General features: G+C 41.0%; 2 protein-coding genes, 1 long non-coding RNA gene and 1 pseudogene across 3 annotated transcripts; 2 read left to right on the top strand and 2 right to left on the bottom strand.

The window, feature by feature from the left end:
* Window positions 1-7,613: 7,613 nt before the first annotated feature.
* LOC142427625 (regulator of microtubule dynamics protein 2-like) lies at window positions 7,614-8,418 on the bottom strand. Its single transcript, XM_075532809.1, has one exon. The coding sequence runs from the start codon at window positions 8,416-8,418 to the stop codon at window positions 7,636-7,638; it is 783 nt and encodes a 260-aa protein (XP_075388924.1). The 3' UTR covers window positions 7,614-7,635.
* A 16,249-nt stretch (window positions 8,419-24,667) lies between these two features.
* Window positions 24,668-60,477, bottom strand: LOC142427815 (uncharacterized). The gene is made up of 4 exons (XR_012780096.1): window positions 60,448-60,477; window positions 47,628-47,825; window positions 44,523-44,649; window positions 24,668-24,928 (listed from the first exon to the last, which is right to left on the bottom strand). It is a non-coding gene; the product is annotated as an uncharacterized LOC142427815 (long non-coding RNA).
* Window positions 60,478-85,534: 25,057 nt separating this feature from the next.
* Window positions 85,535-86,068, top strand: LOC142427382 (large ribosomal subunit protein eL24-like). The gene has a single exon (XM_075532647.1). It carries the CDS (start codon window positions 85,548-85,550, stop codon window positions 86,019-86,021), a length of 474 nt encoding a protein of 157 aa, XP_075388762.1. The 5' UTR covers window positions 85,535-85,547; the 3' UTR covers window positions 86,022-86,068.
* Window positions 86,069-130,588: 44,520 nt separating this feature from the next.
* LOC142427257 (transcriptional repressor protein YY1 pseudogene) lies at window positions 130,589-131,676 on the top strand (annotated as a pseudogene).
* Window positions 131,677-144,179: the final 12,503 nt, after the last annotated feature.

The raw sequence follows: 144,179 nt of genomic DNA, 5'->3' as shown, positions 1-144,179 counted from the left end.
TGTGTTAATCCAGGTAGGCTAGAGAAAAAAACTCATAGACAGCTTGATGACTCATATGGAGTGGAAAAGAGATAAATAACTCACTGGAGGCCAGATACACTCACTCCCTGTAAGACATTCCTGTTGAAAAGGTACTTGTATCTATACTGATGCACCCAGAGCCCTGGAACTGGAGGAGCCACATGGAGACCCATGCCAGCACTTAGATGCTTCCACCGCCCCTGGATCCACAAGAATTTCCACCCACTGGCCAGTGGTCTTTCTGCATTTGGCATTATTGCATAGCTCCACAAGTCTAAAGAGGAACTTATTAACCAGTATTGGACGTATGGGCTAATATTGGACTTATAGACTTGACCTAGACTTGGCTTGGATGTTTCTCAATATACAATTGCCCTTTAATATAAAGCTCTTTCTTATATAATATAAAGCTCTTTCTTATATCTTGAGTGTCCATGAATTTTGTTTCTCTAGTCAACCAGGACTAGCACAGGTGGTTTGGGGTTTTTTTTGGTGTGTGTGTGCTAAATCTAGCTCCACAAACATTGTTATCTTTGATGAATCTGAACCCACCTGATGTCTCATTCAGTATCATGTATCCATTGGCTGTCTTCTGTGATCTACATCCCACATTGCGATTTACCTCCCCGAACTGAACCAGACTTTTTGAATAAAGCCTTATCTTGAAAGTTTGGAACATGACTGTTTGACATCACCATCGAATAGCCACTGACATTGCAGAAGTGGAGCTCTTAAGGGAACCTGGGAACCTGTCAATCACGAAAAAAATGATTTAAAAGGATATTTTCTGTTGGCACTTCTCATTGTGCCATGAGATTGAAGAACTTTTTATGAGAACTGTGATAATTGGGAAGTTGGAAAGAAAACATACAACGAAAACAACTCTAATATTTTGGCAACGTGTGATACTCAATTGCTGATGACAAAATGGGTACATATGCAAATGTGGTGAAGAAAACTGATGGTGCTCGGCTCTTAAAACATAAAGTGCCTGGGATCATAAAGGCCTGAGGTGAAACACAGGACTGTTTAGGAGGGAAACAACAAAGACCACATGAAATCATAACAACCTGTGTGATCATGAGGTGTCAACAGGAATCAGACGTTCAAAAACAACCAATCAAATTGATGTGAAAAAAGCATGGATAAAGTTGAGACACCTATAAGACAATTGGACAGTCCCTTACAGAAGGGCTATATATAAAGGATGATATATCCAGGGTGCTGTATAACTGATTAAATACATAACTGTCCTCTATTTAAAAAAAAATATTTCCTTGCCTCACTATTGCACCCTTAGATTTACCTCACTAATCTTACTAGACCTCCATGTGTACATTTGTACAATTGAGACCTTTTGATGCACGAAATCCAAGATAGATAAACCGCTCATAAAACAGTAATGAGAGTAATGATCCCTGAGCGTATGGAAAGGAGAAGGGGGACTGATAGCAATGATGACTGTACAACCCCAGGCGCAGGGAACTAACACAGAATTGTAGGTGAATGGGTATACTGGATGGTGTAAAATAGGGCAATAATTATAATATATATCAAGGATTGATGGGGGGCAGGGAAGATAAAGGGGAATTGGTGTCAAATTGTTAAAGAAGCAAAAAATGCTTTGAAAATGATGATGATAGCTACCGAGGACAGCACTGGAGACACAGTGTGCGAATTGCACCTGATCTGATCCCACCACACCGAGGCAAAGGACTGGGGGAGTGCACCAGAACAGCAAGGAAGTGGAGCGGCAAGATCTCCATGGAATGCTGAAAGTGGACTTTGGGGCCAGGGCGTGGTGCCCCAACAGACTGGACTGTAAAACACTCCTAAAGGCCAACAAACGATCCTTGAACTAACTAAAAAGAAAGAAAGAAAATGATGATGGTAGCAATTGTACAACTAGGCTTGATCTAATAGAATAATGAATTGCTATATCTGTAAGAGCTCCTAATAAAATAATAAAACCAATTGCAATAATAATAATGATAGTAAAAGTTTCTTCTGTTTCCTTCTTGGTACATGAAGACTATAATAGGAAAACATAATTGGGCATAAGGGGGAAGGGGGTCCCCTTGACTGCCATTCTGACTTATCGCATACCACTCCTCCAGTCACTCCACTTGATCTCTGGTAGCCTGCCTTGCAGTGTCCTCAATGGAAGTGGTCTCAAATGCTTGGCCAGGGAGTGTGACTCTGAGGAAGGAATGGATCCACAAGCAATGCTGCAGCGGACTGGTAGCTGCCAGCAGAGAACCCTAACCCTTTCTCTCAGCCCCGAAAGCATACTCAGTGGAGGCATAGAGTATCTGGGATAAGGTCTTGGGGAACAACATTGGCATGGGCATGTTTCAGAATGTAGATGTTCAATGCAAAAAAGGCCAGTAATCATTGTCCCGTCCTGCGGGACATTCAACACGGAACCTGGAATGGGAATTGGGGGGGACAAGAGGCACGGAGAATGGAGACAAGACAATATCCTGATCAAGTCTCATTTATTGAGTGGAAAGTTATAGCTTATATAGGCCAGGGAAAGGGAAACAAGCCGCAGGAGTTTCCCAGAGAAGAATAAATGGGGGAAGCAAGATGCAGACGTTTCCTTGAGAACAATAGTGGGGGAAACAAGATGCAGGTGCTTGTATATAATCATTACACACGTTTACTCAAGGTTGCGAGCAGAGTTCATTCCGGGAATAGTGACCTCAGAACAGAATCATGCAGACAGACAGAGACTTCCTTATCTGTGTCTGGCAAGATAAGTATGTCAAACACAGCTACAGTGCTCTGTCACGTAGGCTGGGGTGGAAGAATACCTAGAGCTCAGGCTAATAAATTCCAAGTAATGGCCGGGCCTCATGGCTCCGGACAAATCATAGAGTATTTCATTTAATTTTTTAGCCAATTTGTGATTCAGCTGAAAGGAGACATACAGGAGTAATTTCAGTTCAATGATTAGAAGGTATCTCTGGGCAGTAGCTCCGCCTGTTTATTGCACCTGACTTTTTGCGTTTTGTTGTACACTTTTCTTCCATTCCCCCATGGAACATCTACTCTGGAAACAGGTACAGAATGTTCTGTGTAGTCTTCAGGTTGTATCTACTTCTTATCCTCTCTGGATAGGTTATGAGTCACTTTGTTTTTAATATATCTCATACACAAAATCGTTTTCAAAATATGTTCTTTTAAAAAATTTTAAACAGTTTTATTGGCATATAATTCACAAACTATTCAAATCAATAATTCAATCATATTTTTAATAGTTTTGTTTCATAATATTAACATATCATACCATTCAATAGTTTGATCATATCATGAAGAGTTGGAGAAAAAAAGAAGAGTTTTACAATCATCACCACAATTTTTTAATAATAAGTTTATTGGGCCTCATACAACTCTTATCACAATCCATACATACATCAATTGTGTAAAGCACATTTATACGCGCTTTGCAGATGCCGCCGCCTGAATCTGTAGTCTTGTCTGTTCCTACTGTGCCCAGCCATGGTCAACCCGACTGTGTTTTTAGACATAGCCACCGACAGCGAGCCCCTCGGCCGCGTCTCTTTCGAACAGTTTGCAGACAAAGTTCCAAAGACAGCAGAAAACTTCCACGCTCTGATCACTGGGGAGAAAGGTTTTGGTTACAAAGGGTCCTGCTTCCACAGAATCATTCCAGGGTTTATGTGCCAGGGTGGTGACTTCACACGCCATAATGGCACTGGTGGTGAGTCCATCTATGGAGAGAAATTTGAAGATGAGGACTTCATCCTGAAGCACACAGGCACTGGCATCCTGTCTATGGCAAATGCTGGACCCAATACGAATGGTTCCCAGGTTTTTATCTGCACTGCTAAGACTGAATGGTTGGATGGCAAGCACGTGGTCTTCGGTAAAGTGAAAGAAGGCATGAACATTGTGGAAGCCATGGAGCGTTGTGGTTCCAAGAATGGCAAGACCAGCAAGAAGATCACCATTGCTGACTGGACAGCTCTAAATGTGATCAGAATTTTCTGTTTTATCTTAAGCACCAGACCATTCCTTGTGTAGCTTGGGAAATCACCCTTCTATTCCCCATGTGAAGTATCGGTTTGTCTTGTGCTCTCAATCCAGTTCTTCGAGTTTCCTACTTTCCTTATTCCACGAGTCCAGATGGAAAGCAGAGTTAAGTTTATGATTATGAAATAAAAGATAAACAATAAAAAAGCACATTTGTACATTGTTTGCCATCATCTTTCTCAAAACATTTGGTCTCCACTTAAGCCCTTGGCATCAGCTCCTCATTTTCTTCCTCCTTCCCTGCACACCCTCCCTCATGAACCTTGATAATTTATAAATTATTATTTTGTCCTATCTTGCATTATCCGACGTCTCCCTTCACCATTTATTTCCCTTTTTGATACATACTGAAAACAACAAATTTAATGCACATTAGATATCCTTGAACCCCAAACAATAACGGACTCCAAGAGACAAAGATACAGTTTCTACATGAGCAGTTGCTTGGTTTAATTAGTGGAGTGTGTTAAAGGTGTGGGGTTCATTAGAAGAAGTAGCTATGTTTACTGGCAGAAGAGTGGATCAATTTTTCAGAGTGCAAATGAGTTAAGAGTCTCATTTAGATTCTCAACATCATCCGATGTTGGTCCAAATTTTTTGTGGGGGCTAAAATGTGACCGTTTGAATCAACATCCTGCATAATCAGAGAAAAACCTGGCAGTTTGCCTCCTTAAATATCACAGTCACCTTTGAAAGAGTTGATCTTGATACTTGATGCTGCCAGGTATCAAGACACACTGGAAAACAGTGGGCTCAAGATATCCAGACAAGAGATTACTTTTTCAAGGACAGCACCCAATTCTTGTTCAGAAAAGACACATAAGTGTTTCCAAGTGCTCTGAGAGTTCAAACAACATAGTAGTCATTGAGATGGGGAGATTGATAGTAAGAGAAAATATTGGGACACCTAGAATTTGCACTTCTGAGGGTGAAGTAAATGGGACACCATAGGGCACCACTTTCCATGTTGAATATTGGCTGGGGAGACTGTTTTTCCTGGGGCTGAGAGCATGAGAGGCACATTCACATTTGACAAAAACTTCAATTGAGCTGAGCTCAAAGAGAAAGAAGAACCTTGGTACTGGCTCTCTTTCAAGTTTTGGCGATGCAGCTCCATTATTCTGTGCCCAGTGATCAGTCAAGTTGATTGTTGACATCATTGAAGGCAGGAATTTGGAGGCGTCAGAGTGGTACATAGCAAAAACTGAGTAGGTTACAAGGGACATGAAGTGCACAGCAACTTGGCTTGAGAATGTTTTCGAAGGCAAACACTCACTGGTAGGACGCTGCACAACCATGACCATGTCCACGAGATTCCCTGAGATGTCCAGTGACAGCAGGAAGGGGCGAGCATGGTCAGGGAATCAGGATCAAGCGGGGGTTGCAAGGTCGGAAGATGGGGTCACAGCAGCACCCAGAAGCTTTGACAGGATGCTGCATCTCAAAACTCCGAGGGACAGGGTCATCTGTTGACGATCCATCAGCAGGCAGGGGCTCAGAGGGAAGGTGCACAAGTGATCGTGCTGTGTGCCTCATGTCCCTGGACTCCCTGGACTGCTGGTGGGATTCAGTCCCAAGGGCTCCTAGTGCGACTCCCAATTGTGGAGGCTGGAGACACTGGACAGATGGAACTGAGGTGAGAAGTGGGGAGACACTGGATCCCGCAGGACTACTGACATTGAAGGTAGGGCCCTCAGGCTGCACAGCAGAGCTGCCTGCCCAGGAGGGATGTGTGAGACCAGGACACACCAGTGCACAGCCCCCAAGCCCACTGTGTTGCAGCCAGAGTCAGAGAGCAAGTCCTGGCCCTGCGTGGATTAAAGGACTGCAGATGCCCCTGAAGAGCTTGGGCTTCCTTCCAGGCCGTCCACTCCGGGCTGGTCAGTGCTGTGGGCTCCACGTGGTCCATGGAGGTGCGGTCCCTGCCCTGTTTCCACAGCTCATGGCGCCCAGGTTGCAGAATGCGCACGAAGGCGTCCATGGGAAATGTGACCCCAGCTTCCCCACAGCTGCACTGAGAAGCAGCTTTACCGTAATTAACCCAGCGCAGGACGGCGAAATGGATGGATTCCGCACAGTTGAAACCGCGATGGAAGCCAGCGTGGGAGCCCTAGGGGAATGTGACCATGAACGCGCCTGCTTCCTGGGTGATCCGACCAAAGGGAATGCCATTTTCCCTGAGGAGGCTGGGTGAGATGAGGGCCACCTTGTGCCGCAGGAAGGTCTCTCGCAGACACTAGAACTGCCAGGGAGCTTTTCCAGGTGGGCTCCTTGCTCAGTGGGCACCGCATACCAAGTGTTGTGCTCCTTGAAGTGCAGGTGGGTGATGCTGTACAGGTCCTTGTCCTACGTGTGCCAAGCGGAGGTGGTCTTCCACAGGCCAAAGTACAGGGAGTGGGATTGACGCCTTTGACAACAACTCCACACTCCTGCTCCAGGAGACCCTGGATCGTCCCCAGGTGTGTGAGGTTCCAATGCTCTATCTTTTCACCAAACAAGGAGCCGCATACCTTAGCCCCATAAATGGGAGAATGGTACAGGCAGCTCTTCCAATATGTTCGCTCCAAATCCTCAGCATCCCAGTGTGTTGGAGTGTGATGTCTGTCAGTGTTGGCCAAGTGGCGATGCTCCTTTACGGTCATTGATTTCTTCATTTTATGGTCTTGCAAAAAGACACCTGCCTGCCCCATAGCTACCTGCTGAACAGGACTGGCTATGAGGTGGCATCCACATTGTCAGTTCTGTCTGGCTGTCCACCCTTCGGTGTGATTACCTTTGCCAGGCCTGCATGGTGGGCACCTTGGTATTCCATATAAACAATATATTTGTTGAAATCCTTTCAATTCTTCCATGAGGGGCCAGAAAATCATGATTTTAAGACTTGTGTTCTGGCTTGATAATCAGGGGACTTCAGGCTGCAAAATAAAGTCATAAAACCCTGCTCTCATGGCCGTTCTGTGTATCTTGGAATTCTGGGCTTTTGTTTCTTTATCTCTCTGAAAATTTATTCCAGTGTATTGATTTCTCCGTGAGAGCAAATGTACTTCCTCCCGGCATGTTGATTCACTAAGGGAATTCTACTATGGTGGACAGCTATTGTTTTCCCCCAAAGAGACAGGACTTGTCCACATGGAGTGGTTTTTCCCAGACTGCCCCTGCCTCAGTATGCTGCTCTGGAAGGTTACTCAGTTGGATGGGTATCTGTATTAGTTGATACTTAATTTCAGTTGCAATCATGTGAAATCTCCAATTCCACTAACAAGAAGTGCCTCCAGGGGTTTTTTAAAAAGTAAATCTAAAGAAAATAATTCAGAAACATTCAACATAAGTGAAGGTTTCCAGAAATGCAAGTAAAGAAACAATCTGGTAAAGAAAAATAGCATGAAGATGGTAATATCAAAAATAACACTTAATGTAAAATATGAACCAAGAGAACTAGCCAAACAGACTCAATGACATCAGTTCGACCCTATAGGACATGGTGGAGATGTCTTTGTGCTTTTCTCTGGCTGTAACTCTTTTTTTTTTTTTTTTTTGGAGAGTAAGTTCTTTTATTTATCTCTTCAAGGAGGTGATAATATTTTCTGTTGCTTTCTGTATTTCTTTATCCTCTTTGGTAACTGAAGAAAGTGACAATCCCAATTTACAGAACTCCACAGCATCCTTCTTTTTATTAAGATCTATAGAGCACTTTGCCAAATATAAATAATTGGACTTGGAATAACCAGGATGCAGTTCTTCAGCCTTAAGGAAATTGTGCAAAGCTTCTCCAACGGTTGATGTTGGTACTCTTCCAAACAGAGTAATAGCCATTTTTTTCTCAATCCAGTTAAGTTTTGAGACAGTATAGCAGTATCTTCCTTTGAGGTAATACAAATGGGGTTCTTCAGGTAGTAATTGGATTGCTTTATCAAGATGTTCCTTGAAGCGATGGCCATAGTTGACTTTGTTTTGCAAACCCTCAAACTCAGATACATAGCCGCACAAAATTGCAAACCACATATGACAATATCCATTCGTGGGTGCTTTCATAACACCTTTTTCACCCAACGTTTTTCCAATATTAGCATAATGTTTCTTTTCTTGTACATTTGTAGATAAATCATACATGTCCGTGTAAGCACGAGTTAGCCGCCAAATAAACTCTATTTCTTCTTTAAACTTTTCCTTATGGTCACAAAGTAGTTCAAAGCTCTCCACCTTGCCAGACTCGGTCGTACGTAAGTGATCTGCCTTCTGCAGAAGGGCTTCTAAGGTTAATTTCTCCACGTGTGCGTTAAATGCCTTAGGGACCGGAAAGCCCTGCTCTTCTGTGTCAGTATTCACGGTAACATACATAGCCACACGCAATGACGCAGAATGCAGGACGATCACAGGCCAGCGAGTGCAGAGCTGTGTGGATCCAAGCTCAGCAGGAATACGGCAGGACCAGAAGCTCTAGGGCCAATGATAGAGTCCCAGCAATCAGGAAGGTGAAGGGGCAGAGAGTGATGTCTCTAGTGTCTCACGCTCTTGGTTTCTCACACCCTGGCTGTAACTCTTTTTTAAAATTTTATTTTAGCCCATTATGGTTTGTTCTCTACAATATTTTGTTGGAGTTCAACGATTTGCACTCGTAAGCTATATAGCCAAGAGGCAACAGAGTGTAACGCAGAGACTTATTCTGAAGTCTTTGTACTGAATGCCATACAAATCTGCTTCGGAGAAATAGATGTAACAAAACAAAACAAACACATAACTTCCAAGGTTCCAAAAACCCAGCAGAAAATAACAATTTAGTGTATTTGTGGGTGTTAACATATGGAAAACAGATATTGTGCAAATCTTAAATTGACACCCAGGGCTTCTTTTGTATAGATATTATAACAATATGCAGTACTTCACCTACAAAACTTTCTTGTTCAAAGGTTCTCTAACACGAGTGGCTTTATTATGCAGAGACAACGTTTTAAGAAACTCACAGTGGAAACAATCCAGTATCGACAAACCCTAGTGATCAAACACAATCCTTTTAATGTAAAGTGAGGACAATATATAGAGTATGTCCTAGCTGTGGGTATTATGAAACATCCCAATTTTTCAGACCAAAAGGCACTCACAGCAAAGGATGATATAAACTATGAACCAAGCCAGCAGTCAGATTGGTTCTGTGAAATCTGATTACCTACTGTTCAGTTTATGCAGCTCAAGGACAAAGGTAACACTAAGCAGAAAACTCACTTCCTTCCATCTACAAATCATATATGTATCTGGACACCCTCATGACTGATCTGGTCAAGCAGGTGGAAGGCAGTTCAGAGCTGTCATCTCCCTAGCAGAGCTGCCACATGGATAATCCAGGCTTCTGTTTTTCCTGAGAGCAACCTGCCATACGTGTTTCTGAGGTGTCCATCACTGTACACTTCCAGACCAGGCACTGTTCAGGACTGACACAGAAAGCACCATTCCTTACAAGTATTTTCCTTGGCCAGCTCTCAAATCCCCTTGGGCAAGCAAAGGGGGAAAGAGCTTTTCCATTGCTGTCTTTTTGTGTGGGAGCAAGAGGAAAAGTGGACGGAATAAGGCTTCTTCACTCCAAAAGCAGGAGGCCACTTCAGTGTGGTGCTGGGCTCAAACCAGCCTATTTCTTGTGCACTGATTTTAACATTTCATTTTCTTAAATGGCAGGTATCCTACCACACCCTCACCAAAATAAAAAATGAATTGTACACTGGTGAAGACAAATAGGTAAACATTTATACAAGAAAATATAGGCTTAAAGAGCATGGCACTATAAATGCTCGCATGGCCAGTCTCACTGAGCGTGCTCAGGGGTGAAAGTTGAGCACTGGGTTTTTTGCTTTTAAAAAAGTTTTAGAACCTAAACACAACTCTAACACAGAACATTTGAACATTTATGAGTCTACCCCTATGTACTAATACTGTTGTACAAACCAAAGGTGGATGGTTTAATTCAGAGCCAACCATCCATACATCAAACCATGGTGTAAGACTGACTTAATATTTTCAGCATCAGGAAATCTTGATACAATCCCTTCATCTTCAAAAGGGTTTTGATCAACCTTACAAGGGGAAGGTGGCAGGATGTGAAAACCCAGCAGTTAAGACAGGTGACATGACACAGGTTTCTCGTTTATCAGCCTTAACCTTTCTGCATCCTTGTCAGAACAGCAGAGCACAGTGTCAAGAAGATCCACTTACAGTCTCATTGTTACCAAAAACCAAAGACACTAATGCCTGGAACAGAATGCTCCTCAAATTGTACCCATTTTCTACATTCCTGGCAGGAGGAATCTCAAAGGAGCTCCTTTGGCCCATTTCAGAAAGTCACACCTTGTCCATATAAACTTTAATATACCAATCATTGTGTTCATTGGGTTGATGTCTGATCCATTTTACGAATTCTCTAAACATGTTGCTGAAAACCAGTAATAACATCCTTGGGATCCTTTCTTCAAACTGGCTACATCTTCCCATCAATCAATTTAGCAGTGTCTCTGTTAAGATATATCCAAAGCATCTCTCAAGTCCCTTCGTTCTACGAACTCTGCCACCAAATTAGTGAAGAATAAGCCAGACAGGAGATACTTGCTGACAGACGTGGAAATTAGCAACAACGGCAACAGGCAATATGTCACAAGAAGGTTGAATTACCTTGAATGAGTTTAGGAATTTTCTCTGGTGCAGTGGAGATTTCCAATACTTTAGACAAGCTGAAGAGTCACCTTGTTAATTAACAGCTTTGTTTTAAAGTCTTGTAAGAACCCCGCTGTTTAAAGGTCTTTCAGAATGCTTGCCTGAAAAGAAAAACGCTTGGAGGTCCTGAATTCTTCCCTAGAACAATGTGTCCTTATGAAGGTCAATCCAGCTGCTTGTTTGATCTCTGCTTTCTGAGAACTGAGATCCAGCTATAGGCACTGCTCCCAGAAGAGGATTTGAGGTGTCCGGGTGGTAAGGAACAGACATCTCCTTCACACGTGTGCAGCAATGACATCAGGTCCTCCTTTGGGCATCTCCATTCCATTCCATTCCTCAGCAGGCTGCACAACACTCTAAATAAAGAATGCTACAAAATTGCAACTGACACACGAGGTTGTGTCCTCAATTGCAATTCATTCATTTGCATGGGGAAGACATCTTTGAAATCATTTCTTGAGGTAGTTCATCTGCCTGGATTAGTGAAACATTCTGTTGTGTGACCGTGGCTTTATATACGGATCAATCTGTTCTAATATCTTCTCTAGAAACAAGATAATTCACATCCAGAAAACCTGAAACACACGTGAGTGTTGGTTTTCTTTCTGGTGGACATTTCCAGAGAAGAGTGTCTTAGGGATTCAGAGACAAGTCTAGTGATACTCCACTTGAACTGCAACTGTCCTTTTTCCTTTAGGTCAATCGCTGGTGCAGTTATAGGGATGGCCCCATCCCCATCCCAACACCCAACTTACTGCTGTTGAATCAATTCAGACTCATAGAAACTGTACAGGATAAAACATCATTGCTCCTTTGGATTTCTGAGACTGTAAAACCTTCCATGAACAGAAAGCTACATCTTTCTCCTGAGGATTAGATGGTGTTCTTGAACTTCAGAACTTGCAATTAATAGTCTATTGTGTAATTCACACCATTGGATCTCCTAGGTATGGGGTGGTGGTGTAGTTTTGGCCTTTTTAAAGACGGTTCTATTTCATTTTTTAAAGTCGATAAGTAATTTCTTTTAAACTTTGTTCAGTAATTTCCTTGTCCTTGAAGAGAGATGCTGGGACCTTGTTCAGAAGTTACTTATAATGATAACTGCATTATAATTATAGATTGCTTAGAGTGTGTTATTTTCACAAAGTTGAGTCTTCCTCTTCATGAACATGGTCCAGTATTCTAATTATTTGCTTTTCTTTTGGTACCTTGTAGTAGTGTTTTTCTTAAAGGCTTCTTTCTACAAGACTTGTTTTTCTGCTTAGGTTTATTCTATTTTTTCTTATCTTTTAGGGGGCTATTGTAAGTGGCATTATTTTCTGATTTCCTTTTTAGAACTTTCAATAATTTTATTCTAGGGCTTTTGGATTTTCTGTGATTAGAGTTATCATCAGCAATTACAGAGTTTAACTTCTTTGTTGCCATTTTGGATGCAGTTGGTTTACATTTGTTGATTGATAGCTATTGTTAACAGTTTGTGTTAGTCAGGGTTGGCTATAGAAACAAATTCATAGACACTCAAAGCTGTTTAAGAAAAACCTTTATATAAAAGAGCAATTGTATATTGAGAAAACATCCCAGCCAAGTACAGATCAAATCCATAAGTCCTATATTAACCCATATGTCCAATGCCAATCTATAAATTCCTCTTCAGACTCATGCAGCACATGCAATGGCCCTGATTATAGGAAGATCAATAGGCCAGTAGGTGGAAAGACTTGTCGATCCAGTGGCAATGGAAGCATCTGAATGCTGGCAGTGGTCTCTACAGGCTCTTCCAGCTGCAGCACTCTAGTGTATCTTCATGTGTCTTATAAGCAGGAATGCCTCATAGGAAGTGTGGGTGAAAGGTCAGCCCCCCCCAACTAATCATGGGTTTTATAGGTACAATTGTACAGGTGAGGTATATAAAGATTATAATAAAGTCATAGAGAATAAGGAGAGATTGAAATAATGGAGTCAGACACATTTCATGGTAGTATGCTCATCTCAGCCCCAATTGGTGGCCCAAGTGGAGATGGGAGACAGGAGGGCAGGAAGTAGGGGGAGGGGGAGGAGGAAAAGGGGAAAGGAAATATTGGAGTGGCGAGACAGGGAGAGTGAGGGGAGAGAGCTTTTTACTGCTAACCCAGGTTTATATATCTTTTTTTTTGAGGGGGGCATGCAAGGCCCCTAATTATAGGTAAAGGCATGCATTACAGGACAGGGTTGTGCTATAGGTAATACAGTATTGGGAGGGGGTGGCCTAGGGGTACATACCTAAAGGAAAAGGAGAGATTAAGGGTATACATATGACAGGATGGGCTGATTGTAGATTCAGGATGGCAGCCTAACTTTGGATGTCACCTAGCAGATTTGACCTGTTCTCTGGCTCTCCGTGGAAACCATTATCATTAGGGTGCGAATCCCACCCACAGTGTATCAGAGACCTTCAGGGAGTATATCTCTAGAAGCATCTGACCTCCCACCATGTGCTGGAAAATAGCCTCAGTATGTAGCACATCTTTGGGGGAGACAAAGCTCGGGAAGTTTTTTGTATCCAGAAGGGAGTACGTGTGTATCCCACCTCCAGCAAGCTATTTATTTCCATACTGTTACCAAATGAGGTTATCAAGCTGCGACCTGATTGACAGGCTAAATTCTACCCCTTCACTTTTAACATACTCAAGTGGACAGCAGATTATGCAACCACCACAGAGTTTCAGCACAATATGAAATAAGATTGGTATTTAATGATATCCTTATTTGATTCCAATTTGAAAGGTGAATGCGTGCACTTCCTCTCCATTGAGTGCAATGTCTGTCATTGGCCTCGTAGTTTGCTATTTTAAGTCCTATCAAATCAGTTTTGACCCACACCAACACTAGAGAAAACAGAATGAAGCATAGGTCTTGCTTCATCCTCACAGTTGTGATGCATGAGGCCTTTGGAGCAGTTACTGTGCCAATCTATCATATTAAAGGTCAGCTTTTTAAAATGACCTTATGCTTTATAAAGCATTATGTTCTTATCCAATTCTCATTCTCCTAACAAATATCCAAAGCACTTGGGATGAAGAAATCACCGCCTCACTTCTTTCTATTAAGCATCAGAAGTATACATCACCCAATGTATAATTATTTGTTCTTCTGGTGGTCCATCCTACCATCAAATTATTCCCCAGTACAATAATTCAAGTACATCATTTGATCTCTGATCTTTTTCATTCATTGTCCTTGTTTCACATGCACATGAGACAATTGAAAACCTCAGAGTTTGGCCAGGTACATCTGAAACCTCAAAGAGACATCCTTGCTCTTCACCTTTAAAGAGGTCTGTGCAGCAGGTTTGCTCAATGAAATGCACCACTTGATTGACTCAAGCTTTCATGAATATTGATTGCAGATCCAAGCAAGATAATTTCAATATTATCTCCATTCATCCTGATTTTTTCCATTGGTCCCATAGTGGAGAGTTTAATTTTCTTAACATTGAATTTTAACCTTGCAGGACTGGATAGGGCAGAGGTTGTACACTGGTGCATATGGAAGCTGGAGGCACAGGGAATCCAGGGTGGATGATACCTTCAGGACCAGGGGTGTGAAGGGTGATGCTGGGAGAGTAGAGGGTAGAACTGATTACAAGGATCCACATGTGACCTCCTCCCTGGGAGATGGACGGCAGAGAAGGGGGGGAAGGGAGACTCCAGATAGGGCAAGATATGACAAAATAACAATCTATAAATTATCAAGGGCTCATGAGGTAGGAGGGAGAAGAAAGGGACGGGGAAAAAAGAGGACCTGATGTAAAGGGCTTAAGTGGAGAGCAAATGCTTTGAAAATGATTAGGGCAAAGAATGTACAGATGTGCTTTATACAATTGATGTATGTATATGTATGGATTGTGATAAGAGTTGTATGAGCCCCTAATAAAATATTAAAAAAAAAACCCAGTGGGGAGAAAGCTGATGGTGTCTGACTATCAAAGGACATACCATGTGGGGCCTTAAAGGCTTGAAAGTAATCAAGCGACCATCTAGCTCAAAGTGAGCAACAAAGCCCACATGAAAGAAACACACCAGCCTGTGTGATCAATAGGTGCCAAAGGGATCAGGTATAAGGCATCAAGGCACAAAATATATCATTGTGAATGAGGGGGAGTACAGATTGGGGACCCAAAACCCTTCTTTGGGGACTTGGACATCCCCTTGCAGAAGGGATGCAAGGAGGATAAAAGCCAGTCAGGGTGCAGTGCAACAACAATGAAACATAAAACTCTCCTCTAGTTCTTAAATGCTTCCCCGCCCACCCCCACTATCATGATCCCAATTCTACCTTACAAATCTGGCTAGACCAGAGGATGTACACTGGTACAGATAGGAACTGTAACACAGGGAATCCAAGACAGATTGTCTCTTTAGGACCAGTGCTGAGTGGGGATACCGGGAGGGTGGATGGAAGGTGGGGTAGAAAGGGGGTACTGATTACAAGGATCTTCATATAACCTTCTCTTTGGGGGATGGATAAGAGAAAAGTGGGTGAAGGCAGATGTTGGACAGTGTAAGATATGACAAAACAATAATTTATAAATTATCAAGGGTTCATGAGGGAGGGAAGTAGAAAGGGTGGTGAAAATGAGCTGATATCAAGGGCTAAAGTAGAAAGCAAATGTTTTGAGAATGATTATGGCAACAAGTGTACAAATGGCCTTGACACGATGGATGTATGGAGTGTGATAAGAGTTGTATGAAATTCCAATAAAGTGATTAAAACACACACACACACCAAAAAACAGATCCAGTAAAATAAGATATGTCTACAAAGAAAATTATGAAACAATGCGCCAGAATGTTATTACAGTGAAGGATGACAAGACTATGTCAGCAGAGAACAGTTGCTGGAGTAGAACATTATGCCTGGTAAATAAGAGGGTCAGCGAAAAAGTGGAATACTCTCAATGCAATGGATTGACACAATAGCTGCAACAATGGGCTCAAACCATAGAACAATTATGAGGGTAGTGCAGGACTACACAGTGTTTCTTTGTTGTTGTTGCTTTTAAATCATTTTATTAGGGACTCATACAACTCAACACAATCCATACATACATCAATTGTGCAAAGCACATTCGTGCATTCATTGTCCTCATCATTCTCAAAACATTTGCTCTCCACTTAAGCCCCTGGCATCAGGTCCTCATTTTTACCCCTTCCTCCCTGCTCCCTCTCCCTCATGAACCCTTGATAAATTATAAATTATTATTCTTTTTCATATCTTTCCCTGTCCAACGTCTCCCTTCACCCACTTTTCTGTTGTCGGTCCCTGAGGGAAGAGGTCACATGTAGATCCTTGTAATCGGTTTCCCTTTTCCAACCCACCCTCCCGGTATCGCAACTCACATCACTGGTCCTGAAGGGATCATCCACCCTGGATTCCCTGTTATTCTGGTTCCTATCTGTACCAGTGTACATCCTCTGGTCTAGCTAGACTTGCAAGGCAGAATTGGGATCATGATAGTGCTTGGGGGTGGGGGTGGGGGGGGAAGTAAGCATTTAGGAACTAGAGGAAAGTTGTATTTTTCATCGTTGTTGTGCTGCACCCTGTCTCTAGTGGCCTACAAATGGACTTTGGGTCTCCACTGCACACTCCCCACCTCATTCACTCTGGTAAGAGTTTTTGTTCTGATGATGCCTGATACCAAATCCCCTCAACACCTCATGATGGCACATGCTAAAGTGCTTCTTCTATGTGGGTTTTGTTGCTCCTGAGCTAGATGGCCGCTTCTTTATCTTCAAGTCTTTAAGACTCCAGACGCTATATCTTTTGACAGTCGGGCACCATCGACTTTCTTCGCCACAGTTGCTTATGCACCCATTTGTCTTCAGTGATCGTATCATGCAGTTGAACACACAATGATAAAATTTTTTGTTTTTTGATGCCTGATAACTGATCCCTTCGGCACCTCGTGATCACACAAGCTGGTGTACTTCTTCTATGTGGGCTTTGTTGCTTTTGAGCTAGGTGGCCGCTTGTTTACCTTCAAGCTTTTAAAACGCCAGATGCTATCTCTTTTGATAGTCAGGCACCATCAGCTTTCTTCACCACATTTGCTTATTCACCCGCTTAGGCTTCATCGCTTGTGTTGGGAAGGTGAGCATCATAGAATGCAAATTTAATAGAAGAAAGTATTCTTGCATTGAGGGAGTGCTTAAGTAGAGGCCCAATGTCCTTCTGCTACCTAATACTAAACCTATAAATATATGCACATAGATCTATTTCCCCATCCTCATATATAAATATATTTGCATATATACATGTCTTTATCTAGACCTCTATAAATGCCCTTTGCTTCCAAGCTCTTTCCTCTATTTCCCTTGACTTTCCTCCTGTGTCACCATCATGCTCAGTCCCCACAAGGGTTTCAGCAATTCCTCTTTGTTACATTACCCTTGATCATGCCCTACCAGGACTCCCACACCCTCTTCACCACCAATTTGTATCACTTTTTTCCTTGTGCCTGGGTTTGTTAACACCACTTCCTTAACCCCCCGCCACTTTCCCCTCTCCCATGTCCCCCCTGGAACTGTCAGTCCCATTGTTTTCTCCTCCAAATTGTTCATACAGCCTATCTTATTTAGACAGACCTGTGGAGATAATAACATGCACAAAAACAAGACAGAACAAAACCAAGCAACAATGTACAACAAAACAACAACAACAAACCAATGACAAAAACAAAACATGACAAGAAAGAAAAGCTTGTAGTTAGTTCAAGAATCATTTGTTGACCTTTCAGAGTGTTTTCCAGTCCAGTCTGTTGGGGCACCATGCTCTGACCCCAAAGTCCACCTTCAGCTTTACCTGGGGACCTCGCTGCTCCATTCCCTTGCTGTTCTGTTGCACCACCTTAGTGTTTTGCCTCGGTGTGGCAGGAATAGATCAGGTACAATTCCCACACTGTGCCTCTGGGGTTGTCCCCTGTAGGGCTATGGGTCAGTGAGGGTCGTCATGTCTAATGGTGGGGTTGGCTATTTGAGCCTCTCTGGACTCGCTGCTCTAATTGGGATCATCATCCTCAAGGCCTTGTGGGCCAGGATATGCTCCACTCTCTCCTGCTCCCCCTTCTTCAGCACTTGTGTGCTCTGATCAGATATTTCCCTCTCCCAAAGCTGCAGATTCAATGCCATCTTTTGAAATAAATTCTTCTGGGGTGAGGGGCAGGTGTCCACTTACTATATGAGATTGGAGCCGGCACCCCCAGACCTCTCCACTGGTTCCCTACTCCTCGCCAGCATGTTGCATTCACATCTTGGAGCATTGGGTTGAAGTCTGATCCTTCTTTCCCGACAGTGTTTCCTTGTGTTGTGCATGGGGTTGCTTTAAGTCAGAAACTTATTCAATGGTACCTAAGAACAACAAGAAACCCAAAGAGACCTACACAAGTGGAATAATAGCCCTCATGGATAAGAAAAGTCAATATCATATAAATATAAATGTCACTGAAAACAATTTTAATCACACCAAAATAATTGCGAAGTAGCAACTTTATGCTATATAGAAATGTTAAAAGTAAATATCAACTTCATACGAACAGGGAAGATATACACGAAAAGAAAGGAACTGCAAAAACAAGAAGAATGAAGTAAGAGACTTTCCGCTACCAACCTCAAAAAACATTAAACAGCCACAGTAGTTAAAACTGCCTGGCACTTTGGAAAAATATAGAAAACCCTTCAACACAGGACTTAAAAGATATTGAATGGGAAAGAATCTTATGCTTCAACCAATGGTGATTGCAAATTGGATCTCCATCTGTAGAAGAGTAAAACAAGATCCATGCCTCATCCCATGAACAAAAGCTAGCGGAAGATTGATGGGAAAAAACCACAAAACTAAACATAGTGGGTGGAAGGAAGAATTAAATAACTAAAGGAATGTTGTATGTTTCATAGGTGCTGCACTGCACGCTGCCTGGTCCGTCCCTCCCTTGTGGCCTTTCTGTGAGATGTCTAACTGTCTACAGATAGGCTTTGGGTCTACACTCTGACACCCCTCACTTGCATCGATATGCTTGTTTGTTTTAGGTTTTAAAATGCCTGATACCTGATCCTGTCAACACTTCATGATCACACAGGCTGGTGTATTTCTTTCATGTGGACTTTTTTGCTTCCTAGCTAGATAGCTGCTAGTTTATCTGCAAGCCTCTAAGATCCCAGGTGTTATATCTTTAATAGCTGGGCACCCACTGCTTCATTCATTTGCTTATGCACTCATTTTGTCTTCACCGATTGTGTCCGGAAGGTGAGCATCACTGAATGCCATATTATTAGAACAAAGTGTTCTTTCGTTGAGGGGGGTGATTGAGTAGAGGCCCAATGTTTATCTGCTACCTCAATACTTAACATATAAGTATATGTATACATAAGTATATGTACATATGTCTATGTCCCTATCATTATATAAAAATATATTTACATCTATATAACTCTATAAATTTATAACTGTATTTATAAATCTATAAAAGTACTTTCCCTCCCAGTTCATTCCTCTAGCTTTTTTTATTGTAATTTTCTTGCAAGTTTCTATTCTTAGATGATAAGAAAAAATATTTTTAAATAGATGGATATAATGGCATGCTAATGTTTTTATGCTCTTAATAAATTAACAATGAATACTTGATGGAAAGGTGAATATAACTTTGTTACTCCCATGCATATCAATCACCTTGATAGAGACATCTGGAGAATACTAAAAACTGGTAACATATAAGCAAGTAGTTTTTAGTATTAATAAGGATGGCCAGTATTAACACATGGATATTAATAAACTGGCTTTCCCAAAATACAGGTCTGTACATGGCATTATGAATAAGTTTTGATCAATAAGACTGGGGAAGAGCTCAAGTAATCTGTACCTTTGAAAATCTTTGTAATTAATAAGGTTTCATGGCTAGTAAGGAATTATTGCTTTAGAGCAGTGGTTCTCAACTTCCTAATGCTGTGACCTTTTAATACAGCCCCTCATGCTGTGGTGACCCCCAACCATAAAATTATTATCATTTTAAGCATGTTATTGGGGACCTGTACAACCCTTATCAGAATACATACATACACCCACTGTGTCAAGCACATTTGTACATTTGTTGCGATGATCATTCTCAAATATTAGCTTTCTACTTGAGCCCTTGATATCAGCTTCTCATTTTTCCCTCTCCTTCCCCACTTCCCCTCGCTCATGAACCCTTATTTATAAATTATTATTCTTTTGTTATATCTTACACTGTCTGATGTCTCCCTTCACCCACTTTTCTGTTGTCCATCCCCCAGGGAGGAAGTAATATGTAACTCCTCATAATCGGTACCCCCTTTCTACCCCACCTGCCGTCCACCCTCCTGGTATCACCACTTTCAGCACTGGTCCTGAAGAGATCATCTGTCGTGGGTTCCCTGTGTTTCCAGTTCCTATCTGTATCAGTGTATATCCTCTGGTCTAACCATATTTGTAAGGTAGAACTGGGATCATGATAGTGGGGGTGGGAGGGGAGGGAGCACTTAAGAACTAGAGGAAAGTTGTATGTTTCATCGTTGCTGCACTGCACCCTGACTGGCTGCTCTCCTCCCTGAGACCCTTCTATAAGGAGGTGTCCAGTTGCCTAGATGGGCATTGGGTTTCCACTCTGCACTCACCCTCATTTAAAATGATATGATTTTTGTTCTTTTTGCCTGATACCTGATCACGTTCACACCTCGTGGTCACAAAGGCTGGTATGCTTTCTCCATGTGGGCTTTGTTTTTTTCTGAGTTAGATGGACACTTGTTTATCTTCAAGCCTTTAAGACCCCAGATGCTATATCTTTTGCCAGGCGGGCATCCTCAGCTTTCTTCATCACATTTGCCTATGGACACATTTGTCTTCAGTGATTGTGGTGGGTAGGTATGCATCATGGAATGCCAATTTAATAGAACAAAGCGTTCTTCCATTGAGTAAGTACTTGAGTGGAGGTCCAATGTCCATTTGCTGCTTTAATACTAAACCTATAAATATTCCCCTCCCCCCACTATCATGACCCCAGTTCTGCATTACAAATCTGGCTGTATCAGAGCATGTACACTGGTACAGATGTCTGTACCAGTTTTCCCTAAGAGGTCTGGACACATGGAATCCAGGACAGATAAGCTCCCCAGGAAGAATAATGGGTGTAGCGATACCATGAGGGTAGGGGGAAGGCAGGGGGAGAAAGGGGAAACCGATCACAATGATCGACATATAACACCTCCCACCCAGGGTGAAAAGCAACAGAAACTTGGGTTAAGGGAGGCAGCATAAAATAATAATAATCTATAATGTATCAATAGTTCTGAGGGTGGGAAGGTGGGGGGAGGGAGGGCAAAAATGAGGAGCTGATGCCAAGGGTCAGAGTAGAAAGAAAATGTTTTGAAAAGGATGATGGCGACACATATACAGATGTTCTTGACACAATGTTTGGATGGATTGTTATAAGAGCTGTAAGAGCCCCCGATAGCATGATTTTAAAAAAACCCAAACATCAATCCAGAGCTACAAAGATCATCAGTGGGAACATAGGTACAAACTTAAGGGCCCAGTTGCAAGGCATGCACATATTATCAAATATTTTAGAGGAAACACACACAATGGAAGACAAAATAAATGGTTAGTCTTACTTACAATAAGACCCATATGTGCATCAAAACATTCAATAAGAGAACAAAATGTTTTCCACAGACTAGAAAACAATCCTAAGCAAGGACACAATGGCCAACTTAAATCTAAAATCTAGAGAATGCTGTAATACCACAATAAAAAACAAATAACTCAATTATAAAGGCAGCAAAACCCATAGTTAATTAAAAGAGACATTCAAATAGCAAAAGACATGAAAACAATATTCACAAACATTAGTCATAAAGGAGATGCAGATTTTTTTAAAAAGTGATATCATGTCACACTGACAATGATAGCCCAATTAAAAAGAAAACCAAAAAAACCCTACTGGAGACGAAGCAAGGAGATTGGGACTTTCACCCACTGGACTGATGGTTCTGTCCAATGGCTCTGCAAACCTATCTGGTAATGCTACAAGCAAATATTACACACTACAAATAAATGGGATAAGAAATTGCATACCATCCATCAACAAGTTTTGTGGGTTTATATCCTAAAAAAGTAAAATCGCATATCGCAGACAGACCTATGCACTTCCATGCTCATCAGAGCACTGTTCACAGTATCAAGAAATTGGAATAATCCCAAAGACTCTCTTTAGAAGATTGGATAAAGAAACTTTGGTACATACACACAATGGAATACTACACATGTCTAAAACTGCTGGAGAAAACACAAAGCACATTATGACTTAGACCTGTAGAAAATTTTAATGAGTGAAACTGGACAATCACAAAAGAACAAATGTTGTATCAGACCACTGTCAGCATAAACAGCAACAGAGCCTGACAACTCTGCTAAGATCATGTAAACATTTAATACGACATCCCAGGCAATGTTGTAACATGATTCTCTAACTATGTACTAGGTATCGCTCTCTCATTTGTTCATCTAAAATTTTAAAAGACTAAGCAAAACAAAATAAGAAAACAACAACAAACATTTCTGTAGTAGAGGATCCACCTCAGTTGGGATATGTTGTCATCTAGCAGGAAATGGAAAGGGGCAAATAGCTTCTGACAGCATCCCAGGATTACTTCAATGTACTAGAATCTCCGAACTACTCTGTTGAACTTAAAGCTGAAACTTGCTGTTGTGGGAGGCACAGATGACTGATATCCCGAAGTCTTGGGCTTCAGGGTATGATCCAAGATTTTCAAATGGAAAAGCCAAGATCAGAGGAGGAATGGTATTAGAGGTTCAATTCAGTGGCTATCAGTGTTGAAGTTCTCTTGGTTGTGGACAGCAGAGACTCCAAGCTTCTAGTGAAGTTCTGTTGTTTTTCTTCCTCTCTTGGCTTTGAGGTCACCAGGAAAAAAACAGATGCTTACAGATATTTGTTCCGCACTTGTTTTTTTCCGCACTCCCAGGCACATTCCAGGTTTATTATATTTGATGACTGTAAGTTTTGTGTGGAGCTTTGCTAAAGGGAGGGGTGATTAATCTGACCCTCTGACTTCATCATTCTTAAGGAAACATTGTGAACGAGGTCTGAGGTGTTGCCTTACAAACATCCATGTTTATACCCCAGTGGCAATATAGGCCCAGAAGAAATTCCTGACCCTCTGCCAGGATAGATCTTCTTTTTTACCTCATCCATTTCCCCCTCAGTTACTGTAGTTTACCACATGTGACCATAACTTATTGTTTGGAACCTTTAGCTTGTACATCTAGGCATTGATATCTTTTTTTTTTTTTTGCATTGATATCTTATGGACAAGAGGGTCTATTTTCCGGGGAAAAAGGTATATGGTATCCTCTGTTCCCCTTGGTGTCTATGTGGTTTAACCAATATAGTAAACTGGCATGATAAGAAATTATATTTTCCCAACGATTATTTGACAGCTAGTTCCCCTGGGACATTCATATCTGCCGCTCAGGTATATTTACAATAAAAGACACGCACAATGGCATGTTACTCTGCTAATGACATCCAGCCTAGCCCAGTCCTTCAGCTACAGGAGAGAATACAGCCTCAACAGCCGTAGGATGCCCAGCTCCCCCAATTCACCGGAACGGCGTGATTCTGCATAAGTCCCACTGGAACTGCTGATCTGAGTGAGCTTCGCTTGTTGCAGTATTAAAAAGGAAAAGAAAATGTGGTGAACAAGAGAGAGAAACAATGTGTGATGCTTTCCTCATCAGGATGTCTTTGCGTTTGCATGTTTCCAGTGCAGCTGGTGGGCTCTGGGAGACTTGAGGCAGACTAGGGCACCCCTGGATTCTCCTGCCCAACTTGTGGATTGGCCACCAGCAGTTAGGACACGGATTTCACTGCCAGTTCCCTGTAGGGGCTGAAGTGAGTAACAATTGCTGGTCCTTATGGTGATTCCCTAGCCTACATATACACTGGGAGTAGCTGATTGACAGTCAGAAGTAATGCCAAGAACATACTGCATCTTCAAATGGACAGCCTCAATGTTGGTAACACAACCTTCTATTCCAATAATGGAGACAGGGTAAAGTAAATCTGTAAGCGTCTGGACAGAAACTTCCCTACAGGAAGGTTTGGACTTCAGGGATTGCTGAGGGCTCTCAGCCAGGACTCAGTTCTGGCAGACAGGCTGGAGGGGGGTTAAGAGCTGGCTGCCTGTCAGTGTCTCCATCTTACAGTTTCCCTTGGAGCTTCTCTCGATGTGAGGGTTTGTATCAACCACTGAATTAGAAACTTTGCATTGTAAGGGGAGGAAACAGTCTCCTATTTCCAAAGAGCAGAAGGACACATATGGAGTCAGATACACACAGAGGGCACAAGGAAAACATGGGGGATCTTTCAACCATGATGCAAATCTGTCCCCAGTAAGGGTATTGGGAGGCAAGGGCAGCTGGAATTTCCTAGAAGTTAGCTCAGTCCAGGATGAACCAGCAAGCACATCTCAGTGTCCTCAAGCCATAGTTGGGCATCGGAGCTGTCTTGTGTATTTCAAAAACTCTTGTATCTTAATCCCCTTAACATGTACAGACACTGACAGGGAATCAGGACCAAAGAGGCGATGGGTTTCGGAGGACACATTTGAGGGCCTGGAGCATTGTGCTACCTTGTGTAGAGTGAGGAGAGGTGCTTTCACTGAGCAAACCTCATCTACTGTTTGCCTTGTGCCGTGGATTGCATTGGCCCCACCCCCTCACAAATGTTTACAAATGACACGTGTCAGATTTCATAGGAGCATATTAATTTAAGTAGGTGTATTTAATTATAATTTAAACATAAATGTAATTCAATAATTAATATAATTTAAATGTCACTTTATTTCCATTTCAACATTCACCTACGCACAATGCTGTGAGCTGAGTCCAAAGGAGAGATCCAGGTGTTGGAACAAATGCTTCCCTCTCGGCCCGGATGCATTCCAGGCCTCCAGCCAGGGCAGCTTGCCAGACCGATGGAAGTGCCTTCCTGAAACAGGGGTCACCATCCATGCATTAAGATTTTCAAACAGGCACGCCATGGGTTCTGGGATGAAACCTTCTCCTCCATGTTATTTCCTAGCTATAAAATCAGACAACAAAACAAAAATAAAAAGTTGTAATTTTAATCTGCAAAGTTTTATACCTGTTTACTGTACAATCATGGCATCCACATTCGGAGATGGAGGTGACCTGGACTAGTGTGCAGCTCCATTACAGTGTGAACCTTAAATTGTCCCGCCAACCACCAGCAACAGATGTCATGAGCTGCGTGTGCTAGAATGACCAGGTTCAAGTAAAGCTATGCCAGTCTGTGTGTGCAAGCTGAATGAATCTAATGCACTCCCAATGAAAAATATTATCATGTCATTTGCTTGAAATCTTAGATTTTGGTGAACCTCATGAGTATTTTTTGCAAAACTTTTGTTTATTCTCCTTAGCAAAATCTGGTTCAAAAAATTCAAGTGACCACCACCTTGTACTTGGATTTCTGCGTTGTTAAAATACATATTAGTTCAGATATACAAACAATCATTCTGTAACTTAGTGGTGTCAACTGTGAGAATGGAGAAAAATTCTTCTGATGGTGTATATAAATGAGAAAATAATCTAGATGGGAGTTAAAATTAAAAATATATATATATATTTAGGGATAGTGCTACTGAGTTCCTGGTCAATAACATTATATATATGATGTTATACATATATATTCCAAATGAGATGATCTATGAATTTTGGTGATAAATTCAAGGTTGAGATCCCTGAGCAGTTATCAAGGGGTCACACGTAAAGGACAAATAGAGAGGCACACTTTGGTTGGAAATGCTCCCATTTCAGGTGAGCCAGAGTCCCCTGGGCAAGGGACATTTAGAACAGTCTGCACTCATTCCTACATTTTGAGAATCTGAATGGACCTCATTTAACACAGAGTGCTTTTTGGGTCTGAGGCTGGTGTATTTTGGTTCAAGATCTGAAATATCGTTTATGGATCTTATTCTTACTTTGCCCTATCTACTAAACAAGTGTTTCCCACTTCCTGCTCTGAATAATCTCTTTACTCAGATTCATGACCCTTGAAATAGTGCCCACCTTTTCTAGGTGGCAACTTCTTCCCCGAGACATTATGACACATGAATCACTGTACTGACACCGAGACACTATGGCACATGAATCACTGTACTGACACCGAGACACTATGACACATGAATCACTGTACTGACACTGAGCTTTTCCTTAGGAATCTTGCACTCGGATATAATGTTTGCGTTGCTTGTAAGATCCGTGGGTTTCTGATGATCGTGGCCCAAGGTGGGGAAATCCCTGGCTGATTAACAGTAGTAGGTGGCCAAAATCTACTAGAGACATCCTGCCAGAGTCGGCAGGTCATAAAATACAGAGACAGAAGTGGAGGGCAACCTCTGGTGCCAGCATCTGGCATGCCGCTTCCTGACCTTAAGAATTTGGACTGAAGGGCACCCACCAGCACGTAAACCATTTCAACCACGTTCATGGGTTTCTGTTGGACGTTGCAATAATTTTCAAAGCCCAGAAACATGAGAGGATATAATCAAGGGAGAAGAGGGTGGGAAATAGCCCTGAATGGCTTCCTGGAAGAGTTGAATATTTGAGGCATCATTAATCCCCAACTCCTTGGAATATGTCTGGCATTAATTCTTCTAAAACATATATTCCCACATAGAAAAACTACCAAGGACTTTGAGGAGGTTGATTAAGAGGCATTTTTAGATCCCTTGAGTTAGAAATACCTCAGTCCTTGGGTTTGCACCAGAAAGAATTCACACCGAAGCCTGGTTTGTGATCAAAGTGAATTTTGTTTTTATAAAGGATAGAAACCGTTTTCAGGTGTTAGAGTAAATTGAACTAAAGAGAGAGCGAGAGCAGGAGCAAGATAACACGGCACAGCTGCTGCACCGGACCACAACCAGGCTGCTCTGAACCGTGTAGTAGCCGCTGTGAGAGAGCCATGATCTCAACGTTTTTGGCTTTTTCAAGGGAGGCGTGGTCGATGATACTGGTTAACCCCATTGGCTGAATTAAGCCCACCTGGCCTAGATGGCGTCCCACCCAGGTGTACCGGCTTCCTCTCCCAAAGTCCTGAATGTGAGCATGCCCTCTAGCCTTAAGCAGCTTCCAACTTCCTGTAAGGGCAGCGGGAGGCTTTGGCATGTAGAGGGCCAGCCCTCAGTTCTGCCTCTAGCTACCTCACAGCATCAGGGTCTAAATAAGGAATGGGTTTTGGAGAGTGTGGGGCAATGATGATACTCTGGGGTGGACCTGATGGTTTCAAGGAACTCTGTACTGTCCAGTCCTCGACACACAGGACATACGGGAGCCTCAGTCAGGGCAGGAGCAATGAAGGCTGGAGGGAGAGAATACTGGGCTCAGAAATGCTGGGTTTCCCTTTGACTATTCACACACACCTCTTAGGAAAAATGATCTCTTATTACAGACTAACACACAAATGAGTTCAAAAGAATTACCCTACAATGGACTTAGAAGAAACAAAAAAGCCTCTATTGATAAACACAGGGTTCCCTCCTATGCAAATCCTTCTTCAGACACTAGGTTGAAATCCCAGCCTTGGGCACTGAAGGCTATCAGTTCTCTTTGGACAGGCCTGTGCGTCCCTTGGGAAAGCACAGCTGTGGTCTAAGGATGCCATTGCTGTGTGTTCTCCTGTGCCTGGTGACAGTTCCCCAAGGTGAGGGTCTCAGAGATCAGTGTGGAGTCTATGGGGATGGTTGTGACTGCAAGTGACGGACGGATTCCAATTATCTTTATTTATAGGCATCCTGCCCCTGGTGCAGCTTCAGGAGTCAGGTCCAGGATTGGTGGAACCCTCCAAGAAACTGTCCCTCACCTGCACTGTCTCTGGTTTCTCCATCACCAGCATTGGTTATGATTGGAACTGGATCTGCCAGACCTCAGTGGATGGGATACAGAGATTACGATGGTGATACAGATTATAACCCGTCCTTCCAAAGCCAACTCTCTTTTACCAGAGACACATCGAAGAATCAGTTTTCTCTGCAGCTGAGCTCCGTGACTGCTGAGGACACAGCTGTGGATTACTGTGCAAGGATCACAGTGAGGGGAAGTCAGTGTGAGCCCAGACACAAACCTCCCCTGCAGGGGAGACATTGGGCAGCGGGGGGCTCACAGGTCCCACAGGACACACACACCCAGCCCTAGACAGGCACATGTGAATGACAGGGAAGATTTCCTGTTGAAATTAGGGCTTCCTCTCTTACATCTTAGCATCTCCAGAGACAGTTTTCCTCCTCCCACCCCACCCCCAGAGTTTCTCCTCACTGCAGGCTTGAATGGAGGAAAAAATATTAAAGTGACTCTGAAACTTCATACTCTTCCTGGATGACCCATTTTTCTTCTCGGCAAACAGATTACCATGGTCGTTCTCATCCTCTCTGTTACTCAAAATCTGTAGACAATGAAATACAGGCATGTACACATTCATGAGTGCAGAGCACGATTTCAATTGCTCTGAGCTCACTGATCTATTACAGCCCCTGGTTAGGACTCTGGAGGTCTCTCTGACATGCTCCCTGTGCACTGTGGGTAGTAACTGACTAAAAATCTCTAAGTCTGAGAAAATAATTGAGGTGACTTTGGGGGTTAAACATGTGACATATCCTTCGTGATGCTTTCTCCCCACTGTGTCCCTTGATGCAGAAACAAGTGTTCCAGGCACAGAGGGGAACAGCTGAACAGGAATGAGCTGTCTGGTTTGAGGACTCCTTTGTAAGATTACTCATTGAAGTCCCAAGGAAGGGAACACATGTTGGAAAGAAAACTTTAATTTCCAAAAGATAGAAAATGTATCACAAGAGGAGGACATTGCAGGCTCATATCGCAGAATGTTTTTAGAACTGAGAATAACGTGACTTCTCACGTATTTTGAACCTGTGATAAGGGGAACTGGTTTCTAGAGAAAGTACATCCTGTTTGGTAGAGTGTCCGCAAAACAGAGGAAAACGCTCAGTTAGAAGCACAGACACAGTGGCTGCAAACATGGTCTCAAACTTAAGAGCAAGTGAGGATGGTTCAGGACTTGGAAGTTTACGTATTTCCTGTGAGACATTATGAGTAAAAGTGACTCAGAAACACCCAACAACATCTTTGATGGCGTGAGGTACAGAATATTGAGATTAATTTTGGTCAGCTAAGTGTAATTACCTAATATAATCACATATTATACCATTTTTAAATTTTAAAAATGTTAAAATTATTTAACATTTAAAATTCAATACATATAACATTCCTAATTAAGTTACAGCTACATGCTTTTCAATTAGAAAAACAATGTGTAATAAATAAGTAGTAAATACATATGCAAATAAAGGTTATTTACAACACCACTATCCCTGATGGCATAGTGGATTTCACATTGGGATGCTAAGTGCTAGGTCAGCAGTTCAGAATCACCAGCCACTCCATGGGAGACAGATGAGGCTCAAAAAAAGATTCGCAAGATTGTAAATTATAGTCCAAATAATAATTGTAATCCAAATCCAGAGGAGGAAATAGTATCAGAGCTTAATTGTGAGATTCTGGCATGCAGAAGGCCACGGAGGACAGTGGAAGTTCAAAATCCATGTGCAGGATCTCCACAGGGAATACACCTCCTGTGATTCCCTCTCACCGTAACTGAGGGATGGAAGAAGGTGGTGATCAGAGAGTATTGGAGAGATGACTGTAGGAAATCAAAATGACACATCTGACTTGGATGATTAGCAACTTGTCATTCACTTGATCTCCCCTTTGATATACTTTGTGCTGAATCTGGGTTTTAACATTTTATGGGTTTATTTTTAAACATTTAGGGGTTTATTTCTGCTATGTTTGTCATTGTTGGTAGCGTTTTTGATTCTCATATATTTTATATGTTTCTTAGTTTATGAAGCACAGGGTGGGTGACTCTACAGAGTCAATAACTAGAATAAGGGTAATGGGAGCTTCAGCAAGAGAGGTGGGGGAGGTAACAGAAAGGAGTTCAAGAAGGAAGAACATGTTTTCTGATTGTACAACACTGCTTCATATGATTTAACTATAGATGGGAAGATGTCTGGATTAGGTCCTAATAAAAGGGTTTTTGTTTGAAAGAAATACCATTTTAAAACATAGTAGCTGTGGAACAAATGTTTTAAAGCATTTTCATTTTGAATAATCTCAAAATTCATTTTAATAAAATAATATTGCAAATTAAATAAGAAATCTAACATTGATATAATGTTATCTACTTAATAAAAAAAATTGCCAATTTCTCAATTAAAAAAAAGTTTTACGGTGCGTAAAACTCTAAGGAGCAGATCTACTCTGCTCTAGACAGTCACTATGATTCAGAATTCACTTGGTGCCAGTGAGTTATGTTGTGTTTCCAATTTGAATCTTATTTTGGTTGCTTATGTCCATTAGTTTGTTTTCTGTATTTGGTTGAATCATATTTAATACGATTGTCAGGAATTGATCTTTTTTCCCCATTACCTTGGTCTCCATAGAATCGCCTACATTGTGTTTTAGGTTAATGATGCCATCTTTTTCTGTCGCATCACTGATGGTATTATTTATAATATCTTTATTAACATGTTAATGGTTTTCCTTTTAAATATATTTTTTGTCTGTGCTCCAATTTACAAGGTAGCTTAGTGAAAATAACCTTATTCTTCCTTCCATCTGTATTTTTCCCTTCTTTTGTAGTGTAAGGACGACTTAACAGTGTATTTCTGTTAAACCAATGCCTGAGGTCACCAGCAAAAGCACAGCTTACACACAGGCATTGGATACAACAGTTGTTTGCTCACACAGAGAAGAGACCGAAGCAGCTCATCATCAGGAGTGGGCTCCAGTCCCCACAGCCAGTGGTTTCACTCAGCAGCCAGTGCTGCAGTTGAACAACAGTGTTCCCTCCTCACCAGCAAAGATAGAGAAGTAGGGTTGTGCTAGGAGGTGGAATCTCCTGGAAGGCAGTGAGATGGTTTTGTTGTTGTTGTTTTGTATATTCCGTGTAATGTGAATAACAGTCAGGTTGGGGAATGCTAGCATGTGTTCAGAAGAAGGTAGAGGAGGTATGCTGTAGGACGCCAGCTCATAAAGAGTGTATTTGGATCCAGAAGCCTTGGGAAAGGCAGTCAGAGAGCAAGGTCATCACATTCCAGGAGCCAGACTGACACATTTGGTCCTAAGACCTAAGCACACCTGGGTCTGTTATGGACTCTGGGGAAGGACAGCAGACTGCACTTGAACTGCCTGCTTCCTCAATTTCCGATTCTTACTGGGGTTTATCTCAGATGTATATTGGCATTGGGGTTAACATTATTGAATTTTTGCTTTGTTTTTCTGTTTTACATTAGATGAAACGTGGAATTTATGAACATATAGACATAGCTAAGACAATAAGGGATTCTGGGGCCTGTAGTAGGAGGTGGCGGGGATAAAAGGGAACTGATGCCAAGGAGTTCAAGAAGGAAGAGAGTGTTTTGAAACTGATTTTGGTAACAATTATACAATACTGTTTGATGCACTTGAACTACGACTTGATAAGATTATTAGCACCAAATAAAATGGTTTTAGAGGAAAACTAAGAAAATAACTAAAATATTAAATACTATTCCATTACTAACAAGTTTTAATTTCATATTTCTGGCTTATATAACAATCTTCTATAGTTCAATATTTTCACTAGTTTTTTGAAGTGTTGTTCCCGTAAGACTTTCCATCAGTTTCTGATTATGAAGGAAAAAGTTATCTTTCATTTTTAACTTATTTTTTCTCATGGTACATGTACAGGCAATCAAATATTTTCAACATTCTTCTCATGCATAACTAAGCGGCATTAGATTGTCATTATGCTCAACAATTGCCAAAAACTGTAAAATTTCCTATCACACACATCACAGAAACCCATAAAAAAGAATTCTGACGACAATTTCCTCCTTAACATGGAATAAATAACTTTATTACTTTCTTGCTTCAATTATTTCAATAGAAGCCTGCTTTAAGGGCCTTTCTCTTCCTGTGGAAAGACTGAAAGCTAAACTCTGCTCCATACCTCCCTTGTCTTTCAGGCAAATCTCTCTCTTAATCAGTATTTTATTGTGGAATGCATCTCAATATCGTATCTGTATAAATATGTATGTCTATAGATCATACTTCCTTCCGCTGTACCGAATTCAGATTGTCTGCAAGTTGTAGCACTCTCTACCTCCAAAGCTGTTCACAGTGAGGGAGGGTCAGTGTGAGTCCAGACATAAAACTAACCTCAGGGAGAAAGCGGACCTGCAGGGATGTTAAGAGCCACCAGCTTTGGGCCAAGAGAAGAAAGAAGTGAGGGCAGGAGCATGGATGAGGGACTGCAGTGCCGGGTCGGCTAGAACTGCTGTGCTGACCACTATGGTAACTCTACGGCCCAGGGCAGGAAACCTGCGGAGACAGTGCCAGGTAACACTCCTGACCAATAGCGTGAAAGCTTAGGGCCAGAAAAAATGTTGCTGTGGGACCCACAGAAGTTGGAGGACAGTGTGAGGCCAGGGAACACCTCTCCTGTAAGTGATGGGATGCTGTCAGCAGGGCGCTCTCTGAATACACTGAGCCCAACACCCACCCGGTACTAATTCATGGAAGAAAATGGAATTTCTTTTTATTTTTGTGGTTTCTTTTAGCCTCACAAATGACCCTGATGTTAGGAAACCTTTTCATTCTAACTCTAAATAGAGAATATAACATTGAAGTACCTTTTACTTCTTTCCAAATACTGTGAAATAAAACAGGGGAAAGAAGAATTTGGGATGACATACACTTGTTTCCCTGTGTGTTCAGATGGATGAAAGATTCAGGTGACCCCAGTCTTGATTCCAAACATGAGGATAGAGATGGTCTTTAATTTCAATAGATCATTTGGGTGCTTTCGACGGGAATGCACATAAAGTTACACTGAACTTGAAATCTGCACAGATGTGCATATGGTTGGTAGAGTGAAGACCTCATAGGACTGTGTTCTCCCAAGGACTCCACCAGCATCGCGTTTCTCATCTGAGTGCCAGAGCTCTGGGCTCCATTCGGCCCTGTCCACCTTTACATACAAGTGCACCTCCCACATGCAAATACCAGCCCCGTGAAACCGCAGCGCGCATGTACTGAAAGTCCTATTCCTTTTCACCCGGAGAGCATTTTCTGGGTGTGACGAGTCTTATCCACAAGAACACGAATTGTGTGTGGGCTTCCTTTTCTGGTGGTGACTCCGGGAGGTAAGTGCTTCAGGCACTCCTACATGAAGTCTAGGGTGGCAGCATCGCAGCCCAGGACTCTGTTTCTCTTCATCCCCAGGTGTCCTGGCCCAGGTGCAGCTACAAGAGTCAGGCTCTGGACTGGTGAAGCCCTCACAGACCCTGTCTCTCACCTGTGCTGTCTCTGGATTCTCTTTAACCAGCTATGCTGTGCACTGGATCTGCCAGTCTCCAGGAATGGGACTGGAGAGGTTTGGTGTAATAGATACTGATGGGGGCAGAAGGTATAATCCAGCTCTCCAATCCCTAGTCAGCATCACCAGGGACACCTCCAAGGGCAAAACTTACTTAAAACTGAGCTCCGTGCATCCTGAGGACACAGCCCTGTATTACTGTGCCAGACACACAGAGATGGGAATTCGGTGTGAACCCAAACACAAAACTTAGTACATCAAGTCATGGTTTTAGGAGACGTGAAAGAGATGTCAGCGATGTTTTCCTCTCAAAAGCTGTAGTTTCCCCACTTGTCAGCACCTCTCTATGGACCACCAAGCACAGACTCTAGGGAACCTTCATGTATCTGAACTTGCCTTCTTCTCATTGGAATGGGCTTTGTCGATTTGACCATTTATTGAAAGGCAGACTTCAAAGTAATAGTTATCGGTTCAATCTGTTGACAATTCAGGGAAATAACTAGTCCTGTTTTTTTGTCAGTTAGAAATATTATTTTAAAAAAACCCAAACTGACTGCCATTGAGTTGTTGATAATTTATAGTGACGCCCATGTGGGTTTCTGAGATTCTAACTGCTTATCGGAGAAGAAAGCCCTGTCTATCTTGTTTGGAGTGGGCACTGGTATGCAGATCTCAGCCCAACACATAACCACTATGTCACTAATGTGAGTATAAAAATATTAATGCAGGAAAAATTTCTCAAGTGAGCTCCAAATTTTCTCCAAGCCATCAGATGGATGTTCAGTGTTTTCATTCCAGTGAACACTCACAAGTGTAGGTTGATGTAATAAATTTAACTTAGAATGATCTAAATAATACTGAATATGTTGAATTGTTATTGAGTTGGTTTCAACTCGCAGAGATCCCAGGTACAACAGGAATAAATACTGCCCGGAAGTGCACTGTGCTCACAGTGATTCCTCCGTTTGGACTCACCATAGCAGACTTTGTGACAATCCAGCTCCTGGAAAGACTGTCTTTTTCACCGACTCTAATTTACCAAGCATAAGACCATTCTCCGGGTTGTGGTGCTCCTACCGACATGTTCAAATGAAGGAGATAACGTCTGACTTGAATGCTTCCAAGAAGCCAGATGTGCTTATTCCAAGACAGACCTGTTTGTCCTTCAGGCAGCCCACAATACAGTTAATATTATTCTCTAACACCATAACCCAAGTGCATCAATTCTTTTGATATTTCTGGTAGGGTATTTGACCTTTCTTAGAGTCACTCTTAGTTATCCCAATTGTGGCTGCTGTTTCTGACACTACAGATACTGTCCAGGGTTGCTACAGAAAACACACAATATATAGGACAGCATACTCTACGTATGCGACAATGAATACTCAAGGAGCAAAAAATAGCAGTAGCACTGATGTTGAAGAAATCTATATGGTGTCTTAACACTGGACAATATGAACAGGAATGTTCATCTTCAGAATATTAAGTTGATGCATGTAAGTTATGCTCAGGAGAACCTGGACCAAAAAAGTATGTGGCACAATGATTAAATGCTCAACTTTGAGCCAAAAGGTTGGCAGTTCAGAACCATCCAGTGACTCCCCTGGTTAAAGACCTGCTAACTTTCTGCCATCAGTATTTCAGAAAAGAAAATCCTATTCAGACAGTTCTTCTCTTTCACGTTAAACTTCTTTACGAGTCTCTAACAACCATCCTGCGCCCATGTAACTTTGGATGCTTAAAGCTCTATAAATATGTAGACATGTGCTACCAATAATTACCCAAGACACAGTGAACTTCAACGTAAGAGCAATGATAAAGACAGTGAATTCTGTTACATATTTCCCTTTGTTAGGTGTGTTTTCCTGCATAAAACACATACGATTTCCCAAGCACTGTTATTTAACCTGGGAAGAATGTTGTGTATTTTGATTTCTTTTTTATAATGTTAAGTGCCACAGAGTCAGTTCCTATTCTCAATGCCTCTCTCAGCATCATAATTGCAATGGATATTTTGAGCTCATTGAAACAGCCATTGTGTCAATCTATCTCATCAAGGGCCTTGGTCTTCATTGATGTCCTACTTTATCATGGTTGATATCTTTTTGAAGTGACAGGAATGATAACTTTCCATGAAACAAGGTCTCACCATCCTTGATTCTAAAGCACTCACTGGCTGTACTCCCTTCAAAACAGACCTATTTATCTTATTACCAGTCTGCCCCACAGTACTTTCATCATTCTTTTACAACACCATAAGTCAAAGGCCATCTCATTTTTTCTATGGCCTTCCTTATTCATAGTCGAGTTCATATCTATATAATAATATTGAAAATATCATGACTTGGCTTCTAAAAGTGACAGTTAAGAAACCTTGTACTATGGGCCTGTTGGTGGAGAGACAGGGCTATGGTGGTGCTGTGGGATCAGATGTGGTTGCTCACCACAAGGCCAGGGATTCAAACCAGACAAGGGGTCCTCCTGAGTAAGATGAACTTGTCTATTCCTGTAAATAATTATAGGCAGAGAAAGCCTAGCGAGCAGTCCTAACCAGTCTGATAGGATTACTATGAGTCAGAAAAGATGCACTCACAGTGGGTGTGGTTTTGGTGGAAGAGATTGTTCATTTCCCTGCATAAGCAAATGTGGCGAAGAAAGCTGATGGTTCCCGGCTATCAAAAGAGAGAGTGTCTGGAGTCCTAAAGGCTTGAAGGTGAACAAGCAGCCATCTAGCTCAGAAGCAAAAAAGCCCACATGGAAGAAGCACACCAGCCAGTGCGATCACGAGGTGCCCAAGGGACCAGGTATAAGGCATCATGCAAAAAAAAAAAAGAATATATGTATGTGTGTGTATATATATATATATATATATATATATGCATATATATATATATACCATATTGAATGAAGGGGGAAGTGCAGAGTGGAGACCCAAGGCCCAAGTGTCGGCCACTGGAGATCCCCTCATAGAGGAGTTTAGGAGAGGAGATGGGTCAGTCAGGGTGCGAGGTAGTACCGATGAAGAACACAGCTTTCCCCCAGATACTGGATGCTTCCTCCCCACAACTACCATGATCTGAATTCTACCTTGCAGGGCTGGATAGGGCAGAGGTTGTACACTGGTACATATGAGGGCTAGAGGCACAGGGAATCCAGGGTGGATGATACCTTCAGGACCAAGGGTGTGAGGGGCGATGCTGGGAGAGTGTAGGGTGAGTGGGTTGGAAAGGGTGAACTGATTACAAGGATCCACATGTGACCTCCTCCCTGGGAGAGGGACGGCAGAGAAGGGGGGTAAGGGAGACTCCGGATAGAGCAAGATATGATAAAACAACGATGTATAAATTACCAAGGGCACATGAGGGGGGGGGGAGCGGGGAGGGAGGGGGAAAAAAAAGAGGACCTAATGCAAAGGGCTTAAGTGGAGAGCAAATGCTTTGAGAATGATTGGGGCAGGGAATGTATGGATGTGCTTTATACAATTGATGTATGTATATGTATGGATTGTGATAAGATTTGTATGAGTCCCTAATAAAATGTAAAAAAAGAAAAGGAAAAAGAAAAGAAAATGATTAGGGCAAAGAATGTACAGATGTGCTTTATACAATTGATGTATGTATATGTATGGACTGTGTTAAGAGTTGTATGAGCCCCTAATAAAACGTTAAAAAAAAAAAAAGAACTGTGTATTTCTGGTTTCAAAGAAGCCATGTGAAGTCCAAAGTGATGGAAGAGTCAACTTTTCATGTTGTCGATACCCAGTTTCACAAATATCCCATGAGATCTTGAAGCCAAGGTGATGTGACACTTGGATACACCACAGGGGATCAATGTAGTCTCCAGAATGCTTCTTGTAGTCTTATCCTCTTGTAACTTTGGTTCTGCTTCCTTATTTCTGCCTATCTGGATCAGCCTATTAATATGTTGGTCTCAAGTTCCCAGTTGTCAGACTTGAGATGAAAGTATTTAATGAACTAAGTGACCAACAAAACTCCCTTCACTGATCCCTCTAAGTACAACTGTGCTAGTAGGACACATTCAACGTGTACTTAACCAGCCTTTGTGAAGGCAGGCTGTCTAGGACGTTGCTTCATAGTCTCAGCCTAGAATTGTGTACTATCACTTTGTATACAACAACCGGAAATATAGTAGGGACAGAAAATGGATTGAGAATAGTGGCAAGTGAATTCATCATTGAACTAATGAAAATTAGGAAATAAGATTTTCCACATTTAATTCATGCAAAGGGATTCTCTCCTTTGTGAAATCTCTGATGTGCTTAAGACACCACTTCTGGCTGAAAGCTTTACTGCATTCATCACATGAAAGGTTTTCCTCCGGTATGAATTCATAGATGAGTTTTGAGATGTGCTTTCTGAATGAAGCCTTTGCAACATTCACTACATATATGGGATTTCTCTCTCTCCAGGAGAGTTTGTGATGAACAATGAGCTCATTCTTCCTGAAAAAGGCTTTTCCACGTTCACCACATACATGGGGTTTCTCTGGAGTATGAGTTTGCTGATGCTCAGTTAGCTCACTGTACCAGATAAAGGCGTTTTTCCACATTCACCACATACATAGGGATTAGCTCCTGTGTAAACTCATAGATGAATTTTGAGACCTCCTTTCCGAATGAAGCTTTTGCCAGATTCACTAACGTACATGAGGTTTCTCTCCAGGACGAATTCCCTGATGAACACTGAGGTCCTTCTTCCTGATAAAAACTTTGCCACATTCACCACATACATGGGGTTTCTCTCTGGTGAGTTTCCTGATGAACAGTGAGCATGTACTTCCTGAGAAAACCTTTTCCACATTCATCACATACATGGGTTTCTCTCCAGTATGAGTTCGTAGATGATAAGCGAGAGCAGTCTTTCCAATAAAGGCTTTTCCACATTCACCACATACATGGGGTTTCTCTCCAGTATGAGTTTGTTGATGAACAGTGAGTGAAGTCTTCCTGGTAAAGCCTTTGCCACATTTATCACATATATGGGGTTTCTCTCCAGTATGAGTTTGCTGAAGATAAGTGAGATCAGTTTTCCGAATAAAGGCTTTTCCACATTCACCACATACATGGGGTTTCTCCCCACTATGACTTTGCTGATGAACAGTGAGAGCAGTTTTCCAAAAAAAGGCTTTGCCACATTCATCACATGCACGGGGTTTCTCTCCAGTATGATTTCATGGATGAGTTTTCAGATTTACTTTATGAGTGAAGCCTTTGCCACATTCACCACATATATGGGGTTTCTCTCTAGTATGAGCTCTCTGATGAACGGTGAGAAAAGACTTCCTGGTAGAGGCTTTTCCATATTCACGACATAGATGGGGTTTCTCTCCAGTATGAGTTTGCTGATGAACAGTGAGAGCATTCTTCCTGATAAAGGTTTTGCCACATTCATTATATATATTGGGTTTATCTCCAGTATGAGTTAGTAGATGAGTTTTGAGTTGTATTTTCTGAATGAAGCCTTTGCCACATTCACCACATACATGGGGTTTTTCTTCAGTATGAGTTTGCTGATGAACAGTGAGATCACTCTTCATGGTGAAGTCCTTCCCACATTCACTGCATACGTAGGGCATCCCTGCCACATGAGTTTCACAACATCCCTTGAGGTATGACTTACTGTGATAAGTTTTGCCACAATCCAAGCATTTATAAAGCTTTTGTCCTTCGTGAGATTTTTGATAATGTTCATTGAGTTGGAACACATTATTGTATTTTTGCCCACACTGACAGGTCTTATCTAGTATATGAATGAGCTGGCATTCATAGAGCAAAGACTCCTCAATGAAGGTCGTCCCACATTTATCACCAGTGTGCGGTTTCTCAATTTGATCAGATTCCTGATGCTGTGACTTCGAGATCCTGGATTGTTCACACTCAGAGAATTTCATTTCAGTACAAAATTGCTCTTGCTCAGTGTGGAGGAAATTGTCCTCATCTTCCTTGAGCACAACTGACTTCTGTGTTTTGTTGCTTCTGTTCTGATTTAATTTCAGAATGATTAAATCTGATTTTACTATTTTTCCATGTAATCCAAACAACTCATACGTTTCCTTTGGAAGAAAATAATTTCTGTGCTGATAAACAGTACTTTCCAATGTATTAAATGTATACTATTGTTCCATTCTGTCCATGTATCTTTCACATTGCATGTGTTCAAGCAAATGGTCGGCATCTTTCTGGATTTCTATAAAAGAACAGAACATTGATTCTTTTCAAAATCTTGACTTACAATGGACTCCTTAAAATATGCATCGATACGAAGTAGATCTTTAGTGACAACCCTCTTATATGAATATAAATAAAACACTATGCTTGATGTTTATTGCTCATTGGAAGAAATACAAGCGTGTAAATAATCCAAATGGTAAAAATAGTTATTGTAGAACTCTGGTTGGATATGAAAGGATGAGTGAACACAGATTTGGCATTTGCTTAAAGAGGTATATGAAAATGAACAACAAATGTAATAGAAGGAAGACATTGAGAACAATAGACCACAGGTCGGATAAGGCTTGCTAATTCCAGCCGGTAGGGGTTACATGTATTCTATTCATCAAGCTTTACTGAAAGACAACTGAGTACTACATAAAGTTGGAAATGTGAAAATTGCAGAATGTTCTACTTGGGGGAAAAGCATTTTTAGAAGTATATATGAAAGGTATTGTGGTACAGAAACATATGCTTTATGTTTATAGAGCCTATATTCTAGTTTACACCACTCATCTTTCAGTGTTGTCCTGCGGTGGCTTGCATGTTACTGTGATGCCAAAAGCAATGCCACCCAGTATTTCAAATAATAGAAGCAGGATCAGCCATGGTAGACAGGTCTTAGTGGAATCTGCAGAAACAAGGACTGGGAGGAAGACCTGGGGATCTACTTCTGGAACATGAACCCCTTAGGTTTAATGACAAGGAAATAATACTGACGAAGTACTAAATCCTCAAAGTAAAGTCAACAGTAATGACGTGAATGGAGGAAAACTTGACTGAAAATGAGAAAAAATAGCTGCACACATATTCTAAGAATGTGGAGATGGAATATATGAAGTATTATCAACAAAAATCTGCAAGTTTTCAAAACAAAATGGAATGTTTAAAAATCGATTGTGTATGATTATTAAACTTAAATAGACTGGTATTGTCTACTTATAATTACATAATCACGTGGTTTATAAGGCTAAGAATGACAAATGAAAGAAGCCTGGCATCGTATCCATCATCAAACAGTACATGGTAATATCTTCGCTAAAGAATAACTGTGTCAGTGGAAGATTAATATTCATATGCCTGCAAGTAAGACCAGTTATAAGTGCTATTTAGATTGGTACACCAACTGTTTAAGCAAACGTAAACCGTGGGGAATCCAGCCCCACACTCAAATGGGCCCTTAGGAATAGTGTGTGCAATTAAGGAAGATAAAGCAGACAGCAAAACGGGGAAGAGTGGCCTCATCTCCAATCCCGGAATGAGACAGCGAGGTCATTTAACAGTGAGTTTATATAGTAGCGAGCCATGCAAGCCTTCAGAAGGCACGGACACAACAGAACGGAATAGTGTGAACGTGGGAATATCCTGCATTCTTTTAGAACACTTCATGGTAAGTATTAGGCTGTGGGAAACTGAGGACCTAGAAGAGAGGACACAGCCTAATTGCTTATTCTCAGAATTAAAGAAGATTGCAAGGCCAGGCATTTGGGTGGAGGGAGGAATTCACATTTGTAAATTGGAGAAGAATCCAAGTCACATTCTCCTAATTAAAAATTATCCTCACAATATCCTCTCATTATAGTATTACCTTAATGATACCTCATACAAGCACATGGCTTATTACTATCTGCCAGCAATTTTAACTACAAGAGCAGACATGTTGTTCTTGTTCTCCCCACTGAGGAGAGAGTACTTCAATTCACCTGCCCTCACAACTGGTTTTCAGTTGCTCACCCAATTATTTCAGGGACCCCCCAGGGTAAAAGTCCTACCTACCTTGTTAGGTAGGTAGGTGTCTGTGTGTGTGTGTGTGTGTGTGTGTGTGTGTGTGTGTGTGCTGGGGAAGGAGCGGAGGGGTGGGGGAGGGAGATTGCAAGCCCTGAGACTGTATAAATTGGTGAAAGAATATAAAGCCTTTTTATTTCTGCCCTTCAATTATACAACCCTCCCATAGGACCCATCCAGAGGGCATTTAAGAGACAAAGGGATACTTGACTCCTTGAGTGATAGCATCAAAGGGAACCTGATTGCTTTTTAAGCTAGGCATCTTTTAGCTGAGTAGCAAGAAGTGAGGCACCTGTAGAAGCTGTATACTAACATCTTACTGGAGGGCAGTTGTGGAGAAAATTCTATCTGGAAATTGTGCATTTCAGCTCTAGCTTTATCCTTGGGACTTGTGGAGGTTTTCTTCTAACACTAGTACTGGTCTTCCAAGCCCTGAAGTCAGGAGTAAAGAGATAAGGCTGCTTTCATCCAGGTTCTCTTTTCCACAATAAAGAAATTGAGGGTGGGGAAGGGAAGGGATAAAGGAGAGCAGATAGAAAGGAAGTCAAGAGGAAAATGTTTTGAAACTGTGGTAGCAATTGTACAGTGATTGAACTATGAAATGTTATATCTGTAAGAGCTCCCCCAAAAAAGATTAAACATATATATTGAAAATTTTACATGACTTTTATAGCCTGATATTGATCAATCATACAATCATGTACACTGATGAACGTAACATTTGGGGAAGTTGTCAGTAGGTGGAAAATGTGACCTCCATGACAGAAAGGATATGCAAGTTTAGCAATAAAAATGTGAGATGAATGATGAATTCATACCAAATTTCTTATTAAACAACAGAAATGGAAACTATACATATGGATATTTCTGAATGGAACACATGAAAATCAAATCAACCACATCCCTAGAAAGAAATGGTGGAGAACCTCATTAGTCAAAACATGTCCAGGGGTTAACTGTGGAACAGACCATCAATTGCTCAAATCAAAGTAGAAGCTAACCAAAATACCTAGATCACAGAGCTGAGAGACTATGTAAAGAATAAACTGGAGTAATAAAAGACTGATGACTGAAGACTAATGACTGAGACCAGATGAGTTCTGGGATGACACAAAAGAAATCATACATTTAGAAATCAAAAGGATACTTCAAAGACAAAAAAGAAAAGAGAATGATATTGATTATTCTATGCATTGTTTGAATTACAGTAAAATATTCTGTTGGAATGTCCTGCAAAAATGTTCTTTAGAAGCAGCAAAGGTCATCTTTTGGGTTGAGGACCTGTTAAGAAGGGGTGGGCCTAAAGAAGGCACACTGCATAGTAAAGAATATAAAGCAGACATACGCTTAAGGAAAAATCCAAGAATACAGGATGTTAAAAATGCCCTTTCCACTTACAAAGTTATTGGAGGAACAGGCAACTTAAAAAAAAATCTTACATGACGCAGGCGGCCATGGTGCGATTCAAGCACAGGTGAGCCAATCCGGCCCGGCCCCTGGACCCCCAACCCTCAGTCCTGCGCTCATCTCCCTCCTGCCACAGAAACAATTAGAACGTGCCAGAAGTTCCTGATTCAGTACAACGAAGACAGCTGTTGGGACTGCTGCAGAACTGCACTGACAGAGGAGCACGGAAGCCATCCTGAAATCCTCTCCAGGAAGCTGTTGGAAGAGCCAGACAGGAGCTTTCTGACAGTGGCGGTGAGGAACCTGCAGTGGCCCCCAGTGAGCCTGTGCTTCCCAGTCCCAGGCAGACTCCGGGTCTGCCTCAGCAGCGCACTCAGCTTTCCAGAGGCAGCATCTTCGGCCACAGCTCCAAACTGACTGAAGGGAAACAAATCCAAGTCATCTTCGTCAGGTTGTATGCAGCCCGTCTGGGAAAAGTAGCCCTGCTATTTTAGGCAGTTTTGTACTTAGCTGTCTGACAGGTCTGGTTTCTGAAGCGTTTTGCATCCTGTGGTCAAAGTCCATTGTGCCTGCACTCCCAACCCGTCCCCTCCTTCCTCCCATGTGTATGCGCATGTGCACACATTGGAAAGCGGCCTGTGTGATACTAGATGAAGTGTGAACAATTGGATTTCACTTTGAAAGTCTCTTGGGTGGGTCCTAAGCAGAGCAGGTCACTTAGAATTAAAGTGTTTGTACTTTTCTAAGAAAAACAAAACAAAATCTTACAGGTAGAAAAAAATTGAAGGTGCAGTGCAAAATTATATGCTAAGCTGATAACAATTTTCTTGCTAGGAAGGTGACTTTAGATACCTGAAAATAACCGAAGTCATAAATGTGTTTCACCAAAAGGAGCAAACTATGGAGAAACATGTCTGTTAAAGAATTCCAACAGACAAGGCAATTTGACCGTCTCTAAAAGAAAATAGAAAGAACTTATTTCACCAGAATGAAGAAAACTTTAAAGAACCAGGAGAACAAATGAGAAAATGGACACCAAAATCTTTAGAGAAACTCCAAGGTGGGGAGCTAAGAAAGCACAAAGGAGGCCCATTTATGGTTCGAGTTGAACATCCAAGATGGTGCTCCATCTGTTTGGAGAGAGGCTTGCAAGATGGATATTCAAAATAAGAGAGACGCATATAAGAGAGGGAAAGTTTTGAGAATCTTAAAGAAAGAAAATTATGGAAGCAAACATACAATACTATAAATCAAATAAATGGAAATTTAATCTCATTTAGAGCTACAGGGGTACTTTTCTCAACTGCTAGGAAAAGTGAGTGCTCACATTCAAAGAAGCACAGACTTTTATGCATTTTCCAACATCTATCATGGATGTGAGGCCTTCTGCCCGTTGAATCAATACCCCCAGCCTATTACCCTTAAGGTATTTTGACTATACACCTGATAAAATTCCACTATAGCTTGTTTCTAATACCGACCACAGTTCTCCTTGTTACAAGTGAGAGACAGATTCTGGGGTGACAACTAGATAACCTGTTCATGAGAAATTACACAATCTTAGACACACCAAAATTAACCTAAAGTTTGTAAAGCCTGCAGAATGTTGTATTTCTAGGAAAATAATGTTCAAAGGAACAAAGTGTTCTCTCAAGGGCAGAAGACCCAACCCACTAACTTAAGACCAGAGGATGCAATGAGAATCTACCTCTTTGAGAACACCACAGACACTGCAAAAATTTTAACACATAAGACAGGAAACGCCAATGACGAGGCCAATGACTTGAGAATTCTCCTCACCGATGGAAACCAGGTTGTGATAGTTCTCCAACATCACATCCTGATATAGGGTCTTCTGAGCAGGGTTCAGGAGCTGCCATTCCTCCCAGGTGAACTTTACAGCCACATCGTTGAATGTCAGTGATTCCTGTAGAAAGAGGAGTCGATTTAATGGCGTATTTTATACTTGAAGATTTTTAAAATATATCTTACAGTAAAGAAAGCAAAACAGTAAGAAAAACTATTGTGACAGTGCATTCCATAATGTGTGGAAAACTGAGGACTTGGTAAAAAGTATTTGACCTTATTTCTACATTCGCAATTATGAGGACAGAACACGAGCCCTATTTCCAGAAAGGTCCCCACTGTTCTAAGAAATGTTTTCAAATACACATTCATATAGCTCTCCATTAAGGAGCAGTGTTAAAGGAATTACCATAGTAGATGAACAGTTTCCGTGCCTGGCTACTTCACTGTGCCTGAAGGTTATTTGTAGATCAGAGAAATCAGGTTCCATAGCTAAGCCACCATAAATGTCACAAATACCTGGGGAGGGCTCAGGGTGGGATTGAAATCAACTAGCACTAGGTCAATAGGGTGACTCACCATCCTGCTTATTATGTTACCCGCTGATGATAGTACCCACTGACTATGTATACGCTAACTGCATGACGTGCACGCCTATGGAAAGATCTGTAAACTCCAGTACATATACCCATTGGAAAATACATTCACTTTCTCAGTCCTGACATAGGTTGAGGAGCCCCATGCCACACTGGTCTGTCTTTAATATTTGCCACAATTGCAATGTCGTTCCCGAGAATCACTGTTCGAGTATAGCGGACTCCCGTGCTCTATAATAATGCACCCACTCATAACATTAGAACTTTGAGGTCCAGTGAAACTATCTGAATGAGCTAGAAATAGCCAAGATTTATACTTGCACAAAGTAGATAAACACCTGTTTATTATCAAATGGAATTAGGACTTCTAGCAGTATCAGTGTCAACAATTATCAGGAAGAGTTCAGATGGGGGAGGTCAAACATACCTCAACTCTCCACATTTTTGTTAACTCTTAATCAAGTCATTCCTCCCACAGCACTCTATGTCTCATTGATAATCTGTTGCTACGGTCACACAAAACTCAACAGATTAAAGTGGTCTATTAATGAACAAGGTAAAACTCGGGTTCAGGAACAAAAAGATATAACTGAGAACCAAGATCAAAATGTTCATAGACAATATCTCCCTTCCTGGATGCAGTACAACTTTCTAAGCTCTTAAATGTCACCTTAGGACAAGCTCCTCATGACAACCTTAGGACAAATTCTTCGCAGCCACTTTCAGACCAGATTGCCTTAACTTTAATTGCAAGGTCCTCTTGCAACTGCCATCTTCCACCACATGCTCTCCAAGGGGTCTTCGTAGTTTTGTTGGGTGGACCTCTGGAGCCCTCCTAACCTTGCCTAGGCAGGGAAGGTGCTAGGTTGACCCAAGAAGCCATCATATCAAGAGGGAGAGAGAGAGAACTGCCTGCACGCATGGTATGAGAAGAGACAGTGAGACATTGGTTTGTTGATTTGGCTTTGTTAGACCCTGAAGCCACATAGTTCACATTGATCCCATGGATTAGGGATTTGCCAATTTCAAGAAATGCATGAGCCATTTCCTTGAACACCTGTGAACCCACTGTGTGACCTGACTTGAGAACTTCCCCTACTCCATGAGTCAAGAGCTTGCGGTATGACTTTCCCATTTGGGTTCCTCATCCCCTGCAACTTATTATCTGACCAGATTCAACAACTTCACTTTGTGAGGCAGTGGACTGTGGTCTGCCCTGATGATCTGGTTCATCAGCCTTTGCAAACACATGAATGAGGAGAACCGTACAGATTGATCCCTGACCTCTATACAGATTAGGAACTCACCAGAATCCACATCTTGACGAGGTATTTGTTTACTTGATGAATATTTAGCTTTGTGAGATGCTACAAAGTAAATCATGGAACACCGTGAACCTCTATCTCATAGGCACTCACTCATCTACTGCTGGTTCTGCAAAATGAACGTTAATATTCATGGTTCAAGAGCTAGACTGATGGAGATAATGACCAGGGCAGAAGGGACACAGTGACAGAGTCAATGGTTACAGGTCCAGAAAGGACTTTTCAGCCAAGATAGTGGGGCAGGCAGGCAAGATCAAGAGGAGGATATCCCCCAAGGAGATGAGAGAAGGCTAGACAGATGGAACTATGAAATGAGCCTGCCTCCGTGGGTAAAATGTCTGAGGGACCGAAAGAACAAGCCTGCCCTGAAGAAGAGCAAAATTTTCTATATGGCTCTTTAATATGAATCCCAATGTGCAGCCTATTCATTCTGATACCAAATTATATGCTGTTACTTAATAAAACTTGTACCTGTGGCTCTGGACTGTACATTTGCACAGGGCCACTGCAAAAAGTTAATGAGCACAGTAGGAGAGGACTGTGGGAACAATGGAACAATGGTGCCATCACTGGAAAAGTATGGAGAGTACAGGTATGCTTAAGCTCTGCCTCATATGAATCCGACCTGATGTTGATGGTTGATTCTCTCTCCTGCATCTATAGTTAGAGGAGGGGAGAAGATGTCAATCATTTTTGAACCACTATTGGCTGAGGTCAAAAATTTGGGTTTTCAATTTTAGATTCATTAATGAAAATGCGGCTCTTTGGGAGATTATGTAACACATCACCTTCAGAAAGAAGCATTAAAGAAACTTAGTCAAACAAAAATCCCATGGAATACAGACACTTCTAAAGAAATGATCTTATTTCCCCTTAAAAACTAGGCATAGCCTATAATTTGAATGACTGCCATAGTTTGGCCATAGAATAATGATTTAGATGATAACGTGATCCCAAGAATCTTCAGAGACGCATTATGTTCAATGTCAATAGTTTAGTTTTAATCCTATGATCTATCTATTCCTAATCTCAAGCCCAATGCTGAAATCAGAGTTCAAGTTTATCTCTAACGTCTACAATTTCAAATTTCCACTTTTCCAATGAACTGGATCTGTATTATGCAGGTTTCCAAAACCCCAGTATGAAATATAGAAAAGGATAAAACACATCAGAATCACCTGGGCCTTGGTCATTTTCTTCGGTCCTTAGAACACTGCCAGCAACTGGGATACTCTATGTTTGTCTTATCTGGATCAGCAATAAAGATGTTCACAAATTTCAATCTCATATGAGGACATCCCAGAAATAATAATACCAAAATCAGGAACTTCTTCCTCCTTCCTGTACGTCGCTGCTGGTGATACACAATCTGCAAGCTGATGGGAGAATACAATGTGAATAACACATAATCTGTAGGTCCAAAAGCTATAACAATTCCCTTCCTCTTATTGCACCAAGTCCTCAATACTGTTAACTGTGCCCTTATTGAGTGATGGAAAAATGATTTTATCATGAGCAATAAAATCTAAAACTCATAATCTTCAGACATGTGAGTAAAGATGGCTTTATAATAAATAGAGATTGGACAATCAAACATACATTGGACAAAGTCAAATAAGCTGTCAAAAAGAAACAAAAAGCAGGATCCCTACCTCACAGCACACGTAACTATCAATTCCTTACTGTGTGATTCTCAAGGAGAATGATAAATCAATGAACCTTGAAGATGGTTATGTTAATTAAAGCAGCTGGAAACATTTTGAAAGGGCTATATAAAAAAGCTAGTATAAAGTGAACACTATTTTCTAGAGGAACTATACATTGTAAAATCACTTTAGAAACACTGTAAAACTCCCCATCAAGTAGAGTTAGATGTATAAGCTGTTGATGGGACACAGGAGAACTGCTCGACAGAGTTTCAAAGACTATAAAGACATGACAAGCAGTTAATAGGTATGTACCTCTAACCTGGAGATTAGCAGTCCAACCCTTAACACATGTCAAAACAAGGGTTCCATATAAACACTTATATATCATCTATTACATTGAATTTTTTTTATATACAGCTTTCCTCAAGTTCCTAAATGCTTCTTTCCCCCCTCAACCCCAACCCCAAGTATCATGATCTGAATTCTACTTTGCAAGTAGGGATAGAGCAGAGGATGTACACTGGTGCAGACAGGAGTTGGAAGCACAGGGAATCCAGGGCGGATGAAACCTTCAGGGTCAGGGGAGTGAGTGGTGATACTGGGAGGGTAGAGGGAGAGGGGTTGGAAATAGGGAACCGATTACAAGGATCAATATGTGACCTCCTTCCTGGGGGACGGACAACAGAAAAAGGGGTGAAGGGAGATGTCGGGCAGGGCAAGATATGACAAAACAATAATTTATAAATTATCAAGGGCTCATGTGAGAGGGGGGAGCGGGAGGGAGGGGAAAAATAGGGGACCTGATGCAAAGGGCTTAAGTGGAGAGAAAATGTTGTGAAAACGATGAGGGCAAAGATTGTACAGATGTGCTTTACACCACTGATGTATGCATGGACTGTGATAAGAGTTGTATGAGCCCCTAATAAAACGTTTTAAAAAAATAGATTGAAATTTATGTGCAGATTTTGGAATGAAGTAAGAAGTATATATCCCCATAGTGAGTGCACTTTTGAATCCAAAGATAAATGATGTTTTAATGTAGCATTATTTGTGGTAACCTAATGCAGTTTGACAGTTGACCTAGGCAGGCCCATAGAGAGGAGCTGGCTGGAAAGGAGTGCAGGCAATCTACTTCAAAGGCATTCTCCCCTGGGGGAAGATGATCTACATCTTTGGATAATTATCAGAAAGGATTCAATGGAGACCTAATCAAAGCGGGGACACAGCAAACAGACACTCTGTTGTCACTGTCATCAGCAACCCAAACCTAAAACCCAACTCACTGCCATCAAGCGGGTTCCTGCTACAGCAACCCTTTAGGAGGTGGACCTGCCCCTGGTGAGTTTCTGAAACTGTAGCCCTTTACAAGAGTAGAAACCCTGTCTTTCCCCCAGGTGTTACTTGTAATTCTGAACTGCTGACCCTGCAGGTAGAAGCCCAATCTGTAACCACTAGGCCTTTTGCAAATTGATTACTTACCCAGTGAATTCTATCATTCAGGGAGATGAGATGAGACATTGGACCATGATGGACAGGACAGCATGGGCCCCTGTACACTGGCGCTCTCCTGGGGTCAGACCCCAGGAAGCATGGATCCCTACTTCCCCTCAAGCTCCTCCACCCTGGTCCCACCCCCAGGAGCCCCAGGGTTGCTCACCCTGCTTGGAGTCAAGTGAATGGATCTGGTTCACAACCCAGTCAGAAGTTGAAATCTTTCTTGTGAGGCTTCAATGTGCAAGACAGTAGTAACAGACTTCTAACTCCATAGACTGGACTGCATTTCTCAGTGCCAAATCTTTGTTGATGAGCAGACAATTTTGAGAAACATGTCAAGTTCTTGGCCTATACTTCTTGAGCTAAATAGTGACCACCCCGAACCCTTGGAATCAAAACCATGCCCTTATCTGAGGGTGCTTGCATTAAAAACAGAGCCCACTCTACATTTACAGAGCAATTTTACCAATTTCTCAAATATAATTATCAACTTTGGATCCACATCCTATATGTATACAATATTCATTTTCAGAATAAAGTGCAAGTATTTTTTTTAATAAATCATTTTATCGGGGCTCATAAGACTCTTATCACAATCCATACATACATCAATTGAGGAAAGCACCCTTATACATTCGTTGCCCTCATCATTCTAAAAATTTGCCTTCCACTTGGGTTCCAGGAATCAGCTCATTTTCATTTTAACCCCTCTCCCTCCCTCACCACTCCCCCCTCCCTCATGAACCCTTAATAATTTATAAATTATTATTTTATCTTATCTTACACTGCCCGGAGTCTTCCCTCACCCACCTTCCTGTTGCTCATCCCCCAGATAGGAGGTTACATGTAGATCCCCCAGATCGGTTCTCCCTTTCTACACTCCCTTCCCTCCAAGGTACAAGTATTTAAGGCCTCATAATTCTCAAGCTTCATTGAAGGTAAACATCTTCCTTCACCAGAAATCTAACTTTAAAAGGAATATTTTGTGAAGAATGTTCTCTACCAGCCAGTACTACCCCAAAGACTATAACCCTTGACATATTTGGCGAATGTGATCAAGTTGAATAATGCTCTTACATGCCACTCCAACTGATGCTTAGCTTTTCATCATGTTTAACCTTCTCCAATCTGCTTGCATCCTTTGTATTCTTTACAATATCTATTATGTGTGAAGAAATGCCTATGGTTGGGTAGCACATTTAAGTGCAACACTATGGTAATTACAGAAACTTCTTGTGGAGGTGGACAACAAGTGACAGAGAGACACCAATAGGACATCGAGATGCACGTTGGCCAAGACAGAGATATCCTAAACAAGAAAACAAGCCAGGCGAATCCTTACGTGCTACTCTTTTAAGCTCTTCTGCTTACTGATGTCCAATTTAAAAGCCTTTGGGAAAGACTGCAGCCTACAGTCAAGGAATGGCAAGGGGTAGGGAGATGGGTGATCCCAAGAGCCAAGGTGAGGCCAGAAGCTTAAAAGTACAATGTGGATCCAGGGAAGAAATGACTGATCAACGATTTTGTAATCTTGGCCTACATTCTGGATTCCAAGCTTTCTAGGTAACGCTGACAGATGGCAAACAGCAAAAACTGTAGGAGTGGGCTTATTGGCTTGGGTTCTAGGATGTCCCATCCATAGTCTTGGTCTGCTAGGGAGAAGAGGAAAAGCTAGTGCCTAGACTTGAGCTGGTGAAACATGTTCCACCAGGACCCAGTTCGGCAGGACAACAAAATGAATGTGGTGGGAAGAGGCAATGGTGTGATAAAGTAGTGAGGCATTAGCCTGAGTGGTTAGTTGGATATCATTGTCACTTCCCTTTTGTAACCCCCAGGGTGTCTCTGAACGCAGGGCTGTGAGGTTGCAGTTATAGGATAAGGGGTGTAGACTAGTGCTCCTCTAAAACAAATCAGCAAGTCAGACAACTAGAGAAAAGCGCAATTTGTTTTAGACTCTGTCATGTATACCAGTCATGAAGCTTACTTTGAATATAATGCTCACCATTGCACCGGGTGTTAACCACAGGTTTCAACTCTAGCGCCTTACATTGGTTGGTAGCAGAGTAAAGTTGGCTTCCAGGCCCCTCCTGAGCAACATTCTTAATTTAAGCTTGATTAAGTTTTAATGCCTTCCAGAAATACTGATAACTTATGCGAAAAATACAAAAAAACAGAATGGTGATAGTAACCGTTGAGATCAATAGCTACATTGTATACATGCCTTATTATGCTTATTTAGAGTATTTCAGAGGAAGGATCTTACTTTGAGGACTAGGTGCACATCACCCAAATCATGGTATTGTCAATTGCCTCTTATGTATTGGCAGCTGAACACTGCATAAGGAAAACTGGAGAATTCATTTATTTGAGTTATACTGCTGGCTAAGAACACTGAAATAACATTGGTGTCCAAAAGCACAAACCAATCTGTCTTTGAAGAAGTAAGCTCAGAGTGCTAGTTAGAGTCAAAGATAGTAAGCGTTCCTATTACATACTTTGGACAATGTTGTCAGAAAGGAGCAGTCCCTGGAGAAGGATATTGTATGTGGTAAAGTAGAAGGTCAGGGATAAATAGGAATCCCCAACTAAATGAACAGACACAGTGACGACAACAACGGTTCATCCTAAACAGTGAGTCTGGCATAGAAGACTGTGTTTCCTTCTGTTGTGTACTGGGTCCCTATGATATGGAGTCAACTCAGTGACACCTAACAACAACCACCTCAGAAACCACTAATCAGTACCCAAGACAAGCACAAAATACCAGTGTGTAAGTTATATTTACAAAAGTTATTTCCATGGTAACTGATGCCAAACCTTTCATGTGACATTTGCTGGAACATAAGCTCTCTTATTAAAAAGAAGGAATGGGTTTGGTGTGTGTGTGTATGTGTGTGTGTGTGTGTAACAAAGTAATGACAAAATCACTGAGGTCTATCATCACTGAATCAAAATTAAATTCCATGAGAAACATCAAGGTTAACTATAAGATAGGTTAAAGTTGAAGATTCTGGTAGCTAGAGACCAGAGTATTCATACAGTATGAATAATCACTTTGTGTTGTGTTATTTAAGCTCAAGTTATTGGGTACAAACATAACCATGATTGTGAGAGTACATTACTAACATTTTCTATGAGACCAGTAATAAGCTGATACCAAGGTCAGATGATACTTCAAGAAAACTGTAGACTGATATTGGTAATGGATCTACATGAAAAAGTTCTTAAAATTATTGGAAATTGAGTCAGACAACACATCCAAATAATTATATACCACAATTAATTGAAATCTGTCCTAGAGTTGATTTAACATCAAATAAGCACTGTTATATACCAAAAAATATAAACAAATTATCTTTTTTATACTACAAAAGAATTGATAATTATCAATTATCTAAATAGACACATAAAACATACCAAACAAAATCAAAGGCTTTTAATGTTAAGGGAAAAAACCCTCCACAAATCTAACATAAAATGGGTATACTTCAATAGGTTAATATGCTAATAAACATTGCTTTTTTTAAAAAAAGGTCAAAATGTCAGACTTAGAAAAACTACAAAAATATCCACTTTCACCAGATATTAAAAACTGACTGTATATTAAAACTACAGTAATCAAAATAAGATTTCTTTAAGGACAAGGCTGCCAAAGAGAAATAAAAATTCCTCTAAACATAAATTAATGATTGTATCCATGAAATCTTTAAGATATGCCATAAATAGGTAATAAATATAAAAACGTAGGCTACATTTCAATACGTAAAAATAACTTTGGGAACTTAATTCACAAACCATCAATTGCTAAACAACAGCTCCCAGACTATTAACCCTTACACCTTAACATGCTGAGCATCCTGACAACACACTGATAATCTTCCCAAACACTGAAACCCTAACTACCTGAAAAGCCCCTCACCATCCAGAATGGCTATTAATACCCTGAGCACTCCCTGATAGCAAAAACCAATTAAAAAAATTTAGCCTAATTCATTTATTCCAATTTAAAAAATCAGGAACACAACTTGGAATATATTCTATAACCTAAATCCTAACTATATAACTCAAAGTCTCAAATTGAGGAACCAACTCCCAAACTGTACTGTTTAAATCATAGCTCTACATCTTTATACCATAATACATAAGCCGTAAGCAACTGCAAACATAAGCTGTCAGGCAGGACACATTCTAAACATAAAGCCCTTTACCAGACGTCTTGATTTTTAACAATTTTTCTCACCTCCCGCGGTGTTTTTAAAAAGTCGCGATTTTTGGAAAGAATGCATGACAAGCTAGAGTATCCGGTTTTTGGCTGCCATGTGGCTATTTCACCAGGATCTGAGTTTGATCAATGGTGTCCTGCTGGTATCTTGCTTTACCAATGTTAAAATCTGGTCACCTTACTTTAATCTCTCCATTAACATCTGACTCCTGACACTTATGTTCTATTTCTATCCATTGACTCTTGTTCTTGAACCAGGAACATTAATCCCAGGACCTAATTCCAATCTTACCTACAGATTCTGACTCTAGCACCCTACAACCCTAAATTGAACCCAAATCTAACCCATCAAGAAAGTCACATTGCTAGGTATGTATGTGGAGCTATCTTCTCTCTCAGACTTTACCTAAATGTAGGGAACTAATAAGGTAGGTAGACAGACAAAACCAGGAATCACAGGCACATTTTCAGTAAACTATTAAATCATTTTCTTTTCTTTTTTTTAACTATTAAATCATTTTCATCTAATTCATGGTAGTTGGCAAAATAAACTGGTTGATAAATGTTTATATATGATAACAACAACATGTCCATATGACAGGTGTCTTGTGGATCTCCCCTCTACTCTGTCCTGGCCTCAAGGAGTCTTTTCTGCTATCGGACATATGCAAGGATGTTACCCAATAAGCAAGGTGCCTGAGGGTTCAGTTGTACTGATTTATTAATTTATACATCCCAATTTCATCTGGTTTCTTCCTCAAAGATGTAGCGAAACCCATGATCAATAAGGCATATTAATTACTTCTTAATTTTGTCACCGACCCCTTCCCTCCCCTCATTCCCACAGGACACTCAGGTCACAAAAGATGCAGGAGGCAGAAAATTAAAGGTACATACATAGGAAGCATTGTATCCACTTTTCAAAACTAACATTGGCCTTTTACTGAGACCTAGGGAAAGGGCTCAGTGAATGATTTTATATACCTCCTCTACCAGTGTGCACTGATAACCCGAAAATATCTGACTCCAGTCAATCTTTAGATCTGTGTGAACCAACAGCTTAACCTCACAGGACATACTTCAAGTGGGGCTGTATCTTCACCCCAAACTGGAAACATGTCAATCCTAAGGATACTCTGTGTGTCCAGTGCCAGGGACTCCCTGTCAGAGCACACTGGGGTTCTCCTCTCACTGAGAAAAGTAAGTCCTCAAATACTTCCTCATGATAACAACAGCGGGGCAACCCCTCTCGGACCTAACCTGTGAAATGCTGACCGGACACCCTGGGCACATGGATATCTCAATGAACTCTGAAATGAAAGTGAGAACTTGGTATGGGCCAATTAGCAACTAAGAAGTCATTAGTGGAGAATGATTAAAGCAGCAAATGTACAAATGTCCTTGACACAATGGATGGATGTATGGATGTGATAATAATTCTACGAGCCCCAATAAAATGATTTTTTTAAAAAAGAAGGATTTATGAACTAAAGTCCAGTTTAGTCCAATGAGAGAATGCTATGGATAAAGACAAAAAAGCAAAACTTTCTTCAGAACAAGAATAACTAGACGGCTTGAGGCAAGATTTAGACAAACTCGAGAGTCCCTCTGGCCAGCTATATTGGGCACAAGAATCCTAGGGAGCATCATCAAAGCTCGGGGGGAAAACTATTTTTCAATATAGATTTTTAAAACCAGCCATACTATCAACAGGAGAGCACCCCAAACCTCCCAAAATAAAGGGATTTTCAGCCATGGAAAAAAATAAATAAAAGAAGTCACTAGTGGACACATCACGGCCAGGATGATGGCACAGGTCTGAATACCTTTGACTGTAACCACAGGGGCTTCCAGAGGCAAAAGACATTGTTTCTCCCTGAGCCTGTTATTACATACCTACTGGAGGAGGGTACCTGGCCTAGGATAGGCCCGCGTGCACAGGTTCCAGGGTCTTTTACCATCCAAGAAGCACAAAACTGCCAAACAAGAATGATCTACTATCTTTCCACACAGCATAGCCTGATCTGAGATCCACATCTGTCCCAATTTCACCACGTCGAATAATCTGTCTCCAGGATCACCTTGGTCTGAGCTCCAACTGGGAAATAAAGGGGATGCTAGAGACAGATTAAATGGTAACCACCCAGAATTACTTCAGCAAGATCAATAAATCAATATAATTTTTCTTCCAGGTGCCTTCCTTTTCGGAACAGCCATCATGGGGCTTGGAGTGGATTACCTAATATAAACTGATGCTTGTGCTAAGAATATGCAGACTTCATGAAGACCTGATTAGTCATCTATAGAGAAGGTGCCAAGGATGAGCTATATCTGTGAATCCATAGCGGAATGGGGGACATGGCCAGTTAGTACTGTGGGAGACATGGTGAGGGAAGTCAGTGTGAACCCAGGAACAAACCTCACCTTCAGGAACGGGCTACAGAGGGTGCTGATGAACAAGTGAGCACAAGAACCAGCCTCTGAGGCAGGTAGAGAGGGGTTGACAGGGTGGGTTTCCTGTTCTGAACTTCATCGTTTTCTCCAAGAAAACATCTCTATTTGTATTCTTATGTTCCAAAGCCCTGAGATCTATAAATTCAATCATCGGGCTTCCTTAGAAGTTAAAAAAACTGCATGTGAACTATTTGCCTTCAGAGATCATCACATCAGTCAGAACCAGTTTTCATTTAGGAGAAAGTATAGAAACTGATGACCAGAAAAGATGGTGCTAACTGCAGGTCTGAAGGGAGTGACCTCACTTGGGTTGTACACAGACCCTAGAAAAGCAGCTGCCTTAGAGAAGTGCTGAACTTGTCTTATAATTCTGTTCCTCCCTCATAGCTGTGAATATACCATTTGTAATAGGGGAAATGTTACTGTCTGACAGCAATGTCACAAGAATCTTCATTTTTATGGAGGTTCCTTAACAGCCCTTAACACCTTTCAAACAGTGAAGATGTGTGTTTACGGGCTGGAAGACAATGAACCTCTAATAATCAGGCCACACTCTAAACCTATACTGGAGAGAAGGGTACACACTGGAAACAGAGTTGCCTTGCTGAATAACACAAGTCTTTTAAAACACAGCATGAGCAAAAGTGCAATATTGTTCATATTAGGACCCAGAAATGTGGAATTAGATTCCACCCATGTTCTTAGGAAAGTCGTGGATTTAGAGTCCTGTAATTTTCTGTGTAGTGTTGAAGCTGCTCACATACTGATGAATGAACTAAAACAAAACATTTCTGTGCAAATAAACACAAAAATAATTCTCATTAAGAGTCACCATGTCAGAATAACGGGGTCAAAAAATGTGCTTGACACAATGGATGTATATATGGATTACGACAAGAGTTGTATGAGACCCCAATAAAATGATTTAAATAATAATAATAAATAAGAATCACCATGTCTATTATGCAAAACATGTCATCTTGGCAAGTCTACATTAGTCAGTGAAGAAGCCCTACTGCTCCAGTGCTTAAATGAGTGTCAGCTTGATGAAATGAAAGCAGTTGAGTCCCACGAGGTGGCAATCTGTTGAAATACAGATTACAGCCACGAAACCTGGAAAAGTTCAACGGCCCATGGCATCACTACCAAAATGCACTGGAGTGCCCATGAGAACAATAAACCAGTGAATAAAACAAGCCTTCTATCAAGGACACTTGGATAAAAGGTTAGAACATTTAAGTTCTACCATGCAGTGTGGCAGAGAAAATGGTCACCTATTTTAAATAAGATGAGATCTTACTTTATATAAGAATTATATATCTGGATGTTGCCTTTTACTAGAAACAATTATAGCACAGTTTTGAAAATTAGGAGCTAACATTGGGACATAGTTCTACCCAGTAAAATAAAAAAAAATTGAAAAAGAAAGTAACCAGAGCAAATAAATCAAAAGGATAAAAAGAATTTACATACTTAGAATTTGGTTGCAAGAAACATTTTCTGTATCCACTAGGATAGTGGTTGTTAACCTTCCTAATGCTGCGACCCTTTAATACAGTTCTCTTCACTTTGTGGTGCGCCCAACCATAAAATTATTTCCGTTGCTATTTCATAATTGTAATTTTGATACTGTTATGAATCATAATGTAATTATCTGCAGGATGTATTTTCCTCGCTACAAATTGATCATAACTAAAACAGTGATTAATCAGAAAACAATATGCATTATATATTGTGAAATGTTTATTTCTAATTACAAATAAAGGAAATTTTGTCTTGAATCATGGTGTATCATGAGTAAGAGTCTTCACCTCCGGGTATTCATATGTGGGCGTATATGCATGTGGGTGGACCTGGCAGGAGACAGAGGAGCAGTGTCTCAGGTCCTAAAACCATCTAAAATATGTGATTTGCCATGGTCTCAGGTAACACATGTTACCACCCCCGCCCTAAAGGGTTAACAACACACAGATTGAGAACCGCTGCACTAGGATAACTGATAAAGGACCGATTTAAATTCTATGTCACTGTGAAAATAAAATAGCAAAAAAAGTGCTGACCTTGAGGACATGTGTCACTAAAATATATTAATGCACAAAACCCAAACTCCCTGCGTTGAGTCAATTGACTCATAGTGACGCTATAGGAGAGAAGAACTACTCTGAATTTTCAAAACCAAACTCTTTACAGAGGAAGAAAACCTATTCTTTTTCCAGATTTATACATAAAAGGACCTGAAACATCAATCAATAATTGCTGGATTCTGCAAAACAAGAGAATATAAAAGAAAATAAAAAGTCCTACAAAAAATTGAGTGGACTTTACATCTGGGCCAGCAATGCACTAAGAGCCAAGAGGGATGGTATGGGAGTGATAGCAGTGGATTGAAGAGTGCAGTGATAAAGAGAATTGAGCCAAATAGGACAAATCTCTCATGTGAGGTTTATTTGGGGAGATATCCCCAAGTTGGATTCTTCACACTCCAAGTGGAAAGTTACAGCATCAGCAGAAATTAGGAGACAAGTCCCAGTGGGCTGTCTTAGAGATTAAAGTCTTAGCACCCCAGTTAGTAAAGGTGTATGGATGACAGTGACTGCCTAAAGTCAAATTGAAGGGTCTACCCGTAGATTAGGCCTCCATGGAATTATTTCTGATTATTAAGCAAGGATATAGATTAGATTTGCCTAGAGGCAGAGGAAATGAGAAAGTCGACGGCCTCCACCATTCTCCAGCCAATCCAGGGTGTCCTATATTCCTTAAGTTGAGCTCAGGAAACCTACGTCAGATGGCCCTGGACCACTCTTGTAAAATGTTGTATCTGACAATATAGATGTCCCAATTATGGTCCTGTCCCTTCTTCTGTAGTCCCACTTATAAAAATGATTGTCCATCAATCATGAACTTGTGACAGTTTCCTTTGTTCTAATATAATTTACCGTAATTAGATTCTCGACTTGAGTGTTTCCTTGAACTGCACCAATGATCTGCTTCATCTGGGTGACGTCTGTTTGCGTCTTGTATTCTCTTTGTCACTATTAAGACTTAATAAATGGTCTCCTTAAATTATATTTGAGATTGGAGTCCATTTTGCAGTCTAAAACAGAGCACAAGCTGGTTTCTGAGGGGCAGAATTGATTGACAAGGCACAAGCAGGAATGATGCTTTAGAGTAAAACAGAGACACCATTTTAAATATAGTTTAAAGTGAACATTTGTTAAATCTTAACTGACAAACGCAGCACAGACACAAATACATCTGGATGAGTGAAGCCACCAACAGGAGGTTGAAATGGCTTCCCAGGTTCACAATTGAGATATGGGACAAAGAGGTTGTGGGGGAGGGGCAGGGCAAAAGAAACGCCTACAAAAGCATGATTGGTGGCCAATGACAGGCAATTCCGAATGGTCCAGGGCCTTCTGACCCATGCAGTCAGGGCAGGTCTGATAGGGGATAGCTAGGAGACCCCTGTACTGTCTGCAGTTTGCTGACCTCCATCAAGGACACACAGGCTTGCAAGCTTCTCAGAAAGACCACCCCTCCCCCGGCTGCCTGGAGAGAGGTGAAGGTAATCCACACTCCAAAGCCCTCTGCCTGAGGGTCCAGTTACCTACAACCTTGCTTCCTGGTCAGAAGGCGTTCAATGAGGTTTACGTGGGACTCTGCAATCCCAGTGAGAACTCAGTCTGTGCGGGGATCTGGGGCCGTCACTGCTACGGTACCCTTTTTCAAAGGAAGGTGCTGAGAAGTTAAGCTCTAATACAGAACTCGGTGAGCAGTGGAGCGGCCTGATGACTGCAAGGCTGGCCTCTCCTTTCGGTAAAGGCCACTCCGGGATCCCCTGCTCTCTTGCCCGATTAACTGACAAGGAGGGAACAGGCCATAGGCAAGAACCTGCCCTCAATTGGGCATTTCTGGCGTGAGGGGTGAGGGTGAAAGAGGAAAGGGGGCCTAAGCAGGAAAGGGGACAGGAGTATTCCCAGGGCAGAAGGCAGAGAGGCTTGTAACCAGCTCAGAAAGGATTTAACTGGAAATAACCCAGGGGGTCGCGGTGACCTGGAACGCGGGCAGACAGGGTGCAGGAACTGTAATATCCGTGGGGACAGGGGCACAGCTGGGGATGTCGGGCCTGTCGGGGACTCCAAGCCTAGGATCAGCACAGAAACATGGAGACTCACTTACCCGTGTGGGACACTCGGGCTGCACCGTCACAGTCAGAGGAAGTGGGTTCTGCAGGAAATTGCATCAGCTGGGTAGGGGTGGGGGCGGGGGGGTCATTCGCAAGGGGCGGGGCCTGGAGGTAATAAGAGACTCCTGGAGGGCGTGGCCTGGAAGTGAAGCTCAGGTCCTGGAGTGGCAACTGATCCATTCTTAGTAGTTTTTTCTTAGTCTGGAAGTTCTGCTAAACACTCTTCACTCTGGGTGACCCTGCTCGCATTTGAATCACAACAGGGAAAGACAAACTAAGGAAAAGTAGTGGGTGGAGGGCATGCTTCCCAACTTCTTTGACTTGTTAATTAGCAATTCAGGAAAAAGTATATCATATTAAAAACAAAAAAAATTAATTGCCTAAGTCTTTCCTTTAAGAACAGTTCTAAGGAGAGAGAGGTAATAAAGTGAGGATTAACCTGATAAAAATGGACCTTAGTGACAACTGAACACATCATTGAGGGATTGAAAATTAGCAATTCTGAAAGAACACCTCAGTAAATTAGGTAAGGAGGTTTCTGATCATTTCATTGTTTCACCTAAAATCACATGGGTGTCGTTTTGGGTTTTTTTTGTTTTTTTAATGAATCTGAATCCTGCAATGTCCCATTCAATGCCTTATATACTTGGTCTGTCCTCCGTGGTCAATGGCCCACAAGATTTTTACCTTCCCTAACTGCTCAGTTCAGGTGCTCCCCTTTGAGGGTTGTGGCCAGGCTTGTTTTTCATTGCTATTGAAATGACCAGTGAAAAAGCAGAATTTGGGCTCACAGTGAGAAGTGCTCAGGGATTATCAGGCCATCATGGAAAAAATGGCTTAAAAGACTTTTGACAGAGGACAATTTCTATTGGACCCTGAGATATAATAAATTTCTCTGCCAGGGAAATGTGTTCATTATCAACTCTGGAAAAAAGCACATTGTAATTTAAAAAACAGCAACAACAGTTTCTTCCCTCTTTTCTCTTGTCCCGAGCCTTCCTCTGCATCTTTGCTTATGTCTGTTTGACTAAGCGTATACTATGTTGCTCTCATTTTCCAGCATAACAGATTAATAAAGTCAATGATTCTTAGTAAATTGGGTACCCATAAAAAAAAAGCCTTTACTGATTTCCTTTGTCTTTTTTGTTTGAACTTTTTTGTTCTATAGTTAACGAGCCTAATATAGTTCAGTTTTACTTTCCTGCTTTTTGGAATTTTTTGGTTTTTGTTAATTACTCAGACCAATATTTAGATTGGAGGAATAAGAAATCTTGAGGGATTTTTTAAGAAATATGTACACTGTATATATTTACACAGCCCACCTCAAGAAATGGATATCAAAAGTAATATTTTAAACAGTCCAAATAATACTCTCTTTTTTTTCTCTGCCCCATCTTCCTCAACAACCTATTGTAAGGTCTCTCTCTCCAGGCTAGATTTCAGCCTTGGTCCTTGGCTCTGCGCGAGAAAGATTTCATGCCGAAGCTGGACTCGTGATCCAAGTGAATTGAATGAGAGTTAAAAGAAGCTTCAGGTTTTATGCGGCACCCATAGGATTCCTTCGACCATGTGGCCTGGCAGAGACTGCTCAGGATCATGCAAGGATCTCTCTCCTCCCAGGAAGAGGACCAGACCAGCCCCTCTCCCTTCCTGTCCCTGCCTTTTCAAGGGTTCCCGGGGGAGGCGTGGTGAATGACCCCAGGTCGCTCTCATAGGCTGAATTGCAATCACCTGGACCAGGTGGGCTGCTCCAGGTATAAAGCCAATCTGAGCCCACCAGCGGGAAAAACCAGCTTTGTTCTAGGTGGGCTCTCCTGGGCATGCGTAAATGGACTTCCCAATTCCCTAGGCTTAGCTGCCTAACACTATCACTCTCCTATCCCTGTTCCCCCCTCCCACCCCCCCACCCCCGTCCTTTGCCTCTTCACAGTTATCAAAGTCTTATCTTTTCAAGTATAATCCAAGTTTCTTTATGTATGGTTTTCATTATAATGCTAGTGTTATTAAATATTTATGTTTGTAAGATTGACTGAGTTTGCAAAGCATAATACGTTTTTTCATGCCTCGTGGTGTTTTAGACAGTCCTTCCCCCCCCCCCCGCCCCCCGCCCCCCCCCCAGTAAGTATATAACTCTATATGCTTACAGATAATATAACTATTGATTCAACACTTTTTCAAATTTACAAGATAAAACAAGGCTTAGAACTGGATCACTTGGTCCTTTTTCTCTTATCACCTCCCAGTTCAGAATGCTTGCATTTTTAAATGGCCAGCATCTTCTTGGACCTACAGTTAAGCTCAACACATTCAATCTCAGCATGATCTTCTTTGTGGTTTTAGCCTTCTTCCAGAAAATTGGCTTTGTGTGCCCACCACAGCCACTCTGCTTCCCATCATAGGGTCTCCTTCTTTGCGCATACAGTGAATCCTTGACCTTCTTATACTGGGTCACTTTGTGAGGTTGATGGTTGCCGCATTTCTTACAGAAAGTTCTCTGGGCTTGGAATACATTGACTATCTTTGCAGAGATATGGCCTATGCAGTGTAAATGGGAACTGAGAGTCTGCCATCCTTGTCTCACTCCACTTGTGCCTAACCCTAGAGTCATTTTGTTTTCATTGATGTATGATATTCTATTGCATGGAAGTACCGGGGTTTGTCTATTGCTTTATAATAGGTGTCCATGGTTGTTTCCTTGTTTTTTATATTTTGGAAAATACAGCAACAAACATAGGTGTGCATATGTCTGTTCGTGTTGTATTCTTTATCTCTTTAGGGTATATATAAAAATGTACATATGTAAATATATATAATGAGAGGGGAATAGATCTATGTACTCATATCTATACGATAAGAATTAAAGTTGCAGAAGGATATTGGGCCTCAAATCAAGTACTCCCTTAACACAGGAACACTTTATTCTAACAATCTGACATTCTGTGATGCTCACCTTCTTGACAACATTGCTGAAGACAAAATGTGTACATAATCAATGCAGTGAAAAAAGCTGATGGTGTACGGTTATCAAAAGATTTAGCATCTGGCATCTTAAAGGCTTGGAGACAAACAAGCAGCCATCTATCTCAGAAGTAAAAAAGCTCACATGGAAGAAGCGCACCAGCCTGTATGATCATGAAGTGTCAATGGGATCAGGTATCATGCATCTAAGACACAGAATAAAACCATACCCAATGTGAATGATGAGGCACATGGAGTGGAGACCCAATGTCCATCTGTAGAGATTGGACATCCCCTTACAGAGGGGTCACAGGGAAGATATGAGCCAGTCAGGACGCCATATAGCACCAATGAATCACACAACGTTTCTCTAGTTCTCTTGGTGCTTCCTTCACCGCACTATCATGACCTCAATTTTACCTTACAAATTGGACTAGATCAGAGCATGAACACTGCTACAGATAAGAGCCCACAACACAGGGAATCCAGGATAGACAAACCCCTCAAGGCCAACAAGAAGAGTAGAAATACCAGGAGGATTAGAGGAGAGTGGAGTGAGATAGGGGGAATTGAGCACAAGGCTCAAACTAGAACCCCCTCCCAGGGGGAAGAATAGCAGGAACGTGGGTGAACAGTGAAGGAGGACAATGTAAGATATGGAAAAAATAATAACTTTTCAAGGATTTGTGAGGGAGGACGGGTGGGAAGGGAGGGGGAAGAAACGAGGAGCTGATATCAGGGGTTCAAGTGTGAAGAGAATGCTTTGAAAATGATTATGGCAGCATGTTTGCAATTGTGCTTGACACAGTGGAGGAATATATGGATTGTGATGAGATGTAAGTGCCCCCAATAAAAGTACTTTTTTAAAAATGATGAGATTACTAGGTTATATTTGTGCTTGCATTTGTTTAAGGAAGTGTCATACTGTTTTCCACAGAGATTTTAAAATTGTACAGTCCCACCAGCAATGTATGAGCATTCCAATTCCTACTCTTCTCCAGTAGCATTGATTATTTTGTCTTATTGAATTTTGATTAAAATGTGGGTATCAGGTGGTATTTCATTATTGTTTTAATCTATTTTTCTCTTCTTCCTAGTGAACATTAACATTTCTTTACATCATTGTTGGACACCTGGATGACGTCTTTAATGAATTGTCTAATTTTGTCTTGTGCCTATTTTTTTATTGGGTTGTTTGTATTTTTCTTGTTAAATATTGTAGTTCCCTACAGATTTTGAGATTTGTCCTTAATCTGATGTATTATTACTAAATGGTTTTCTCGTTCTATGCATTCGTTATAAATTCTTTGATGATGTCTTTTGATGTGCATAAATGTTGTATTTTCAGGTGATCTCAGTTCTTTACATTTCTTCTATACTGCAGATATTTCATTACATTCACAGTATGCTTGTGTCCTGTGTTAGTGCCCTTTAGTTTGTCCCTAAATTTTCGTTGTTACTCTTTATGTTTCTGGGGTTTCTATTTAGATCTCTGATTTATGGTGAGTTCATTTTTGTACATGGTGTGCAGTATGGGTCCTCTTCATTTTTTTTGGTTTTTTTTGGCAGGTGAAGATCTAACATAATTTGGATCTCTGAGAGAAAAGGCTATGTCTGCCCCATTTACTCTGTCTCAAACCTTTATTAAAGATTAGGTGTGTATAAATATTTGATTTTATTTCTGGGTTTTCAATTCTAATCCATTGGTCTTCATATGAATTGCTATATCAGTACCAGGCTGTTTGTTTACCATGGCAATATAATATGTCTTAATGTCTGGGGGTTAAAGACTTCCTACTTTTTTTTAAACATATTAATAGTGTTTTATTTATACCGAGTTTCTTTTCTTTCCACATAAGCCTTTACTGATTTAAGAGACTTACACCTATTCCCTTAGTAGAGTGAGGCAAAAAAACAAACAAACCAAAAAACAGTGCACATTTGGTGGGACTGCTAAGTAGGATGGTGTCAGAAATGCAGGTGGAGATCACAATGAACAATTCTTTGGCTTACTGGTTAATCTAAGAATCCAACAGGGATTGCTTTAAATGTTAGGTGTTAGTTCAGATAGATTAGAGAAACAAATGCACAGACACTCATATCTGTGTAAGAAAGAGCCTTATATACAACAGCAATTGAACATTGAGAAAACATCCCCGCCCAGTCCAAAAGAAGTCTATAAGCCAGAGGTTAGTCTTGTCTGCAGGAATGTCTGGCAGGGAGTGAGTGTGTGTCCCACCTACAGTGAGATATTTATCTCTTTAGCACATTTAAATGAGGTCATCAAGCTGCAACCTGATTGACAGGCAAAACTTCAGTCCTTCATTCTCAAGTCTCAAATTGAGAAGAGATTTTGTAACTACCACAGGATAATTCTGAGCGACAACCCTAGTAGAACTGTGAGATTGAAGGGCATCTATGTCTGAGACCTATGTTAGCTAGGACTTCAGGAATAAAGAATTATCACTTTAAAAATAAAGAAACTGGATTTTGAGAAGAAGAAGTCTTACCTCTAAACACAATCCTACGTAAATAATTCTTATACAGGATCAGAATCTGGGCCTGAGTTTTTGTTTCGTAGTTGTTGGTCTTACATTTTTAATTGCTGTTGTTCTTGTACTTAAGATCCATACACCATGTCATTTTCAATGCACATGAATTCGTTCTATGTTTCTGTAGTTCCAAGTAAATATGTCTAAACAATAAATATATATAACTGTGCCTAATATATACCTGTGCCTTAAACAGTCTGTTCATATGTTAAAATGAATTTTATATCAATAAAGAATCTATGTCCTCTTCAGTTTTTCTTTTCCCTTTTTTATTGAGACTCAGAGCAATGTTGATGTCTGATTTGTAAAGAATCTGAATGGCTTTTAACCCTGCCACATTTCTCAACCTATATTTTTAAAAAAGAAAATTTTACTTTATTTATTGTGTTAGTCTGGGTATATTAGAGAAACAAATCCTCAGAAAGTCATACGTATCAGACAGTTTTATATAACGGGTTAATGCCCATCAAGAAAACGTCCCAACCCAATGCTGCCCAAGCCCACACGTCCAACATTAGCCCGTATGTCCAACACCAATCCATAAAGTCCTCCTCCATCTCACAAAATACACACAATGATGCCGAGTGCAGGAGGAAAGCCCAATCAGTGAACATGTAACCATCTCAGCGCTGGCAGGGGTCTCCACATGGCTACCACAGCACCCAGGGCTGCATCGGGGTAGGTCCATGTAGCTTCTCTTCAGGATGTGTTGCAAAAAGTGAACCTTGCCAGCTGAAACAGAGAACTGGCTAAGGCAGGTACACCCTGATCTTATCATCAGAAAGGAATAGACCTGAGAACTTGAAAGGTGAGGCTTACTGAGACATTTATCTCTCCACCCTTCAACCGACCTCACATGTTTATCAACCAGGTTGTCACAATAAAGTAACTCATTTATTTATCTTGGTATTTATCAATTTTTATATATTTTAAATACCTCTCTTTGATTTTTGTGTGTAGAACATTATTTGAAATAAAAACATATCCTGTGTAGTTGCACTGCCCATCTCATCAAGTCAAATCAGTAAAAGTGACCCAGTTCTCCCCCCACTTTATGCAGTTATTTTCTTGGCTGTCTCTTCCTCCAAAATTTTATGACCCTTTCTCCTTATGGCCAACACCACATTCCATCACCCTTGCAGTCATTAAAACCTTATCTTTTACTATGAAAACAACATTTTCTTAATTTCTTATAATAATGATTTCATAAAATAGTTATCTTTGTGAGACGAATTAACATTCCTAATCTTAATGTTCTCTTGCTAAGTCCATGTCTTAAAATGACTAAAAGAGTCATGTTTTTAAGTGATATTCCATAACATTCCATTATATAAATACAGACGTTTGATAGTTGCCCTCCATTTAGAGTCAGTTTTTGATTGTCGCCATTGTTTTGGTATAATAAAAATGCCATAATAAGCAACATTTTGCAAATGTATGTCCATGTTTTGTTTTTTGTTGTTTTTTAAATCAAAATATTCTCCATAACTTTCTTGACTTTAAAAGAACTGTGAATTTCTGGTTTCAAGGTAGCCATGTGAAGTCCAAAGTGATGGAAGAGTCAACTTTTCATGTTGTCGATACCCAGTTTCACAAATCCCATGAGATCTTGAAGCCAAGGTGATGTGACACTTGGATACACCACAGGTGAGCAATGTAGTCTCTAGAATGCTTATTGTAGTCTTATCCTCTTGGAACTCTGGTTCTGCTTCTTTATTTCTGCCTGTCTGGATCAACCTATTAATATGTTTTTCTCATGGTCCCGATTGTCAGACTTGAGATGAAAGTATATTTAATGAACTAAGTGACCAACAAAACTCCCTTCACTGATCCCTCTGAGTACAACTGTGCTGGTAGGACACATTCAACGTTTACTTAACCAGTCTTTGTGAAGGCAGGCTGTCTAGGATATTACTTCATAGTCTAAGCCTAGAATTGTGAACCATCACTTTGTAGACAACAACCGGTAATGTAGCAGGGACATAAAGTGGATTGAGAACAGTGGCAAGTGAACCCATCATTGAACTAATGAAAATTAGGAAATAAAGGAAAAGGAGCACACCATTAAAAATTAGGTGTTCGGTGATGTGCAGTTACGTCATCTCCTGTCAACTTCCGAAGGGGTGGACTTTCCCCATTCAATCAGGTCGCAGCTTCATGACCTCTTTTGGAGGTTCAAAGGGGCTATAGCTCACTCCCTTTAAGACACTTCAAATGACAAGCCACATGCAGCTACACTGATGTAGCCAGAGCCCTGGAAAACAATGTGCCACTTGCGAGGTCCTTAGGAGTGCCTTTTGATCAACTGGTTGGAAATGCTCAGATGTGTGCAGTTGCATCGTCATCTGTAGGTCAATTTTACTTTAATGACAATGGCATTTGAGGTTCATCTGGCATGTGCAGGTTTGTGTGCCTGCTGGAGTATGTGTGCATGCTTGTACTCCAAATTCTGTGGCAAAAAGCAGGTTTGTGCAACATCCACAGATAAGAAGTATCTATGCATATATTTCTCAAGGGGTTAGCAGGCCATGAGCCCCTGAAGCATTCGACTCCATTGCTTATCTAAAAAAGGATGCTGCTGTTTGCCTGCCTATCTTAATGGCCTTGTTTACCATCTTCCTGAATTAAAAGACTTGCTCCACTAATTAAGCGTAGATGTAATTTGTACAGCAAGTAGGGGACTGCTGCATTTTAAAATTCCAACAACTAAATCTGATACAGTTATATTTCTCACATTTTAACTAACAGCAGGCTAACCCTTTCACTCTCCCCCCAACCTCATCAGTTTTGACTTAACCATTTCAATCCCCTTAAGGTACTGTCTTCTGGAAGTCCTTGGTACTTTCAGCATTCTTTGCCAATAATATAATTCAAATTAATTGATTCTTCTTTGGTCCTTTCTCAATATCCAACTTGCACATGCATATGATGGGACTGAAAAAAGGTGCACCTCTGTCCTCAAAGTGACCTCTTTCCCCTGCAGTACTTTAAAGTGGTCTTGTACACCAGATATGCCCAATGCACACATGTCCAAATAAGGTAAAATCCTGACAATTTCAATATCTCCCCGATTTAGCATATTATCTATTGGTCCCGTAATGAGAGTTTCGTTTTCTTTACATAGCGTTGGAATCCATACGGAAGGTTCCCATCCTTTCCAGCATGCAAGGCGTGTCACGTGTAGACTGACAGATGTTAGAAACCTTCCTCCTAGACAATGCAAAGTATAAGGCCAAGTTCTTCTTCAGAAACTCCAGCTTCTTGGATGATTTGCTCAGCATATAGATTGAATAAGCATGATGAAAAGATACAATTCAGACATACAACTTTCCTGATTCTAAACCACAAAATATTCTCTTCTTTATAGATAAGGGCCTCTTGGTCCATGTACAAGTTCTACATGAGGACAACTAAATGTTCTCAAATTTGAATTCATCTCAATGCTATGATCCTGTGGTAGACCAGGTTTTCTAGAGAAACAAATCCAGTGACACTCATGTATGCATAAGGAAGAGTTTTATATCAAGAAGTAACATTATACCAACAAGGCACCCAACCCGTGTCTAACTCAAGGTCACAAGTCTGATGCAGGGCAGGGTCCTCTGCACACTTACAGAGCTGCAGCCTGATGATGTATAAAGGTGAAGCTGGATGTGGAAGATAACAGGCCAGTGGCTGCAGGATCAGATGGATCCAAGGTCAGTCGTAGTATGGAAGGGCACCAATAGCTCTCAGTCTCAGGCAGCCCACATGGGGCTACCCCTAAAGGAAGAGAGTTATATCAAGCAGGAAGATGGAGTGGCAGACAATGGGAAATTTAAATATTCTCCAATTATTAGAAGGCCACACCCCCAAGGAGGCATCATGAAGCTGTGACCTGACTGGCAGGTTGGATTCCACCACTACACGTTCCTACATCTTCAAGTTGACATAAATCTACCTGCCATAGACCCACAGTTAAATGCTTTTGCATAGTCAATGAAACACAAGTAAACATTTTTCTGGTACCTTTCAGGAAAGACCCATCTGATGTCAGCAATCACATCATATTTCACATTCGCTTCTGAATGCAGATTGCATTTCTGGAGTCTCCCTGTTGAAGTACTGCAGCAATCATTATTGAATTATCTTTTGCAAAATGTTACGTGCATGAGGTATTAATTCTATTGGTTCATAATTTCTACAGGTTTTTTTTTTGTTCAGGTAGCTGAGTTTTAAATTTCTTACATAGAGAAATGAGTGATTCCTGTGCTTCATCAGCTGGTTGAAACATTTCAGCAGGTTTTCTGTCAACTTCTGGAGCCTCGTTTTTTTCTAATATCTTCAGTACTAGTTGGACTTCTTCTTTCAGTACCATAGGTCCTTGATCATACACTACCTTTTGCTTTGTGTATTCCTTCCATCCTCTTTTGATACTTCCTGCATCATTTGAATTATCATTTGACGAAGAATATTGAAAGAACCATGGGCTTCAAGAAGAACTAACCAATCTGTCTCAGAAGAAGTGCATCGAGAATGCTCCTGAGAAGTGCGCCTTGGGAGATGTTGTCTCATGTGCTTTGGATGTGTTATCAAGAGAAACCAGTCCCTGGAAAAGCATATCATGCTTGGGAAAGTAGAAGGGCAGTGAAAAAGAGGAAGATCCTTGTGAGAGATTGAATCATTGACTGCAACAATGAGCACAAACAGAAAACTACTGTGAGATGGAGCAGGACTTGGCAGTGTTTCATTCTGTTGTACATGGGTTCTCTGGGAGCTGGAACCTAATTGAGGGCAACTATCAAGAGCAACAACACACTATCATTCATCCCACTCTCTACAAGGCTTTCCTGTTTCTATTCCTCATTTCCTAAATTCTGTCCTTGGGTGTGTACTGTCCTTTTGATCTGACTTACATGGTTGGTTAGTCTATCAACAGGGTGAGTTTAGTTCCGGACTGTGGGAAAATAAGAGAGAGGGAAATATGACTAGGACTATATTCCCTAACTTATTATGGAGGGAATCTGGAAAGCTAGTATTCCATGGTAGGAAAGCCACCACTTTGGTATGGTAGAGATAAAGTCAAAGTACATTATTCTGCTTTAAATACCATTTCCACAGATTCTCCCCTAACAGCTATGCTGCCTTAAAGTGAGCACGTGGTTGATTCTATCTCTCTACAGAAGCCAACATTCTTGTTGTCCCCTCCTGGCATAGCACCCATCCCCCCTCATGCTTTCCCCCAGTGCAGGTATTAGGTTTCCTCAGGAGTAAACTCAGAGACTTTACTGTGGTTACCACCCACCTTGTGATGTATGTAACTACTGAATGTGCATAACTTATAGTGACCTACAAATATCCCGACAGTAAAGATTGACTCTCTCCTCCTCCCTCTCTTTGCGTAAATCTGGCTACTGAGATCATGGCCGTCCCAGAAGTAAGTGTTTGGGTCGGGTCTGAACTAGGCAGCCCCCTTTTTGGACTAAGCTGAAGCAGGTCCAGATCCTGCACTTGCTTCCCTGCACATCCCAAAGGTCAGCAGCTGCTGGGCGCCAGATAACCAGTGAAAACAGATGTTACTGGTTCAAAGAAAGCAGCAAGCAATTCTCCCTCCCAGTTTCCAGACCCCATATACTAATTGCCCTACATTCTTCACCACCCCTTTAAAATCCCTCATGTGCAGTTGCTGAGCATGACTTCCCTTACCTGTTGGCCTAGGTCCTGGAACCTCATCCGGGAGCTCCCCCACCTAATAAAGCTATTTCTGTTTCTGCTCTCCCGCGTCCTGTCCTGTCTGTCTTCCTTCCTGTTCCTCAGTTTCACCCTTACAGTAAGTATGCTACTATAAAATGTGTCTGAGTCCTTTATTTTACTTTCTCTCTCCTATCTTCTAAGACTTTACTATGCTCTTAGTATATTATAGCCATGCAATTTCAACTACAAACCCCACGATTGTCACAGGCTTGTTTACACAAAGACTGGACTTGAGAGGTGACTAAAGACCATTGTGTTGAGGGTCTCTTTGGTGATCTGAATTTTGGTCCACATTTTCCTCCTACTCTATCTATGATCTTCTAGTGGGATTCCTTTTCGAGCCCTTGGTAGTGGTAGCTGGGCACATCTGGGTCTGATCAATCACTAACATTAGGTTAGCAATTTAATGGAAAGTAGCTTGTATAACTGAGGGATCCTTTTGGACTACACTTGTGTGCTATGGTGGGTAGAGCTACAAAGATAGATAGGGATCCCTGTTCGTGTAGTGGTTACGAGTTGGACTGCTAACTGTAAGACTAGCACTTTGAATCCACCATTCACGCCACAGCGAAAGATGGAGCTTTTTACTTCAGCAAAGATTTAGTGTTGGAAACTCATATGGGCAGTTCTACCCTGTCATATAGCGTCACTCTGAGTTCACATTGACTCCATGGCACTGAGTTGTTTGTTTGTTTGTTTCTTTTGACAATTCATGATTTATCCATGGGGACAGAAAAACTCACATGAAAGCAGGTGTAGTAGTTACATAATTTCATATTCATTTGATAAATAAGACTAGGGTTGGAGTTTAGCCTGTCAATCAGATCACAGTTCCATGATGCTTCCTGGTGGGCTATACTGTCTCATGAGAATTCTGGGAACTTCTACTCTTTCTCACTGGAGGTAGGCTACCCTCTCTCTCTGCTTCACCTTCCCTCTGTTCGGAGAGGTAGAAGAACCACGAGAGACTTGCGCCAGCCCTAAGAAATTCTGCCGCAACTGGATACACAAGACTTTTAAGCCACCGACCTGTCATCTTTCTGCATTCAGCATCATTGCATGTGCTGTGTGAGTCTGAAGAGGAATCTATGGACTAGTATTGGACTTATGGGTTCATAGCAGTCTTATGGACTTGATCTGGACTGGGTTGGGATGTTTTCTTGATATCCAATTACTCTTTGATATAAAGCTCCTTCTTACACATTGAGTGTCCCTGGATTTGTTTCTCTAGCCTACCCAGTCTAACAGGGCAGGTATTTTAAAAGAAGTCTCTTTTAGTTGCAAAATCTAGCCTCTGTTTCCCAAGATCTAATGATAAGGTGGCTCCATCAAATCTGGGAACATAAATCAGTTTAATTCAGTAAATATTTGTTGATAAGTGACACAGTGTTTTCTGTATCATCTGCACAACTGTCTGGCCATATTGGGAAATGTAACAAAGTATTGCAATCCTCATATCTCAATTTTCAACCAGCAACTTTGAAATCTGACTAGAACTTTCATAAGGAAATTCTCTAGTGTATCAGGCATAAGAGAAGCATAATCCTTTTGGATGCAAATTAATAGAGAAATTTTTCACTTTGATATGTCCCATAAGCACTTGTTCTGAGAGACCCAGCAGGCAAGAGTTACTTAGAGGAAGGAAATTTAAATTCCAGACCTCTCAACTTGGAAGAGTCTCTAGAAACATTTTGCCCATGCGCTTGAAACCACTGGACTGATAGAACCTCTGGTAAGTGATATAATTAAATTAGCAGAGTGAGTAAACCATGATAAGTATCACTGAACTTAACTGTCAAGTTTAACTGCCCCAATAGAATTCAAGCAAAATGAAACAAGATAAAAGTACAAACTCCAATTCTAAGGACAGTCAAGTTTAACACCACCACCACCCCTTTTCTCCCATCACTTTTTAGTGCTCCTGCTTAAGTTTTATTTTTACATTTTGTTACACTGACATAATTTACCGAGACCATATGATGCTAGGTACTTCTCTTTTCCTAAAGGCAGTCATACACCACAAAGCTTTGCGGTGCACTATGGTCCTTCACCTCAAAGGTCATTAGTCACAGTTCTTGCTTCAGCCCAGTAACACTGTGGCAGGGTGGATGGCTGGGCGTTTCGCGTTAGTTAGAAAGATGCCCCATCTGGGGAATCTGATCACAGGCTTACATACGTACATTGAACATCGTTTTATGTCGCCCATGCACCCTCTCGATGTCTGGTCTTGGCACAACAGACTCCATTTTGAGTTCTGTACCTCCATCTTAGCTCTCAAGACTGACCCCTAACTGACCTCCCCTCCCCTCCCCTGCTCAACCCCAAATTCCTGGAACCAGCTCTTCCCAAAGCCGGAATGTTTTCTGAAGATGTGGTCACTCGACCCTTCCCTGACATATAGATAAGATTATCGACCTTCTCCCTTCTGAAGCACCTGTGTGAGCAGATCCTCCCCAGCTATGATCCTCCCCAGCTGTGCCTGCCAGCAGTGGACATAAAACGCCACCAGGATTTTTCCCTGCGCAGCTTCAATAGCTCAATACCCTGAGTTGCTGAACCCGCCGGCCAGCTTCGCAATAAAGCCTGCTTCTAAAACTTCGTTAATTGGGTCTTTGATTCTGTTTTCGCGTCCAAATAAGCCTAATACTCCACGCTGGGGAAAGTACCGTTTCTGACCCCAGTTGCCATCATGACCTGAGCCTTCGCAGCTGCAGGCTGAGCCAGGGCTGAGGGCCCATTATTGCCGAGCGCCTCTCCCGGGCTCCGCCGCTGCGGCCCCGCCCCCGGCCCAAACAGCACCGCCCCTCCCGCTTCCGGGCACCTGGGTTTGCGCAGCCGCGCAATGGGCGGGTCCAGAGCCGCCTCAAAGGTGAAGTGAAGGCGGGGCCCCGACCCCGCCGGCTCCTCCCACCCTGGTCCCTCGGAGATGGGGCGGAAGTGCGGTGTCCTAGCCGGAAGTGTCGCTTTTCAACGGCTCCTACTTTGCACTCACTTTAGGGCCAGAGGAGCGCCGGCCACCTGAGCACCGTGTAGCCAGCGCTCCCAGGTGAGGGGCGCTCGTCTCCACGGACACGCGTGTGGGCGGCGGCCAGTTTGGGGTACCGTAGTGCTCCCAGCAGCCCTGCTGGGGTGCAAGCCCCCTTTCTCTCCTCCTGCCCTTCTCCGGGCGGCGCCCCTTGTGGTGAGAGGTGAGCGCCTGTCCCGGGACGCCGATCCCATCCCCCAGCTTTTGGATTGGTTGGGGCTCGTGGTGGGAATCCCCGCTGGAGAAAGGGGTAATCCCAGGCTGGGGGTCTTGTCTTCGGGGTTCCCAGGTTCGTTGCCTTGTGGGTTTCTGCTAAGCCCCCTCCATTGTTTCCTTTCCATACAGCGGTGCCTTCTCCCGGAGACTCTTGTCCCTCGTCAGCTCAAAGGGAAGAGAGCGCGTCTCAGGAAGCGAGTGGCTGCAGCTGGTGCACAAAACGTTAGTGCTTTCGCCCGGGGTTTGCTAAGTCTTGTCACCTGTGTGGTACCTTCTCCTGGGAGCGCGGGGAGAGAACCCAAGGTCCAGGTCTAGAACCTCCCTGGCTCTTCTTGTCAGCTGGTGTGTGGCCGCAGGGAGCACACTCAGCCTTGTGAGTGTTGAAGTAGGCTAGAGAAACAAATCCATAGAAAGCCATGTGTTATAAGCGTTTTATATAAAGAGTAATTGTACATTAAGAAAGCACCCCAACACAGTCCAGTTCAAGCCCCGAGTCCGATGTTAGCCCATATGTCTGATAGCTATCTATAAAGTCCCCCTCAGACTGAAGAAACACGTGCAATGACGCTTAATGCAGGATGATCCCAGGCCAGTGGGTAGAACGTCTTTGGATCCAGTGGTGGTGTAAGCATCTCAGCAGTGGCAGGGGTCTTCTCGTGGCTTCTCTAGTTCCCAGGGCATAAGGTCTATCAGCATATTGCCATGTGTCTGGTCAGTAGAGGGTCTCTAAGGGAGTAAGCCGAAAGGGAGAGAGAGAGGGAAAGAATCTGCCTCCTGTCTCCAAGGAGCATATTCTAGAATTCCCATAATTGTCAGGAGAAGGCCATACCTACACACGAGCCATTGCTTAAATTTTGATTGACAGGCTGGACTCCACCCCTTCAGTCTTAATCATCAAATTGACAAATGATGATATAACTACCACACTAAACAATGGCATAAAATACCTCTAGTTTGTTTACTGGCAAACTTCAATTCGCTGGATCTTAAATCAGTTATTAAAGGGGAAAACTGATTTTCTTATGTAATGTGTGACTGCAGTACAACTTGGACAACTCAAGATGGTCACCAGCTGGTGTATTGATTTAAAAATTATTGAAGATCTCAATAATTTCTTTTCAATCTACAAACCATATTCTGATAGTCCATATATTCAAGTTTTCTCTCTCCTTCATGTTCAACCTCATTTATGTCAAAATTGTTCCACTATGCAAGTCCTATTGGCTCAGTAAAATGTTCCTCTCTCAGCCTAAGACTCAGTCTTTGATCCTTCTGATCACACTGTGCCCCCAATTTCAATGCCTTTTGTGTCTGACCAAACTGCTGCTGGGCCTTCTTTTCCCCTCCCCCATACAGCTCCCTTCAGGTCTCTCCAACCTCATTGGATACTGCTGTGTTCTCCCAGTTGCCAGACTGTAACCCTATATCTCCTGCTATCCGGTCTCATTCTTCTTTAGCCTTCCTCCTCACCACCTCCTCCCACCCCTGCCTTGTCTCAACCTCCTCCCACCACCTCCGAGTCCACAAGTTTTAATCCAATATCCCCTACCCTGTTACCTCATACAATTTCTACCCGAACTCCTCCCTTGCCCATACCAGGATGGTCCACTCCTGCCACCTCTCCTGTCACCAGTTCCCCTCCCACACTTACCATGTTTTAAGACATCTGACACCTCTCCCCTAATGCCAGCAACGTCTCCACCTCTCAACCTTCTGTGTTCAGCTCTCTCCAGTACAAAGACAGCTTGTTCAAACCCATAGGATCTATCCTCATATCCTGCCCCCCTCATTCCCCTCTGAAGTCACAGGACCAGAGAGAGGTCAGTAAAAGTTCACATTCCTTTCTTGATAAATTATTTATCAGTCTTAAGAAAACATCTTGGATGTTATACATTGGACCCAGGCACTTAAAGAATTTAAGGTCTAGAAACTCCCTGGCTGGTGTGTGGCCTCATGGCATGCACTAAGCCTTGTGGTTGTTGAAGTGATATTCCAGCACAACCACCATGCACTGAAATGTGATTGACATTCCACAGTTGCTGGGCTAAGCCCTTTCAGGACTGGGGCCCTCAAGGAGATTGTCCAGTTGGGTCGCTGTTTGTCAACACCCTGGCAGCTGGCAAGTGAAGAAGAGACAGGTTCAGCTCTAGAAAGATGGGTTCAATGACCTTGAACTCAGCCAAAGGGAGACTCAGTCTTTTTTTGGAAAGCTTACAGGTCTCTAGAAGGGCCAGACCGCTTCCATTGGAAATCTTTACTAAGGACAGCATAGGTTTCTTCTGTTTACAAAGCTTACTGCACCCCTCTTGCCACTCAGTTAAGTATTGTCAGTCCATGGAAGCTGGCAGCAGCCCACTGGAGCTAGCTACACCCACCAGAAAGATGTGGGGGAACCCTCCTTAGCAAAAAGAGTTACAGACATCCCAAAGACTTGCACACCAAAATTGATCCTTTGTTCTCACATGGACTGGGCTCCTTCTACCCTCCTGCTGCTCTGACCTCCTTTGCTGTCACCTCTCCTCTCTACCTCTAAGGCTGGCTCTCCCTCCCGCTTAGAGTCTTTCTGCGGGTTCTGCAGCAGACATTAGAGTTGTCTAACCCCTTCCTCACCAATTCTGTAGTTCGTTTATGGGTCTGTATTAAGCCTAATGTTCTCTTCCTGTATGTTATAGCGGGTCTCAAGGACTTTACATCTTTTAATGTTGCTAATCCTCTGGCTTTAGATTAAGGGCCAGCTCTAACCTTATCTTACTATCTTACTATCCTAAGTTCCTTTGATTTCCTGTTCCCTACAAACCGCACCTCCCTCAATAAGTCTATAAATTACAGGTCTCACTCTGTCTCTTGTCTCTGTAAAACCTAATATATGGTGGGTTGCACGGGAGGCTGGCTAAGCTAGGACTGGAGCAGCACTTTGCTTTCCCTAGCCAGTAAAGTCCCCAGCAGCCTTTCCAGACTACCTTCTAGCCGCCTTTCGGGACCCCCTTCAAGCGAGCCTGACAAAGGGATCTCCACATCTTCTGCCAAAGACCCTCTGACAGCACATTGGTGAATGTTAAATCCAAAGCTCCCTACTCCAAGGTCGTCTGCACATTTTCTCTTGGCCTTTCTGAAAATGTCCACATAACAGAAATCTTTGCACCATCAGATGGCCTTCCCAGCCCCAGGGGCTTAGGTGGTAATTATTCAGTGGAAGGATGCTCTCCTGTTGCTACCTCATTTAAGAGAGCTAAAAATTTCTCTCAGCCTTTTAAATGTGTTGTAAGAATTCTAGGTATATTACTAAAGGTAGGCTAGAGAAACAAATGCATAGAAACTGGTGTATAAGAGTTTTGTATAAAGAGTAATTGTACGTTAAGAAAGCATCCCAACCCAGCCCATAAGTCTGATGTTAGCCCATGTGTTCGATACCAATCTATAAAGTTCCCCTTAGACTTAAGAAACACATGCAATGACACTGAATGCAGGGTGATCACAGGCCAGTGGGTAGAACGTCTTTGGATCCAGTGGTGGTGTAAGCATCTCAGCAGTGGCAGGGGTCTTCACGTGGCTTCTCTAGTTCCCAGGGCATAAGGTCTATCAGCATATTGCCATGTGTCTGGTCAGTAGAGGTTCTCTAAGGGAGTGATGCAAAAGAGAGAGAGAGACTCCCGCCTCCAAGGAGCAAATTCCAGAATTCCCAGAATTTCCAGGAGAAGGCCATACCCACACAGGGGCCATTGTTTATATTTTGATCGACGGGCTAGACTCCACTCCTTCAGTCTTAATCATCAAATTGACAAATTATACAACTACCACACTAAGCAATGGGATAAAATACCTCTAGTTTGTTTACTGGCAAACTTCAATTCGCTGGGTCTTAAATCAGTTATTAAAGGGGAAAACTGATTTTCTTATGTAATGCGTGACTGCACTACAAATTGGACAACAACTCAAGATGGTCACCAGCTGGTAAACTTGATTTAAACATTATTCAAGATCTCAATTTCTTTTCAATCTACAAAATATATTCTGATATTCCATATATCCAAGTTTTCTCTCCTTTATGTTCAACCTCATTTACGTCAGAATTATTCAAGTACTATTGGTTCAGTAAAATGTTCCTCTCTCAGCCCAAGACTCAGACTTTGATCCTTCTGATCACATTGTGCCGCCAATTTCAGTGGCTGTTGTCTCTGCCCAAACTGCTACTGAGCCTTCTTTCTCCCTTTCCCCTTACAACTCCTTTCAGGTCTCTCCAACACCACCCCCCCCTAGATACTGTTGCATTCTCCCAGTTGCCGGACTCTAACCCTGTATCTCCTGCTATCCAGTCTCATTCTTCAGCCTTCCTCCTCACCACCTCCTCCCACCCCAACCTTGTCTCAACCTCCTTCCACCACCTCTGAGCTCACAAGGTACAATCCATTGTCCCCTACCCTGTTACCCAAATTCCTCCCTTGTCCATATTGTGATTGTCCACTCCTCCCACCAGTTCCCCTCCCACCCTTACCTGTCCCCTACTGCCAGCACCATCTCCGCCTCTCACTCTTTTATATTCAGCACTCTCTGGTACAAATACAGCTTGTTCAAACCCAAAGGATCCATCCTCAAATCCTTTCCCCCCTCTTTCCCGTGTGATGTTGCAGAAGCAGAGAGGCTAATAAAAGTTCATGTCCCTTTCTTTGTTAAATTATTTATCAGTCTTAGGAAAACATCTTGGATGTTATACATTGGACTCAGACGCTTGCATTAAAGAATTTTTATATCGGCTTTGCAAATGCTGCTGCCTGAGTTAGTAGTCTCGACTGGGCCTGTTGTGTTCAGCCATGATCAGCCTACTGTGTTTTTCAACATAGCCATCGACGGCGTCGTCTCTTTCTAGTTGTTTTCAGACAAAGTTGCAAAGACAGCAGAAAGCTGCTGCACTCTTCACACTAAGGAGAAAGATTTTGGCTATAAAGGTTCCAGCTTTCACAGAATCATCCCAGGGTTTATGGGCCATGGTGGTGATGTCACATGCCATAATGGCACTGGTGGCAAGTCCATCTATGGAGAGAAATTTGAAGATGAGAACTTCATCCTGAAGCACACAGGTCCTGGCATCCTGTCTATGCAAATGCTGGGCCCATTACGAACGGTTCCTAGTTTTTGATCAGCACCGCTAGGGCTGAATGGTTGGATGGCAAGCACGTGGTCTTAGGTCTGGTGAAAGAAGGCATGAACATTGTAGAAGCCATGAGCGTGTTGGTTCCAGGAATGGCAAGACCAGCAAGAAGATCACCATTGCTGACTGTGGACAACTCTAATTAAATTTGATCTGGAGTTTCAAGTTTTAAGTACCAGACCATCTCTTGTGTAGCTTGAGAAATCACCCTTCCATTCCCCATGTGCTTGCAATATCATTTAATCTTGTGCTCTCTCTTCCAGTTTTTCAGGTTTCCTACTTTCCTTATTCCCCCTGAGTCCAGCTGGAAAGCAGAGTTAAGTTTATGAATAAAGTATAAACAATAAAAAAATAATTTAAATATCTCAGTCATATGATCTTACCTGGCATGCCGTCCATATGATTTTAACAATGACCTTGACCCCTGAAGATAGGGAGAGTTGATAGCTGCACAAAGAGAGGTGATGAAGGGTTATCCCAGAACTGGGATAAGTCCATGGACTTCAAGGCATTCCCCAGCACAGTCCTAATTGGAATTACAAGATGGTCCTGAGCACCCAATTCTTCAAAATGATATGATTTGTATCTCCTTGAGGGCTTACCAAAAGTCTCAACCAAGGCAGTCAGTTATGACAAAACTAGGGAAATCATTCAGGAATCAAATGAAAATTCTGTCAAATGTCTGTGACAATTTCCAGAAGGTTTAAGTATACCAAAGTAGACCCTACTACACCAGAAGGGATCATTTTTCATCTCACAGTCAGCTCAAATTTCATCTCACACTCAGCTCCAGGCATTAAAAGAAACATTAAAGGTTAGAATGTGGATCCCAGACTTCACAGCAAGATCTTCTCAGTGCAGCATTCAAAGTTTTCAACAGTAGGGAGGATCAGGAAAAGTTATATAAGCTACAAAGAGATAAGGTTAAATATCAAATGTTGCAAGTGTCCTCCAGGGGAGAGTGGGTGTGTCTAAACTAGTTACTGGGCAGCACACCAGTGTGCCATGGCACCCTGCTTCAGATGCTCCCAATTAGGGCATTGAGCAAATGTATGCCCTAATCTATGACCTCCAAAAAGACCATGTCCATACTACAAACAGAAAGGTCACTGGGGAAATGACTGCCCAACTCTACAGAAAGTGAGTGGGAAAGTTTATCCCGTTAGACCTCCGGAGCAACCTGCTCAAGTTTCCTCAATGTTAGAGCTACTTGGCTTGACCTTGGAGGATTGATGGGTGTGGGGGTGTAAGGCCCCACTGAAGATCACCCATCTGAAGCCCAGGTAACTATCATTGGCTCAAGAAAGCCCATTTCTTTCCTTTTAGAACCTACATCTGAGATACGGCGTTATCATAGTTTCTTTCTCCCTGCAAAGGTTCTGCTAGTCGAGAACCTATGCCTGCCCTTGCTGAAAAAGATTTTCAGCTACACATTTTTATGTTCTTCCTCTTCAGATTGAAGACTTCATACATAAACAAACTGAAGAGAGTTGCTTCTGGACATAATTTCAGACTTGTTCTGGCCTATGCCAGTTAGATAGAGATTTTTATGAATGTATACCTAGCCTTTCAGTGATTTTCTTCTGCTAAGGGTCAGGAGAGGTCAGTTTGGTTGCATTTTGTCAGTGATTACTGTCCTGCTACTCTAACCACCATCAAGGGATTAGAAGGAAATTGATATTTGTTTATTATCTACATCTTAAGGAATGTTCTGCAATAAAACAAGTATGGTCATAAGTCTGTGCTTCTGGGACATCCTATTCACTTTAACACAAGAAGCTTTAAACTATTAAATATTTTAGAAAAACCTTTATACATTTTAATTGTCATCCAAGACATCAACTCTAGCAAAGTTAAGACTTTGGTGTTTTTCTGTCCTAATGGGAACTGACTAAAAATATGATATTTTTTGTTGTTGTTTTTAATATTACAATTGTGTTGAAGAAAATTTTATAGTATGGCTATATTTGTTGCTGTGATTTCTGGTAATAAGAATGTGAATGCTTTTTTTTCTCCTCTCTTTTATTTTCAACCCAAATAGTAACTTTCATTATAAAACCAGAAATGAGAAACAACCTAAATGTCTAAAAAGACATAAATTGTGGTATACATCAAATCCTTTTGGGATATTCATTTATGTGTACGGTAGGACAGTGAGTATTCTGAAAGTATCCAGGTATAATTGCCACCGTATAATAGGAAGATATGAAAAAAAAAACCCACCCCCACTTATAATAAAATCCAAACCATTCATCTCTGGGAGAAGATCCTCAGTACCATACACCCCAGGTAACCCCATTCAGTAATTTGTATGAACAGAGTCATCTCACTCAGGTATTTTAGTTAACAAGTCACTTTATTGCGGGCTAGTGTTTCTGAGTGGGTATGAGTAGGAGACTGGAAATGGGTGATGGTTTCATGACCAGCTTATACTGTGTTTGCAGTTGTCAACACTAATGTGCAACTGGTTGGGTCTGAAGGATAGTTGAGGGACCATAAGATGTCGTTGAGATTCTTTTGTGCCATCTCTGGATTCACTTTTAGTAGCACTGCCGTGACCTGTATCAGCCATGCTCCAGGCTGTGCGGGGAGGTCAGATGCTTACAGACATCCTCCCTGAGGGCAGATAGTCACCAGACTACAGGGTAGCCCCCTCCCCGCTTCCCTGCTGCTGGGGACAATGAACTATTTCTCTCTGAGGCTTGTGACCAAGCATTCACATCCTACCGACAATGGTCTTTATCAGTTGAGCCAGGAAACAAGTCAAATGGGCTCTGTGACATCCAAAGTTAAGTTGCCAAACTAAATCTAGGATCTGCCCATCTTGCCACATGTGTACGCCAAGTCCCTCCTCTTCCATTGCGTGGATACCCCTAGGTCACCCCCTCCCATTACTATATTCCCAATAGCACAGCCCCTTCCTGTGACGTGGGTCCTCACTTGTAATTAGGGGGCTTGCATGTTCCCAGAGAATATAACAGCTTTGGTTAGCATTAAAGATACTCTCTCCCTCCATGTGGACCACCAAGTGGGGCTGAGGTGAGCATGCTACCATGAATTGTGTCTGACTCCATTTATTTCTATATTTCTCTTCTAGCTCTCATGCTCTCTATGACTTTACTATGATCTTTACTTATTGTCGCTGTGCAATTGTGCCTATTGGATCCGTAATGATGTGTTAGGGGCTCGCTTCCCCGGACACAGGCCTACAGTGGGTCTCACATATTAGTACTGTTGCTATAACATACAGATTACGTAAAGGCTGGTGTACCATCTCCAGAAACATTGCCAAGAGTACACTGTATCAGCGAATGGACCCTCTAAAAGTCTATCATACATCCATGTATTATGGTGGGGAAGACACACTGAGTGTGAGAACAGATACAAACCGCACATGCAGGGAGGCAGCTGTGTGGCAGGGCGCTGTAAGGGCCTGAAAAGAAAGGATTCTGACTCCGGAGCCTTTGGAGAGGGAGTTTCGAGTCTGATTTCTTATTTTGATCCAGGGTTTTCATCTACAGTTTTCCACTTGGAATCTATTTTTATGATTCAGTGCCTACCCTTCGTATCTGTGAATTCAGAGTTGTAAGAAGAGAAAACATTCTCTTGGAGAGAAAATAAAACAAACGAGCTTGTTCCATAGGGAGTGACAGGGGTGATCAGCCTATGTTTTGAGGTCAGTGTGTTAGTCCGAGTGGACTGGAGAAACAAATTCGTAGACACTACTATGTGTGTAGAAAGGGTTTTATATAAAAAGTACTAAATTGAGAAAACATTTCAGTCCAGATCAAATCTGTAAGTCCAATATTAGCCCATATGTCTGATACCAGTCTGTAAATTCCACTTCAGACTTCACGCAGCACATGCAACAACGCTGAGGGCAAGCAAATCACGGGCTAGTGGGTGGAAGGTCTTGTGGATCCAGTGGCATTGAAAGCATCTTAGTGCTGTCATGGGTCTCCATGTGGCTCCTCCAGCTCTAAGGCTCTGGTTGCCATTTGCATAGCTCCATGTGGCTTGTCAACAGGAATACCTGGCAGGGAGAGAGTGTGTCTGGCCTCCAGTGAGCTATTTATCTCCTTTGCACCTCCAAATGAGGTTATCAAGCTGTGACCTGATTGACAGGCTAGACTTCAATCTTTTGCAAGTTGACAGGAGATCGTGTAACTGTCACAGTCAGAATATCTTTCAAGCAGACTCTGGAGTCTGTGGGGGGTGATGTTAAGGTCTCAACTAATGGCTGTAAAGTTGGTGGTTTGAAACTTGGTGTCATTTATTCAAGTATAGTATATTGAAAAAGGTTGCTTTTCACCCAAACTAAAATTCTGCTAACACTGATCATTTCCAACTCAAAATAACCCTATAGGACAGACTAGAACTTCTTTAAGATTTCCAAGCCTGTACTTCCTTATGAGATTATGCTACCACAAATTTCACCCACAGAGCAGTTGGTGGGTTTGAAAGATTGTTCATTTAACAGCTGGGCAAGTCACCACTACCACCAGGGTTGGTAGTTCAACCAATCCATCCAGGTGACATTTTAAAAATATATTCTGTCAAATAATCATAGTTTAAAATTATGTATTTCAGAAAGCCTTGCTGTTTTTCTTCCTGACTCTTACCCTAGATCAGGAGTCAGTAAATTTCTGTTTGGAAAAGGCCTGAAAACCGTAATTTATTATTCCATTGGTCATATCAGCGGCCCTCAAAATATGGCCTGTGGGCCACATGCGGCCCACTGAGGACATTTATCCAGCCCACCTTGTCTTTTTTTGCAGCCTGTCGGAGCCAGCTGATGAGTCTAACAGTCCTGAAAGGGGGAGTGAGGATTAAGGGAAAAAAGAGAGACAGAAAGGATTGGGAGGACAACAATCTGATAGACTGAAACACTGGAGTTTATTCTACACACTCCTTAGATCCATGCAGAAACAACCCGGGGTTAATGATCTCATTGTTAAGCAAGCACATTTGATACACATAGCAACTCTATCTTCTGCCAAGCCAGACATCCTTGAGAAAATTAAACCACCTGTTTTTTCCCAGACCTTTCATATACTTTCTTGTCCTTGACAGTCTGTTCAAAACGTAAAGTCACAGAAGAAATCAGCAAACACTGACACGTAGGTCATGAGATTGCTCAGCCCTTTGAAGGCTGAGTCTTAATGGCCTTCAACAGCAGCCTCTGCTTGTTCTACTTAACAGCTGACTAGTCCCGGGCCCTCTGCACATGTGTGGAATGTGAGTTGCACTCTCCGACTCCCCTCCTCTCTGTCTCTACTCCTCCTCTCAGTCTCCAGTGTGATCTGATTGGATGAGTCATGAGCTTGCCTGTGCAGAGCCTGCTGCTGCTTGAGGACCAAGGTAAGAACAAGTTAGGATTTTTTTTTTAACTTAGGAGATCTTTTTAAAAATTTTATTTTGTGTCCTCTTCGCCGTCTTCCCCGGGCCTCTGCTGCCGCAGCCATGAAGGTCGAGCTGTGCAGCTTCAGCGGCTACAAGATTTACCCCGGGCACGGGCGGCGCTACGCCAGGACCGATGGAAAGGTTTTCCAGTTCCTGAATGCAAAATGCGAGTCGGCATTCCTTTCCAAGAGGAACCCTCGGCAGATCAACTGGACTGTCCTGTACAGGAGGAAGCACAAGAAGGGGCAGTCGGAAGAAATTCAAAAGAAAAGAACCCGCCGTGCAGTCAAATTCCAGAGGGCCATCACTGGTGCATCTCTTGCTGATATTATGGCCAAGAGGAATCAGAAGCCTGAGGTTAGAAAGGCCCAGCGAGAACAGGCCATCAGAGCTGCCAAGGAAGCAAAAAAGGCAAAGCAAGCTTCTAAAAAGACAGCAATGGCTGCTACTAAGGCCCCCACCAAGGCAGCACCTAAGCAAAAGATTGTGAAGCCCGTGAAAGTGTCCGCTCCCCGGGTTGGTGGAAAATGCTAAGTCGGCAGCAGAGACTTTCTAATAAAGATGCAACTATAAAAAAAAAATTTTTATTTTGCAGTTAGTAGGGCCTTTCCCCCCCCCTGAAGTTAGGAGGTCTTTTTTTTTAAGTTGGTTAGTTCGTTTGGGGGTGGTTTCTAGGGGGGCTGCCTCACAGTCATAATGCAAATAGTCAGTGCTCAGTGCTAATGCAGATTGTCAGTGCTCAGAGGGAATGCAAATGATCAGCAGTCAGTGTTATTGGTTGGGGGCCCCAAACTGGTAATCTGCGTAGTACCCCATGGGAACTTAATCTGGCTCTGCAGACAGCAGAGGAGTAGGAAACCTAATTAATTGGGAGTGAGTGCATTTATATTCTGATTGCTAGTCGCTTGTGTATGATGGTATATGTTGTGTGCTGTGTAAGCCCCGAGCCCCGGTTCACACTGTTGCAGTATCTGAGCAGTGCAGGTTCAGCCATATGCTTGTATGGCTGAGCTCACATTAGATTCACAAGATAAAAGGCAGCCGTGCCTTCTTTTTTCCTGCAATGGAATCTGACTATGGGTCTTCTCACCTATGCGATCAGATTCCTGTGCAAGTTCACAGATCACAGTGCGGATCACACAGGGTAGTGTGAACTCGAAAGGTGGTAGAGGAACCGGCCCTGTACACCTGCCGCTTCCCAAACCGCATCAATGTGAAACTGAGGTAGAAGCAGAGTTCCACCAATATGGGCACTGGTGAGGCTGAACTGATGTGGACTGGCAAGGCTGCATTGATGGACACTGATCAGACTGCATTGATGGGCATTGATCAGACTGTATTAATAGTGCAGTCTACATGTCTCTGGGCAAAGTTATTACTGGTATATTGTTTTTGTAGTGCTGCACATATATGTTGGTATTTTATTCATCGCAATTTGGAATCCCTAGAAAACAATTATATCAATAAAGAAAATTTGACTCAGTGCCGGATATTCAAAGAACAGTGGGCTTATGATTACTTTTTCATGCAGTACAAGAAAAGAGCTGTGTGTTTGATATGCCAGAATATAGTGTCTGTGTTCACAGAATACAATTTGCGTTTTCAATATCAAACTCAACATAAAGATAAATATGTTTGCTTGGTCGGACAAGTGAGAAAAGATAAAATTTTAAAACTGAAAAATTACATTGACAACTCAGCAAAATACTTTTGTGAAGCAGAAGCAGCTAAATATTTCATCACTGCGAGCAAGTTTTCAAGTTGCCAAGCTAATCGCATGCACTGGTAGACCATTCGTGGAGGGAGAATTTGTTAAAGAATGCCTTCTTTCTGTTTCCCAAGAGATGTGTCCAGAGAAGGCCGATTTATTTAGTACAGTGAGTCTTTCAGGACCTGCAATTACACGAAGGATTGAAGAAATGGGAGACAATTTTCATCAGCATTTGCAAAACTCCGGAAAAAATGTTCCTATTTTTCCTTGGCACTCGATGAAAGTAATGATGTTCGTGATTCTACACAACTTCTGATTTTTATTCGCGAGACGAATGACTATTTTGAAGCCATGAAGAGCTTGCTGCACTGCAAAGCATCAAAGGAACAACTACAGGAGAATATATCTATGAAAAGGTTTGCCAAACTGAATGGGTTGGAGCTGGACTGGGCTAAACTAGCCAGTGTGACAACTGATGGTGCTCCTAGCATGGTGACATCTAAGAAAGGAGTAATTGCTACAATTAACCCAGAGATGGACAAACATAACTATTCTCATCCAATAGCCATACACTGCCTCATACACAGCAAGCGCTGTGTAGTAAATCACTGAAGTGGGAGTCTGTTAGGAAAATTGTGGTATATTGTGTGAACTCCATTAGAGCTAATGTACTAAACCACAGACAATTTCAGGAATTTTGGTCTGAGCTAAATGTTGCCTATGAAGATGATCTGTACCACACAGAAGTCCGTTGACTGAATCGAGGGAAAGTTTTGAAACATTTCTATGACTTACTTCCACAGATTACAGCTTTTCTGCTTTCAAAAACCAAAGAAGTACCGGAGCTCAATGATGCATTGCCTTTCTGACAGATGTAAAAGAGCTACTCAGCAGTTTCCATGTGTAACTTCAAGGAAAGGGGAAGCTCATCTGTGATATGAAATCACCTGTGAAAGCTTTTGAAGTAAAATTAGAGCTTATCAAACAAGTGAAGAAGGAAAATTTCTGCCATCTCCCCAAAACTCAAAACTGTTAGCGGAAAACCCATTGGTTGCATTCCCAAACAAAACATGCGGATTCACTGGAAAAGTTGCAAAAGAAGTTCCAATTTAGATTTAAAGAGCTTCGTCTTCATGAACAGGACATACTGCTTTGCCGTAACCCGTTTTCTGTTGACATTGAAAAAGTGGATACTATTTACCAAATGGAACTGGCTGAACTGCAGAATTGTGACTCTCTTAAAGATGCATTCAAGTCAAGCAACCTTCCTAATTTCTGTGCAGCTCCCCCTCTGAGACCTATCCTAATGCCAGGAACCATGCACTCACAATGGCAACCATCTCTGGCAGCACTTATGTCTGTGAACAGACTTTTTCCAGAATGAAACATCTGAAATCTCCAATCAGATCTAGACTAACTGATGCACACTTGCCTCACTTGTTAGGACTAGCAGTGACAAATATGGAACCGGACATGACCATCTCATTAGCAAAAAGCAGGCCCATAGTTCCCATTGAAATACTGGTAAGTTTGTTGATTTAACTTTACTTGTTCTTCATTTTAGATACTGTATTTGTTCTCATTTTGTTTTTTCACTTCAACATAAGATGTGCACTGTGCATAGGAATTTGTTCATAGTTTTTTTTTTTTAACTATGGCCCAACAGTCTGAGGGACAGTGAACTGGCCCCCTGTTTTGAAAGTTTGAGGACCCCTGGTTTAGGAGAACACTTCTAGCTTTTATATGGTAATTTCAAATTGGAGGGTGCTGTCTCAGTGGTCAATCAGCTCTCTAATTATTGACTTGATTTGTCTTTGTTTCTCATATCTCGTTCCATTCAGTTTTATCTGGGATGCTGCTCTGGGTCAAAATTATCTTTGGTACAGTCTACTGCAAGATGTTTACGGGGGCCTGGCTTCATGATTAAGGTGTTACAGAGTCTTCTTTCACAGGGTCCTTTGGTTATCTCCTTAGCAGGCAGCGCAGAGGTCGCTTGCTGTCCTTGTCAATGAGGACATAAAACCACTCATAAGGGTCTGTAATTTTCTAAGAAGAACAATTTAACTGTTCTCCCTCATAGTTGGGTTTTAGATGCCCAATGCCCTAACCATGGTGCTGCCTCGGTTTCTGTGAGCTAATAGTCATCATGAAAAGAAAAGCCACCCGGGGTTGCTTCTGCTTCCTAAGAGGGGATTCTGACTCCATGTGACCCATTGTGTGCAGAATGCAGCTGGTTGTCTTGTTTTGCTTTGAGAATTAGTTCAGTAAGCCTGACTTCCAAGGCACTTTTGCGTGGGTTGGAACCCCCACTACTTGTTTTACCTGAGGACTCCATCCCAACCAATGTAACACCATGAAAAGTACACAAGCAAACTTATATAGCTAATGTAAACTGATCTTCTAACTGAGTGCTAAGATCATCCAATAAAGAATTTCTTCAGTATGTGTTTGCGGAAGAATTAGCCATTTGGAGAATTAATTGCGACCTGTGCTTCAGGGGTCCTCAAACTACGGGCCACATGCGGCCCGCTGAGGACATTTATCTTGCCCAACTGGTGTTTTTGCCCCGTTTTTTTTACTTCAAAGTAAGATATGTGCAGTGTGCTTAGGAATTTGTTCATAGTCTTTTTTAAAACTATAATCTGGCCCTCCAACAAGTCTGAGGAACAGTGAACTGGCCCCTGTTTAAAAAGTTTGAGGACTCCTGCTTCAGACTATAATTCAAAATGAGACAGGTTCTAAACATGAACAATAATTTCATAGCATTTTTTAAAATGATATATAAGGCGTGGGTTTCTGAGGCATGATCATATATGAAAACAAATGCATGTTTTGTGCCATTGAGTCCTTTCAGCCTCATGGAGTCTGTGCAAGTGAAGCAAACGCAGCCCAGTCCTCACTAGTGTGGTTACATAGGAAGGAGTCCGTGATTGCAGCAACTGTCTCAGTCCATTGATTGAATATTTTTCTTTTTCCTTGTCCTATTTTACAAAAAAAATAATGTCCTTCTCCAGGGACTGTTCCACCAAGATAATGTGTTTAAAGTCACGGAAAGAAGTATCAACATTCTTACTTCTAAGCATCATTCTATTTGCATTTTAAGATACTTTTATTGTTCTGATAATACATGTTACTTTCAATATTCATCACTATAAAGTTTCTAAGTAGAATGCATAGACTCTCATTTTGATTTTCTTCTCACGGTCCCACTTTGATATTCATATGAGGATGTTGAAAGTATCATGGTATGGATCAGGCACACCTGAATCTTAGTCTCTTCTGAGCCTCAAAGTGTATCTAAGAGCTCTGCACCATTACTGCCTTGGGTTCCTTCGTGTGGACACCTGCTCGTGTATTCAGTTCACCCGCAGAACTCACTACACGCTATATTTATTTCAGGACTGTCCTGAAACGTCATTCCAGACAAGACTTTCATTCTCTATGCATATGTCCAGAAGCCAGTTTTAACCTGCAATGATATTTTTGAGTTCTGAGCGTATGACTTGTACTATACAGGAAAGGAAAGGGAACATATAAAAATATATACCTTGGCAGGATTGTTGAGCTGGTTTTAGGAGCAATGAGAATACATTGTGGTGAAAAGGTGCAGAGGGAGCCCGAGGGGGGATTTCTAAAAAATTAGTCTATTTTCTTTGCTTTGCATTGGCCAACAAAATTTTCATGATTTCCTTTGACATTTCCAACATACCCGAAACATACATCGTATCTAAAAATTCCACAGATGTAGTGAAATATTAATTTTGCTGTGAATGTTATATTTTCATCCTTTCCCATGAATATATCATGATGCTTTTATCATTTCAATAAATAACATGAGATATAAATTGTGAGACTTCATTATTTCTTGTAATTACTAGACAATATATTTGCTAAATATTTCCTTGAATTTCTATTTTCTTAACATTTTACAATAATATGTATGAAATTCATTACCCAATATTAATGAATGGTCAAGTGTCAGTACTTAGATAAATTACTACAAATGTGAATAAGAAAAAATGTATCCTTTAAAAAAATACATTTGCTAATAACTGATTAACTGGTTACACATTACCACAGGTCAATAACAGAGTAAATATCACTGTCATAAAATCTCATAACCCGAAATACAATGTGTCATCCTTATTCCTCCAGTTTTATATGCTAAACCTATGCTTCGGCAAAAACTTTGTTTTTATTGCTGGTGAAGCCAGCAGGGAGGGTGAGGGCTCAAGGTGAAGTGAATGAATAGGATGCAAAAGAACCTACATGACTGTTCCAGGGGAGTAGATACTGTTTATCATCTTTCAAGGAAGATCAGAGCAGATCTTTTAACAGCATCTTGGCAAGGAAGGTCAGAGTAGGTCTTCTGTCAGCTCTTGCAAGGAAAATCCTACAGTGAATAGGATATTTGAAGACCAAATTAACAAGTTGAATGTTTACATCAATTGTTTTATAGCAGTGATTAGTATAATAATCATAATTATTATTAGAGGGAGTCCGAGGTGGGCTCAACAATCGTGCCAAGGTATATATTTTTATGTGTTCCCTTTCCTTTCCTGTATAGTACAAAGTCATATGCTCAGAACTCAAAAATATCACTGCAGGTTAAAACTGGCTTCTGGACCTATGCATAGAGAATGAAAGTCTTCTCTGGAATAATAATTCATTGAGCTGGATTGACGTGATAACTCGAGCAATCAGCGCTCTAACATGACACTTTTTAGGATGATCGTGTATTGGCCTATATTTCCACAATTTTGACATAAGCTAACTATGAGTCAGTTCTTAGGGTAAGTATAAGTGAGGACCAATTCCTGATCCCTTAACAAGAACAGCCTAAAACATCCCATCAATGACTGGCATTTTCTAATCTATAAATAGAATTTATGAATTATGCATCTAAATTTTAGATTCTAAAAAGAAATATTCTCACCACAGGAATATAAATCTTCAAACTCAATTCTTATTGGGTAAGACTCACCCAGATTCTAATATCAAAATCCTATCTCAGTCTCTTATTTAGACCTATGTTATCTCCACCTGACTTCTAATTGATCCACTCTTATGGCACACCTAGCAATCATCTCAGAAACATCAGCAACAGCAAACTAAATGCAATGCCTTTTTCCTAAAACCTTAGAGAATTTTAGTAGAAAATGAAACAAAAAAATATAAATGCAAATCCCAAAATCTTACAAAGATATTATTTGACAAAAATCTTTAAAACCTCCAAAATAAAAACCTGACGATATGTCATTTTTCTTCTTGCTTAAATGTGAAATTCATAGTTAACTTCTTTAAACTTGGAACTCCTAATAACACAACAGATAAAATGTTTAGCAGCTATCTTAGAAGGTTGTTGGTTTCTCCTCAGAGACACTTTAAGAGACAGGCCTGTGGCTTTCTTTTGAAAAAGCAACCTTTGAAAACCCTATGAGGCACCATTCTCTGACAAACGGCCATGGTGAACTACAAACAACCGAATTTTAAATGTTATCTAAAATCGCTGGAAACTTAGAATATGAAGACAATTGTCTCTCACAAGCAAGAGATGTCCTCTGAGATTGTCCCTAGAACAACCAGGGGCAGTGAGATGAAGGGTCAGGCCTCCACCATGACTTTCACTGTCTCCCTCTATCTCTGGGGAAAAGCTGCCGTGAACAAGGGTGGGATGTTGCAACATCACTGTGGATGGGAAGCCCCAAGATCCCGAGTGCCCTGTGCTCATTCTGATGAATCCGCTAGGAAAGGAATCCTGATTCATGAAGGGTAAGCTGCATCTGCTCAGACCTCAGGGAGAGCCACATGGGTGACCCCAGCACTCCACAATCTTGGCTCCAGCACCCTAGTCACTGAAAGACATTGAGTCAGTGCTGACTCATAGAGACCCTAAAGCACAGGGCAGAACTTCCCTTGTGAGTTTCTGAGACTGTACCCTTTGCCAGAGTACTAAGCACAGTTTTTCTCCCTTCCCGTCACCCTGTCAGAAATATTTAGGAAAAATTCTAGTTACACTACTGACCTTTTCAATTCACAGGTGTATTGGCTGGCAACTCTCAGATATCACTTTGGACCCTTCTCTTGATTCAAGTCGGTCGAGGGCCAGATGAATGCAAGATGGGCAGGTTAGATGGTAGGCTGATTCCTCACAGGCTGTGCAGATGGAGGAATCCAAGCTATATAGGAAGTAGGGCAAGATGCTGTCTCATGTCTGGTGATCCACACTTCTGGTGAGTTCCTGGACCTGCCCAAAAGCTGCACCGCTTAGAGGCAGTACCCAATTACATTGATAATGGGGAAAACCACACCCAACAGGATAAGACTGCCCACTTCTGGGCTGCTGACAGTAAATCTCTTCACAGAAGTGATGGCATTATAATAAACAGTGTCACCTAGGCTGACATTGTGTGTTCAATAACATAGAAAAATGTGAAAGGGAAGGTGGAAAGAGCAATACCCTTCCAGAAGTAGCTTTATCAAACTGAATCTCATATACACCATATGTCTTTGATATTTTGAATATTTCACTGCCATTATGTCGATTGCTACTCAGAGCCGCTTTCTAGAAAATAGGAGAGGTGCCCCTTTGGGTTTCACAAACACTGACTCACTGCCATTCAGTCGGTTCTCACTAAAGGAGAAAGTAAAATGGGTGCTGTGCTTTTCTGAGTCTGTAACTCTTTGCAAGTGTAGAAAGCACTGTCTTTTGCTCTCAGAACAACTGGCTCTTTGAAACTGCAGACCTTGGGGATCACAGCCCAACTCTTAACTGCACCACCACCAGGACTACCACAGCATTTATGATACTGTAACTCATTCCAGGAGCAGATGGCCTCGTTTCTGGCCCCAAGGGTTGGTTGGCAAGTTCAAACTATCATGTGTGTAGCAGCCAATACCTAATCAATTAAGCCTCCCGAGCTCCAGCTCTCCATAGGACAGTAACAATTACTTCATACCACTGGATGTGTTTAGAGCTTGGGCCTCTGGAGCAGAGTCTGGCACATTTTCTTAGTTCTTAAGGGTGTTTTTCAAGGAAGCACCACTAATTGTTTTTTTTCCATTAAAAATTCACTTTCTTATAGCTTAGGTGGGTAGAATCTCATGTCCCATTAGCCATAGGATAAGGTTCTCCTGTTGGGTCTATGCAAGTCCTTGTCTCCTTGCAACATTTGTGGACTTAGCCTGCCTTAGACAGCACCATGTATGTGTGCTTTAGCATCACCTTGGGTCTAGGACAGTGGTTCTCAACCTCCCTAATGCCATGACTCTAATGCAGTTCCTCATGTTGTGGTGACTCCAACGATAAAATTATTTTCGTTGCTACTTCATATCTGTAATTTTGCTATTGTTATGAATCTGGTGACCTCTGTGAAAGAGTTGTTCGAATCCCAATGGGGTCACAAACCACAGGTTGAGAACCTCTGCTTTAACGTGTTAAAGAGCAAAGATATGACTTTGAAGAGTAAGGTGTTCCTAAACCAAATTGTTGTATTTTTAATGGCCTCATATAGACATGAAAATGACAATGAATAAGGGAGACCTGAGAAGAAATGATGCATCTGAACTAGGAGTTGGCAAAGAATATTGAAATTACAATAAAGTGCCAGTTGAACTAACATCTGTTTTGGAACAAATACAGCTGAATGGTCCTTGGAAGTGATGATGCCAAGACTTCCCTCATACTTTAAAGATGTTATCAGAAGGATATGTTATCAGTCCCTGGAGAAGGACATCATGTTTGGTACACAGATCTCAAAAATAGAAGAGACCCTCAACAAGATGAATTGATTCAGTGGCTGTCACAATGGGCTCAAACATTATAGTAATTGTAAGGATGGTGCAGGACCAAGCTGTGTTTCTAGCTATTAGACAGGGTGACTACGAGTGTGATGTGATTGCATGACATCTACCAATAACAATAACAACGTGGTAGTATGTATACTATTTTGAGGAACTGCTAGACTGTTTTCCAAAGAGGCTACACCATCTTTAAGTGCATGAGGACACTGATTTTTCAACATCATAGACAATGTTATTTGTTTTATTATAGCTTTCTTGTTTGTGTAAGGTGGCATTTCATTGTCATTTGGATTTGTATTTCCCAAATGCTGAATTGTTTAGTACTTTGTCTTCCTGAGCTGCCCTTTGAGATGTTTTGTTCAGCTCTTTGATTTCATCATTTCTGCCATTTACCTTATCTAGTTTACAATTAAGAACAAGTTTCAGAGTTTCTTCTGATATCCACTTTGATTTTTTTCTTGATTTTCTGTCTTTTTAATGACCTTTTGCTTCCTTCATATGTGATGTTCTTGATATTTTACCACAGCTCATCAGGTGTTCAATGCATTAAATGTGTTTTGAAATGTTCCCTAAGTTCAGATGAGATATTCTCAAAATCTTGTTTTGGCTTTCGTAGACTTGGTTTAATATTCTTCAACTTCAACCTAAAATTTGTGTGTGTGTGTGTGTGTGTGTGTGTGGAAGGGAGAGGTTTGTATACAAGAGCAATTGAGCATTGAGAAAACATCCAAGCCCAGTGCAGATCAAGTCTATAAGTCCAATATTATCCCATATGTTCCGATACCAATCTATAAAGTCCTCTTCAGACTCATGAAACACACGCAGGGATGCCGAATGAGAAGATCAGAGGCCAGTGGCTAGAGAGTCTTTGGATCCAGTGGCATTGGAAGCATCTCATTGCTGGCAGGGGCCTCTGCATGGCTTCTCCGGCTTGAGAGGTCTGGTTGCATCAGGATAGGTCCATGTGGTTTCTCCAACTTAGGGTACTAGCATAGTTAGTTCCGTGTGTCTTGTCAGCTGCAGTGTCTCCCAGGGAGTGAGCCTTCAACCTAAATTTGCAGCAGTTTTTTTTTTTTAGCAGAGTAAATGTACACTAGAATTGAATAGTTTATGCTGAAAATATTTATCTTTGGAGTAGTGACTAGTTAATTTTTCCCAATTTTTAATTGGTTGTCTTAGTTGTTGATTCTTAATAATTCTTTAGATATTCTACTTATTAGATTATTAGATATATGACTTATGGATAGTTACTGATGTAAATTATCTTTTTCAAATCCTTTATCATGGCTTTCCAATAACAAAGGATTTTAAATTTGATAAAGTTCAATTTATGTACTTTTTCCTTGGGTTGCTTATGCTTAAGATGGTAAAATTGCTTAAAATGGAAGAGATCTTAAAAAACCATTCCCTAATCCAAGGTCACAAAGATTTGTGTATATGTTTTCTGCTAAGATTTCAATATATGTGGCTTTTACATTTAGGTCTTAAGGTTTATTTTGATGTAATGTTTCCATATGGTGCAAGATAGAAGTCAAAAGCTTCTTTTTCATGAGGATATCTTTGTTTCAATACCATTTGCTGATATCACAATGCTTTTTTATTAAATTCTGTGGACATTCTGTTGAATCAATTGACTATAAGTGTATGGATTGATTTTTAGTCTAAATTATATCCCATCAATATATATGCCTACCTTTATGTCAGTACTACATTATCTTAATACAGCTTTTTAGTAAGTTTTCCTATTATTAAGATTTTCCAGGGACTGAGCACAATGCTTAGTAACAATAATTATTTTGAATTTCTTTTGGCACCAGCCTATGCTCTGAGGGAGGTGAGGGTGGGGTGTGGAGCAGGAATCATCTGGAAACATGCTTCTGGCAAGCCTCTGGGACCCCACCGAAGAATGCTCTGGTGGGTGCAGGAGCCCCATAAGGAGTATGCTTCCGAGGGCATTCCAGAAACCCACATGGAAACATGCTTTTGGGGTTGGGGTGGTATGGTGGGGTGGTATTTCCAGTGGGTTCCTGGGCCCCCAGAGCACCATTATGGTTTGGTCCGGACCTCAAATAGCATCATTCTGGTGGGCCCCCGGGCCCCCAGAGTACATTCCAGCGATGCTTCCAGTGCTTCATAAATTTGTTGAACCATTTTGATTATATTCAGTCAATTCCTGGCACCTTGTTTTTGGCTAATGTCAGTGCAGCTTGGAATTCTCCTTCAGTACTTTTGGTACTTGTTTATATGCTACCTCTTGAAGTGGTAGATTGTTAACTAATTCTTCTTGGTGGAGTAATTTGTATTCTTTCATCTTTGTTTGATGCTTCTTGTATTGTTCAATGTTTTTCTTTTTATTATTTATTTTAAAATTTGTTTTATTAGGGGCTCATACACCTCTTATCACAATCCATACATACATCAATTTTGTGAAACATACTTGTACATTCATTGCCCTCATCATTCTCAAAATTTTACTCTCCATTTAAGCCCCTGGCATCAGGTCCTCATTTTTCCCCCTCCCTCCCTATTCAATGTTTTTTCCATAGAATCTTCATTATAACAACCAAGGCTTGAATTTTTTTCTTCGGTTATTTCAGTTTAAAATATAGTAAAAAATTCTTCCATTTTGATTTTCTAACTCTAGAAAACCACATTTTATTATAATACTTTACTTTTCAAGCTGCTCTTTGTAAGCTTCTATTCAGCTGTTTGACTTCATTTCTTATGAAGTAAGTGCCTTAGCTACTCCATAATTTAAAACAAGTTACAGAGTCTCTTCTTACACCCACTTTGCTCTTTTCTTTCTTTCCTCACTTTTTAATAACCTTTACTTTCTTCATGAGTGATATTCTTTATGTCACCCACAGCACATCAGCTCTCCTGTCATTAGTGTTCAAGGAGTCAAATCTGTATCTGAGATGATCTTGAAACTAAGGTGAGAAAGACCCAAGATTGTACTTTACTCCCATGGCATTGCTTTATTTTTTCTTCAGCTTGAATCTGAATTTACATATGAGAAATTGATTGTTCATTCCACAGTTGGCCCCCAGACTGGTTTTAGCTGTTGATATTGAGCTTCTCCATCTTCTCTTCCCAGAGATATACTCAATTTGAGTCCTATGTACGCCATCTGTATAGTAGCCTTTTGTGTTTGGGCAAAAAAGGTATTTGCTATGAACAAGTTGTTAGCCTTATAAAATTCTGTCATGTGATTTCCATCATTATTTCTATCACCAAGACCATATTTTCCAATTAATTGTTCCTTCCTCTTTGTTTCCAACTTTTGCATTTCAGTTGTCAATAATTATCCATTCATTTTGATCTTGTGTTTGATTAATTTCTACCTGAAGGTACTGATAAAATTCCTGTATCTTCATCCTTAGTTTTAGTGGTTGGTGCATGTGGTAGTTGTATAATCTGGTGTCAGTTTGAGGATTAAGGGATGAGGGGTGGAGTCTAGCCCATCAGTCAGGATATAGCCAATGAAGCCTCTGTGTGAGAGTGGCCTTCTCCTGAGGCTTCTGGGAATTCTGGTACTCCTTCTTGGAGGTAGAAGGCACTCTCTCTGTCTGCTAACTCCTGGTGAAACATCCCTGAGAAGCCACATGGACCTACCCTAATGCAGCCAGAACCCTGGACTTAGAGAAACCATGTAGAGACCCCTGCCAACGCTAAGATGCTTATAATGCCACTGGATCCACAAGATCTTCCACTCTCTAGCCTGTGATCTTCCTGCATTCGACATCATTGCATGTGTTTCATGAGTCTGAAGAAGTCTTTATATATTGGTATTGGACATATGGGCTAATATCAGACTTATGCACTTAGTCTGGGATGTTTTCTCAATATTCAACTGCTCTTGTATATAAAGATCTTTTTTCTTTTAAAATAATCTTATTAGGAGCTTATACAGCTCTTATTACAATCCATACATACATCCATTGTGTCAAGCACTTTTGTACACTTGTTGTCATCATCATTCTCAAAACATTTTCTTTCTACTTGAACTCTTGATATCAGCTCCTCATTTTCCCCGTTCCTCCCCCACCCTCCATGAACCTAGATAATTTACAAATTATTATATTTTCATGACTTACACTGTCCAATGTTTTCCTTCACCCACTTTTCTGTTGTCTGTCTCCCTGAGAGGGGGTTATTGTGATCGGTTCCCCCTTTCTCACCTACCTTCCCCTTATCTTCCAGGTATGGCTACTCTCAATATTGGTCCCAAACATTTTATCTGTCCTGGATTCCCTGTGTCTCCAGCTCTTATGTGTACCCATGTACATACTCTGGTCCAGCCGGATTTGTAAGGTAGAATTGGAATCACAGTAGCGGGGAGTAGGAAGCATTAAAGAACTCGAGGAAAGTTGTATGTTTTGTCTGTGCTATACTGCAACCTGACTGGCTCATTTCCTCCCTGCGACCTTTCTGTAAGGGATGTCCAGTTGCCTACAGATGGGTCTTGGTCTCCACTATGCACACCCATTCATTCACAATGATATGATTTTTTGTTCTTTGATGCCTAATACCTGATCCTATCCTATCGGCACCTCATGATCACACAGGCTGGTGTGCTTCTTCCATGTGGGCTGTGTTGCTTCTCAGCTAGACAGCTACTTGTTTCTTCACGTCTTTAAGATCCTAGATGCTATATCTTTTGATAGCCATGCACCATCATCTTTCTTCACCACATTTGCTTATGCACCCAGTTTGTCTTCAGCAATTGTTTCAGGAAGGTGAGCATCCTGGAATGCCAGTTTAATAGAACAAAGTGTTCTTGCTTTGTGGGAGTAGTTGAGTAGAGGTCCAATATCCATCTGCTACCTTAATATTAAATCTATAAATATATGCACATAGATATATATCCCCATCATCATATATAAAAATATTTACATATGTGCATGCCTATATATAGACTTCTATAAGTGCTCTTTGCCTCCTAGTTCTTTCCTCTATTTCCTTTTCCATTCCTCTTGTCCCACTATCGTTCTCAGCTTTCATTTGGGTTTCAGTAATTCCTCTTAGTTACATTGCCCTTGATTAAGGGCCTCCTGAACCAGGTCTCTTATACTCTCCTCACCATTGATTTTGGATCATTTGTTGTTTCCTTGCCCCTAGGTTTGTTAACACCTACTTTCTTTCCCCCCATCTGCCCTTCTCCCATGCCCCCCTCAGAGCCATTGGTCCCATTGTTTTCTCCTCCAGATTGTTTATCCTGCCTATCTTATCTAGATAGACCTGTAGAGAGAATAGTATACACAAAAAACAAGACAGAGCCAAACAAATCAACAAAAGAAAACAAAACAAAAGCCATCGACAATAACAAGAAAAGCATGTAAATCGTTCAAGGTTGGTTTGTTGACCTTTCGGAATATTTTCCAGGGGAGTGAGATGGTATCAGGCCCTGGGCCCAAAGTCTAATTTTGGTATTCCCTGGGGACTTCTTTGCTCTGTTCCCCTTGCTGTTCTGTTGCATACTCGTAGTGTTTCACCTTAGTGTGGTGCTGTTAAGTCGGGCTCAATTCCTGCACTGTTCTCCAGTGTTCTCCCTGTAGCCCCATGGGTCAGCAAGGGACGTCATGTCTCATAGTGGGGCCTGCCCTATGGTCCTCTCTGTGTATTGGATGCTTTGAGCAGGAATATCGTCCTCAGGGCTTGGTGGACAGGATTTCTGTATTTTCATAGCTTCTGGTCTACAATTGATATCTGTGAAGTAAAAAGGTATAACAGGCAAAACTATTGTCCCATGCAGAGGAAGCAGCCTGTCTTACATGGTGGAGAAATGACTCCACCTGGAATTTCAATTACTAATATTTAATAAACCTCAGGAAATCTGAAGAGAATTTTTCAAATTCATTGAGGGCACCTGGAGGTTCTGAGTGGTGAAAACAGTTAAGCACTGGAATACTGGTTGAAAGTTAGAAAACAGTTCTGTTGACCTGCTTCTGAAATACCAGACTCAGTGTTGGGATCTCAGTGGCTTACTACAACGTAGAACACTTAGGGTTTCAGGTTGAAGTCAGTCGTGTCTGGTTTAGGATGAGTAACATGTCAGAGCAGAATGATGTTCACATCTGATCCTCTTTCTTCTCACACACAAGTGTCCCTGCTGGAGCCAAATATGACCTGGTATCCCTTATTTTCCTAGTCTGTTTTCTTCTTTCTAGTATCTCATTTACAGTTGCTAACATGTTCTGAATGTAAACACATTCATATTATTGAGATGTCTATACATGCACAGAAAAATGTGTGCTATTCTGAGTTGTTCCAGTTCAAACAGCAAGATATATTGTTTGTTTCCGTTTGCACTATTGTTGTTACTGTTAGGTGCCATCGAGTGTCCTATGTGCATCAGAACAAAGCACTGCCTGGTCCTGGTCCATCTTCACAATCTAGGCTTGAGTTTGTTGTGGCAGCTACTGTGTCCATCTCCAGGGACTGGTCCCTCTTGATAGTATGTCCAAAGTATAGTAGATGATGTCCTGCAAAGCTCACTTCTACAGAGAATACTGGTTCCAACACAGGTATAATTATTTTTTCTAGGAATATACTATGTATTACATATTTCATCAGCAACATCATAATTAAAAGGTACCAAATATTTTAAGTTATATTAATTTATGGTCAAGCTTTTTCATGTGTATACCATTTAAAATACTATGACTTGTGTCACGTGCACTTAATTCCTCAACGTCACACCTTTGTCATTCACAGTGTAAAAATATATTTTACAGTAGATTCACCAAATGCAATGTGCTAATTAAATTCATTGTGGGTTATTGTAAAATTAAATCTTGAAGAACTTCACAGTTTACTCTTTTAGTGGCTACATGTGTATATAATATATATAAGTCACTTGAAATTCTCTTGTGAGAGGTGATTCTTTACCCCATTTTTATTATTCATTCAATCATTTACTGATATAATAAGGCTTCAGGGATATTGATTTTACCCTTTGTATTATAATCCAAAGCTATGTTGTGTTTTGTTATTGTTTGAAGCTTTCCAGCATTTTGTTGTAATGAGAACATTTTAATTTTATTTATTATACATTTGCAATTTTATATTTTTAATTATACTGTGGATGTGTGATGATTTCATATTTTGAGCTTTGAAGTCATGGGAAAGGAATTTGTAAAATGGAGAGCACGGTGCTGTGTGCACTATGTTGCCTTTAGGTTTGCAGCCTCTGTTCACCTTAGAGTTATGTATGCTAGCATGTTGTCCCTGCCAACTTCAGGGAGTTGTGTCAGACATTTTTAATAACATCACTTTTTATAATTTGATATCTCTCTTGAGATCCCTAAGCTTTTATTTTTACTTTTCCATAGCTAAGGTTGACTCTTTATGCTGTGAAGTTTTAAGTGCTTTTATAAATCAAAATACCATATTTACGCCATGACAATACCAAGTAGAAGGATTTTGGTACTGTAAAAAAGTGCCTATGCCTCCCCTATTGAATACCTATTGAACACCGTATTTCCAAATTCCTGGCAGTTACTGATTGGTTTGTCATATCTCTATAGTTCTGTTTTCAAAAGTTTTAAATCAAAATCATATAATGAATAACTTTTTTAAAAATGACTAATTCAAATTAAGATTCATCTAACTATTTCCATGGTTTGATAGCTCTTAAAAATAACAATAATATTTATTGCATGGATGTAACACTGATTGCTTTTTTATTCATATGTTGAAGGCCATGCTGACTATTTCAAACTTAGTTAATTGTGTACAAATCTATAAATCATTAGCTCACAGCTTTTGGTGACATATATTTTCAACTCAACAAGGCAAACACCTTGGAAACATGTTTCAGGATAAAATGGTAAGACACTGGTAGGCTTTCTAAGAAACTATCCAATAATTTCTCAAAGTAACTGAACCATTTTACATCAAAACAATCCAATCACGAGAAATTCTTGTCCATTGCTTACTTGGGAGCAAATGACTTTGTGTAGTCTTGGGATGGGAAACATTTAGTTTATTTGGCCAGTAGTATCATCCCCTTGTTTCAATATGAACTTTCAAAATTAAAATTATTTAAATAACTTTTCCATGTAATTATGTATAGTTAAATGACTCTATTGACATATTTGATCAGATATTCTGAACATTTTATCTTTACTAAAAATTCTTATTTACTTAAGAATGATTTGCCTTAAAAAGAAGAGAATGGTTTGCCTTTTTAAATCTAAAATTAATTCATCACAGCTTATTTGCAAAACTTTACCAAGTATGTTACATGTTTTATATTTTCTTGTTAGGGAATTTTTTTCTACAGAGTTTTAACTTTGATCATATGCTATTAATCAGTATTTTATTTTATGTAGATACTCGTGTGGTGTTTATCTAAAAACTCATTACTAAGTGTAACCTCTTTCATATATTCTCATTTTATAGTGTTATTTACATTTTGATCAATAATGGTTTATTAGTATTGTTACTATTCATTCTTCTTATGTATGATGTGGGGTTGTATGTGAAAGGGTCATATTGTTTTTGGACTGCAAGGTTTCTAGGAGAACCTGTCATTGTAGCCAAAAACTGAGACCAGGTTGATTTGAGACATTCTAAGTTTATTCCTGCAAAGGCTTACAGAGTGAAACAAGCAGTGGACTGCTTCAAGAATCCAGTGAGAATCCAACAGATGATGTGCCCCAAACATCCTGTCTGGTTGGAGTGGGGGGTAGTTAAGTTTTACAGTGATCAGAGAACCTTCAAGCAGTGGGGAAAAACGTTGATGTCAATGATACATTTTCACCAAGCACATCACATTATTTTATTTCAAATTTTAAATCAGCCTATGAATTCTTAGGTGTCCCTGGGCTGTGCAGATAGTTAACAGACTTGGCTTTGATCTGAAAATTTGGCAGTTCGAGTTTACTTACAGGTGCCTCCCCAGAAAAGTCTGTCAATATTTTTTCTGAAAAATCAGTAACATCAACTGAGACAGGAACCAGTTGGTTTTTGTGAATCCTTCAGCTCAAGCCTCACAGGGTAGGGTGGTGCCTAAGCTATCAGGTTGGATCATAAGCCATTTTGTATAAGAGTGAGAGACTGAGCAGAGTCAAATCCTCTTTGGTCCTTTCCCATCTGTCAGGGCTGAATCATGCATCTGGTTCTTTGATCTTCTGTGGCATCATCTGCCAATCCCAGGAGTCCTGAGTGGACTGTTGGTGGATTCATTTGGCTGACTTCAGACCTCTGCATGGCCAGTCTGTGCCACTGTTCTCAGCCCATCTCTGTCTTTGCTTTGTTGTCTTGCTTCCTGTTCATAAGCTTCCATGGGTCAGGAGAAGCCTGACTTGTACTCGACTGGATGGAGCTCGTTCTACAGCTGTGTAAAGCATTTCTTGGTAGAACTGTCTTTCTGTGTACAAAACATCCAAGGACCACTGGCTTTGCGTCTCTAGGGAACCCAACCGAACAAATTCTTCCTAGATAGGTTCCTGCTGGTGACAGAGTTTGAATGGTGGCTCGTCTCTAAATTGTGGCTGCTCACTCTGTCAACCCTGCACCACGGCCTATGACTTGAGAGACACCCCCCCCCCTTCCCCAACAAAGGTAACTTGTAGCTTCTGAGGTGGATGATCATGTAATTTTACACAAGCAGGGCCCATCACAATTCCCTCAGGAATTTAAATAGGACATTGAAGGGATGAGTCAGCCAGACAGCTGGAAGAGGGAGAGGAGGCTGCAAAGGTGCAGAGATTCAGGGACAGGAGGCAGGATGGGAAGTGGTGGGGTGGGATGGCAGTCATTGGTTCAATACAAACAGGGAAGAGCTGAAATGCCAAGATGTGGAAGGTCTTGCTTCACGGGGCAGTGAGCCGCCAGAGCCACATGGGTAGCTGACAGCTCTTGGACCAGTTTGGAACAGTACAGGTCTATACCAACCCTGTGCTACTTATCTTGCCATTCAAGACTTGCCAGATTGACCCTATGGATTCTTGTCTTGCTGCTCACTTGTCTCTGCTCCAGTGTTATTTTATTTTGAAAACTGATTTAAGGTCTCTGGCTAATGGCTCACCAGGGCTGAGCATCAACTTTCTAGGGACACACTGACAGCCAGAGTGCCTCAGGAGTAGCAGGTAGAGAGTTCAGCAACTTCTGCTTGCAGCCAACCTTCTTTTTCATCCTTGCTGCCCCCTTGTGGCAGCCATTGGTACTCTTCCATATTTCCACTTTGCTACTCTTGAGTTTCAAAAGAGCACACGGGTGGCATAGTGGTTTTTCTAACCTCCAGGTAAGTAGTCTTTAAATTCCAGATGTTCCATGGGCGAAAGGTGAGGCAGCTTTACCTTGTCCATTAGGGTTGCTATGAGTGAGCAGTGAGTTTGTGTTTTAGTTTCTCCTTAGTAATACATATCACGTCTACTACTATATGTCTTGAATTTTGCTTGTGGACAGAAAGGATCTAACCTATTTGCTGTTCTCTTTGCTTTCTGGATTGCTATTGAGGCCTTCTGTGATATTGAGGAAATTTTGTCCCATGAATTTCCTTTCTATTTTATCTGTACTCTTGTTTTTTTCTTCTGTTCCGGTATTCCAATGAGATGTGTATTTCTCTTCATGGTGTTCCACATTATCCCCAGGATTTCTTCAGTGCTTTTGATTTTCTGTTTTCTTCATTCTCTTGTTTGCTGAAATCTGCATGATTGTTCAGCTCATTGATTTGATTTTCTTCCATTCTGTTGCTCAGTTCTTATAACACATTTTACCCTTTTATCTGTTTTTGAACTTTTTAACCACCTGGATTTCTTTTGGTTATGAGGTTCTTAGTAGTTCTTTTTTTTTCCAGTTTGTTTTCAAGATTGATTCCCAGACCTCTTGTGTGGTCTTACACATAATTCTCTTCCTGGTAGTTCAATGACTTTACTCGCTGTGTGTTCCATTATGTTTGGGTAATCGTACAGTGTTTACCTTTGTTGACCTGTACTTTTTGTGGATATGTTGCTGTCTTTTGTTTGTGTGGCATATTGTTCCACCTGTAGTTGGTGTGTTAGTTTGAGGGTTGTGTAGAGGGCAAGGGGTTGGCTCTTTGGGTTAGAGTAGGAAGGTCAGGTAGTGGCCTGAAATTGTGTTGTGTGGAAATGAAGAAAGATTGATAGAGATGGATTGCTATGACAAATAGGAGATGTTAGCACAAGAGTTCTGTTTACGTGATGGTATTAATCATAAGTGGTCTTCTGGCTAAGTAGTATGATTTTTGATAAATTGGAAAAGGACATGTCAAGAGGTGTGCTAGTATATGTTACAATATATGAAGTGTGTGTTACCGACAAAAGGGGAGTGGGTCTCGAGGCAGTAGTGGGGGTGGCATATGTAGAGTATATCTAGTAATTACCAGAGAAACTTATCAACTCTCCATAAAATACAGAGGGGAGGGCATTGGGTCAATGTCATTGTATATATAAAAAAGGGTCCCTTTTTTGGTGACACTGTGATAAATGTCACATGATAATTAGTGGAAATCTATTGGGTTTCTGTGCCACACCAGACTATCCATCATCAATGAAGGGGTCCCAGATTGGATATAGGCAGAGGAAGACAGGTCCGAGGTATTGGGTGGATGTTTCTATTTAAGGGGAGGTCATCAGTAGGTAATAACCAGAACTGGTTAGTTGTCAAGTTGAAGGAGAGGGAGCCTCTGAAATTTGCAGATATGGTGAGTTATGTGTACCCTGGGTGGGTTGGGGGGTTATGATATGTTTTTATTTATTTTATTTTTAAAAAAATTTCTTCGTGTGGGTGTGGGTGTCATGATATGTTTTTAAAAGGAAAAAAAAGGCGAAAATAGTCTGTTATATTCTGACTGTGACTGGCTGAGTTCACTAGAAGGTTCTTTCTGGCAAGACATCTTTTCCCCTGGGATGCAATTATTAGAGAACAGTTTTGAGTGCAGAATTTTTCATTGAAAATATGAATTTAGGCAGGTGGGAGGCGGGGAGGGTGGGGGAGGGGACGAGGTTAGAAAAAAAAAGAAAATATTAATTTATACCTACCATATATACTCAAATATAAGCCGACCCAATTATAAGCCGAGGTACCTACTTATTACCTGGGAAATCAGAAAAACTGATTGACTCGAGTATAAACCTAGTAGAAAATGCAGAAGTTATTGCTGAGTTTCACTAATCAAAACAAATGAAAATAAAATTACTAAAAATTGAGACATCAGTGGGGTAATGTATTGAAATATTTCTTTTTAATGGAAACGTAAATAAAAGGACAAGTCATTTAACATTAGTAAACCAGCACAGTAAGTGGAAAATAGGTTCAACAAAAAACAATACCTTAAGAGTACTATTCCCTGAGCTCAATCAGCAACCAAACTAAAATGTAAAGAGTTAAAATCCTTCAAAACTGGATTCCTCATCATAATCTGTATCCCAGTGCAGAGCTTCAGCTGGTGTGAGGTCATCATAGACGCTGTCCTTACTGCAATCGCCATCATCACCATCACTGCTGTCATTTTCATATAAAGCGCAGTCTTCACTGCCATCCATAGCATTATTAATACTACATTTCTGGAAGGCACAGTGCACCATGTCTTCTCGAATGTCTTCCCATGCATCTTGAACCCACTTTGTTATTAACTCTATGTTAGGCTTTGCGATAGTTTATTGTGCCAGCCTGGCCGATAAACACAAGTAAGATTAACTGAAGTGCAGAGGGATAAATGGCTCGCCTTGCTTGTTCTGTGCCTCAGTTTAAAGGGGTACACTACATGTGGGATGCCTAGCCTGTGGACTCTGTCACTGTAAGTTGAGGTCCCTTTAAGCCCACACCATTGGAATGTACATCTCTGGAGCTGGGGACTGACAGTTGATGACAGTTGGGGACCTGCCTTGCTGTTTGCTGCCTGGATATATATAGCCCAGCTCTCTCTATAGAAGGGGACTGGCAACTGGCGGCTCTCAAGCCTTAAAGGACTGCTAGTGTCTCACTGCTTTATAATTTAACTTTTAATTACTTGTATTATCTATCTGTATATAATTTAACGGTTCATTTCTTGTATTATATATCTATCTATAAATATTTTTATATATATAATTGTAGGGATCTGCGTTTCCCCCTACCCTGGATTTAAGACCTTTATGAATTTACTCTCAGTTTCCTGCCGTACAAACTGTGCCTGGTAGTTTTACTGCCTTTGTTTCACATGCCAGATGGTGGCTGTCTTGACCCTTACTAGGATTGGTGCTCTTTCACTAGCAGCTGCTATGTTCATTGGTCAATACATGACTGGTGGCATTTCTCCCCAGGTGTCTGGTATGCTTCATTAGCATACTTAACTGTTCAATCACAGTTGCCCGCCATTTCTTCCTTATTTGGGAGATGCACGACTATTGGCTACCTCAGCTGTACCCTATTTCCATGTGACGTAATGGTGCCCGCCCTTCGCTGCTATTTAAGCCTCTGCTCTCAGCTCAATAAACGAGGCTTGATCAGATTCCTGTCTTGCCTCCATTTCTCGCGTCTCTTGCCCATCTTCATTCACAGTCCCTCTTTCAGGTGTCCACGTTGTTGATGACCCGTGGGATGGGACATATAATTACTAGCAATCTGGTTTGTCTTTAGAGAACCCTGTCCAACACAGGCTTCATGAGATATCCTCCTTTTGTTAGTAGGACTTGACCAGATGACATCCCTTAATGCAAATGGTCTTTAAAAGGCCTATTCAAAGATATATCCAGAGGCTGCGGTACAGATGTAACCCCACCTGGAATAACAGCTAAAGTAACTTTACTAGATTTTGCCATTTTTTTTAATGTCATCTAATAAGTGGGCTCTAAATATATCCCAAATAAGTAACGATGGCTTTTTATTTAAGGCTGCTCTTGGTTGTTGATTCCAAATTTCTTTCAGCCATTTTTTTGTTCTGTCTTTATCCATCCAGCCTTTAACATGTGTATATACAGTAATTCTTGGTGGGAAATTGATCTTTTTAGGAAAGGTCTTTCTTTTAAAAATAATGACAGGATGCAGCTTAGTTCCATTAGCCAAACATGATAGAACAACTGTAAAGTCTTTTGTTTTTTAATTTCCTGTGGTTTTGAGAAAAATGTTTTTTTTCTCCTATACTTGCCACAGTTTTGTTGCTTGGAAGATCAAAAGTCATGGCAGTTTCATCCATATTCCCAATATCTGCCAGGTCATAATTATAAATCCTGCTTTGTTTTATAATAAATGACTGGAATGACATACGGTCATTTTTTCTTCAAGGTCATGACAGTTTCTGGGAAATCTTTGTTCTTTGTCTCAAACAGAGTAGGCCAAAACCTATTCATGAAGCGGGTACACCATCCTACTGACACAGCAAATTTTTCAATGCCTGGTGCTTTATATTTGTCATCCTTAGCCATTTGTAGAACACGTATGCGGATTCCCATGGGTGTTATGCAGTAACAACATTTTGATGACACTCCATAACCCATTTATGCAATTCAATCTCTATAGCCCCATAAAAAGACGTTAAACCATGGCGAGCTTTTTTTGCTTTTGGAATCTGTTCCAAGTCAGCCTTCATTTTCCGCCACTCCCTCACTTGCTTTCGTCAACACAGCATTTCCTACTTGCAATACTGTTATTGCTCTTGACAGAACCTTCATTTTGAAACCAGCCTCATATGACCGGCATTTTTGTTTGGTTCAAGATTATCCATTTCTAATAGGATAAAAAAACAAGACTTTGAGAAAAAACTTTAATGGTAATGCCACCCCTACCCCCACCCCGGACGTGTTAGCCGGTAGGAGGAGGGAGTGCGTGTGGGCGGGGGATGCAGGATGTGAATTAATACAGAGACCAGAGGGAGAGACGGAGCACAGCCACAGACACATCCTTATCAATTCAGCTGCTGGAATAAGTGAATCACTATGGGTGCTTCTGTGAATTGGAGCCATCCACTTCATAGGACGGCTCTGATTGGTTAGATGTGAGTAAACAAACATTCAAAGCCTTGCAGTGTCAGCGGGGCTTTGAATGAACAGCGGAGAAACAGCAATCACCCGCGAGATAATGGGCACTCATCGCGTTACCTCAGGGGGGTGGGGCAGCGAGATGTTACACCTAACAGGTACCACTGACCCATGTATAAGCTGAACCCCAGTTTTTTAGCACATTTTTTGTGCTGAAAAACTCGGCTTATACACAAGAATATACAGTATGTCTTTTATCTCAGACACATGAACTTCTTAACCTGATAATTTTTGAGCTATTAAAAATGAACAGATGTCAAAAAAATTACATTTATATCCCCCAAAATACCCACTGTTCACCAGAACATAGTAGCGTGCCTAAATAAAGAATACAGAAATGTTGGGAATCTCCCTGAAACAAAAAGATAAGTGATTTTCCTTCAGAGGACAGGGCCTCAATATTTTGAATGGCTAGGTTGAGTAGACTCCAGCAGAAGAAATGGCAGCCTCCTCATTACAAAGCTAACTCATGTCATCAAGAAGTGGAAGTGGAGAAACAAAAATTTGGTCTGAAATTAGACCTAATAAACTGAAAACAAAATAAAGTCAGAATCATGAAGGGGGAGTCAAGATTCCTGAGTATGCACTGTTGGATCAGAAAATGTTAATCCCAATTGTCAACTATTGACCAATGTCACTATTGTGTGATCACATATAGAGTTACACTGGTGCAAAGAAGGTAATACTTACTTCAGATATGGTAGTAAAGTGATATGCACATGGCTGATTATTATGTGACCCACTGGCTCAGAATCACATGCCTGAGTCTATTTCTATACCAGCAATGATGTACTGAACATGACATCAGGAACTTTGGTTTCAAAGAGTAGCAGCCACATCTTTTTTTTCCTATTTTTTTTTTTTTTTTACTCATTTTGTTAGGGGCTCATACTATTATCACAATCCATAGATGCATCATATCTTCCACTGTCCAAAGTCTCCCTTCACCCACTTTTCTGTTGTCCATCCCCTAGGGAGGAGGATATATGTAGACCCTTGCAATTGGTTCCCCCTTTCCACCCCACTCTCCCTGCACCCTCTTGGTATCGCCACTCTCACCACTGATCCCAAAGGGATCATCTACCCTGGATTTCCTGTGTTTCCTGTTCCTATCTGTACCAGTGTACATCCTCCGGTCCAGCCAGATTTGTAAGGTAGAATTGGGATCATGATAGTTTGGGTTTGGGGGGAGCATTTACGAACTAGAGGAAATTTGTATGTTTTATCGCTGTTACATTGCACCCTGATTGGCTCGTCTCGTCCCCGTGACCCCTCCGTAAGGGCAGGTCCAATGACCTATAGCTGGGCCCTGGGTCTCCACCCCACACTCCACCTCACTCACAATGATGATTTATGTTCTGATGATGCCTGATACCAGATCCCTTCAACACCTCGTGATCACACAGGTTGGTGTGCTTCTTCCAAGTGGGATTTGGTGCTTCTGAATTAGATGGCCGCTTGTCTACTCCCAAGCCTTTAAGACCCCAGATGCTATATCTTTTGATAGCTGGGTGTCATCAGCCTTCCTTGCTACAGCCACATCTTTTATAAGGATCATGAAAAGTAATATTTTCTTTCAGGAAAAACCAAACTCAAATGTGTCCTGGTTTCAGAACAGGCTGGCAGTGGTGTTATTGATGACTTAAAGCAAGTTGCACTTTTTCTAGTTAAGACTGCGATGGACAATTTCATCACCTCAATATATATTGGTTTCTTATGGAGTGATTCACCTCCAGAATTCCCTTGCCTGGTACCCTTAACAAATATAAGTATTTTGAGTTCCTCTAGAAAGTAGCCTCTACAATTCAAGTAGAAACTATCTTGAAACAATACTAATGGGATCACAGAATGGCACAATTCCTTAAAAATAAGTTGATACATTTTTATTATATATACAAAATACCACATGATAACTAAATGCCCTTAAACATTTATTCATTTGAAAGAATATATCATCAATAAAAAAGTGATACAGGATTGTTAATATAATCTTAAAATTTTAAGAAAACAGTATATAAAACATTTCCATATTCCTATATATTAATGAGGTTGTAAAATATTATTGTATATAATTAAAGTAATGATCCATAAAATTTGTGCTGCATATATAGAAGTCAGCAGATCAGAAAATTGAGTGGAAATTAACATATTACAGTACTAAAGAGTGATATAGCATTGTCATAATTCCTAATGCTTTTCTGCAATATGTGTTTTTCACAAGTACAGTGAAGTTTTCAGATTCACAGTCTGTTGCTACATTCCTTACATTCATAAGTCTTCCCTCCACTTTGAATTATTATATGTTTAATGAAGTGTGAGTAGTGAATTAATTAGTTCCTACGTTCGTTACTAAAATAGTTTCCACTATGAATTCGCATATGTTGATTGAGTTTTGAAGAATGATAAAGGCTTTTCCACATTCCTTACATTCATAAGTCCTGTTTCCACTGTGGATTCGCATATATGCTTTGAGGTGCATAGATGTATTAAAAGCTCTCTCGCATTCCTTACATTCCTAAGGCCTGGCTCCACTGTGAATTCTCATATGTTGAGTGAAGCTAGAAGATCCAGTAAAAGTTTTCTCACATTCTTTATATTTATAAGGCCTTTCTCCAGTGTGACTTCTCATATATCTAGTATGATCTTAGACTCTAAGAAGAGCTTTGCCACATTCCTCAGTCAAATGACTTCCTTCTGTGAATTCTCAAATGTTGAATGAGACATGTATCTTGAGTAAAAGCCTTCCCACAGTGCTTACATTCATTAAACTTAGCTCCGTTGGTCATTCTAATATCATCCATGAGTGTTGACGGATCTCCATGGATTTTTCTAGATTCTGTATTGTCACCTTTGTTTTCTTTTAGAAATTCTATTGTAGTGTACATATTGTTTTTTCGACATTTGTTAAAATGGTCAGCATTGAATTGAGTGTAAAATTGCTTGTTGTGCTGTAGTGAAGGTAAATGCTTGAATGATTTTTCATACAAAAGATATTCCAAAAAAAAAAAAAGACATTCCATGGGATATAAGTGTCCTAATCTTTTTAATGCAGTAAGAATTGCAATTTGACTGGAGAGCTCAGGAATAGTATTTACTTCATATCTTCCAGAGGACATCAAGAACAAATACTTTCTATTAAAAACAATCAGATAAAAATAAGGTTTTTACCATTTTATCATTCCCAAAGATAGTAAACATACACAGATTACTTCAATTATCTAACAAATCATAAATTTAAATATGTGATAGAAACATAACTGTCAGTGAATTAATAAAATATGGAAGAATTATATAAGTGGGTATATGAGAAATATATTTATAATATTTAATAGATAATTCACAGCGATTAAAACTATATAGTGGTAGACGTGTTTGTCTATATTATTAAAGGTAGATACACACATATATATCTATGTGCAACAAAATATTTTAAATCTATTCAAGTAAATATTGACACTTTAAATTGGGTCACATTTCTTCAGTCATAATTGGGGTAATTGAATTAATATATGTACAGGTTATACATCTGTGTATGTAACAATATTTGTAATATACTTATATTTTATATTCAATAGATATATGGATAGAGATATAAGCTTTGATTTAGTCATTGTACTCATTGTGACTCTATAAGGTAGAATAGAAATATTTTTATAAGAACCATATTGTAGGCCGTGAAGACGATGTTACTGATTAGAGCAGCCAGTCCACAGAGAGGACAACATGGCTGGCCCCACTATGAGACATGATGCTCCTCAGTGACTAAGGGCGCTACAAGGGACAGCACCGGAGACACAGTGTGCGAACTGCACCTGACCTGATCCCACCTCACTGAGGCAAAGCACTGGGGGAATGCAGTGGAACAGCAAGGGAATGGAGCGGGAAGATCCCCAGGGAATGCTAAAAGTGGACTTTAGGGCCAGGGCGTGGTGCCCCAACAGACTGGACTGGAAAACACTCCTAAAGGCCAACAAACGATCCTTGAACTAACTACAAGCTTTTCTTTCTTGATGTGTTTTCTTTTGTTCTTTGTCAGTGGTTTGTTGTATGTTGTCTGGTTGTATACTGTTGCTTTGTGTTCCTCTGTCTTGCTTTCGTGCATGTTGTTATCTCCACAGGTCTGTCTAAATAAGACAGGCTGGATGAACTACCTGGAGGAAAAACAACGGGACCTACAGTTCCGGGGGGACTTAAGATAGGGGGAGGTAGGGGTAAGGAAGTGGTGTTAACAAACCCAGGGACAAGGGAACAACATGGGACCCAAATTGGTGGTGAGGGGGGCAGTGGCAGGACTGGTAGGGAATGATCAAGGGTAAGGTTACATAAAGAAGAGGTATAACTGTAACCCAGATGGGGATGAAGCATGATAGTGGGGCAGGAGGAAAGTCAAGGGAAACAGAGGAAAGAGCTAGGAGGCAAAGGGCATTTATAGAGGTCTAGACAAAGACATATACAGGCAAATATATATATGAGGATGGGGAAATTGATCTATGTGTCTATATTTATAGGTTTAGTATTAAGGTGGCGGAAGGACCTTGGGCCTCTAATCAAGCACTCCTTCAATGCATGAATACTTTCTTTTATTAAATTGGCACTCTATGATGCTGACCCTCCCGACACAACTGCTGAAGCCAAAATGGGTGAACAACTAATGTGGTGAAGAAAGTTGATGGTGCCCGGTTATCAAAAGATAGTGTCTGGGGCCTTAAAGGCTTGAAGAAAAGAAGCTTCCATCTAGCTTAGAAGCAACAAAGCCCACATGGAAGAAAACTCCAGCCTGTGTGATCACATGGTCCCAAAGGGATCATTTATCAGGCATCAAAGAACAAAAAATCATATCATTGGGTGTACACCTCCATGATAATGATCGCTGAGGATAAACGGGTGCATAAGCAAATGTGGCAAAGAAAGCTGATGGTGCCCGGCTATCAAAAGAGAGATAGTGTCTGGGGTCTTAAAGGCTTGAAGGTGAACAAGCGGCCATCTAGCTCAGAAGCAACAAAGCCCACATGGAAGAAGCACACCAGCCTGTGCGATCACGAGGTGCCAAAGGGATCAGGCATAAGGCATCATCAAAAGAAAAAAAACAGTGAATGAAGAGGGAAGTGCAGAGTGGAAACCCAATGCCCATTTGTCGGCCACTGGAGATCCCCTTACAGAGGGGTCTAGGGGAAGAGATGAGTCAGTTGGTGCGATGTAGCACCGATGAAGAATACGCTTTCCCCCAGATCCTGGATGCTTTCTTCTCCCCCTCCCCCCAACTACCATGATCTGAATTCTACCTTACAAGACTGGATAGAGCAGAGGTTGTACACTGGTGCATATAGGAGCTGGAGGCACAGGAAATCCAGGGTGTATGATACCTTCAGAAGCAGGGGTGTGGGGTGATACTGGGAGAGTGGAGGGTGAGTGGGTTGGAAAGGGGGAACTGATTACAAGGATCCACCTGTGACCTCCCCCCTAGGGGACGGACAACAGAGAAGAGGGTGAAGGCAGATGCCGGATAGGGCAAGATATGACAAAATAATAATCTATAAATTATCAAGGGCCCATGATGGAGCGGGGAGCAGGGAGGGAGGGGAAAAATAGAGTACCTGATGCAAAGGGCTTAAGTGGAGAGCAAATGCTTTGAAAATGATTAGGGCACAGAATGTACAGATGTGCTTTTTAAAATTGATGTATGTGTATGTATGGATTGTGATAAGAGTTGTATGAGCCCCTAATAAAAGGTTTTTAAAAAAAGAACTATATTGTATTTCTCATAATATGTGGCCAATGTATTAGAACCACTCAAATGGCACTCAAATGCTTAATATAATGCAACACAAGCTGTATGTTTCTGTGAATATATATATATATATATATACATACACACAGAGACGTATATTTACATTTATAATATAAGTTGGCACGAAACGTTTTCTGGAAAAATTCTCATTTTTACATGGGCTTTGTTTTTTTATGTACCAACTATGTGTTCGAATTCACTTTGAGTGGATTATGACCCAGTTCAACACTTTAGGTCCATGTAAAAATTTACCTGATGTTTTCTGAGACGGTAACTTTTTATTTATTTTTTTAGCTATTGGTGTCTAAAATTTTTTTTTTACAATTCTGTATAAATGCTTTATAATCAAATCTAAAGCGAACAGGAAGATATTTCATTTACTGGAAAAGAATAAAATTACCCTGATTCACTGAATAAAATTACTGTGTAGTTTCTAGACTGGTTGTTATATAGTTCATTGATTTTCTTAAATTTACATGTTACTAATATATGCACAAGGCTTTCAAAAAGAAACATCATGGAGTCAGCATGCCCATTCCTCCCTCCCCGCATGCTGCCTAGAAGCAGTCACTTTTATCCAGCTGTTTGAGGTTTTTCTGATTTCATCTCCAAAATTACAGACATTCTTCTGCCTCTCTTTCTTGATTAGTCAAAGTCAAATTGTTTACTAATGCTTAGTATGAAAAATTAGGTTTGAGTTCATTTTTCAGCTAATCTTCCCTACTCCTTCAAAAAGCAATGCTGTTGAGCACTTGAAATGGGCTAATATGCTGAGAAAGTAAAATTTAAGTTCATTTAAATTATATTAATCAGTTTTAATGTTGGCATATTTATTGAACTACACAGTGTCATCCTTTTTCTTTTGAAATTGCCATTTAACATTGTTAGGGTACAGAGAAAACTTAAGGCCTGCTCCCATATCATCTCAATGAAAATAGTGTTAACTCTCAGTGCCTTTAGTCTATTATGACTAATAAAGACTGCCCCCGTGGGTTTCCAAGACTATACAACTCTTCATTAGAAAGCTCTACCTTTCTTTTTTTCTTAATTTAAATCATTTTATTGGGTGCTCATACATCTCTTAACACAATCCATATATATGTACATTGTGTCAAGCACATTTGTATATTTGTTGTCATCATCATTCTCAAAACATTTGCTTTCCACTTGAGCCCTTGGTATCAGCTCATTTTTCCCCTCCTTCCGTGTTCTCTCCTCCCTCATGAACTCTTGATAGTTTATAAATTATTATTTTATCATTTCTTACACTGCCCGTCTTCCTTCACCCACTAGTAGTTGATGATTTCTAACTGCTGACCTTGTAGTCACTATGCCACCAGGGCTCCTTTGTGTTTACTAGTATTCTCTATTTTATCTGTAGGTTCTACTATCCATTGCAACGGCTACCCAGAATTCAAAGACAAAAATCCCAATGAAGGGGTTTACTGAGGAAGTTAAGAGGTTGTAATGCAAATGAGAACATACTGAAGTACTTTCAGGGCTGCTAATAGATGCCAAAAGGACATACCACTCTGCTGTAAGCCTCAATTCAAAGGCGTTAAGCTCAAGATCTGTGGATCAGCACACCCAGATACCTGAATTACGTGCCCCCAAGTACCCCATTGCAGTGTGAGTCCAAGGCACTTGGTTTTAATTGCTCTGGGGGCTACTAAATCATTGTTTCATGCTCTGTCTCTTGGCTCTGCTGCTGCTCTGATGCGGTAGCTGTCTTATGAATCTGGGCAGTTCACTGTCAGAGATCTTGGGCCCAGAGAATGTTCTCCACTCTTGGTTTTTGCTGGAATTGAGATGTCCCTCCTGCTTCTCGGATAGCTCATTTTAGATGCAGCGGAATGGCATTCCAGGAAGTCATGTGGACAATCACTCACTTGTGAATCCTATCACTTCCTTGGATCCACGTGATTCTGTAACCATCACCCTGAGATCTTCCTGTATCTCACTTCACCTTTCTACATCGGTCTTTGACAGTATGAGACTGAAGAGGGCTCTGATTAGCATTGAACCAGGGCAGCTCTAGCCTGTCCTACAGGGTCACTATGGGCTGGCATCGACTTGATGGCAGTGAGTGAGAGTTCCTGTTAGATGTCATGGAGTTGGTTCCGATCAGGTCAGCGAGGTCGCGCTTTTTATCTTTCAGGATTCCTATCACTATCGTCCACAGGATCCTTCTGCACCATGGAAAAGCATGCTTAAGAACCGGGGTACGCACTCCGGGCTCTACACGGCAGAATGACACACCAAAGCTCCAGGACCGTCGTGTGGCTCGCGGCGGCGGCTCGGGCTCCTTCCCTCCCCCACCTTGGAGAGTGGCTGCGGTGACTCGGAACCACAAAGCCGGGCGCGTCCGGGAGACGCCGCAGCTCCCAGCGCAGGCTGCACCTGGGGCTCTGAGTGGCGCCCCTCAGAAAATTCACCGCGGCGGCCGCCCGCTCCGCCTCCCCCCTCCCTTCCCTTCCCCTCCTCCGAGGGTAACTTTTTAATAGAGTGTAAGGCCTTAGGTTTCTCCCTTGGAACGCGTGGTTTAGGACTCCCGACCTTGTGACTAGCAGGCAATATTCAAAAAGCAATTGGCAATTAAAATAATCTTTGAAGTTTTCCATAGCAGTAACATGCACAGTTTATAAGTAGAAGATCAAGTTAAAAACTATGGGGCACAGCGCAGATGTAACACTAAAGATGAAAAGGGGACATTTTTCTTTTTCCTTTACCACTACACCAGGTGAACAGGTGCTGGCTACTAAGTCATAGTGCTGTTGAAATGAACAAAGTTGATTGCCAACTTATGATGAGGTAATCTAGGTTCAAAAAGTTTAGCATTCTCCAAAAACATTTTATGTAGCACTCCACTCTAATTCTTTGTCAGTATAATTTCAAATGGACAAAAGAGCAGTAGTTGAATATGTGTAGAGCGTGTGTTGATTATCTACAGATAGTTATTTTTACATCATATATAACAACTGATCTTTACATATTTATAATATATTATACATAACAACATAGCTCTACATGTACATGTAAAGATATGGTATTATAGATGGTAAGACAATATTGGCTCAGAGTGGCTTATCTGTAAGTATTTAAAAAGGAGCTCACCAAAGCATTTATTCCTTAGAGTCACTGGCAGGTTCTGAATTGCTACATTTGTTATTAGCTGAGTGCTTAATCATCAATCATCTACACTTACACTACATGTATTAAAATTACAAAATACTAGCTTCGGTCTCTTTCCGAACATATAACATCCTTCCAACTCAATTCTGGAGCATTGCTCTCTCTCAAGTAAATTAGACTCACTTCAAAAGTGGGTTCATGTATTCTTGCTTTTATACTTCCATGAAAGTTACAGATTCTTTGTAATATGGAGGCACTTGTATAATTTTTCAAGAATCTTATTACATGTTCATTGTGTAGTTTTTCTTAATCATTAACATTTGAGAAGCAGAACCAATTATGTATATTGAAGTTCACAGTATGAAACAAAAATGAACAGCATTATACACAGACAAGAAGTAGCTATGAGAGAAGAAATACTTTGTCATGTAAATATTTATTGATGTTTTGGCCATGTTCAAAGAGAAATTGGCAATTGAAGATTAAGAACAGTAGCATATATATATATATAGTTTATAATTAGATAAAATTTCGTTCGTTCCCGGGTTTCGGCACCCAAAAAAAAAATTTCAAAGCTATGGTGCAAAAGGCAGGTGTTACAGTAAAGATGAATGAGGTTTCCTTTTCCTTCATGAACACAGGTGCTGTAGTAATGTCAAAAAGTATTCAAAACACAAGGGCAGGCATTTGTGCAGAATGTTCTTGGGCAATTGAGACTTTTTCTTACAGATTTTTCAAGTAAACTTTCTTCCATGAAAATTTGGCCAACGCTTTCGTGACAGTGATCCTGAATGAATTTTCTGCCCTCTCCCCTGGCATTTCTCTTATTGCTCTAAGCGAACAAAATAGGTCTTACCAACATACTGCTCCTGACAGGAAAAAGAAGTCCTATTAACATTTCACTGAAGTGGTTTCAATACTTTGATTTTTCAAGATTTCAAAAAATATGCAGGTGTGAATAATTTGAAAAATCAATGACCTTTTCCCTTTCAAATGTTTAATAAACACACTAATACTTTGTTGTGCTGATAACTGGAACACCAAAAATTTTGTATTGACACCCTGGTTTGGGGGTGAAAAATGAGGCTTTGTATGTTTTTAGCAACATGGTGCTCTTCTTATGTCACTGTATCAGATAATACTCCATTATGATTCATCTGTATGTCAGTGGCTTATATTCCAGGAGTGGAACACTTCTTCCTACTACTAATCTGCTCAGTTTGGAAGTTCTGCAGATACCAGTTTACCATGGGTAGTACTGCTAGTAATTGAAATACTTGTGTAGCTTCCATAATAAAATCATGGAAGTTTAATATTGTGCAAAACTGACAGAGTAGTGGCAGACTGTAGAGATGTGTGATCATGGGAAACTTTGGATATAATCAGAACTGAGATAAAATTTACTGTCATATTTAACCAGGCATCCCTTATCCCAGTGACTGAGGCAACAATCTCTTATATTTGCTAAATAATGCATTAATTTGAAATAAGCTATTCATACCTACTATTGCTAAGTTCTTGAAGGTCTCCACCATCACTTCTCTGTAGAGTTGCTTCTGAGAAACATCCAGCAATGCCCATTCTTCTGCGGTAAAATCCATGGCCACATCCTCAACTGTCACAGAGTCCTAACATAGCCCACACAATCAGCTTCATCAGTGGACTAAGCATTCAAATATTTGTGAAAAGAAAGATGCGGCTTAAAGTTCTGATCAACTTTCATTTCATAAGGATTTAGCAAATGGTTGTGTGTTCCATAAAGTATACCTTTGGGTTTAGTCATTATTCTCATTCTTGAATGATCTACATTCACTTCTCCAAAGATTTCAAATTATCTCATAGACTCATCATTATGAACACCATTCATAATTTTTGTGCAAAATTTCCATTACATTTAAGCCCCTTTTCTACTAACTTTGTGACACTTCCACCAGTTAATTACATAGCAAACATCACTTCCAATGTGGACTGTCCAATGCCAGTCTATGTCCTTTTGTAATAGTTTATGATACAAACTCTACTATAAACACCATCATCTACATTATAATTTTTCTGTGTGTGGTTGTGGAGCAACACCTTCCATAGCAAATATATATATTTATGAACAAGTGAATTTTGTATTAACAATTAAATACTGAAACTGGAAACTTGTTTATTTTTTTAGGCATCTTAACCATTTGAGGAGCAGTCATATCCTCAAGAAATGGAGGAGCTGACGCTTCTCTTTCTCTTGTGTCATCTCTTCCGAGATAAAAAAGAAAAGGTATAACGATGGTTATGCCAAGAAAGCCTTTGTCCCCATGCACAGTATTGGCTGCATGAACTGTGCCTGCTGTGAGCCCAGAGACAAGGCCATTAAGAAGTTTGTAATAGGAAACAGTGGAGACCACAGCCTTCAGAGACATTTCCATAGCAAGTGCCTTAGCACATGTGCTTCCTAACTGTATGTGATGTCACATTATTGTGTGAGTTGTGCTATTCACAGCAAGGTTGTCAGGATCCAGTTACGTGAAGCCCAGAAGGTCCAAACCTTCCCATCCTGTTTTAGACCTACAGGTACTGTCCCACAACCATCTCTAAAGCCTAAGCAAAGATTAGAAGCTGAAAGAAAACAAACCAGAAAAAAATGGAAATTGTTCTTTAAAATCAAAAGAAAGGAACAAGTTGCATAAAAAATTCAAATGTACTGTGCAGTATTATTGATAAATGTTTCAGTAATTGACTGAAAATTAATATGGTTAAACAAGCACATTTAAATTTGGAAATTGTCTGTGCTCCCAAATTGGAAAACAAGTACTTGTCCGCAGACTGGTGGATATGCATATTAATGTGAATTATACAAAAGAGACATTGAAATTGACCTTCAAATTTTCAACTATTATTATGACCCAAATATAAAATGATATTGAAAATAACTCTAAAACACCTTTAATTCTAGATCAATGGTACTGCCAGGAAAGAACCCAAAATGGATTGAGAAGAACTTCTGGAATGTGAACTTCTGATATTTGTGGTGTTATCAGATGGTAAGATCGTAAGATAATACCATAAATATGCTGGTCTGTCTTTTGGTACTTATAAGAATCCTTAATGTGAAAAATAGTGGAAGCTATTCAAACAGAACAATAGGGTGTTGTTGGGTAATTTAAAAATTAGTAAATATACTGTACACATTGACTTTTTTTAAATCTGAAAAACCACATAATAATGCAGTTTCAAGGTGGAAGAAAATCAAATTAATAACTTGTGACAAACAGATATTTCTAGATGAAAGTGAATAGAATGTAAAGAAATTACTAATGAAGATCCAAGACTATAGATGAGTACTGATTCAAAAATGGAACAAAGAAAATAAAATCCTCACAACTGATCCAATAAGCAGCATCCTAATAGTTTGAGCATAATTTTAAATCAAGATTTGTATTTTATGTAAAAGGGACTCAGGGAAAAAGCTACTGTATACAAACATTCCTGGGGTGAGGTCCAGGCAGGGGAAAGACCATACCTAGGGATACATATGGAAGCCAACTAAATAGAGGGCAAAAAGAAAAAAGAGACATGGGTAGCAGGAGAACAGGGCACTAACCCACCCAAGGGGAGAGTATTGTTTATATCTACACAGGGAAAGAGGGACCAGACTTCAACTCGGTTCTCCATTATGTGAACACAACATAATGGCATGAAACTGGGAACCAAGAGAGGTTAGAGGGGCCGGCTCCAATCCCAACTACATGGACAGTCTCCCCTCCCCGAGAAGAATTTACTTTAGAGGACCGCACTGAAGCTACAGTTCAGGGAGAGGGGCATGTCTGATTGGAGCACAAAAAGAGCAAATGAAGGGTGAGGAAGAGAGAGTGGAGCCCATGCTGGCCCACCAAGCCCTGAGGATGATATTCCAGCTCAGAGCAGCCAATGCGCAGAGAGGACCATAGGGCCGGCCCCACTAAAAGGCATGACATCCCTTACTGATCCACAGCACTATGGGGGACAACACTGGAGACAGTGTGAGAATTGTGCCCAATCTGACCCCAACACACCGAGGCAAAACACTGAAGGCATGCAACAGAACAGCAAAGGGAGCAGAGCAATGCAGTCCCAAAGGAATATCAAAAATAGACTTTGGGGCCAGGGAGTGGCACCCCATTAGACTCCACCAGAAAATATTCCTAAAGGTCAACAAACAGACTTTGAACTATTTACAGCAGTAGTTCTCAATCTTTCTAATGCCACACCCCGCTAATACAGTTTCTCATGTTGTGGTGACCTCCCAACCATAAAATTATTTTTGTTGCTACTTCATAACTGTAACTTTGCTATTGTTATGAATTGAGCAACCCCTGGGAAAGGGTACCTGACCTCCCAAAGGGGTCACAACACACAAGTTCAGAACTGATTTATAGGTTTTTCTTTTTGTTGTTTTGTTTCTTTTGTTGCTTTGTTTTGCTCTGTTTTTTTTTTTTGGGGGGGGTGCATATTATCTTCTCTGCAGGTCTATCTAGATAAGATAGGCAGGACAAACAATCTGGAGGTAAAAACTACGGGACTGAGAATTCCAGGAGTAAATGGAAGAGGGGAAGGTGGGGGAAAGGAAGTGGGTGTTAAGAAAGCCAGGGGCAATGGAACAACAAGTGATCCAAAATCAATGGCGAGTAGTGGGTGGGAGGCCAGGTAGGGTTTGATCAAGGGCAATATAACTAAGAGGAATTACTGAAACCCAAATGAAGGCTGAGAATGAGAGTAGGACAAGAGGAAAGGAAAAGGAAATAGATGAAAGAACTAGGAGGCAAAGGGTATTTGTAGAGGTCTAAGTACAGGCATGTACATATGTAAATACATTTATATATGATGATGTACACATATAGGTTTAGTATTAAGGTAGCAGATGGACATTGGGCCTCTACTCAAATACTCCCTCAATGCCAGAACACTTTGTACTATTAAACTGGCATTCCATGATGCTCACCTTCCTGATAGAATCAGTGAAGAAAAAGCGGGTGCATAGCAAATGTGGTAATGAAAGCTGAAGATGCCCTGCTATCAAAAGATACAGCATCTGGGGTCTTAAAGACTTGAAGATAAACAAGCTGCCATCTATCTCAGAAGCAATAAAGACCAAATGGAGGAAGCACATCAGCCTTTGTGATCATGAGGTGTCAATGGGATCAGGTATCAGGCATCAAAGAACAAAAATCTTATTGTGAATGAGGGGGAGCTTGGAGTTGAGACCTAAGACCCGTCTATAGGCAACTGGACATCCCCTTACAGAAGGGTTGTGGGGATGTAACCAGCCAGTCAGTGTGCAGTATACCAATGAAGAAACATACAACTTTCCTCTAGCTCTTTATTCTTCCTCTCCCCTACTACCATGATGATCCCAGTCCTGCCTTAAAAATCCGGCTAGACCAGAGGATGTACACTGGTACAGATAAGAACTGGAAACGGAATCCAGGAGAGATAAACCCCTCAGGATGAATAATGAGAGAAGCAATATCAGGAGGGTAAGGTGGGGAAGAAAGGGGGAACCAATCACAAGGATCTACATATAACTCCCTCCCTGGTGCATGGGACAGTATAAGACATGAAAAATAATAATTTATAAATTATCAAGGGCTCATGGGGATGGGGGGAGGGACAAAAAATGAGCTGATACCAAGGGCTCAAGTGGAAAGAAAATGTTTTGTGAATGATGATGGTGACAAATGTAAAATGTGCTTGACACAATGGAGGTATCTATGGATTGTGATGAGTTGTATGAGGCCCCAATAAAATGATTTTAAAAAAAAGATTTTTATTTTATTTGGATCCATAATCCTTGGCAACACTGTCAAGAAACCAAAACACATAATTTAATGGAGAAATTACTGGAAAGGACCCACTTAAAGTGTTGAAATCAACAATGCCACTTTGGGTCTGAGGGGTGCTTGGCTCAAGCCAGACCATGGTATATTCATTACAACATATCCATTTTTTAAAAAAATGGACAATGAGTAAAACTATACATTAATTTCTTTTAGTTTTTTGTTATTTGTGCAGAATATTGAATACACCACAGACAGGAAGAAGTATAAACAAATCTATCTTGGAAGGAGCACTAATGAAACATTTGGCTGCTAACTTCTCAGTCAGTAGTTCAAAACTTCCAGGCACATCACTGCAGAAAAATAAGGCTTTCGATTCCAACACATAGTTCCAGTGTAAGAAACTACAGGGACAGCTCTACCCTCCCCTTTTTGGTTGTTATGAGTTGTTGTCCTCTCTATCGCAGTGAGTTTGTATTTTTTGTTTTTTGTCTCTGAAGAAGTACAGGAAAAATGTTATTAAAAAGCAAAGATGTTAGGCATCATTCCCTTACATAGGACATATCACAGGAATGGAATAGCCCAGAGAAAAGGACATGATTGGTTTTTGACAAAAAATAAAACCACCTTCAATGGCCGTATTTTAACAATAGGGTGTATTTTAACAACACGGGGGCTAATTATGTCAGGCATTGTGGAGATAGTGAAAGACTAGGCAGGATTTCCTTCTGCTGTGCAAAGGATCATTGTGAGTGAGGAGTGGTTCTACCAGCCCAAGTATCACCATCAATAAAAAATAATTCCCACATATTGACCAACTGGATACATTGTCATCAGATTCATTCTTTTAATGAAGCCATGAAAGGATTAAATTTCTAATCCGTGAAAGAGCTCAATCTTCCATTTTTAGAAATCTATACAAAATGTTTCACTGCACGAAGGGAATAAAGAAAACTGTAGGGTTGGAGAAATGGTGACACTGGACAACCTGATAATCCATGTCCTCTGGTAGAACTTTCTATCCAGACTCTACTCAGAAAGTTCTGTTGCCCGTCCCAATGAACCAAGTCTCAAACTGGGATGTGGACACCTTACATAACCAACTCTAAGTCACATAAGGAAGATCATCAGTAATCCAGTGCATCATACCATATATACATTTCATAGCAATAGCTATCATGAAGCTTTATAAAGCCCAGTCTTCGTTCCCCTCCCCTGTCATGCTCTTACATTATAGTCAACCCTCAGGTAATGGACATAGTATTCTCAAGAAGTCTTATCTAACCTTTATGTGTATAATAAAATATACCAGGGCTCTTTAATACTCACCATTTTGTAGCTCAAGCGTCCTGTAGTCAAATTATTGTATTCTCTAAATACAAGAAGCAGGAGTCTAGGGAGTTTGGAGTTGGCTGAATGAATTTAGTTCACAGACCAGCCAAATGCTGAAATCTTTTCTTCTAGTGCGTAAATGTGAAAGATCGTATTCCCAGATTTTTAGCTCCCTCAACTGGACAGTCTCTTTCTCTGGCAAGTCTGTGATCTGAAACATAGTAGTAGATAATGTTGAGTAAGGCATGTCAGTTTCTTGTCCTGCACTTCTTACCCTAAGTGGTGCCTCTTGGCCTCCAACCATGTTCCAATCTGAGTGTATTTGCATTAAATACAGGACCCACTCTAAATTTAGGGCACATACTTCTTCAGCTCCCCTTAGTTGATATTCATGTGAGACCAGGTATTTATTCATCTTAGAGAATGAATGGATTCCAGGTCTTCCCAAAATGAAAACTCAATCTGAAGTACTGTATAGACTTGGGAGTTAAATGTTTAGGTTGATGGTTGATCTTTATTGTTAAAGGTTGACCTAGAGCATTAAATCACACAGATACATTTCATATCACCTTAGGTGATTTTTCAGGCACAACATATGATTTCAGTCCAAGTCAATGAACTCATTGTGTCAATTGTTTTTGTGCCATAAAAACACTAGTATTGTACTTAAAAAATAATTTAGAAAAGTATGACATGTGATTGATGGTTTTGTTGCTGTTATTTCCTGCGCACAATTTCCAGTAACAGTTTTTAAAACCATTTTATTGGGGGGGGGGTCATACCACTCTTATCACAATCTATACATCCATCCATTATGTCAGGCACATTTGTATATTTGTTGCCATCATCATTCTCAAAACATTTGCTTTCTACTTAAGCCCTTGGCATCAGCTCTTCATTTTTCTCCTCCCTCCCTGCTCTCCCTTCCCTCATGAACCCTTGATAATTTATAAATTATTATTTTGTCACATCTTACACTGTCATCTTCTTTCACTCACTTTTCTATTGTCTATCCCTCAGGGAAGAGTTTATATGTAGATCCTTGTAAGTGGTTCCCCATTTAGAATGATTTCTTTCCATTTACGTTTTACTTTATTTTTTTGACGCATTATCTGAAAGTAACACAAACAACCTAACCTGGGAAGATTTATAAAGAAAATTCCCCCAATATTTTAATGATCATTTAACTAAAAAAAGTAATTATTTATATGTATTTTAAGTAGTTGTCACACACTTGTTCATGTTTCTTTCTTTCCCACTACATCATCCAGCTAATTGCTATACTTTTATTTCTTGATATCAATGTAAATGTTTCTCTCATCGTGACATTCCAACACATTGAGTTTTTCATCAAAGTTTGTCCTGCTCCAAGCCCCTTGCATCCCATGGATACTGTACAATATCTACACTGTGTGAACAAATGCGCATGGTAGGGGGAGCCCATTTAGAAACCCATAGTAATAGAGTGTGATACCACAATAGAGTGTGGTAACCAGTGCAAGTTGTTTTAGAGGTGGACAACAAGAGATAAAAGGAAATAAGCAGGGAATACTAGAGGGGACTTGGTTAAGGCAGAGACAACCTTAACAAGAAAATAAGCCAAGAGGGAGGTGTATTTTCTATTCTCTAAGGCTCTTGTGTTTAAGGATGTCCAATGTTAAAGCTTTTGTGAAAGACGGCACACTACAGACAAGGTGTAGGTGTAGGTAGATTGATGATGCTAAGAGTCAAGGTGAATGAGGTAAGACTCTTAAAAGTACCTGAGATGAGGGAAGGTAATGGATGGTGTAGTCACTGTTCCTGGCTGGGGAGGGGAATTGAAAAGCCCTAGACTGTAGGCACAAGGTGGTTAGCAACACGGTGGAACTGCAGTCTGAGGTCTTGTGACTAGCTCTTAGAAGGTTTCTGCAAGCCTGGAGTTATGACCACTTTTAGACAGCAGTTGAAGCAACATCAATATAGTTGAGAGGAATTACTATGAGGTAGAAGAAGGGCAAGCATGATGGTGGGGTAGGGAGGAAGGTAAAAGGAAACAGAGGAAAGATCTAGGAAGCAAAGCTATGGATAGTGGTATAAGCATAGGTCTGTACATATGTAAATACATTAATTCTTAAGAATAGTGGTCTTGACCTACATACATATATTTATAAGGACATACAATGAGATAGTAGATGGATTTTGGGACTCTGCTCAAGCCCTCACTGAATGCAAGACCACTTTGTTCTAACAACCTGACATTCTGTGATGCTCACCATACCAGCATAATCACTGAAGACAAAATGGGTGCATAAGCAAGTGTTGTGAAGAAGGAGGGTAGTGCCTGGCTATCAAAAGAGATACCACCTGGGGTCTTAAGGGCTTGAAGTTTAAAAGTGGTCATCTAGTAGAGAACCAATGGGCCCACATGGAAGAAGCACACCATCCTGTGTGATCATGAGATAGGGTAATAGACTTCAGAAGACCACAAACAAGCAAAATAAAAACCACCATATTGTTGAGAATTAGAGGGGTTGTAGTAGAGACCCCAAATCCATCTGTAAACAATGGGACATTTCCTTACAGAAGGGTCACACTGAAGGGATGAAACAACCAGGGCACAGGATAGCACTGAAAAAACCCAAATATTATTCTGGTTCCTTGAGGCTTCCTCACACCCCACTATCATGACTCCAGTTCTGCCTTTCCCTGTAGGCTAGACTGGAGCCTGTGCGCCGGTACAGAAAAGAGATAAGAGTTCGTGACATATGGAATCCAGGAACAGGAATGGGGAGTATTTATACCAGTAGGGGAGAGAAAGGCAGGGATGGGAGGGGAATGAGGGGGAGTCAATCACAATGATGGACACATACCCACACACACATACCCCGGGGACAAAAACAGAAACCATGGGGGAAGCGAGAGAGCAGTCTGTGCAAGATATGAAAATAACAATAATTTAATATTTTTCAAGGGGTCACAGGAGTTGGGGGAGAGGAAGAGAGGGAAAAGGGGGAGCTGATAGCAAGGTATCAATGGAAAGTAAACGTTTAAAAACGAGTGATGGCAACATATGTACAAATATTCTTGATACAATTGAAGTATGGATTGTTACAATAGCCCCCAATAAAATTATCTTTTAAAAAAAGTACATGAGATGGATTAATGAAAGAGATGACTTATCATCCATTCGGTCATCTTGGACTAGAGCATGGGTTTCAAGCTAAGTAATGTTGACAGATGGCAAACAACACAAACTGGGAGAGGGCTGATTGCCTTGGGTTCTAGGACATCGCATGCATAGTTTTGTTTTTTTAGGGAGAAGGGATAAGCTAGTGTCTGGGCTGGAGCTTGTGAATCATGCTTAACCAGGAATGTGGAGCGAAGAAAACAAAATGAGTGTGGTGGGGAGAGGCTATGCTTCGATAAAGGAGGGCAGCATTAGTCAGAATGGTTAGTTGGATATCGTTGACACCACCCTTTTGCAATCCTCCAAGTGTTCCTGAAGGCAGAGGGGTGTGAGGTTGTAGTTATAAGATAAAGGGTGAGGGTTAGGGCCCCTCTGAAACTGATCTGCAAGTCATGCTAATAGATAGATGCACAATTTGTTTTAGACCATCTTGTGCCCAGTCACTATGCATTTCTGGAATCTCAGCATCAACATTCCTCTAGGTCTTAAGGACAGCCTTCCATCTCAGGGCTCTGAGACAAGGTGGTTTCAGTGAAAGGTGGGCTTCCAGGTCCCTCCTTGATTAATATTCTTAATCTAAGCTTGATTAAGTATTAACTTCTAGAAAGACTGCTAGCTTATGGAAAATTACAAAACAACTAAAACATGATAATAAGGTCAATAGATCAATAGATGCATTATACTGGATAAATCTTCCTAACAAGGCCTCTTTAGAGTGTTGAAAAGCAATGATGTTACTTTGAGGACTAGGTTTATCTGACCCAAACCATGGCATTGCCAATTACCGCATATGCATATAGAAGTTGGACATTGAATAAGGGAGAAATAGGAATCAATATGGTTAAATTGTAATGCATGGGCCTTCATATAGACAAACAAATCTGTCTTGGCAGAAGTAAGGTCAGGGTCCTAGTTAGAGGTTAGGAGGTGAGAGTTCACATTAAATAATTTGGACATGTTGTCAAAAGTGACCAGTCCTTGGAGAAGGATATTTTGTTTGGTAAAGGGGCAGTGAAAAATAGGAATCCCTCAACTAAATGGATTGATACAGTGACTGAAGCAATAGGTTCATCCTAATTTGTTAGGATGCTGCAGGGGTTAGCAGTGTTTCATTCCCTTGTGCACAGGGACTCAATCAGAACTATCAACAACAAGAGCCTCAGAAATTACTAATCAACACCCAAGGCATGCACAAAATGCTAAATAGTTATGTTTACAAAAGTTATGTCCATGGTATCAAATGCCCAAAAACTCAGGAGACATTCACTAGAATTTAAGCCCTAGTTAAAAAGAAGGAATGGGCCCTGCCCACTCACTGCCTTCTTCCCTCTGCCTTCCTTCCCCGCTGTGTGACGCCTCCTCGTACAGGCCGGAGCCCAGAGCCATGGCCTCGGGCGACACCCTCTACAACGCCATGGACGGCTCAGAGATGCTGGCCGAGATCATGGAGCTGCATGAGATCGAGGTGGAGACCATCCCGGTGGAGACCATCGTGACCATGGTGGTGGGCGAAGAGGACAAGGACGGGGGGCGACCACAGTGGCGGGGGTGGCCATGGGCACGCCAGCTACCACCACCACCACCACCGCCGCTGCCCATGATCGCACTATGGTCAAGGGTCGCTAAGGTCACAGGTCACCGACGACCTGAGCCAGGTGCACCACCACCAGGAGGCGATCCTGGTGCAGTTGGTGGTGGGCGCAGAGGAAGGCTTCGAGGGCCAGATCCCAATCCCAGTTCCAGCGCCGGCCAGCGTTGGCAACGAGGACGATGAGGACTACATCGAGCAGACCTGGTCACCGTGGAGGCGGCGGCAGCGACAGCTCTCGTCGGGCGGCGGGGGTGATGCGGGCAACAAGAAGTGGGAGAAGCAGGTGCAGATCATTCAAGATGCTGGAGGACCCGTTCTCCGTCACTCTATGGTAGTCAGATGAAAAAAGGTCTTGACCATGAGACTGGTTGGGGAGCAGATCATTGGGGAGAACTCCCCTCCTGACTACTCGGAGTACATGACGGGAAAGATGCTCCTGCCTGGAGGGATCCCTGGCATCTACCTCTTGGACCCCGAACAGCTGGCAGAATTTGCCAGAATGAAGCCAAGAAAAATTCAAGAAGCTGATGCTCCGAGAACAATAGCTTGCCCTCACAAAGGCTGCCCGAAGGTGCTCAGGGACAACTCAGCCAGGAGGAAGCACCTGCACACCCACGGCCCCGCGTCCACGTCTGTGCCGAGTATGGCAAGGCTTTTGTCAAGAGCTCAAAGCCAGACAACACCAATTGCTTCGTACTAGAGACAAACCTTTTCAGTGCACGTTGGAAGGCTGTGGGAAGCGTTTTCCCCTGGATTTCAGTTTGTGCACAGACGTGCAGATCCACACGGGAGACAGGTCCTAGGTGAACAAGAAGTTTGCTGAGTCGACTAACCTGAAATATCACATCTTAATACACGCCAAGGCCAAAAACAACCAGTGAGACACCATGAGAAGGAAGCTCCTTCTCAGCCCCAGAAGCCTCTTCCAGAAGTGACTGGAAGACAACGTGCCTCTCCTTTGTATGTTGTTTCTAGGAAAGAATTTTAAAAAGGAATCCTACACACCTAAGGGACATGTTTTGATAAAGTAGTAAAAATTTTAAAAAAATAAACCAAGGCTTATTAAGATGACATTGCTAAGATACTCTATCTTGCTATCTAATCATGTTTCAAAAACAAGGTGTTTTTGTAAAGTGTGGTCCCAGCAGGAGAACAATTCATGAACTTCGCATCAAAAGACAATTCTTTACATGACAGTGCTAAAAATGGGACTTCTTTTCACATTTTTAAAATATAGATCTCACCTGTTTTTCCCAAACTGGGGGTTAGTGACTATTTGTCTGTCAAGGGGAGTGTAAATCATGTAGTCTTCCAAAATGAGGAGTCAGCTGAAAGATCAGAAGGTTCAGCCAGTGCCTGGGATCAATGGTAGTTCAATGAGTTTTAGGTTGCTTGCAAGGGATATAATCAATTGAGTTGAAATAAAATTCCAGGAGAAACTTCTAGCATAATCAGACCATAGATTAAAGATTAATACAGAGTACTGTGATGGTATGAATAAATACTGCTTTACTATTTGGTAGTTTACGTTCAAGTAATTGAGTGTAAATATAACAATGGTTGTGAGACAACACTTACCACTACTTCAATACTTTCTTTTTTTAAAATCATTTTATGCGGGGTTCATACAACTCTTATCACAATCTATATATACATCCATTGTGTCAAGCACATTAGTACAGTTGTTGCCATCATCATTCTCAAAACATTTTCTTTCTACTTGAGCCCTGGGTTACTAATACTTTCTATCAGACCAATAAATATTCTGACACCAATGTCAGATAATGATACTGCAAGAAAACTGTAACCCAATACTGATAATGGATATACACTAAAAATTCTTTAAAATATTTGGAACAGATTCAGACAACATATTAAAATGATTATATACCATGATGAATTGAAATTTGTCCCAGAGCATATTTTACATGGAAAATAAGCACTGTAATAAACCCACTGACAGAAAAGAGGGTCAACTGTCTAAGTAGGCACAGAAAACAAAATAGGAACATTTAAAAAGTCAAAGGCATTGGCTTCTACTCAAGTCCTCCCTCAATGCAAGTTAATAACCTGGCATTCTATGATTCCCATCTTCCCAGTAGGATTACTTAAATCAAAAAGGATGTATAAGCAAATGTGGTGAAGAAAGCTGGTGGTGCATGGCTATCAAAAGATATAGCGTCTGGAATCTTAAAGGCTTGAAGTTAGACAAGAGGCCATTTATCTGAGAAGCAACAAAGCCCACATGGATGTAGCACACCAGCCTGTGTTGTCACGAGGAGTTCATGGGATCAGGTATCAGAAGACCCCAAACAAACAATCATATCGATGGGAACAAAAGGTGTCCAATTGGAGACCCAAAGCCCATCTGTAGACAATTGGACATCCCCTCACAGAAGGGTCACAAGGAAAGGATGAGCCAGCCAGGGTGCAGTATAACACTGATAGAACACAGAACATTCCTTTAGTTCTTTAAAGCTTGCTCACCCCACTATCATGACCCCCGTTTTACATTACAAATGTGGCTCGACCAGAGCATGTACACTGGTACAGATAAGAGCTCTCAACATAGCACATGGAATCCAGGAGAGATAAACCCCTCAGAACAATAATGGAAGTACTGATACTATGAAGGTAGGGGAAAGGTGGGGCCAGAAGGGTGAGAAAGGGGAACCAATTTCAAAGTTAATCATATAACACCCCCCATGGGATGAAAAACAGAAAGTGGGTGAAAGAAAATAACAGATTGTGTAAAATATGAAAACAATAATAATTTAAAATTGATCAATGGGTCACGAGCGTGGGAAGGTGGTGGAGGAAGGGGGAAAAGAAGAACTTATATCAAGGGCTCAAGTAGAAAGAAAATATTTTGAAAATGCTGATGGCAACATATGTACAAATGTGCTAGACACAATTGATATATGGATTATAATAAGAGCTGTAAGAGCCCTCAGTAAAATAATTTATTTTAAAAAATTCAAAGGCTTTTCATGGAAAAAAATACAACTGTAACATGAAGCAAGTATAGTTCAATGTGTTAATATATTCATTAAAAAACTCATCAGCTGCTCACTCTCCCGACACAACGGCTGGAGCCAAAGTGTGTGAACAAGTAAATGTGGTGAAGAAAGCTGATGGTGCCCGGCTATCAAAAGAGATAGTGACTGGGGTCTTAAAGGCTTGAAGATAAACAAGCGGCCATCTAGCTCAGAAGCAACAAAGTCCACATGGAAGAACACACCAGCCTGAGTGAGCGAGTGGTCCCAAAGGGATCAGTTACCAGGCATCAAAGAACAAAAAATCATATCATTGACTGCACACCTCCATGATAGGATCGCTGAAGACAAATGGGTGCATAAGCAAATGTGGTGAAGAAAGCTGATGGTGCCCGGCTATCAATAGAGATAGTGTCTGGGGTCTTAAAGGCTTGAAGGTGAACAAGCGGCCATTTAGCTCAGAAGCAAAAAAGCCCACATGGAAGAAGCACACCGGTCAGTGCGATCACGAGGTGCCAAGGGACCAGGTATAAGGCATCATGCAAAAAAAAACCCAACGATATAAGTGTGTGTATGTATGTGTATATATGTGTATATGTATATATATACCATATTAAATGAAGGGGGAAGTGCAGAGTGGAGACCCAAGGCCCAAGTGTCGACCAATGGAGATCCCCTCATAGAGGGGTTTAGGAGAGGAGATGGGTTAATTAGGGTGTGAGGTAGTATCGATGAAGAACACAGCTTTCCCTCAGATCCTGGATGCTTCCTCCCCCCAACTACCATGATCCGAATTCTACCTTGCAGGGCTGGATAGGACAGAGGCTGTACACTGGTGCATATGAGGGTTGGAGGTACAGGGAATCCAGGGTGGATGATACCTTCAGGACCAAGGGTGTGAGGGACGATGCTGGGAGAGTGGAGGGTGAGTGGGTTGGAAAGGGGGAACTGATTACAAGGATCCACATGTGACCTCTTCCCTGGGAGAGGGACAGCAGAGAAGGGGGGAAGGGAGACTCCGGATAGGGCAAGATATGACAAAACAACGATGTATAAATTACCAAGGGCATATGAGGGAGGGGGGAATGGGGAGGGAGGAGGGGAAAAAAAAGAGGACCTGATGCAAGGGGCTTAAGTGGAGAGCAAATGCCTTGAGAATGATTGGGGCAGGGAATGTATGGATGTGCTTTATACAATTGATGTATGTATATGTATGGATTGTGGTAAGAGTTGTATGAGTCCCTAATAAAATGTAAAAGAAGAAAAAAAAAAAAACTCATCAGCAAATATTCACTCCTAGAGGAAATACCCTACCCCACTTAAGAAACAGGACAAACATACATTTCCATTTTAAATATCATATTAAAAATTCTACAGTATTTTCTAGATAGACCAATCATAAAAGGAATACTTTTTAAAAGAAAAGAGGCTTCCAAAGAGAAGAAATACTAATTCCTCTAATAATCATAAATTAATGATATTTTACATAACAAGATTCCAAATATACCATAAATACTACAGTTAATAAATATATTTAAAGTTGTAGGCTACATTTTAAAACACAATAACTTTTGGCTTTAAACTCTCTAACCATTAACTGCTAATCTCCAGCTCCCAAACCATTATCCCTTACACCTTAATATGCTGAGTATCCTACACGGGACAGCACCTGAGACACAGTGGGGGATGTGCGACTGAGCTGACCTCATCACACTGAGGCAAAACACGGGGCATGCAATGGAGAGATGGAGTAAGCAGAGCAAGGAGGTCCCAACAGAGTATAAAGGATGGACTTTGGGGCCAAGACATGGCACCCCATCAGACTTGTTTGGAAAACACTCCTAAAGGTCAACAAACAGACCTTTAACTAATAACAGGCTTCTTTTTTTTGCTGTCTTTTTGTTTTTTTCTTTTTTTTTCTTAAATTTCGTATGTCAGTGGTTTTTTTGTTTGGTAGATTGTTGGTGTTTTTGCCGTAGATGCCATGTTTTTATGTACCACTTTGGTGCTGTCAAAGCCATTCACATTTTTATGCATATATTACTATATCTGCAGGTCCACCTAGATAAAATAGTATGGACAAACAATGTAAGAAGAAAATAATGGAACCAACTGTCCTGGAGGGACATGAGAGTGTGGGAGGTAGGGAAAGGGAGGAGGTGTTGGCCAACCCAGGGACAAGGGAACGAATGGTTCAAAACCAGTGGAGGGAGTGGATGGGAGGACTGGTAGGGAGTGACCAGTAACAGAGGAATTACTGAAGCCAGAATGAAGGCTGCACATGGTAGTGGGGCAGGAGCAAAACATAAGGAAATAGAAGGAAATAGAGGAAAGGAGTAGGAGGCAAAGGGCATACATATAAGCGTAAATACAGACATGTACATATGTAAATATATTTATGAATATGGGGGAAATAGACCTATTTGCATATATTTATAGGTTCAGTAGTAGGGTAGCAGGTGGACATTGGGCCTCCTTGCCGAGATTCCCTCAATACAAGAGCACCTTGCTCAGCTAAACGGTCATTTCATGATACCCACCTTCCCAACATGATTGCTGAAGACAGACACATGCATAAGCAAATGTGGTGAAGAAAGTTGATGGTGCCCGGCTATTAAAAGATATAGTGTCTGGGGTCTTAAAGGCTTGAAGACAAACAAGCGGCCATCTAGCTCAGAAGCAACAAAACCCACAGAGAAGAAGCACACAGCCTATGTGAACACGAGGTGTTGAAGGGATCAGGTAGCAGACACCAAGGAACAAAAACGACCATTGTGTGATCTCCTTCCCCACATAAATGCTGAAGACGAGTGTATACATAAGTAAGTGTGGTGAAGAAGGCTGATGGTGCCTGGCTATTGAGAGATATAGCATCTGGGGACTTAAAGGCTTGAAAGTAAACAATTGGCCATCTAGCCCAGAAGCAACAAAGCCCACATGGAAGCAGCACACCAACATGTGTGATCATGAAGGGCCTAGGGGATCAGGTTTCAAGCCATAAAGGCAGGGGAAAAATTAAAATCATGAATGAGGGGAGCGTGTAATGGGGACCCAATGCCCATCTGTAGACAACTGGGCATCCCTTACAGAGGGGTAGTAGGGAGGAGATGATTCACTCAGGGTTCAGTGTAGCAATAAGGAAGTACAGATGGGAACTGGAAACACAGGGGATCTAGGACAGATAAACCCCTCAAGACCAAGGGTGAGAGTGGTGATACCAGGAGGGACGGTGGGCTAGAAAGGGGTATCCGATCTCAGAGATCTACTTATAACCTCCTCTCTGGGGGATGGACAACAGGAAAGTGGGTGAAGGGAGACACCAGGCACTTTAAGATAAGATAAAAAATAATAACATAAATTATTAACAGTTTATGAGGGAGGGGGAGGGAAAAAAGGAAAATGAGCTGATTCCAGGAACCCAAGCGGAAGGCAAATTTTGAGAATGATGAGGGCAACGAATGTATAAGAGAGCTTTGCACAATTGATTTATGTATGGATTGTGATAAGAGTTGTATGAGCCCAAATAAAATTATTTAAATAAAAAAATATTTGAGTCCATGTCTCTTGGAAATTCCCGTGAGCTAAAATCTTAAGCTCACAAGACATACTGCAAGTAGGAGTGCTATCTTCACCCCCAAGCTGGAAAGTGGTCAATTCCAGGGACACCCTGTGTGTCCAGTGACAGGAACTCCCACTCACAGCACACTGGGGCTCTCCACTTCTGAAGACCTAAGTCCTCGAAGAGTTACTCCTGATAACAACAGCAGGCCACACTCTCTCTGATGCTGGCCTGGAAATTAATACCTTTGAGTTCAACCCCAGGGATTTCCAGAGGCAAAATGCAATGTTCCTCCTTTGTAGGAAGCATCCGGCTGATCAAGGTGTTTACTAATGGGTGACTATTTAGTCCCCTGCGTCTCTGTGTCTCTGCAGACAAAAGCATTGCAAAATGACTTGTTATTTGTGACTTTGCTGCTAAAAGCATTGAGGGATAATTCAGTTATTTACGATCTCTTTGAGACTCTCTTGAATCTTGCATATCCGTGTGATTGTCTTTGAACCTAGTGCTTTTATTCTAAGGTTAAGAAACTGTGACTAGTTAAGTAACATTTGCATAGATAAGAGTTTAGGAATGTTTAAGTTCTTTGATGTTTGTTTTGTAACCAATTCCCTTGTGTAAGAAGAGTATAAAAACCAAGCTTCAAATATACACGAGACTCCATTCCATCAGAGTGGAGTTCTCCTGATCCCATACTTTGTATATATCTCTTTCTTTTCCTTTCATCCGCACGCCTCATTTCAGACCCAGTTTGATGCATAATAGCTGGTCTAATCCCCGAATTAATGGCGCCCAACGTGGGGCTTTGAAAACAAAGGATCTCGTGATGGACACCACTGAGAAGCAAGGTCGTGAATCTTTACAGAGAAAATTAAGGGTAAGTGGTGAAAAGTCGGGCGTAATAAATGATGGGACAGGTTTCTAGTAAATGTATGTATGTATGTATGTAAATATGCTTCAAAATATGTTAAAAGCCAGAGGAACAAAAATAAACTACCAAAGATTAGAGAAGTTTTCAGATTTTGTGGTTAAGATATGTCCTTGGTTTGCTGAGGAAGGGACTGTAAATACTGTAACTTGGCAAAAAATAGGGCAACTGTTGAAAAATATTGCTAATGGACCTAGTAAGGTTCCCAGAGACACGTTTAGTCTGTGGAATTTAGCTAGGCATGAGGGACTTCTGGGGGGTGGGGGGGAGAATAATTTGTTTGCATGCTCAAACAAAATTGAAAGAAAAGTTGCTGCTGAGCCTCCAGCTCCTCCCCCTCCACCACTGAAGCCACTGGAAAGTGAATCTGAGGCTTTTGAAAGCCAGGATGAGGAACCCCTTGATCCTGGCATGCTGAGCAGTCAGAGGACGAGTCGGAGCAGTTGGAAGACTAGTTAGTACATTGTTATTATGATGAAGACGTAGGAATTTTTGCCTTTTCTGAGAAGCTTCAACCTGAGACCCCTTGCAGGAGACTCTGAAGTCCTGCTGGGATGAAACAAAGGCCGTAGACTGGGAGCAAGAGTATGAGTCATTAGCAACATAACAGGGAGTAAATTTAGGAATTCCAGGATGTTATCCAGTTAGAGGACAGAATGCTCAAGGACGGGCGAATGTTCCCCCCATTTCATTCGAAACTGTAAGATTTAAAAACTGCTTGTTCTCAATATGTTTCTGTGGCTCATTTTACTATGAAGTTAGTAGAAGCCACGATAGGAGAGAATGTGTTTTGGGCAGGAGACTAATAACAGCTGGCTCAAGCGAGTTTGTCCGGAAGAGATGACTTGTGAAAATCAATTTCTTGAGAGTTTTCAAAATACAGCAAATATAAGCTGTTTGTGTGAACAAATTGTGTGTGTGTGTGTGTAAGTATTACATACTCTTTCAGTTGTATGTGCAAAACGGGTTTTCTAAGTGTTTAGTTTAAGGGTAGAATCACTTTTGCTTGTGTTTATTACTGCTTAAAGTTGTCTTTTTTGAGTATTTAACAAATAATTATACCAATGAAACTACTCTCTCAAGGAAAATATTGCCATCATTTGTAGGATGTGTAACCTTCAAGTATGTGCTAATTTTTTATCCCTTTGTGTAATTAAAATCAGGAATTGTATTAAAAATTAAACAATTGGCTTTTAAAATGCAAAGTAGTGCTAAGGCCTTTTAGAATAAAGAGCAAGTTGTCTGATTATATCAGACTATGCTGGGACATTAAACCTTTCTGTACTCAGGGCTTGCTATAGCAGTTGCTTTGCAAGGAAAATCAGTAAAGTAGGATTAATGATATTATGGAATTTATGGAAGCCCTGCAGCCTGGGCTCCCTTCCCCCTCTGCTATTCCAGCCAATACATATCAGATCATTTTAGATTTAAAAGATTGTTTTTATACCATTCCCTTGGATTCCAAAGAGTATAAAAGATTTGCTTTTAGTGTTCCTAGTGTTAATTTTAAAGAACGTATGGAGCATTATCAGTGGAGAGTCTTATGTCAGGGAATGTCTAATAGCGTCACCTTATGTCAAAAGTTTATAACTGTAGCTATAAAGTCAGTAAGAATTTCTGAAACATCGGTGTATAAAATTCACTATATGGATGATATTTTGATGGCTCATAGGGACCAAAAGGTGGTTCTCTTTATTTTTTACTTATTACAAGAAGCATTAAAAAGGCTTTAGTTATAGCAGAAGAAAAAGTGCAAGTTATTGAAACTTACAAGTATTTAGGACATATTTTACAGAAAGGTTTTGTGATACCTCAGAAGATAGAAATAAGAAAAGATCACTTACAAACTTTAAATGATTTTCAAAAATTATTAGGAGATTTTAATTACCTTAGACCATATTTAAAAATAAGTACTGGAGAGCTTAAGCCTTTGTTTGATGTTTTAAAAGGAGATCCTAATCCAAATTCGACTCGGAAGATTTACCCATTAGCAGAACAAACCTTAAATTTAGTAAATTTACGTATTCTAGAACAACAAATTATGTACATTAATTATGGTAAACCTTGGTACTTTTACATCTGGTGTGTTATGGCAGGAAGGACCATTATTGTAGGTATATTTAGCTTCTTCAAGAAAAAGAATTCTAAATCCTTATTTTAAAATAATAGCCGAATTCGTGATGAAAGATAGATCTGAGTCTGTTAAATATTTTGGAAAAGATCCTAATTCTATAGTCATACCTTATGACAGACCCAAAACTTCTTGGTTATGGGAAAGTTGTGATTTCATGGGAATTAGCATTTGCTGAGTTTTGTAGATTGGTGTACAATATTTATCCTCCAGATAAATTATTACAATTTGTTTAAAAAACATTTATTTATTTTCCCCAGTATTTATAAAAATAAACCCTTACTTCATATCCTTACAATATTTACTGATGGTTCCTCCATTGGAACTGCAGCTATTTCTTATAAAGAATATACTATGTTTAAAAATTTTCCAGCTCAATCTGCACTTAGTTGAGCTACATGCAGTCAAAGCAGTTTTTCAATTACATCTTTGGCAGATGGATGTTACTCACATTCCTTCATTTGGTAAATCGGGTTATTTGCACGTTATGGTGGACACTTATTCTGGATTTATTGTGGCCACTCCTATGACTGGTGAAAAAACGTCTTTAGTTATTCAACACATGTTTACGTTGTTTTGCTATAATTTGTGTACCTAAATGCTTAAAGACAGATAATGGATCTGCTTATATTAGTAAAGCATTTACTCAATTTTGTGTCACTTTTTGAATTAAACACATAACTGGAATCTCTTCTAATCCTCAAGGAACCTGCTAATGGGACTATTAAGCGACATTTAAAAAAAATGAAAAAGGGGGAGATATGCCCTTCCACTCCTTGCAATTTAATTAATCATACTTTATTTATTTAAAATTTTTTAAATTTGGATATACACAGTCAGTCTGCTGCTGACTGCCTTTGGAAAAAGATTCCTAAACATAAAGACAAAGCATATGTAAAATGGAAAGATCTACTTAATGGAAAATAGCAAAAGCCAGCTCCCTCCTGATTTGGGGGCGAGGGCATGTTTGTGCTTTTCCCACAGGATGCTGATGGAGCAAGGTGACTGCCAGAGAAGTTGGTGCAGTTTGGAAACCATGCAGATGGTAATTTGCCTCCAAGTGCTTTGAGGACTTCACACAGTGAGCAGTATTCCGCTTAAGTTCCTGATCCACCACTCTTACATCCTGCTATCTGGGAGGTCTGGAAATCATAGTGTGGATTAATGACTCCCTCCCTCCCTGTACAAGGTGAAGGAAATGTAATCTCATCCACTCCGCAGTCTTTTTCTTCTTGTGGACTAGAGACTCAAAAGAATAATAAAACCATATTGTGGAGATCGTGTCCTCATGGACAAGCCCATACCATATAACATCACAAAAGAGAGATATATCATCGATTGGTCCAGCAAACAGGACAATACTCAAAAAAATACTGACGAATGGAAAATAGAGACTACTTTGGAAATGTGAAGCTTATGGACACTTCCTTCAGACTGTAAGGAAATGTTAATCATCACGATCTATAGTAATATTCCCTGCCAAAAGTATATAAAAAAGGGGGGAGGGGAGAAAGATGTTGAAGGTCATTAAGACTCAGCCTTAAAACGGATGAAAATTCTCATGACTTGTGTCAGTATTTGCTGATTTCTTCTGTAATTTAAAGTTTTGAACAGACTGTCAAGAACAAGAAAGTATGCAAGGTCTGGAAAAAGAGGTGTTTTAATTTTCTCAAGGATGTCTAACTTGGCAGAAGACAGAGTTGCTATGTGTATCAAATGTGCTTGCTTAACAATAAGATAATTAACCCTGGGTTGTTTCTGCATGAATATAAGGAATATGTTATTATTATTATTAATTTTTGGAAGTTTTTTGCATTTTACTACCTTGTCTGCAATATCTTCAAATAATGCTAGCATGAGTTACTGCATAAGTTCATCTGAACAGCCTTGAGTTGAATCGAGTTCATGGAGTTACCCCCCTCCGCAAAGTCTGAAGGACTGGAAGTACAGACGCACTCCTGCTTTGCTCATTTTTAATAATATAGAAGGGGGATATGTAGGAAGCATTTGGCTGATCAAGGTGTTTACTAATGGGTGACTATTTAGTTCCCTGCATCTCTGCAGACAAAAGCATTGTGAAATGACTGTTATTTGTGACTTTGCTGCTAAAAGCATTGAGGGATAACTCAGTTATTTATGATCTCTTTGAGGCTCTCTTGAATCTTGCATATCTGTGTGATTGTCTTTGAACCTAGTGCTTTTATTCTAAGGTTAAGAAACTGTGACTAGTTAAGTAACATTTGCATAGATAAGAGTTTAGGAATGTTTAAGTTCTTTGATGTTTGTTTTGTAACCAATTCCCTTGTGTAAGAAGAGTATAAAAACCAAGCTTCAAATATACACGAGACTCCATTCCATCAGAGTGGAGTTCTCCCGATCCCATACTTTGTATATATCTCTTTCTTTTCCTTTCATCCGCACGCCTCATTTCGGACCCAGCTTTATGCGGGATAGCTGGTCTAATCCCCACACTCCTTGAGCCTGTCTTACATATTTACTGGCTGAGAGTACCTGTCTTAAGATAGGTCCCCCTGCCCAGGTTCCAGGGTCTCTTACCTTTAGGACACAGAAAACATCCAAGCATGGATGATCCACTGTCTTTCCACACAGCACAGCCTGATCTGAGATCGATATACCCCAATTTCAGCACCTTGAATTATCTGCCATACCTGGGTCCTGAGAGCTGGGAAATAGAGCAGTTAAATCACAGTTATCTGTAACTCCTTCAGCATGATTAGTAAATCAACATAATGTAGCCATCCTTGGTTTAGTCCACCTGGAAGCAGATTAGACTCTAAGTCGATTGCTCTAAGTTGCTGCAGGGAGACATTGTTAGCTAAGGCTTGGGAGCCCCAGCAGCATCTTTACACACACACACACACACACACACACACACACACACACACACACACACAGATTTTTCCCACTTGAATTCTGACATATTTCCCACATGAAAAATGAGAGACATTCTCTAAAGGTATCATGACATGTGTATCCCACACATCTCCTGACAATTGTTTATCCATGTCTCCAGACAAATGTTTCCCACATGTCTCCTGAGTGATATTTACCACATATTTTCTGACAGATATTTCATACATAGATGCTGACAGGTGTTTTTCCCAGATAAATTCTGAGATACATTTCTCACGTGAAGCATGACAGATGCTTTCTAAATAAATCACCACATGTATATCCCATATATATTCTGACAGGTGTTTTCCACATATCCCCAGACAGATCTTTCCCACATTTATACTGTGAGATGTTTTCCACATGTATTATGACACCATTTCCCCACATATCTCCTTCCATGTTTCCTACATGTATTCTGACAGATGTTTCCCATGTGTATTCTGACAGAATAGTCTCACATATCTTCCAAGAGATGTTTTGCACATGTCTCCTGACTGATATTTACTGCGTGTTTCCTGACAGATGTTTCCCAGATTAATTCCGAGAGATATTTCCCACATGAATCGTGGCAGATGATTTCTGTCGGTTTTGCCACATGTGTGTGCCTCATATATCCTGGCATTTGTTTTCCACATATCTGCTCAAAGGTGTTTTCCACATATTTCCTGACATATTTTTCACATGTATCCTGACAGATGCTCCCCACGTTTCTTCACAGAGATTTCCTAAATATTTCCAGACATATGTTTCCCACATATCTGCTGACTGATATATACCACATATATCCTGAGAGATATTTCCTCCATGTATACTGACTCATTTCCCACATAAATTTTGACATATTTGACATATAT

Source organism: Tenrec ecaudatus, chromosome 15 (assembly GCF_050624435.1).
Source record: "Tenrec ecaudatus isolate mTenEca1 chromosome 15, mTenEca1.hap1, whole genome shotgun sequence".
Classification (NCBI taxonomy): Eukaryota; Metazoa; Chordata; class Mammalia; order Afrosoricida; family Tenrecidae; genus Tenrec; species Tenrec ecaudatus.
This window is presented reverse-complemented; position numbering and strand designations above follow the sequence as displayed.

Coding starts and splice junctions, on each gene's coding strand:
- LOC142427625 (XM_075532809.1), bottom strand. CDS start 8,418: ATGTATGTTACCGTGAATACTGACACAGAAGAGCAGGGCTTTCCGGTC.
- LOC142427382 (XM_075532647.1), top strand. CDS start 85,548: ATGAAGGTCGAGCTGTGCAGCTTCAGCGGCTACAAGATTTACCCCGGG.